The sequence below is a fragment of the Capra hircus genome, chromosome 15 (assembly GCF_001704415.2).
Source record: "Capra hircus breed San Clemente chromosome 15, ASM170441v1, whole genome shotgun sequence".
NCBI classification, from domain to species: domain Eukaryota; kingdom Metazoa; phylum Chordata; class Mammalia; order Artiodactyla; family Bovidae; genus Capra; species Capra hircus.
Window position 1 is genome coordinate 36,179,655 of NC_030822.1, and position 144,179 is coordinate 36,323,833.

The following is a 144,179-nucleotide window of genomic DNA, read 5'->3' on the forward strand; positions in this document are numbered from 1 at the left end:
TTGCTAAGATCCTCGCTGTTTATCACACCTAGTTCATTGTATACTATAGTTATATATAGTGTTGTATAGTTATCTTTAGTGGTATCTCCCTCCTGGAACAGGGTCTATAATCTGTTCTCTTAGGCAGTTAGGTAGAAGTTTAAAGTTTCTTTCTGAGTTTGGAACTTCCTTCCCTTCAGGTTGAAATAATCTACACATCCAAGTGGCCCATGTTGGGTCACCTGCACTGTATCCCATCAAAAGAGAGGAAGAAGAGAAGAAAAAAATCAGACAACCTAGGTGTTTTAGAAAAAAATAAAACAGTTTTCCTTTGTTTCAACACCAGATGTGTGTGGGGCTTTCCCCACAACAAGCAATTCTGCAGCACTATCGGGGTATCCTACAATTTACCTTGATTCTGACACTATGCATCTTTCTGAATGTACTGTCAGGTCCCACAGTTTAAAGGCTCAGTCCCAGGAGACTGCCACTGGCTTCACATGTCAATTTCAGGCAGTAGATCCCCAGATTACCCTCAACTTCTGTATGACTTGGCTATAAATCAGAAGTTCATGAAAGCCTCCTCTTCAGGTTTGATGTACTTGCTAGAGCAACTTCTAAAACCCAGGGAAGATGTATGTTTACTAGTTGAATAAAGAATGTGATAAAGGATACAGATAAACAGACAGGTGAAGAGACACATAGGTTGAGGTCTGGGTGGCTTCTGTCCCTGTGGAGTAGGGGTCCATCCCTCTCTTGGTATATATGAATGTGTTCACCAAACTGAAAGCTCTCCAAACCCCATGCTCTTGGGATTTTATGTAGGCTTTCTTACATAGGATTTATCTATTATTAAGTTAATTTTCAGCCCCTCTCTGGAGAATGGGAAGTAGAGGCCTGGAAATATAAAACTTCTAATCATGGTTTTGTCTTTCTGGTGGCCATTTCCCATCCAGGAGCCCACCCAGACTTGCCTCATTAGAACAAATGTATTTCTACCATTCTTACTACTTAGGAATTTATAAGCATTTCAAGAACCTTGTTTTATGAATTGGGACAAAGATCAACTATACGTATCTTATTATAAATAACTATATTACACAGGGAAAGACACAGAGGCATCGGATCCTGCCTTCAGTGGGCTTCTCCCTCTACCTCTCAGGGCAGTGCCCAGCTGCAACCAGTAGGGCTTTGCTAGTCCTAGGTAGAGGAAGAAAGGAAGAGTGTCCTCTTCTCTTGTGAACTCTGAGATTTTCTGCTCTTTGATCCTATTTCCAGTCTACTCCCTTTAGAAAACATGAATTTCTAAGCAAATATTTAGGTGGCATTATCCTTGCAGATGACAGGGATATAAAAATTGGGGCTAATTTGTCAAGTTTAGGAATGGCTATCAATACTAGCCTCCTCAAAGGGATGTATTTACATGGAAAGTGTGACCCAAACTCCATTGTTGTTACTTTCTAATCATGCAAACTTTGGTCACTCATTTAATCTTTCTCCATTTTTCAGTAACTTAGTCCATTCTGAAGGAGATCAACCCTGGAATTTCTTTGGAAGGAATGATGCTAAAGCTGAAGCTCCGGTACTTTGGCCACCTCATGCGAAGAGTTGACTCACTGGAAAAGACTGATGCTGGGAGGAATTGGGGGTAGGAGGAGAAGGGGACGACAGAGGATGAGATGGCTGGATGGCATCACGGACTCGATAGATGTGAGTCTGAGTGAACTCCGGGACTTGGTGATGGACAGGGAGGCCTGGCGTGCTGCGATTCATGGGGTCGCAAAGAGTCGGACACAACTAAGTGACTGAACTGAACTGAACTGAACTGAGTTGGATCCTATAGGGCTTTCCCAAAACCAAACTGCCCACCCTCCCATGTGCTCCATCTGCCTCTGTAGAAAAGCTTTGATCTACCAGGTCACCCCTGAGTCACAAAAGGCTGGCTCAAGGCTTGATTTAAAGACTGTGAATTTGTAGTAACAAAACATAGCAGCCAGGGCAGGAGAACTGGTAACAATTTAAACAATGGATCAGCGATATAACAAAGTGACAGGATCTTCAGTTCCTTCCTTAAGTACATAGATAATGGTGTCTGATACAACTTCTTGAGTTGTTTTCCAAATAGTATAAAACCTCCACCAGATGTAAAAAGTTAACCACATGAACTACGAGAACATGGTCCCCAAACTGATTGTAGTCTGAGGATTGAGCGTATTAACCACTATGACACCAACGTGTTATATCACCATCAACCAATCAGAGAATTATGCACAAGCTGATCACACACCTGTGATTCTCTCACTTTGGCTTAAAAAAAAAAGGCTTTCTGAAATCTACTGGGAAATCTGGACCTTTTGAGCCCATATGACTCCTTGTATGGCCCTGTAATAAGTGCAGCATATTCTGTAGCTCAGCTGGTGAGGAATCTGCCTGCAATGTAGGGAGACCCTGGTTTGATTCATGGGTCAGGAAGATCCCCTGGAGAAATGATACCCACTCCAGTATTCTGGCCTAGAGATTTCTATGGACTGTATAGTTCATGAGTATATTCGCAAAGAGTAGGATAGGACTGAGTGACTTTCACTTTCACTTTCCTTCACCAAAACTTTTTGTCAGTAGATTGGCTTTACATGCACTAGTGGACTCAAGTTTATAAACATTCAGTAACATTTCTTCTTGCTGCTTTTCATTGTGTTGATGAAATGAGAATTCCAGGGCTTAGCCTGAGGTAGGGGCTCAGAATATTAATTCTTTCCATCTCTTCTTCCCATTCAAGTTCTGCCTAAAGGATCTCCAGTGTAAACTCCATCTCAGTCTCAGACAGATACTGAAACTGATTATGCAAAACTGAAGGTGTCTCAGACAGTAAAGAATCCACTTGCAGGGCAAGTGTCCTGGGTTTGATCCCTGGGTCAGGAAGATCCCTGGAGAAGGGAAAGGCTACCTACTCCGGTATTCCTACCTGGAGAATTCCATGGACAAAGGAGCCTGGCAGGCTACAGTCCATGGGGTTGCAAAGAGTTGGACATGACTGAACAACTAACTTTCACTTTCACACTGTGTGAAACAGAAGATGGAATTCAAGGAATTTTCCATCACCTAGTCAAGGGGAGAAGTTACTATGCCTTTCTAGATATTTGGGTAGATTTTATAATTGATGATATTGAATACTTTAGAATCTAGGGTAAATATTCATCAATGTGAATCCAGAAGAGCATATGTAGAAAATTTATAGTGGTCGGGGACATAGGGTGGCCCCCTTTTCAGAAGAATCTGAGGGATTTTAAGAATAACCAGGAAGAATGCAAAGAGAAATTAAGTCAGAAGCTTAATTCAGAGGGGCCACCATGAAAGTGGTAAGAATGAACTTAGGGAAGAACCCCCAGTAATATGGGAGCAGTCGTGGATTTTGCTGGCTCTGAAAGGGATTCAGTTGCATTCTGGTACTACTCGTGAATATTGAAAACTTTAGAAGAGATTACTAATTACTAAAGGTATCCCTCGGGTTTGGGGTCAGATATGTGGGGGAAGCAGATCCAGGATTTTTGCTAATTTGGTCAAATACAGACTTGGAGTTGATATAATTTGGGATACCACTTTAGGGGAATATTTTTGAACCCTCAAACTAATTATCCCAGACATGTTGGGATATCTGGGACATTTATTCAATTCAAGCAAATCTTGTTGGTTCTACTATTAAAATATATCCTGGATTAGGCCACAGACCATGTGTAGCACTAAGCGCTATCCTAATACAAGCTGCTATCATCTCTTTCCTGAATTGTTGCAATAGTCTTCTAACTTATTCCCCTGAATTGTCATTGTCATTGTACTCTACCTCATTTTTTCTGTCTATTCACACAGTATGAACATTTTTATAGGAGAATTACCCTTTTAAATCAAAAGTAAGATATCATTCCTCCGCTTAGAAATCTCCAAGAGCTTCCCATCTCTCTCTTAGCAAAAGTACCAAGTCCTACAATGTCCCACAAACCCTTAATATCAGTTTCCTCTCTGACGAGCACAAAAAATGCTGGGGTTTTTTTGTGCTACAACTATACTGGCTTTTTTGTTAGACCTCACCTTCTTCTATCTTTGGAGTCTTTGCTCTTGGTCTGTCTGAAAAAAAAATAAAAAAAAATTTTTTTCTTTCCATCCCTTTCTTCAGAATTCTGGTCATATGTCACTGTACCTGGGAAAGTATTTTCTGATGACCCTATATTAAATAGCAGGCTTGTATGCCCAGAACTCATTATCTTCTTTATTCTTCTATATTTTTTCTTCTTAGCATTTGCCATCATCTGACATACCATTTATGACCTAAATCACATCCCTTATGATTATACACTGAAAGTGACAAATAGATTCAAGGGATTGTCTCTGATAGAGTACCTGAGAACTATGGACAGAGGTTTGTGACATTGTACAGAAGGCAGTTATCAAGGCCATCCCCAAGGAAAAAAAATGCAAAAAGGCAAAATGGCTGCCCTAGGAGGCCATACAAATACCTGAGAAAAGAAGAGAAGCCAAAGGTAGAGGAGAAAAGGAAAGATATACCCATTTGAATGCAGAGTTCCAAAGAATAGCAGGGAGAGATCAGAAAGCCTTCCTAAGTGATCAGGGCAAAGAAATAGATGAAAACAATAGAATGGGAAAGACTAGAGATCTCTTCAAGAAAATTAGAGATACCAAGGGAAAACGTCATGCAAAGATAGGCACAATAAAGGACAGAAATGGAATGGACCTAACAGAAGCTGAAGATATTGAGAATAGGTGACAAGAATACACAGAAGAACTATACAAAAAAGATCTTCATTACCCAGATAACCGTGATGTTGTGATCACTCACCTAGAGCTAGACATCTTGGAGTGTGAAGTCAAGTAGGCCTTAGGTAGCATCACTACGAACACAACTAGTGGATGTGATCAAATTCCAATTGGGCTATTTCAAATCCTAAAAGATGGTGCTATTGAAGTGCTGCACCCAATGTGCCAGCAAATTTGGAAAACTCAGCAGTGCCCATAGGACTGGAAAAGGTCAGTTTTCATTCCAATTCCAAAGAAAGGCAATGCCAAAGAATGTTCAAGCTACCGCACAATTGCACTCATCTGACACACTAGCAAAGTAACACGCAAAATTCTTCAAGCTAGGCTACAACAGTATATGAACCAAGACCTTCCAGGTGTTCAAACTGGATTTAGAAAAGGCAGAGGAACCAGAGATCAAACTGCCAACATTGGTTGAATCAAAGAAAAAGAAAGAGAATTCCAGAAAAACATCTACTTCTGCTTTATTGATTACGCCAAAGCCTTTGACTGTGATCAGTTCAGTTCAGTCACTCAGTCGTGTCCGACTTTTTGCGACCCCATGAATCGCAGCATGCCAGGCCTACCTGTCCATCACCAAATCCCGGAATTCACTCAGACTCACGTCCTTCGAGTCCGTGATGCCATCCAGCCATCTCATCCTCTGTCATCCCCTTCTCTTCCTGCCCCCCCAATCCCTCCCAGCATCAGAGTCTTTTCCAATGAGTCAACTCTTCGCATGAGGTGGCCAAAGTACTGGAGTTTCAGCTTTAGCATCATTCCTTCCAAAGAAATCCCAGGGCTGATCTCCTTCAGAATGGACTGGTTGGATCTCCTTGCAGTCCAAGGGACTCTCAAGAGTCTTCTCCAACACCACAGTTGAAACGCATCAATTCTTCGGCACTAGGCCTTCTTCACAGACCAAACTCTCACATCCATACATGACTACTGGAAAAACCATAGCCTTGACTAGATGGACCTTAGTCGGCAAAGTAATGTCTCTGCTTTTGAATATGCTATCTAGGTTGGTCCTAACTTTTCTTCCAAGGAGTAAGTGTCTTTTAATTTCATGGCGGCAGTCACCATCTGCAGTGATTTTGGAGCCCCCAAAAATAAAGTCTGATGCTGTTTCCACTGTTTCCCCATCTATTTCCCATGAAGTGATGGGACCGGATGCCATGACCTTCGTTTTCTGAATGTTGAGCTTTAAGCCAACTTGTTCACTCTCCTCTTTCACTTTCATCAAGAGGCTTTTTAGTTCCTCTTCACTTTCTGCCATAAGGGTGTTGTCATCTGCATATCTGAGGTGATTGATATTTCTCCCGGCAATCTTGATTCCAGCTTGTGTTTCTTCCAACCCAGCGTTTCTCATGTACTCTGCATATAAGTTAAATAAGCAGGCTGAGAATATACAGCCTTGACGTACTCCTTTTGCTATTTGGAACCAGTCTGTTGTTCCATGTCCAGTTCTAACTGTTGCTTCCTGACCTGCATACAGATTTCTCAAGAAGCAGGTCAGGTGGTCTGGTATTTAACTGTGTAGATGGCAACAAACTGTGGAAAATTCTTTAAGAGATATGAATACCAGACCACCTTACCTGCCTCCTAAGAAATCTGTACGCAGGTCAAAAGCAAAAGTTATAACCAGATGTGAAACAACGAACTGGTTCCAAATTGGGAAAGGAGTATGTCAAGGCTGTATGTTGTAATCCTGATTATTTAACATATGTGCAGAGTACATCATGTGAAAAGACGGGCTGGAAGAAGCACAAGCTGGAGTCAAGATTGTCGGGAAAATATCAATAGCCTCAGATATGCAGATCCCACCACCCTTATGGTAGAAAACAAAGAGGAACTAAAGAGCCTCTTGATGAAAATGAAAGAGGTAAGTGAAAAAGCTGGTTTAAAACTCAACAGTCTAAACACTAAGATCACAGCATCTGGTCCCATCACTTCATGGATATAGATGAGGAAAAATGAAAACGGTGACAAACTTTATTTTCTTGGGCTCCAAAATCACTGCAGATGGTGACTGCAGCCATGAAATTAAAAGATGCTTGCTCCTTAGAAGAAAACCTATGACAAACCCAGACAGCACATTAAAAAGCAGTGACATTACTTTGCCAACAAAGGTCCATCTAGTCAAAGCTATGGTTTGTCCAGTAGTCATATATGGATGTGAGAGCTGGACTCAAGCTCAGCTCAAGAAAGCTGAGCACCAAAAATGGATGCTTTTGAACTGTGGTGTTGGAGAAGACTCTTGAGAGTCCCTTGAACTGCAGGGAGATCAAACCAGTCCATCCTAAAGGAAATCAGTCCTGAATATTTATTGGAAGTAGTGATGCTGAAGCTGAAGCTCCAGTATTTGGCCACCTGATGCAAAGAACTGACTCATTTGAAAAGACCTTGACGCTGGGAAAGACTGAAGACAGGAAGAGAAGGGGACCACAGAGGCTGAGATGGTTGGATGGCATCACCAACTCGATGGACATGAGTTTGAGCAAGTTCTGGGAGTTGGTGATAGATGGATTGGGAAGCCTGGCATGCTGCCGTCCATGGGGTCACAAAGAGTTGAACATGACTGGGCAGCTGAACTGAACTGAACATCCTATTTATATCTGTGTTTATTTATTGTCTCTTTCCACTAGAAAGTTTATAAAAATAAGGACTTTATCTCTTTCTTTGTTCTAACACTCGAGTCACTAATTTTTATAATAGTAGCCAGAACATAGAATGTAGCTCAATGATTGTTGAACATATGTAATAGTAATAATTTCTTTATTTTACCAAATTGGATTATATTATAGAAAGTTATTTGTACCTTTCATTGTCTATTTAATGTGTGTTCATATTTTTCTATGTAGATGTACAAGGAGTTGTCTAATTTCTCTTAATTTCTCATTAAATCCTATTGAAGAGATAGAGTGTTTTTCTACTTACCATCTTCAAAATAATGGACTATCAAACGATTTTCACATTTTGATTTTATTTACAGTTCTATGCACAGTGCTTTTCCATAATTCAATTCAGTTCACTTGCTCAGTCGTGTCCAATTCTGTGACCCCATCAATCACAGCACGCCAGGCCTCCCTGTCCATCACCAACTCCCGGAGTTCACTCAAACCCATGTCCATCGAGTTGGTGATGCCATTCAGCCATCTCATCCTCTGTTGTCTCCTTCTCCTCCTGCCCCTAATCCTTCCCAGCATTAGGGTCTTTCCCAATGAGTCAACACTTTGCATGAGGTGGTCAAAGTATTGGAGTTTCAGCTTCAACATCAGTCCTTCCAATGAAAGCCCAGGACTGATCTCCTTTAGGATGGACAGGTTGGATCTCCTTGCAGTCCAAGGGACTCTCAAGAGTCTTCTCCAACACCACAGTTCAAAAGCATCAATTCTTCAACATTCAGCTTTCTTCACAGTCCAACTCTCCCATCCATACATGACCACTGGAAAAACCACAGCCTTGACTAGATGGACCTTTGTTGGCAAAGTAACTCTCTGCTTTTAAATATGCTATCTAGTTTGGTCATAACTTTCCTTCCAAGGAGTAAGTGTCTTTTAATTTCATGGCTGCAATCACCATTTGCAATGATTTTGGAGCCCCCAGAAATAAAGTCTGACCCATTTCAACTGTTTCTCCAAATATTTCCCATGAAGTGATGGGACCAGATGCCATGATCTTAGTTTTCTGAATGTTGAACTTCAAACGAACTTTTTCACTCTCCTCCTTCAGGTTCGTCAAGAGGCTTTTTAGTTCCTCTTCACTTTCTGCCATAAGGGTGGTGTCATCTGCATATCTGAAGTTATTGATTTCTCCCAGCAACCTTGATTCGAACTTTGTTTCATCCAGCCCAGCGTTTCACATGATGTACTCTGCATATAAGTTAAATAAGCAGAGTGACCATATATGGCCTTGACATACTCCTTTTCCTATTTGGAACCAGTCTGTTGTTCCATGTCCAGTTCTAACTGTTGCTTCTTGACCTGCATACGGGTTTCTCAAGAGACGAGTCAGATGGTCTGGTATTTCCATCTCTTCAAGAATTTTCCATAGTTTATTGTGATCCACACCGTCAAAGGCTTTGGCATAGTCAATAAAGCAGAAATAGATGTTTTTCTGGATCTCTCTTGTTTTTTCGATGTTCCAGCAGATGTTGGCAATTTGATCTCTGGTTCCTCTGCCTTTTCTAAAACCAGCTTGAACATCTGGAAGTTCATGGTTCACGATTTACTGAAGCCTGGCTTGGAGAATTTTGAGCATTACTTCGTGTGATAATGAGTGCAACTGTGTGGTAGTTTGAGCATTCTTTGGCATTGCCTTTCTTTGGGATTGGAATGAAAACTGACCTTTTCCAGTCCTGTGGCCACTGCTGAGTTTTCCAAACTTGCTGGCATATTGAGTGCAGCCCTTTCACAGCATCATCTTTCAGGATTTGAAATAGCTCAACTGGAATTCCATCACCTCCACTAGCTTTGTTCATAGTGATGATTTCTAAGGCCCACTTGACTTCGCATTCCAGGATGTCTGGCTCTAGGTGAGTGATCACACCATCGTGATTATCTGGGTCATGAAGATCTCTTTGGTAAAGTTCTTCTGTGTATTCTTGCCACCTCTTCTTAATATCTCTGCTTCTGTTAGGTCCATACCATTTCTGTCCTTTATTGAGCCCATCTTTGCATAAAATATTCCCTTCATATCTCTAATTTTCTTGAGGAGATCTCTAGTCCTTCCCATTGTGTTGTTTTCCTCTATTTCTTTGCACTGATCCCTGAGGAAGGTTTTTTTTTTCTTTTTTTAATCTCTCCTTGCTATTCTTTTGAACTCTGCATTCACATGGGAATATCTTTCCTTTTCTTCTTTGCTTTTCACTTCTCTTCTTTTCACAGCTATATGTAAGGCCTCCTCAAACAGCCATTTTGCTTTTTTGCATTCTCAATCCCTGTCTTTTGTACAATGTCATGAACCTCCATCCATAGTTCATCAGGTACTCTGTCTATCAGATCTAGTGCCTTAAAACTATTTCTCACTTCCACTGTATAATCATAAGGGATTTGACTTAGGTCATACCTGAATGGTCTAGTGTTTTTCCCTACTTTATTCAATTTAAGTCTGAATTTGGCAATAAGGAGTTCGTGATCTGAGCCACAGTCAGCTCCCTGTCTTGTTTTTGCTGACTGTATAGAGCTTCTCTATCTTTGGCTGCAAAGAATATAATCAATCTGATTTCGATGTTGACCATCTGGTGATGTCCATGTGTAGACCACTTCCAATATGCCTGATTCATGGACCTGACATGCCAGGTTCCTATGCAATATTTCTCTTTACAGCATTGGACCTTGCTTCTATCACCAGTCACATCCACAACTGGGTATTGTTTTTGCTTTGGTTCCATCCCTTTATTCTTTCTGGAGTTATTTCTCCACTGATCTCCAGTAGCATAGTGGGCACCTATCGACTTGGAGAGTTCATCTTTCAGTGTCCTATCTTTTTGCCTTTTCATAATGTTCATGGAGTTCTCAAGGCAAGAATATTGAAGTGGTTTGCCAGTCCCTTCTCCAGTGGACCACATTCTGTCAGACCTCTCTACCATGACCTGTCCATCTTGGGTGGCCTCTCTCAGCATGGCTTTGTTTCACTGAGTTAGACAAGGCTATGGTCCGTGTGATCAGATTGGCTAGTTTTCTGTGATTACGGTTTCAGTGTGTCTGCCCTCTGATGCCCTCTCACAACATCTACCGTCTTACTTGGGTTTCTCTTACCTTGGACGTGGGGTATCTCTTCACGGCTGCTCCAGCAAAGCGTACCTGCTGCTCCTTACCTTGGATGAAGGGTATCTCCACATGGCCGCCCCTCTTAGAATAAATTCCTAGAAGTAAAATTGTTAGGGCATGTCATTTATTAAGGCTTTTGATACACCTCATGAAATTACCTTCATGAAACTAGTGTGCTAGTTTATATTTCTACCAGCAGAGATATTTATTTCAGTTGTTTGGATATGCATTTTAAATTCTACTTATTTTCCTTTTGATATGTCTATTTTGTCATGTTTACTTATATATTTTAAATAAACTATACATTAAAGATGTAAAATTTCTGTCTTTATTATATATTGCAGTAATTTTTTTTTCTTTTTGTTGTATCTTAAAATGTAATCGTTTTTGTTATGCTTTATTTTTGCTTTGTTGATCAGTTGCTCAGTCGTGTCCAACTCTTTGTGACCCCATGGACTGCAGCACATCAGGCCTCCCTGTCCTTCCCATCTACCAGAGCCTGCTGAAACTCATGTCGTTTTTGCTATATAAAATTTTTTAAATTTAAGGAAAAGTGTTAGTCACTTAGTAGTGTCTGACTCTTTGGGAACATGGGCTGTACCTGCCAGGCTCCTCTGTCCATTGAATTTTCTGGGCAAGAATACTGGAGTGGGTAGCCTTCGCTTTCCAGGGGATCTTCCTGACCCAGGGAATGAACCCAGGTCTCCTGTATTGCAGGCAGACTCTTTACCATCTGAGCCACTAGGAAAACATGTAAAAGTTTAAAATTGATATGATATCAGATCTGTTAATATTTTCCTTAATATTGTCTGCTTTTGTTTTATTAAAAGGTCTTTCTCATTGAAATAGTGTTCAGTTCAGTTCAGTTCAGTTCAGTTGCTCAGTCGTGTCCGACTCTTTGCGACCCCATGAATTGCAGTAGGCCAGGCCTCCAGGTCTCGGAGTTCACTCAAACTCACGTCCATTGAGTCGGTGATGCCGTCCAGCCATCTCATCCACTGTCGTCCCCTTCTCCCCCTGCCCCCAATCATACCAGCATCAGAGTCTTTTCCAATGAGTCAACTCTTCTCATGAGGTGGCCAAAGTACTGGAGTTTCTGCTTTAGCATCATTCCTTCCAAAGGACACCCAGGGCTGATCTCCTTTAGAATGGACTGGCTGGATCTCCTTGCAGTCCAAGGGACTCTCAAGAGTCTTCAACACCACAGTTCAAAAGCATCAATTCTTTGGCACTCAGCCTTCTTCACAGTCCAACTCTCACATCCATACATGACCACAGGAGAAACCATAGCCTTGACTAGATGGACCTTTGTAGGCAATGTAACGTCTCTGCTTTTGAATATGCTATCTATGTTGGTCATAACTTTTCTTCCAAGGAGTAAGTGTCTTTTAATTTCATGGCGGCAGTCACCATCTGCAGTGATTTTGGAGACCAAAAAAATAAAGTCTGACACTGTTTCCACTGTTTCCCCATCTATTTCCCATGAAGTGATGGGACCAGATGCCATGATCTTCATTTTCTGAATGTTGAGCTTTAAGCCAACTTGTTCACTCTCCTCTTTCACTTTCATCAAGAGGCTTTTTAGTTCCTCTTCACTTTCTGCCATAAGGGTGGTGTCATCTGCTTATCTGAGGTTATTGATATTTCTCCCAGCAATCTTGATTCCAGCTTGTGCTTCTTCCAGTCCAGCGTTTCTCATGATGTACTCTGCATAGAAGTTAAATAAGCAGGGGACAATATACAGCCTTGACATACTCCTTTTCCTATTTGGAACCAGTCTGTTGTTCCATGTCCTGTTCTAACTGTTGCTTCCTGACCTACATATAGGTTTCTCAAGAGGCAGGTCAGGTGGTCTGGTATTCCCATCTCTTTCAGAATTTTCCACAGTTTATTGTGATCCACACAGTCAAAGGCTTTGGCATAGTCAGTAAAGCAGAAATAGATGTTTTTCTGGAACTCTCTTCCTTTTTCCTTGATCCAGTGAATGTTGGCAATTTGATCTCTGGTTCCTCTGCCTTTTCTACAACCAGCTTGAACATCTGGAATTTCATGGTTCATGTATTGCTGAAGCCAGGCTTGCAGAATTTTGAGCATTACTTTACTAGCATGTGAGATGAGTGCAATTGTGTGGTAGTTAGAGCATTCTTTGGCATTACCTTCTTTGGGATTGGAGTGAAAACTGACCTTTTCTAGTCCTGTGGCCACTGCTGAGTTTTCCAAATTTGCTGCCACAGTGAGGGTAGCACTTTCACAGCATCATCTTTCAGGATTTGAAATAGCTCAACTGGAATTCCATCACCTCCACTAGCTTTGTTCATAGTGATGCTTTCTAAGGGCCACTACACTTCACATTCCAGGATGCCTGGCCTAGCTGAGTGATCACAACATCGTGATTATCTGGGTCATGAAGATCTTTTTTGTACAGTTCTTCTGTGTATTCTTGCCATCTCTTCTTAATATCTGCTGCTTCTGTTAGGGCCATACCATTTCTGTCCTTTATTGAGCCCATCTTTGCATGAAATGTTCCCTTGGTATCTCTAATTTTCTTGAAGAGATCTGTAGCCCTTCTCATTCTGTTGTTTTCCTCTATTTTTTTGCATTGATTGCTGAGGAAGGCTTTCTTATCTCTGCTTGCTATTCTTTGGAACTCTGCATTCAGATGCTTATATCTTTCCTTTTTTCTTCTTTTCTTTTCACAGCTATTTGTTAGGCCTCCCCAGACAGCCATTTTGCTTTTTTGCATTCTTTTCCATGGGGATGGTCTTGATCCCTGTCTCCTGTACAATGTCACAAACCTCCATCCATATTTAATCAGGTACTCTATCTATCAGATCTAGTCCCTTAAATCTATTTCTCATTTCCTCCGTATAATCAGAAGGGATTTGATTTAGGTCATACCTGAATGGTCTAGTGTTTTTCCCTACTTTCTTCAATTTAAGTCTGAATTTGGCTATAAGGAGCTCATGATCTGAGCCACAGTCAGCTCCCAGTCTTGTTTTTGCTGACTGAAATAGTGTAAGTTACTCAGAATAGTTGTCACTTCTATGGGAATTTTGTACACTTATATTTTTATTTTATCAATGGCACCCCACTCCAGTACTCTTGCCTGGAAAATCCCGTGGACGGAGGAGCCTGGTAGGCTGCAGTCCATGGGGTCACTAAAGGTCGGACATGACTGAGCAATTTCACTTTCACTTTTCACTTTCATGCATTGGAGAAGGAAATGGCAACCCACTCCAGTGTTCTTGCCTGGAGAATCCCAGGGATGGGGGAGTCTGGTGGGCTGCCGTCTATGGGGTCACACAGAGTCGGACGTGACTGAACTGACTTAGCAGCAGCAGCATGTGTAATTATGTAACAAATATTTTTTCTAAATGATATACCATATCATTCTAGTCACATTTGTCATCCATTCTGTGTTTGATCCCTCGGTCTGGTAGAATCCACCTGCTGTACGGGAGACCAGGGTTCGATCCCTGGGTTGGGAAGATCCCCTGGAGAAGGAAATAGCAACCACTCCAGTATTCTTGCCTGGGAAATCCCACTGGACAGAGGAATCTGGCAGGCTAGTCAATGGGGTTACAAAAAGTCAGACACAACTGAGCAACTAACACTTTCATTTTACACTAGCCTTAAGAGTGTTAAAAACAAAATTCAACTGAGTAAATTTTAAAGATCTCTTTAGCTTTACTGAATGAATCATGTACCAGTCAGAGTCCAATCTAGTAGACAGAAGGGTCTCTGAAGAGCTATACAGTGAAGTAGTTTCATAGACAGAGGAGAAAAGGAAAGAGAAAGCTGAACCAGGTTAAAAAAAAAAGCAGATCGGTTATTAAAAGGTTAATTTCCTTATAGGGAGTGGGTAGAATTTATCAGGCAGATTGCCTAACCCATGCTGATCAGGCAACTCCTGATTGACTGGTATTAGACTAACTTTTGGGAAAGTCAAAACTATAATTGTCTCAGTTTGCTGTGTAGGATTAGCATAAATGACTCAATTTGAGGCCTATTGTCTTGTTTTTAACAGAGCTTGTGAAGTGTTCTTGCTTCTTGACATTCATGACAGAGCACTTTTCTAGTTTCCCTCCTTTGCAAACCTGGACACACTTCTCTGTTGCCTTTGCAGGCTCATCAAGGCTTATAAGACATGCATACTGTAATTCATTTTGGCATTGTTGTACAACCTTCCTCATCTACTTCATTGTCTCACTCTAAATGACCCCTTGGCTTCACTGGTCCATTTACATGTAAATTATTGTTTTGTTTACCCAGCACTGTGTCAGAGTTCTATGTAAAAGCAAACTGTTACTTTGAATAATTTGGCATATGGGATTTATTATAGGGGTTTGATTTCATGAAGCAGTATGACTATTCCCTCTGTGATTAGTGGCATGCCTAGGTCATGGAGACAGGCACTTGGGGAGGAAAGATAAATATGACATGGGGGAGGATAATGATAAACAGGAATCCATGAGGATGAGCTATAGACTGTTTTGGTCTCTTACAGCCTCCAATCATCCCATTACATAACTTTGATAATTCAGGGAATCCACAAAAGAAGCTGGTGCCCTTGGTCACACTATTAAACTTCTACCTGCCTCATGAGTCAGTGAAGATGAAGCAAGGGATCTGAATGGGAACTAATGGAGTTGTCAACTGAACCACTGCCCCACATCTACAAGGTGAGTCAGTGATATCTGTGAGTTGAGATAGTGTCCCTAATCAACTTCCTACATGGAAGAAGAATACAAAGAATATACCTACTACTTCAGCTCTGCCTTCTAAATCTCACACAAAATATCTCTGTGGTTTACACTAACCTTGAACTATTAATGAAGATGGTGACTGCAGCCATGAAATTAAAAGGTGCTTGCTCATTGGAAGAAAAGCTATAACCAACCTAGACAGTTTACTAAAAAGCAGAGACATTACTATGCCAACAAAGGTCCGTTTAGTCAAAGGTATGATTTTTCCAGTAGTCATGTATGGTTGTGAGAGTTGGACTATAAAGAAAGCTGATTGCCTAAAAATAAATGCTTTTGAACTGTGGTTTTGGAGAAGACTCTTGAGAGTCCCTTCGACTGCAAGGAGATCCAACCAGTCCATTCTAAAGGAAATCAGTCCTGAATATTCATTTGGAAGGACAGATGATGAAGCTGAAACTCCAATACTTTGGCCACCTGATGCAAAGAACTGACTCATTTGAAAAGACCTGGATGCTGGGAAGGATTGGGGGCGTGAAGAGAAGGGGACGACAGAGGATGAGATGGTTGTATGGCATCACCAACTCAATGAACATGAATTTGAGTAAGCTCCAGGAGTTGGTGATGGACAAGGAGGCCTGGTGTGCAGCAGTCCATGGGGTCTCAGAGAGTCAGACATGACTGAGTGACTGAGCTGAACTGAACGGAACTGAACTATTAATAACACAAGGAAGGAAGTTCTAGAGAATGTAGTTTCAATTTAACTAAGTAGACACAGGACAGCTCCACTACACTCTTGATTTTCAGCCCCTTGAAACTATGGTGACCACATACTTTGCTTTTAAAATGGGGCAGTTTAGAGAGTGAAAGATGATGGGGAAAATGCTAAAATCCTCACAGCAATCCAGGCTATCTATTTAGAACATATACTCTAAATCTGCAAATTTTCTGCTTTAGAGTAGGCCTCTTGTATTATTTCCTCCAAGTTCAGTTTCTGATGCTAGTCAAGTTTATTCTTAGCATCATGCTAAATTGTATTAAAGAGACACATTCCTGTGGCAACCAAAATTTCTTCCCTGCCCTTTACAGTCTTCTGCCATGGTGGTGTCTATAATGTGTATGTTCTTAGTCATTGAGGTGTGTCCAATTCTTTGTGGCTCTGTGGATGGTAGCTTGCCAGGCTCCTCTGTCCATGGGGATTCTCCAGGTAAGAATACTGGAGTGGGTTGCTATGCCTTCCTCCAGATCTCTATAATAATGAGCTCTAAATACATTGGTTTCCTGTTTTCCATTTACTTCTGCTTTTTTCTTCCACGGAATCTTCTCAGTTTAAGTGAGTTTTAAACTTTGGCTTCAGGACTTCCCTAGTGGTCCAAAGGTTAAGAATCTGCATGCTGGAGCAGGGAACATGGATTCTTCCCTGTTCTGGAAAGATGCCACATGTCTCAGGACAACTACTCTCACAAGCTACAACTGAGCTGCAGCTCTAAAGATCATGTACCTACAGGTTATGTTCTGCAACAAGAGAAATCACTGCAATGGGAAGCCCAGGCCCCAAAAGGAAGAGTAGCTCCCACTCGTTACAATTAGAGAAAGCTAGAGAAAGCCCTTACATATTAATTAAGAAACAGCACAGCCAAAAATTAAAAACAACGTAACAAAATGAAAAACTTTTGCTTCTTTTTCTTTAAATCAGTATATGGGCTTTATATATCTACTACTGGCCTTAGTGTATCTACTTAAATGGGGGCTATCTACTAACCTACCATAATTTCTGGAGTTTATCTTGTCATTGTTCAGTTGCTAAGTCATGTCTGACTGTGCAACCCCATGGGCTACAGCATGCCAGGCTTCCCTGTCCTTCATCATCTCCCAGAGCTTGCTCAAACTCATGTCCACTGAGTCAGTGATGCTATCTAATCATCTCATCCTCTATCACTCCCTTCTCCTCCTACCCTCAGTCTTTTCCAGCATCAGGGTCTTTTCCAATGAGTCGGCTCTTTGCATCAGGTTACCAAAGTATTGGAGCTTCAGTTTCAACATCAGTCCTTCCAATGAATATTCGGAATTGATTTCCTTTAGGATTGACTGGTTTGATGTCCTTGCAATCCAAGGGACTCTCAAGAGTCTTCTCCCACATCTCGATTTGAAGGCATTAGTTCTTTGGTGCTCAGCCTTCTTTATGGTCCAACTCTCACATCCATACGTGACTACTGGAAAAACCATAGCTTTGACTATATGGATATTTGTTGGCAAGTATGTCACTGCTTTTGAATATGCTATCTAGGTTTGCCATAGCTTTTCTTCCAAGGAGCAAGCGTCTTTTAATTTCATGGCTACGGTCACCATCTGCAGTGATTTTGGAGCCCAAGAAAATAAAATCTGTCATTGTTTCCATTTTTTCCCATCTATTTGCCATGAAGTGATAGGACTGAATGCCATGATCCTAGTTTTTTTGAATGTTGAATTTTAAGCCAGCTTTTTCACTCTCCTTTTTCACCTTCATCAAGAGGCTCTTTAGTTCCTCTTCACTTTCTTCCATTAGGGTGATATCATTGTATATCTGAGGTTGTTGATATTTCTCCCATTTATCTAAACTACATCAATTTATTTGGTTACTAAAAGCTTAACTTTTTAAAAATTCACATTTGAAAGTTTTTAATTGTTGATCTCAGGGGAACATCCAACTCTAAATGACTATTCATAACAGAGATGGGTGACTGGAAATTCCTGAGTTCAGTGGATCTTTCCTTCGTTAAACAAGATTATCCTCTCTCTTCAAGAAGTTCTCTTTGATGATATTTCATCATTCTCAGGAAAATAAGAGAAATTTAAACAGGAATTAAAAGTCACATAGGAAAGCAAAGATTCATGGCTGAATGCTAAAAAGTTTATCTCAAATGACTGCTTTATGTTTATACTGATTATTTAAGAAATATGTATACACAGAGACTTGGAGGAAAAAAACAAGAACAGGAAACCAGGTCAGGAACAGACTAATGTAAGTTGAGCCATGATATGAAGTAGAAAACAGTGGAATCTGTATCCTATGCATGGAATCAACACATACAGGAACATATCCAAAAAGCAACCTATTCAGTATGATTCAGAAACATGTTTGAAATAAGAGGAAATGATGTCTTTGAATAGTGTTGAGAAATAGCCACTTTATTTTTTTTTTTTTTCTGTTATTTTAGTTTTTAATTATCCTGACGAATAGTTCTGGGCGATAACTTCCCACACTGTTTTTTTTTTTTTTTTTTTTTTTTTTAATTTTAAAATCTTTAATTCTTACATGCGTTCCCGGAGGGGGGTTCATGTTTGAGAAATAGCCACTTTAAATTGTTATAAATATCATTTCTGGCTACCTTGGGAAGTATACATTATTAAAATGACAAATATGATAAATATTTATTAGCAACAGTGTTCCTGCAGACTAGATCATGAAGTCTAGAAGTGGTCAGGTGATCTGGGAGTGATCAGGCTTACCAAATATGTCAAGAAAAACTTTTTGTCCTCCTACCTTCAATGCTTTTACCTGTGTAGGTGGAGAAGGAGTCCCAGAACTCTGGTTATCTTGGCAAGTTCCCTTTACTTCTCAGTATATCCGCAAACTCACAAATTTGCTGTCACTATCTTCCTTGAGCCTTAATGGTTAAGCCCAGCTTAATGGGTTGAATTGTGTCCCCTAAAAGATATGTTAATAAATTTTCACTCCCTGTTGCTCAGAATGTGACCTTATTTGGAAATAGGGTGATTCCAGATGTAATTAGGTGAGATGTGGTCATATTTGGGCAGGGTGGCCCTTAATTGAATATAACCGGAATCCTTGTAAGAAGAGGAGAAAGAGACCCACAATGGGAATACCACGTGATGATGGAGGCAGAGACTGAGTTGTTGTAACTGCAAGTTCAGGAATGCCAAAATTTGTCAGCAGATCACCAAAATAACTTGAAGAGGCAAATGAAGATTCTTCTGTACAGGTTTCAGATGAAGGATGGTTCTGCTAATGCCTTGATTTTGAACTTCTAGCCTCCAGGAACTAGAGGCAATGAATTTCTGTTATTTTAAGCCAACCAGTCTGTGGTACTTTGTTAATGAAACCCCAGGCAACTAATGTACGCAGTATATCCTTACACCCTTTATCTCTATTTATGCTTGTTACAGGAAACCCGTGACATACAGTGCAGCACATACCTCTGCATGTTAATTCTCACACAGTTTAAACAGCCTTCGTTTAACTATATCTTACGCCCTTCAAATCCTTTTCTTGTGTCCTGTAGAATATGGTCAGACAGCAAAATGAAACCAGGCTTTCCTGAAAAGTCAAAGCTTCCTGTACTAACATCTCAAACACATCTGCTACATTCCTTTCTAAGGAATTTTAAACTTGCTGTTAGCTTTCTCCAGAATGCTTGTTCCTCAGATAACTAAATTACTCCCTCTTTCCATTCCTTTAGGCCTTTAATTCAAAATAACTTTCTTAGAAAAGTCTTTTGTTTTTTAAAAATAGTTTTGTTTATTTATTTGTTTGTGGCTGTGCTGGGTCTTTGTTGCTGTGTGGGCTTTCTCTCTAGCTGCAGCGACCAGGGGCCACTCTCTAGCTGCAGTGCGTGGGCCTCTCCTTGACGTGGCTTCTCTTGTTGCAGAGCCCTGGCTCTAGGGCGCTTGGGCTTCAGTAATTGCAGCTCCTTTGCTCTAGAGCACTGACTCAGTAGTTGTGGTGCGTGGGCTTAGTTGCTCTAGGCATGTGGGATCTTCCCATGTGTCCTGCATTGGCATTCTTTATCTGTCACTAAGCCACCAGGAAAGCCATGGGAAGGCCTTTCTAATCGCTTTATGTGAAGTTGACATCCTATGTTTGCTATTCCCTTTTCTACTACCCTTCCCTGATACGTTTTTTAAACGTATAGCTGATTTACAATATCATATTAGTTTCAGGTGTACAATATAGTGATTCAATATCTTTATAGGTTATTTAAACTTATTATAAAATAATAACCATTTCCCCCCGTGCTGTATGGTATATCCATTTTGCTTATTTATTTTATACATAGTAGTTTGCATCTCTTAATCCCTTATCCTTTTCATCCCTGCTGTTTTTTTACCTTATACTTTTCACCATGAAATATGATTTCACTATGTAATATAACTTGTAATTTATTTATTCTTCTTGGAAGGAAAATTCAATAAGGTATAAAATTGATATAAGCACCTAATAATAATGTAAATGATTATTACATGTTGCTGAAACAAATAGACAGCAAGACACTTCTCTAGCAAGCATGGGTTTACTCATGATCAGCAGAGAACTACAACCTGGGGGCTGCCATCTTGGCAAGCCACATGCAAGTCCCCACCCACACAGCAAGGGAAGGAGAATGCTTGTATAGAAGGAAGAAGGACATTGCAAAGGTCATAGTGAAAAAAGGAATCCATGGCTTTTCATGTCTGAGTCCTGACAGGAACAGGAGGCATATTTCTTCTTCCTGTTGGACTCTGCTATTGTCCCAGAGTGTTTGTGAGCTTCCTCTCTGGTCTGTTGACTGTATTTAATTAAGGTTTCTATTTATTATTTTTTACATCCCCCCCCCACCCCCTTATTATCAGGATTTTTCTTGGAAAGCATTGCTGATCAAGAGTTAGATTTTCAGATTTCAGTGTTTTTATGGTCCATCAGTACCAGGAAGGACCTTTCTTCCTATAAGTGTAGTGTGAACATAGTATCTCACATTGGAGGGAAGGTGCAGATTGGAAACCTGTTGGAGTCACATTTGAGTAATGAGGGGTAGGACGGAGAGTGTTCAGGAACTTTTTATCTGAAGTCCGTATGTTATCAAGATCATGGACATTGGGGGTCATCTGAAGCTTTATATCATCATCAAAGTTTTATGTCACAAAACTTTATGTGACAAACTCCCGACAAACCTAATCTGGATATCTTGGGAAAACTGTCTCATCCAATGTCTCCTGCTTCAGTTCTGGGAAATTTTTACTATCAGGTCACCAGATGATGTGCAGTCTGGTCAAGATTTGATGCTTTCTTTAGGTATGTTGTGTGAATCCAAAGTTTGTCTATTCCTTGGAGTTTCATGGCACAAGTGTTGGTTAGCAGTGCCTGAAATAGGCCTTTCCACATAGGTTGAGGAGACCTCTGCTGGAGGTATTTTTCCAATAGTGAAATCTCTAGGTTGCAAGCTGTGATGTTTAAGGTCTTCATTTCTTGAAAGTGCACTGTGAAACGATTGATCTACCAAAATATGGTTACTTTTAATAGAAATAATTAGGTCTTTGCAGTATTAGAATATCTCTCCTTTTATCAGTTTTGAGTCAAAAGAAGCAGGACCCAAGTGCACTGGGCATCCAATCACTATCCGAAAAAGTGAGAGCTTGTAAGTTCCGAAAAAGATGGATCCAAGATATAGAAGAACTAATGGCAATGATATTCGCCAATGCGTTTGGAGAGCCTGTACAAGTTTTGCAAATTAAATCTTAAAAATCCTGTTAGTATGTTTGACTAAACCAGAGGAATGAAGGTGGTAAGCACAGTGGATGTATTGTAAAACCAGCATAGCTGTTAAAGTATCTGGCCAGTAAAAAGAATTTCTTCATCATTATTGAGATTGAGAGGAGTTTTATAGGTATGGATTATCTTCTCCAGAAGGACTTTGGCCACAGACAGGCCTCTTGCAAGGGGAGGCTTCAGTTCAGTGTGAAACCGCACAGATCAAATCATGATTAAAATATATTTATATTTATTAGATAGATGAAATTTTATGAAATATATTGGCCAGATTCCAATGACCAGTTTAAATTGTTAAGGAACAGTACAAACAGGCTTGTTTCTGTTGTGCTCTGGACAAGTGGAACAAGTGAGGTAAGCACTCTTTGCAACCTTGTTAATGCTTTCCCACCAATGTTGATTCATTAAGGCTATCTTTGTGTCAACGGACCAACAGCGTCTCCAACAGTGTGGAGGCATAGGAATTTAGAGTCTCCAGGAGGACTGGTGATACTGAGACCACCTTGGGTCTGCTTGTTCATGCACAGTAAAGTCAACATGCTGACCTCTAACTGTGGTGAAGAGAAGTGCAGCATTTATTGCAAGGCCAAGCAAGGGGTATGGGCTACTAATGCTGAAAAGACCAGAACTCCCTGGTAGATTTGATGGAAGTGTTTTTAAAGACACTTTCCCATGTGAGTGAGAGGGTTATAGGGTTCCTGATCAACTTATGGGCATTCTAATTAGTTGGTGGTGAGGTACATAATTAAGAGTCAATATTATCAACCTTAGTACCAACAGTTCTGGGGTCTATGTGCTTGTGGTCAGCATGCAGTTAACTTCTATCTGATGGGGTTTTCAATATCTGCAAGACAGCTCAAAGATACATTTGAGAATATTCAATATAGCCTTTGAGAGGAACTGAAGTCCTTGACTTGGTTGTATGACTGAACTATTATTATTTTTTCTTACTTAACTTTTTCCCTTTGTTTCTGTATTTTCTCACTTTTCTGATTAAATTTGTTCTTTTGAACTTGGCACAAAGACAGCAGAGTGAGCACTCCTGTCTCCCAGCTCTGAAGATCCAAGTCCTTTGATTGTTCTTCTTTGTACTGTATGTTTTCATACAGGCTGTGGAGGGCTAGAGAGTGTACTCTTAAAGGGAAGCCAGTGAATGGCCCTATGTCAGACATGAGTAACTTTTTTCTTTGCATCAGGATTCCTTCAGATAATCAGCTTTGAGAACCTAGCATAAGTCGTTGTTTCAGAAGGTATAGGTTTGCAGAGTGGAGATTTCCTCCCCTCTCAGGTCCTTGGTTGGCTTCAGCATGTTCTTTTTTATTTCTGATCATGACTCTATGGCTCTAATAGTGTGAAAAGTCACAAAGGTGCTTGATTGGAGATAGGCATTTTCTTACATTTTAATATACAGAAACATTTCTTATTGAATTATCGCTATGGTTTTGAATTATCACTTATAGACACTAAGACGTGTCCTGCTCTTTTGACCCCATGTACTGTAGCTAGCCAGGCTCTACCCGTGGGATTCTCCAGGCAAGAATACTGGAGTGGGTACCTATTTCCTTCTCAAGGGGATCTCCCGACCCTGGAATTGAACTGAGGTCTCCTGCACTGCAGGCAGACTCTTTACCGATTGAGTTACGAGGGAAGCCCTGACTTGGCCCACAGCCTTAATTAAAATGGCCCTTTTTCCCTGGTCATAAATCTTGTTCCAAAAATGGGTCCTTCTCACACTTGTACAGAAATCTAGGCTTTGAATACCTAAACTCCTGTGAATTTTTTCTTTACCTTTTTAAAAAAACATGCTTAGGCAAGTGCCAAAGTACCCAGGAAGAAGAGAAAAATGGTTAAATTACAAAAAGTTATTTAACTTCTATTTTTCATATTTGTTTAATGCTGTTTCCCGAATTGATGCAGAATCTATCCTGGCCAAGTTTCTTTTCTTTATTTATTCCTATAATAAAATAGCTCTAAATGGCATTAAAATTGAGAATTGGAAATCTTGAATTTCCCATGAGTGTTTTTGCATTCAAGCATTAATAACTATTCCTCCCAATTTCAGAGAGTGAAAAAAATAAACTTAGAAATGAAAAGAATTTGTAACTTCCAGTCAATAACTGTATATTTATAAAAATATTCATATAGTTATTCTATAGATTTTGTAGCAGTCTACAATGATTTTAATTTCCCTCTATGAAAATGACTTTCTTGAAGCTTTATATAATATTACATATTTAAAAATAAAAACATTCAGAATAATAATATAAAATATGCAGTCGGTCTATTAAATGCACTTTATTCGATTTTATCATGTACTCATATATATCATTTATCTGTTTTTAAAGAAGAAGGAATTGAGGCAAAGAAAAATAAGGTTCTAACCAAGAAATCTTTAACTCTTTTTTTTTTTTTTTTTTAGGAAATCTTTAACTCTTGCTATGATTGATTTAGTTTTAGATGTTTCATTTGAAAAAAAAATTGATACTAGGAAGATTTCATTCTGAGTGGATGGTATTTTAGGCTTGTTCTGGTAATGTGCCTTCTTTGTTTAGATACTGGAACTCTTATCTGGTCATTGAGTATTAATTTTTTTTCAAGTCATCAAGCACATCCTGCTTTGTGATTTTCTTCCAGGCATCAGGAATTTCACCTTTACTGATAAATCTTTGGTGATATTTTTCTTCTAGCTTTGATCTGAAGTGACAGACAAACCATTTCCAGTATGGCTGGGTGGATGTGTCTGGGGTGATGCTCCATATGGCATATTCCCCTCCTGCTTCTCGATAGGTCTTGTATGGGATTCTCCTGTCATCATTCAAAATAAACTTCAAATCACTTGCTACCAGACTAGTACAGTAATCAATGACAAAATGGTCTGTTTGATGCCACCTCCATCCACCAAGAGCCTGTGGACGATGGAAGGGTACACTGTGGTCTCCATCATGGGCAGGGATTGTATTTGTACAAATTGCTTTACAGAAGGGACACTGTTTCCAGCAGCCACAGAGATGTTCAGAGAGCATTTTCTGGATTTCAGGAATCATTTCTTCTGCAGGTTCAGACAAACAGTTCTGTTCTACCTTCTTGATTTCAGGATCCAAAGCTTTACTCATGGCCTCTTTGATAAACTCAGTATCTTTTATCTCCTGGTGTTCAATGCTTATCAAGTCTTTTCGTGGAAAGACCAAGGTACTCCCCAGGTGATCACAGAACAAATCTAACCACCCGGACACTGTGCTGCTTTTATCTTTAGCTATTGCTGTAGATGCATGTATAGCTGAGAGGATGGCATTCTTGATGTCATCTAAACTCATTTGTAGAAAAGTCTTTATTTTTTCACTTCCTGTGTCAGAAAAATATCTTTTAACATGGTTTTCAATGTAATTCTTAAAAAATGATTCTGGATTATGAAGGTACTGCCAGTAGTTATCAAAATTTTCCTCTTCTGCCAGAGAGATGAGAATGTGTTTCTCCAGGTTAGCTCTGTTTTCATTGAATGCCCGGCAGGTGGTTCGAATGTCCCCAGCAATTTTGAGGGCCATGTTTTTCCTTATGGTGCTGGAGACAGCAGGTGTGAGTTTCTTCCACAGAAAATCAACAAATGTTTTAATTGAAGTTGCTCCTTGACAAGAGATCTTAAAGCTCATGAAGAAATCATCTTTCTTGCTTTGCAGATAATTTACAGGATCATTTGCCTTTATGAATGCCTCGTGCATCTCCTTAAACTTCACTGATGCTCTTTGGAATAAACACAATGATAAGTCTATTTCATATTTTCTTGTAAATATGTATCTTTTCTGAGTGGTTGCAGACTTCACCTCCTCTTCTATTATTCTCAGGATTTCATGGAAGTAAGTTGGATTGTAATCAAGCTTTCGTTGAGATATTTTGTTAACAGTTTCATTAACTTTTGAAATAATGCAGTCAGTAGTCATATTTATGGAGTGTATATCTTGGGGCTCTATTGTCATTGTAAAGAGTATAAAAGGTTTCCTGTTCATTTTAACATGTTTGTCATAATTGATTTCAAACTTTTCTCCAGAATAGTTCTCCAGTAGGCTTCTGATGTCTTTTTCCTTTTTGAAATACTCTAAAAGCGTGTTTTCAGAATCTGCTTCAATTTCCGGCTCTGCTGCTGGGGGGAGACTTGAGGACACATCAGAGACCCATTTTTCCCAAAGTGGGCTGAATTTCTCATGGAGCTCTTCCTCGCTCAATTCGGTGTCATTCAGCAATAAAGCCAAATTCTGGCTTTTTCCCAATAATTCCTTTTCATAACCTGACTTTTTGTTATCCAGTTTTTCTTGACTTTTTTTAAAACTAATAAGTTCTTTGGCTTTTCTTTGGACATCTAAAATTAGTGCCTCTTTAAGGGTTATGAGTTTATTTTCAAAATTTCCTTTCCACTGAACCAGTACTTCACTTTCCGGGCCTTCATTAAAATATTTTTCAAGTTTTTGCTTGATTGGTTCATAAATCTCTGTAACTTGAGCCTCAAAGGTATATATTTTGAGTGTCTGGAGTTTTCCATTCTGAATCTGGTTGAGCAGCTGGTCCTGTAATCTCTGCACATGACTCCTCAGCTCCCATGTCCAGGAGTTATACATGGTTTCCAGTTTGCTCATGGCCATGACTTCTTGAGTGTTCCTGAAGCTGAAAATAAAGTTCTCATTCAGTAGGGCTCTCCACAAATCTTGAACTCGGAATTTTACATCTGATATCTTCATGATGCTTCCCCTAGATTCCTGTTGGGCAGTCACAAAAATTCTGCTTTTGAGTTCCTGAACATTGTGGCTGTAGCGAGGATTGGGTGGGGCCATTGGGGGATTGCCATCCCAGAGGTGAGCAAAGTAGTAGACGTGGGTATTGGCGTCAAATTTAATGACATCACTAAAGCAGGTGACATCGGAGCACTGCTCTTCCTCAGCTGCTATTGTTGCCATTTTATCCAATCTCTGCTCAAACTGCCTTCTTCCTTCCATATTTTGGTCTTTCGCTGTAACTTCCCCCACATTCTGATGGACAAAGAGGCAACTGGGAGAGATTTTTACTTGTTTCATTCTCAGAAAAGCTTGGACAACTATTTGTAGAATATCTTGTATTTCTGATGGATTTTCCCCAAAAATATTGATCAGAGTCAAGTTTCCAAGTCCGATGACAAAGGTTGCCAACTCATTGTCATGATTCTGGGACTTGTTGCTGAGTTCTGGGGCTCGAAGTCCCTCTGTGTCCACAACAAGCACAAAGTCAAAGCCAAGTTCATCTGTGAATGTGTCTTCCACTTTCAGAAGCTGCATGTAGGCCCCCCGGGTACACCTCCCAGCACTGACAGTGAACTGCAGCCCAAAAAGGGCATTCAGCAGGGTGGACTTCCCTGAACTCTGCAGGCCAAGGACAGAGAGAACAAAGAGCCGCTTGTTTCCAAGTTTCTCAGAGAGCTTGTCCAAAACAGCTGCCACCCACCTCAGGGGCACATATGAAACATCCCCATCCATCAGCTCAATGGGAACACCAGATATCATCAGATCTGCAGCAATGTGGGGAAGGGAGAGAAATAGGGTATCTTTCATGGGGGAAGCTTCATCTAGAGCTTCATAGATCTGACCCACTTCTCTGAGGATGTGCTCAATTCCCAAGGTACAGTCATTAATCTCTCTGGAAATAGCTTCTATCTCATGTTGGCAGTCTTTCAGAGAGCTACTCTTTGTGGCCTCTTGCTTTTCTTTTTGAACCAATGCCTTTTTCTTCTCATTTAGATTTTCCAAGTGTCCTGCAGTCAGGTTGCCCAAAGCTACATTCAGCCATTGGAGGAAGTAGAGTTTGGTGTGAGTTTCTGAATGATTTTGGAGAATTTCAAGGACAACATGCATTAAATCATTGAGAGGGAAGGCTTTTCTAAACTGTTCATGTCTTATCTCTTTTTTTTCTGTCTCAGTCTCACTTTTGTGTTGTTCAATACTGCGATTCCCCTTTTCTCTCAGGTGATAGAGTTCTTTGTCCTTTTTACACCAAAGCTGCCACAGTTTTCCCTGAAGAGGTAGTAAGTGTTCCTTGACCTGAGGTATTTCCATTTCTCCCAATAGGGTCATTAGAGCCTCTGCCTTTTCTTTGGCTTCCTTGCAATCTCTCTGGTCTTCATCAATAAGCATTCCTTGCTTGCGAGCAACTTGGGCACAGTTTTCCAAGCTGAGTGCAGTGTTAGAGAGCTCCAGCAAATGTCTGATTGCAGTTGTTAGCTCCTCTATTAATTCTGCCTCATTTCTGTTCCTGATTCCAATTCTCACTCTTGAGCTAGATTTATTGACTGTGATTTTTCCTTTATCATCAAGCAAAAGGATTAAAGGTTTTGATGACTGACACATATCATGTACTATTTTTCGGTTTCCTTCATTGTCATCAGAAGTTGACATGAGGACCATAATTATGGAAGAGACTTCCTGCAAAAAGGCGAGTTGCTTCTCATATTCCTTTGCATCTCCGTGAAGATTGGTAAAGGTCAAGCAGTTGTCAAATCTGTCCTGCTCTTCCCCCCCAGGACAGAACCAGGCGACTTCCACCACTCCTCCCATCAAGAGACAGTCTCTGCTGCTGCCTTTGCAATGTCGGTGAAAAAAGACATCATGTTTGCGTTCACTGAGAAGACAGTTCATGATCTGAGATTTGGAAGCAGAGAAGCCAGTTCCAACTCTAATAAAGGACACAATGGGGGCAGAGAAACAACACATCTGTTGATTCATGTAATTGTTCTCTTTTAGTGATTTCCCTACTTGCTGCCAGCTCCTTCGAATTTGTCTGAGAGACCAGAGAGAGAATTCAATTTCAGCATTGCAAGGATTAGGTATGAGAAGGGGGAGGGCAAACTGACAAATGGAAAGTTTGTCCAAAATATACTGTCTGGCAAAATCATCTGCACAGTGAAGAATTGCCATCTGAATATCCATAGGGTGAACATAGGGTCTGACATTAGTGGCTGCTGAAGGCTTAGTAGGACAAACACTTTCTTCAGGTAGATCTTCATATGGATCAAAAGCCTCCTTTTCTTGATTCAAGGTGCTTGAATAGACTTGGTTCTCTGTGTATTCTTCATGTTTGATGATCAGGTATCTCAGCCCATAATCCAGCATCAATAGCTTCTGTAGGAAGTAGAAGGGAAGTTCTCTTTCAGAGCAGGGCTGGGTGTTGTACACAGAAGTCTTGTGGATCAGATGGAAGTTAGCTCTGCTCATTTTTCTTGGGTAGTAATGTTCTAGGCCTAGACGCTGGAGTAAGTCTTGGAAGGCTCCATTTTCTGTGACTTCCTCCTTTTTCTTTTCAGTATCGTGTGGTTCATGGGGCTCTTTCTTTTCATGGAAGACACTTTGCAATTCTTTTATCACCTCCTCCTCTTGCAATGAAGAGACAGTAGCTTCATAATTCCCATCAATGAGCAGTCTCAAGTCTTTTTCTAGGTTTTCCCAATCATGATCTCCAGGTTTGGTGAGGACATATACAACTTCTTTAGTCAAAGATCGTCCCATGTGATGCTTGATCAATGCCAAGCGTTGTGTTTTCTCCTCTGGAGAAACAGCTTTGATGCCCGTTGTTGCTGTCAGACTTGTGAGCACAAGGAATGCCTGAGCCCTGTAGTTGCAAATATTTTTGAGCTCTTGGTATTTATTTTGTGCAGTCTGCATTTTATCCAATAGGAAGTGTAACTCATCATGCCCCAGGAGATACTGAAATACATTGTCAGCCACATGATATCCTGCACCAGCTGCAATAAATAGTAGCAAGATGTATGTGTCCGGTTTCCCTGTTTCTCGGAGGTATTTCAAGAAGCAGCCAAGAGACAAGCTGACCTCATAAGTCAGCTTTCTTTGAGCTTCCTCCACCAACTCTGTGGATTCAGTGTTGGTCTTTACTTCCATAAGTTTATTCTGTGTTTTTTGGAACATTTCAATTAATTCAGAAAATTTGGTGATATGGATATTGTCTTCCTTTGGTTCTGACTGGAATATCCACTGCATAATAGAATGAGCCTGAGGAAAGTTTGTTAGTGTATGGATGTGAGGAACCAAAAGATGGCTCAACTGAGATTTAATAAATTTAGTTTCATAAATGGAAGCTTTTTTGCAAAAGTTGACCATGTTTACCAGAAAATTCTGCAGACCCCTGTCTTTGAGGCATATATTAGTCCAAATGGTATAACTTTCAGTTTTTTGACTCAATCTTTGCATGAAATTTATCAGCTTTTTAAGCTGTCCTTCAGGATCAAAAACATCCCAGGATTTCACATCCTCTAGGAAAATCCTAGCCTCCTTCTCAATACTCAAGAATTTTTTTCCCTCCTGGATCTGGGCAGTGAGTTCAGTCAGAACAGTATAGTTGTCTTTCAGGCAGTTAGCTACTTTAAGAGGATCCTTAAAATCATCTCTGTGGCCATAGAGGACAATGTCCCAAACAGGTACCAGCTGAAGTCCACGGTCAATGACATACCAGGTTTGATTATTGGCAACTAGACCAGCTTTCCAGTCAAAAAAGCCATTTGCTTCTGGTGGGCCACCTGTCTGGGCCACAGATAACTGGACTTTGGTTTGGAGATTTTGGAAGTTTGTTCTCTGAGAGGCTTTTTTCAAATGAGAGTCTGATATATCCCCACCTGTAGCTATGTTCACGCCAAAGCCACTGTAACTGCCCCTCATGTAAATATCCAGGGCCTCTGCTGCTTGCTGTTTCACTTCAGCCAGCCGTTCCTTTTGGAAACCCTCTGAAATGGCTTTCCACCAGTAGATTCCCCCCAGGTGCAGAGGACCCTGATCAGCATGAGACCCAAACCTCTGGAAGAAGGCTTCAGTCCTTTGCCTCAGCAAGAGTAGTTTGTCTGGGTCTTCTGACTGACCCAAAAGGTCTTCAATGTATTTTAAATCCTGGAGAGCAGCATTGGAAAGTTGGAGCTGGTCAATGGGAAAGATGCAGGAGGCCAGTGGGATATAGATGAACTTGGTTGAGCAGAAATAAGAGTGTGTAGATTGTGACTGTTGTATTTTCTTGAATTCGGAATGCATGCTTGGATCCATACCAGCTTCCAGGCTAATTCCCCAACCTCCACCCTTTGCTAAGGCAGAGAAGCCCAGCTTCTCTACAGTCTGAGTGAACATGGATTCTTCTTGAGAAGATGCAAATTCCTTCATTTCTGTCCGTGTACCCTGATTAGGGCCACGGAGTACAAACTCCTTGGGGACACAGAGTAGCTCTTCTTTCTTCTCTATAAGACACTTTTGGTCACTGGTTTTGTAAATTCCCTGTAGGGCTAGTCCTGCAGATGCATGTCTCACCAGTTCTCTATCTGAAAGAATTTTCCTGTGAAAAAATGCCCCTTCCATGAGGTTTAGTTGTCTCCGCATATCTTTCGTGACTTCTCTTATGGGCTTTTCAGGAGATGGCCAGAACTCTTTGGGGATCTCCATTGTTTGCCTCAGCACTGCTTCCTTTTTCCTCATTGCCCCTTCCTGTTGTTGACTGTGTTCTGACAGCATTTCTCTTTGTTCCTGCAGTGCCTGTTCTGCCTCCATCTTCCTTTTCTTTAATGATTCCACCCAAGACTCCTGTAACTCTGAAAGAGTATTTGAATGTGACAGGTTAAGCAGTTTCTCCAGGGCCCTTTTCTCCCAGGAATGTTGTACCTGGCACTTCAGTTTCTGGATGTTTTTTTCTTCTAAGTGTTGTAAGGAATGGGCAGAAGTCACACCCAGGTGTTCCTGCAGCTTTGACAACTAGTACTCAACTGCCAGCGCTACTTCTCTGAGCATCTCTTGGAGATCTTGCCTATTTTTGCCTCTGAGCAGGGTTTCATTGGGCATAGACACTGCTGTGTCCATGGCTGTTGGAAGAAAAGACACTCAGTTAGCCTGTGGCATGTTAATATGCAGAATTCTGTGATTAATTGCATAAATCTGTTGCTTTTGTATACACCAATAATGAACTATCAGTTAAAAAAAAAAATTCAGGGAACAATCCCATTTATGATCAGACTAAAAAGAATGAAATACCATGGAATAAACTACAGCAAGAAGGTGAAAGGCCTATATTCTGAAAACTATAAACACTGATGAAGGAATTTGAAAATGATAAAAAGGAATGGAAAGATATCCTGTGTTCCTTGATTAGAAGGATTAATGTTGTTTAAAATGGCCATATTATCCAAAGCAATCTATAGATTTAATTCAATCTATCAAAATACCCAGGACACTTTCACAAAAGTAGGACAAAATTATCCTAAATAAATTTTTGGAATCACCAAGGACTCAATTGCCAAAGCTGACTGGAGAAAAAAAATAGCTGGATGTATCACGTTCCCTATTCAGACTATACTCTAAAGCTACATTAATCAAAAGAGCATGATATTGGCATAAAATCAAACATATAGATCAATGGAAAAGAGTAGAGACCCCAGAAATAAACCTACACACTTATGGTCAACAATCTACGACAAAAGAGGTGAGAAAACAATGGGAAAAAAGATAATTCTAATAAGTGGTGGTGGGAAAACTGGATAGCTACATTAAAGGAATATTAGGGAAAAATAGACAAAGAATAAATAGATGTTTCTCCAAAGAAGACATACAGATGACCAACAGGCACAGGAAAAGTCACTCAACATTGTTAATTGTCCCATTCAGTTCAGTTCAGTCGCTCAGTTTTTCCGACTCTTTGCAGCCCCATGAATCACAGCATGCCAGGCCTCCCTGTCCATCACCAGCTCCTGGAGTTCACTCAAACTCATGTCCATCGAGTCAGTGATATCATCCAACCATCTCATCCTCTGTCGCCCCCTTCTCCTCCTGCTCCCAGTCCCGCCCAGCATCAGGGTCTTTTCCAGTGAGTCAACTCTTCACATGAGGTGGCCAAAGTATTGGAGTTTCAGCTTTAGCATCAGTCCTTCCAATGAACACCCAGGACTAATCTCCTTTAGGATGGACTGTTGGGAGCCACGTTAGGCATTACTGACAAAATGGAGGCGTGGTCCCCAGCCCTTTCTCCTGGTTCCGCAGGCACGGATCCCAGGATGAAGGAGTTAGGCCTTGTAATTCTGACTTGTCTTTTTCTCTCCTCGGCTGAGTTGACTGGAAAGGAATATTAAGGTGCTTATTGTTCTTGAGAGGAGCATGAGAAGGCACAAAGCCTTCTGCAGCATTGCTCAGAAAATAATTCATAAAGTTCATCATTGACATTTGTTCAAGGACTTTTACAAAAGAGTGTTCCAGGATGAGGACATAGGCCGCAGCTTGAGGCCATGGGAGGGATTGATATCTGAAGCCTATTTGTGAGGAAAATCTTTATGGCAAAGGAGTTTACTGAATTTAGGGCTTAGAAATAATTTAAACAGTTAGAAGTTAAAGATTTAAGGAATGTTGTAAACTTACCATATTTTACTATAGCTTATAAGAGTTAGGAATTTCTAGAGACACTATACCTAGAAGCCTTTTTAACAGATAGCGAGCTCAGGATGTTAGGTGCAAACAGGATTTAAGAAGATAAGTAGTAAACTGAGGAATGTAGCATGAGTTACAATGTAATCACAAGTCAACTATAAGACACATTAGAAGAGGTAGATTATAGACGATAAGGCTGATTTCGAGAGAATCACTGAAGCAGGAACTCTGTTTGAAGAGCACCAATGATTTATGGAGATAAAAGATCTGGGAGAGGGGGATCTGAAAGTGTCAAACCTCTGACCTAATGCATTTGTAAAAGTATAAAAGAGAACCTTAAACTTGAAATAAACAGGCAGTCCATAGAAAATGAGAGGCTGTCTCATCACCGACACCGTTCAGCTCTTCAAATTGAATCCCTGGCTGCTGGAGTTGGACTCCGGCAATGGACTGGGTGGATCTCCCTGCAGTCCAAGGGACTCTCAAAAGTCTTCTCCAACACCACAGTTCAAAAGCAGTTAATTGTTAGGGAAATGCAAATCAAAACCTTAATGAGGTATCAGCTCAAGCCAATCATAATGGCCATCATCATATATTCTACAAATAATAAATGCTAGAGAAGGTATAGAAAAAAGGGAACCCTTGTGTATGGTTTCTGAGAATTTAAGTTGGCTTAACCGCTATGGAGAGGATTGTAGAGTTTCCTCAAAAATGAAAAATAGGATCACAATATTACCCACAATTCCACTCCTGGGTATGCATGCAAAGGAAGTGAAGACAGGATATTGAAGAGATATATGCACCCCCATGTTTACTGGATTGTTATTCACAATAGCCAAGATATGGAAACAGCCTAAGTGTCAGCCCATGGCTTAATGGATAAAGGATATGTGATACAGCATGCACACATGTGCACAGACACAGACACACAGCGGAATATTATACAGTCATGAGAAAGAGGGAAGTCCTGCCATTTGTGTGTGACAACACGGATGGACCTTGAGTGCATTATGCTAAATGAGATAAGTCAGACCAAGCAAGAGAAATTATGTATAATATCACTTACATGTGGAATCTAAAAAAGCCACACTTGTAAAACCAGAGTAGTATGGTGGTTACCAGGGGTTGGAAGGTGTAGGAATTAGAGAGATACTGTTTAAAGGTACAAATGTGCCATCAGTAGATGAATAAGTCCTAGACATCTAGGCTTCCCTTGTGGCTCAGACGGTAAAGAATCCGCCTGCAATGCAGGAGACCTGGATTTGATCCCTAGGTTGGGAAGATCCCTGGAAGAGGGCATGGCAACCCACTCCAGTATTTTTTCCTGGAGAATCCTTATGGGCACAGGAGCCTGGCGGGCTACAGTCCATGGGGTTGCAAAGAGTTGAATACGACTGAGCGACTAAGCATAGCATGTGCTTAGCATATGCACACATAATGATTATAAAGAATATACTGTATTATAAACTTCAAAGTTGCCAAGGGACTTAATCTTAATTGTTCTCGCCACAATAAAGAAATGCTACTGTGATGTGATAGAGGTGTTCGCTAACTCTATCTTGGTCATATGGCAATTTAAAAATGTATTATATCAGCACATTGTATACCTTAGACTTATGCAAGGTTATATGTTAATTTATCTCAACAAATAAAATGCACTTCTTAGCTGATTTATACTTGTCACCCTCTTTTCACTCTTCCTCTGACACTAGTTAATATCATTATATTATATATATCTATTTTATATTATAAACTATATATGTATCATCAAATTCTCTTTATCTACTGATGCCATCTTAATGCGTGCATGTAGAACCAAATACTCTTATATTCAGTGTTTTCTCAATGTTAGGTTTTTAACCCCACTATCTTTGAGACATTTTATATGAGATGAGATTTCACACATTTCAACTTCACACATAATTCAGGTTTCCTCTCTTCTTGTATTTCCTGTCCTACTGAATGTCACTATTATAATCCTACGCATCCTTCTTCCTCCTAATGTGAATGTAGTTTCCTGTCTTTTAAATTATCCTTTTCAATCTCTCATAAATCTCAGTTCTTTTTAATCCCCTACCAGCTCTCCCTCAGATTTCCCCTTCATTTTGTCTTTATTGAATCATATTATTGTCATCTCATCTTACAGTCATTTTGATTTTGTGCTTTCTATCTTCTCCAGTGTCACTAAAATTTGAATCTAAATTTAATGGCAGACTCAGTAATTCAAAAAACAGCTTTTCTGGGCTTCTCTGGTGGACAGTGGTTAGGAATCTGCCTAGCAATACAGGGAACACTGGTTCGATCCCTGATCCAGAAAGATCAAACATGCCATGGAGAAACTAAGACCGTGCACCACGACATCTGTGCCTGTGCTCAGAGCCCACAAGCCACAACTACTGAGCCCATGTGCTGCAGCTACTAAAACCCATGTGCCCTCAGGGCTGTGCTCCACACTAATAGAAGCCACCACAGTGAGAAGCCCTGGGTGTATATGCAAAGGAACTGAAGACAGGATATGGATGAGATGTATGCTGTGTGCATATGCATACGGCAACTAGAGTAGCCCCCACTTACCGCAACTAGAGAAAGCCTGTGCACAGCAGTAAGGACCCAGGGCAGCCAAAACATAAATTAACTAAAAAAGAGAACAACTTTTCCAACTGAGTTATCTAAAATATGTAGATAAAATTTTAAGACAAATTCTTTGAAGTCTCAAGGAATTTAATAGATTGGCATTGGTATACCTATTAGAATGGCTAAAATTCAGATCACTAGCAACACAGTTGCTGGCAAGGGTGTGGTATGAAAGCAACTCTGATTCATTGCTTCTGGGAATGCAAATGGAATAGCTACTTTGAAAGATAGTTTGTTTCATTCTTACAAATAGTTTGTTTCATTCTTACAAAGCTAAATGTTCTTTTTCCATAAGACTAGCAATCATGCTCCTTGGTATTTATACCTAAATTATACTCACAAAAACTAATACAAAGATGTCTATAGCAACCTTATTTATAATTTCAAAAACCTGGAGACAACCAAGATATCCTTCAGTAGGTGAGTGGATAAATAAACTGTAATACTTCTAGACAATGGAATATTATTCAGTTCTATATAAAAAAAAAGCAAAGAATTAAATGAAACAAAATGAGAAGACATGGAGGAAATGTAAATGTATATTACTAAAAGAGGAGAGTGAAAAAGTTGGCTTAAAGCTCAACATTCAGAAAACGAAGATCATGGCATCTGGTCCCATCACTTCATGGGACATAGATGGGGAAACAGTGGAAACAGTGTCAGACTTTATTTTGGGGGGCTCCAAAATCACTGCAGATGGTGACTGCAGCCATGAAATTAAAAGACGCTTACTCCTTGGAAGAAAAGTTATGACCAACCTAGATAGTATATTCAAAAGCAGAGACATTACTTTGCCGACTAAGGTCCGTCTAGTCAAGGCTATGGTTTTTCCTGTGGTCATGTATGGATGTGAGAGTTGGACTGTGAAGAAGGCTGAGCGCCGAAGAATTGATCCTTTTGAACTGTGGTGTTGGAGAAGACTCTTGAGAGTCCCCTGGACTGCAAGGAGATCCAACCAGTCCATACTGAAGGAGATCAACCCTGGGATTTCTTTGGAAGGAATGATGCTAAAGCTGAAACTCCAGTACTTTGGCCATTCCATGTGAAGAGTTGACTCATTGGAAAAGACTCTGATGCTGGGAGGGATTGGGGGCAGGAGAAGAAGGGGACGACAGAGGATGAAATGGCTTGATGGCATCACTGACTTGATGGACGTGAGTCTGAGTGAACTCCAGGAGTTGGTGATGGACAGGGAGGCCTGGCGTGTTGCGATTCATGGGGTTGCAAAGAGTGAGACACGACTGAGCGACTGAACTGAACTGAACTGAACTGAACTGAAGCGTATAAAGCCAGATCAAAAGGCTATATACTGTGATTCCAATTGTAATATATTCTGGAATAAACAAAATTATAGTGAAAGCACGAAGATGAGTGGTTACAAGGAAAGGATGAGAAAGAGGAGCGCAGAGGATTTTTAGGGCAATGAACCTATTCTGTATATTTAAAAGTTTTTTATACTTCATTAGACATTTTTCAAAACCCATACAATATGCAAGACGTATACAAACTGTGTGCTCATGGTGATATTGACATTTCAGTGTGGGTTCATCACTGTAACAAATCTGCCACTTTGTTGGGGGATATTGATAATGCAGGAGATCACGTGTTTGTGGGGCCGAGAGGTATACGGGAAAGCTCTGTAACTTCTTCTCATTTTTGTGTAAACCTGAAACTGCTCTAAAACATTAATTCAATAAAAGTAAAGCAAAGTTTACAGATTTGGTGAAATTGAATCTACAACTACTTTATGAAAGATTTAGTATTACTGTATATTTTGTACCTGATCAAACAAACCAAGAAAAAATCAGTAAATACAAAGAGCACTCAAACAATATGATTAACAACTCAACCTAATGTCCTCATTTAGAACTGGTCACATGTTTGCATTGTGTCTCTAATGACTTGTGGGAAACCTCTAGGCTCAGCCCAAACAAACTGTTCATCTGGGCAGAGGACAGCCGTGTAATTGGGTATTGTTTGTGGACAGTGGAAATGAGAAAAGGAAGTTGAATACCTGGGGTGAGGGCATGAAGATATGTATTTGGAGAGCCGATCTAGAGATCTGCCTAAGACAGAGATGTGGTCTTCAGCAGTCAGGACTCCCCATGAAGGTGGATCAAAAAACGATGTCCCAATTTGCACTTCTCACCAGATTTCCAGACTTTCTCCTCCTTTTGTTTTCCTGTCGCATTTATCCCACTCTAATTTTTCCAGTGTCTCAGGTTCCCAATAGTTCTGTCTGACTTCTGTGTCTCTTTAGCTCACCTCAATCAGACATCATATTCTCAAATTTTTCCATCCTGTTCAAACCCATGAACAGGTTTATTATACAAACCCATACAGGTTTGTGATAGGGTAACAGGCAGGAAGGCCAGGGGTCTCCAAATGGAGGAACTAGCCTGCAAGTGTCAGACATTTTATCTCTCTTAAGCGGCAGGAGGAAACAAACTAGTGATATTTTTTCCTTCTCTATACAAATTTAAAAGGAGGTTTCTCTTAAAATTCTGTATTGCCATAATGACACCTGGTTTCACTTGAAGTTAACCATTGCCTTTTTCTTATGGAAATGTTTATCTTAAGCTATGCTAATGTACTATGCATTTACCCCAAACTCTGTCTTCAAGTCGGTTCCACCTTATGGGTTCAAAATCTACTTGATAAACCAGTATCTTATACTCCCATATTGTTTCTCTAATCTATGTAAATGACACTATTTGTATGGTGCTCTGCCCTTCTTCAAGATTCAAGTTAATCCTTTTATGGCCCAAGATAAACCATTTGGTGCCAAGATTATCCCAAAATTCATCTTATGGGTGAGGGGCCTGGTGCCATTCTAAGTTTTGAGACATTCCTTTCTTTCATTAACAGACTGCTGGTGACCATATAACATCCAGCTGAAGACTAGCAGGGGGGTACTCTTTCTGCCCCCTTCTGATGCCTATGTCAGAAGCTTTCTCTATCTGCTTTATACTTTAATAAAACTTTGATACACAAAAGCTCTGAGCAATCAAGCCTCGTCTCTGGCCCCGGATTGAATACTTCGCCACCAGGGGCCAAGAATCCCGGAGTCGTAATTCAACAACAACCTTTCATTTGTATGATATCATACATATCATAAACTATGTATCAGGTGTTCTGATTGAAAATGGGGTTATTATAGGTATGAATAAGTCATGATCAGAGAAAGTTCTGCATCAGTCTAGGAGGAAAGAAAAACATGAGTAGTCTAGGAGGAAGGAGAAACGGAGTTTTAATGGGAGCTCCTCTAATCCTCACTAGACTAATTTTAGTTCTTGATTCTCTAGAGAATGCATAAGGTTCATCCACCTTCTTTGAGCCTGCTCTCTCAGTTCAGTTCAGTTCAGTCACTCAGTCATCTCCAACTCTTTGCGACCCCATGGACTGCAGCATACCAGGCTTCCCTGCCCGTCACCATCTCCTGGAGCTTGCTCAAACTCATGTTATTGAGTTGGTGATGCCATCCAAAAATTTCATCCTGTCGTCTCCTTCTCCTTCTGCCTTCAGTCTTTCCCAGCATCAGGGTCTTTTCCAATGAGTCAGGTCTTCACATTAGGTGACCAAAGTATTGGAGTTTCAGCTTCAGCATCAGTCGTTCCAATGAATATTCAAGACTGATTTCATTAGGATTGACTAGTTGGATCTCCTTGCAGTCCAAGGGACTTCTCAAGAGTCTTCTCCAACACCACAGTTCAAAAGCATAAATATTTTGGCTCTCAGCTTTCTTTATAGTCCAACTCTCATATCCATACATGACTACTGGAAAAACTATAGCTCTGACTAGATGAACATTTGTTGGCAAAGTAATGTCTCTGGTTTTTAATATGCTGTCTAGGTTGGTCATAACTTTTCTTTTAAAAAGCAAGTATCTTTTAATTTCATGGATGCAGTCACCATCTGCAGTGATTTTGTAGCCCCCCAAAATAGTCTCTCACTGTTTCCATTGTTTCTCAGTCTATTTGCCATGAAATGATGGGACTGGATGCCATGATCTTCATTTGTTGAATGTTGAGTTTTAATCAGCTGTTTCATTCTCCTATTTCACTTTCATCAAGGGGCTCTTCAGTTCCTCTTCACTTTCTGCCATAAGAGTGGTGTCATCTGCATGTCTGAGATAATTGATATTTCTTTCCCAGCAGTCTTGATTCCAGCTTGTGCTTCATCCAGCCTGGCATTATGCATGATGTATGCTGCATATAAGTTAAATAAGAGGGTGACAATATGCAGTCTTGATGTACTCCTTTCCCAACTTGGAACCAGTCTGTTGTTCCATGTCCAGTTCTACCTGTTGCTTCTTGACCCGCATACAGATTTCTCAGGAGGCAGGTAAGGTGGTCTGGTATTCCCATCTCTTGAAGAATTTTCCAAAGTTTGTTTCAATTCACACAAAGGCTTTAGTGTGGTCAGTGAATTGGTGATGGACAGGGAGTCCTGGCGTGCTGTGATTCATGGGGTCGCAAAGGCTTTAGTGTGGTCAGTGAAGCAGAAGTAGCTATTTTTTCTGGAATTCTCCTGCCTTTTCTATGATCCAATGGATTTGGCAATTTGATCTCTGGTTCCTCTGCCTTTTTTGAATCTAACTTGAACATCTGAAAGTTCATGGTTCATGTACTGTAGAAGTCTGGCTTGGAGAGTTTTGAGCATTACTTTACTAGTATGTGAGATGGCTGCAATTGTGTGGTAGTTTGAACACTCTTTGCCATTGCCCTTCTTTGGGATTGTTATGAAAACTGACCTTTCCCAGTTCTGTGGCCACTGCTGAGTTTTCCAAATTTGCTGGCATATTGAGTGCAGCACTTTCACAGCATCATCTTTCAGGATTTGAAATAGCTCAACTGGAATTCCATCACCTCCTCTAGCTTTGTTCCTAGTAATGCTTCCTAAGGCCCACTTAACTTTGTATTGAAAGATGTCTGGCTCTAGGTTAGTGATCACACCATCATGGTTATCTGGGTCATGTTGATCTTTTTTGTATAATTTTTCTGTGTATTCCTACCACCTCTTAATATCTTCTGCTTCTTTTAGGTACATGCCATTTCTGTCCTTTATTTTGCCCATTTTCTCATGAAATGTTCCCTTGGTATCTTCAATTTTCTTGAAGAGATCTCTAGTCTTTCCCATTGTATTGTTTTCCTCTATTTCTTTGTATTGATCCCTGAGGAAGGCCTTCTTATTTCTCCTTGCTATTAGGAACTCTGCATTCAAATGGGTATATATTTCCTTTTCTCCTTTGGCTTTAGCTTCTTTTCTTTCCTCAGCTATTTGGAAGGCTTCCTCAGAAAGCCATTTTGCCTTTTTGCATTTCTTCTTGGGGATGGTCGTGATCACTGTCTCCTGTACAGTGTCATGAACCTCCGTCCATAGTTCTTCAGACACTGTCTATCAATCAGTTCTAATCCCTTGACTCTATTTGTTATTTCCACTGTATAATCATTAAGGATTTGATTTAGGTCATACCTGAATGGTCTAGTGGTTTTCCCTACTTTCTTCAATTAAAGCCTGAATTTGGCAATAAGGAGTTCATGATCTGAGCCACAGTCAGCTCCTGGTCTTATTTTTGCTGACTGTATACAGCTTCTCCATCTTTGGTTGCAATGAATATAACCAACCTGATTTTGGTATTGACCATCTGGTGATGTTCATGTGTAGAGTCTTCTCTTGTATTGTTGGAAGAGGGTGTTTGTTATGACCAGGGCTTATTCTTGGAAAAACTCTGTTAGCCTTTGGCCTGCTTTATTTCGTACTCCAAGGCCATATTTGCCTGTTACTCCAGGTATCTCATGACTTCCTACTTTTGCATTCCAGTCCCCTAAGATGAAAAGAACATCTTTGGGGGGGTGTTAGTTCTAGAAGGTCTTGTAGGTCTTCATAGAACTGTTCAATTTCAGCTTCTTTAGTATTACTGGTTAGGGCATAGACTTGGATTACTGTGATATTGAATGGTTTGCCTTGGAAACGAACAGAAATCATTCTGTCATTTTTGAGATTTCTCCTATGTATTGCATTTCAGACTCTTCTTGACTATGAGGGCTACTCCATTTCTTCTATGGGATCCTTCCCCACAGTTGTGGATAGAATGGTCATCTGAATTAAATTTGCGCATTCCAGTCCATTTTAGTTCTCTGATTCTTAAAATGTTGATGTTCACTCTTGCCATCTCCTGCTTGACCACTTCTAGTTTATCTTGATTCATGGACCCAACATGCCAGGTTCCTATGCAATATTGCTCTTTACAGCATCAGAGTTTACTTGCATCACCAGTCACATCCACGACTGGGAGTTGTTTTCACTTTGGCTCCATCTCTTCATTCTTTCTGTAGTTATTTCCTCATTCTTCTCCAGTAGCCTATTGGGCACCTACCGGCCTGGGGAGTTCATCTTTCAGTGTCATATCTTTTGCCTTTTCATACTGTTCACGGGATTCCCAAAGCAAGAATACTGAAGTAGTTTGCCATTCCCTTCTCCAGAGGAGGCATAAGGTTTGTCCAACTTCTTTGAGCTTTGCTCTCTCGCTTATCCTTTAATTCATACTTTGCATCTGTCTTGTTCCTCTGATTGTTTCATATTAGCCCCCAGACATGCTCAGGCATTCCTATTCTAAATAAATACAGGTTGGAGTTTGTCTCCTCTTTAAGTTCTCAGTCTCTTTATTCCTTTCATTATAATATTTCCAAAAACTGAAATATTATCTTAGTAAGTGTGACTATGTGTGCTGTGCTGTGCTTAGTTTCTCAGTCATGTCTGACTCTTTGCAACCCCATGGACTGTAGTCCCTCAGGTACTCTGTCTATGTAATTCTCCAGGCAGTTCTCCAGTGGGTAGTCATTTCCTTCTCCATGGGATCTTCACAACCCAGGGATGGAATCTGGATTTCCTACACTGCAGGTGGATACTTTACTCTCTGAGTCATCAAATATGAATGCTTTTAGCTACTCCCGACTCTTTGTGACCCCATGGCCTGTAGTCAACCAGGCTCCTTTGTCCATGGGGATTCTCTAGGCAAGAATACTGGAGGAGGGTTGCCATGCCATCCTCCAGAGGATCTTCCCAACCCAGGGATTGAACCCTAGTCTTCCACACTGAAGGCAGATTCTCTACCATCTGAGCCACCAGGGAAGTCCTTAAATATGCATATATGATGGGTAAATGAACTAATGAACATTCAGTTTACTATTTCTTCATAAGCTTAGGTTGTGCCATATGACTTTTAAAAACATAATCCTGTCCTTCAGTCTCTGGTTGCTAAGTTAAATAACATATTTTAGTACTCTACCTTCATCTTAGAAAGCACAACTATGAACAAAGCTAGTGGAGGTGATGGAATTCCAGTTGAGCTATTTCAAATCCTGAAAGATGATGCTGTGAAAGTGCTGCACTCAATATGCCAGCAAGTTTGGAAAACTCAGCAGTGGCCACAGGACTTTAAAAGGTCAGTTTTCACCCCAATCCCAAAGAAAGGCAATGCCAAAGAATGTTCAAACTACCGCACAATTACAGTCATCTCACACGCTAGTAGAGTAATGCTCAAAATTCTCCAAGCCAGGCTTCAGCAATACGTGAACCGTGAACTCCCAGATGTTCAAGCTGGTTTTAGAAAAGACAGAGGAGAGATCAAATTGCCAACATTCACTGGATAATCAAAAAAGCAAGAGAGTTAGAGAAAAATATCTATTTCTGCTTTATTGACTATGCCAAAGCCTTTGACTGTGTGGATCACAATAAACTGTGGAAAATTCTGAGAGAGATGGGAATACCAGACCACCTGACCTGCCTCTTGAGAAACCTATATATAGGTCAGGAAGCAACAGTTAGAACTGGACATGGAACAACAGACTGGTTCCAAATAGCAAAAGGAGTACGTCAAGGCTGTATATTCTCACCCTGCTTATTTAACTTATATGCAGAATACATCATGAGAAACGCTGGACTGGAAGAAGCACAAGCTGGAATCAAGAATGCCAGGAGAAATATCAAGAACCTCAGATATGCAGATGACACCACCCTTATGGCAGAAAGTGAAGAGGAACTAAAAAGCCTCTTGATGAAAGTGAAAGAGGAGAGTGAAAAAGTTGGGTTAAAGCTCAACATTCAGAAAATGAAGATCATGGCATCCGGTCCCATCACTTCATGGGAAATAGATGGGGAAACAGTGGAAACAGTGTCACACTTTATTTTTTTGGGCTCCAAATTCACTGCAGATGGTGGCTGCAGCCATGAAATGAAAAGACGCTTACTCCTTGGAAGAAATGTTATGACCAACCTAGATAGCATATTGAAAAGCAGAGACATTACTTTGCCAACAAAAGTTCGTCTAGTCAAGGCTGTGGTTTTTCCAGTGGTCATGTATGATGTGAGAGTTGGACTGTGAAGAAAGCTGAGAGCCGAGGAATTGATGCGTTTGAACTGTGGTGTTGGAGAAGACTCTTGAGAGTCCCTTGGACTGCAAGGAGATCCAACCAGTCCATTCTGAAGGAGATCAGCCCTGGGATTTCTTTGGAGGGAATGATGCTAAAGCTGAAACTCCAGTACTTTGGCCACCTCATATGAAGAGTTGACTCATTGGAAAAGACTCTGATGCTGGGAGGGTTTGGGGGCAGGAGGAGAAGGGGATGACAGAGGATGAGATGGCTGGATGGCATCACTGACATGATGGATGTGAGTCTGAGTGAACTCCGGGAGTTGGTGATGGACAGGGAGTCCTGGCGTGCTGTGGTTCATGGGGTCGCAAAGAGTCACGACTGAGCGACTGAACTGAACTGAACTGAACCTTCATCTTACTGATTGTTAAAATCTATAAAACCTTTTTCTTGTTTCTTGTGTTTATGTAATCTAGTTCAATCCAGTAAATATTATAGACCAGAGTAAGCAAAAATAAACCAAGGTTGTGCTGTGCTGTGCTGTGCTGTGCTGTGCTGTGCTGTGCTGTGCTGTGCAGTTGTGTCCAACTCTTTGTGATCCCTTGGACTGTGTAGACTATAGCCTTTCAGGCTCTTTCCATGGGGATTCTCCAGGCAAAGAATACTGGAGTGGGTTGCCATGCCCTCCTTCAGGGGATCCTCCCGACAGAGTGATTGAACCCAGGTCTCCCACATTGCAGGCAGATTCTTTACCATCTGAGCCACCAGAGAAATGCAAACCAAAGATGCCCCATATTTATTTCAGTGTTTGCCAATACTGGTCTTTTGCCAGTAATGTTCTAGGTTCTATAGATAGCTTGCTGAAGAAGACAGAGATGTCCTTGCTCACCCAGGGTGTGGAGACAGATAATTCATACACAAACTGATATAACATAATAAATAATAACAATATGATATTAAGTATAATACTCTTACAATGTTATAATAAATATAATATAAGGAGAGGACTACTGATTATAAGGGGGGTTATCTTGTGTGTGTATGTGTGTGAGTGCCCCTGGGTGGAACATCACACATATAGGCCTTATTCATCACCCAGATGTCAAGGTGAGCCCCTCCTTTGCTTTTACCCACTGCTATGGAAATGCTTTCAGTTTTATTTCTCTTTCTCTTCTTTTCCAGAAAAAATAGTTTTTCTTTTTTGTTTAATTTAGCAGTTCCTTGGCAAGGATAGAAAACTATTCCACATAAGGAACTATTGCCGTGTACTATAGATTCTGTCTCAATTCATTCTTGCAACAGAAGTTTAATTTCTAAATAAACGTTTCAGTACTGTTTTTGTATCCTATGACCCTAGTTATAACTATAATGTTTAAAATAATAACACAGCCTATGAAATTTTGGTTCATACATTTTCCGCTACAAAGGCTTAATTTAGAATATTGTCTGACATTTATCTTATGATACTGCAATATTTTATCACGTTTCCTGCTGAAAGGAGCCTAAAATCTTCAGCAGTTCTGATAACTGAGAGCTAGAGCAGGTAAGGGTCTATGTTATGAGTGACTCTCATTGAGATTAGAAGTGGGATATGTGTAGGGGACAAGAATAAGTGATAAAATGATTAGAAAATCATACAAGAGCATTTTCAGGGAGGAATAAAATCTCAGTCATAAGCCTTCAATTCTTGACTGATTTGGGAAACTTTTCTTATAGATTCCCTCTTAGTTCCTTCTCAGAAACCTCTGTAAATATCTGTTATGCCTTCAGTGACCCTATTTCATGGTATCCTGGAACCAGCCTATAGTGTCTCATGAGAAAATTGTTAAATGTTCAGGATTTTGTAAGAGTTATTAAGCACAACCATTATGAAAAGTTAATTACATGGGAGCACATCTGCCAATATGAAGGGATAAGTAACTCCAGGGGTCCATCCTTCTACTGAAAAAATAAATGAGAAAAAAATCAGAATCTACTTTGTTGAAAATCTGGAAAACAATTAAAGGTTTATGTGTGCTGATCAACAAATGCAACTTACAAATGGGAGGGGAGTGTTGTGGCACTTTTACTTGCCTTTGGGCCACCTTCCTCCCCTGCTTGAGAGAGTCATGAAGATATAGGCCACATTCCTATTGTGAGACCTTTGTCCCTGCTTTCAAAGGGAAAGGAGCAGACCCTGATCTCAAAGATTCTGTTTGTCTACTTGGAGCCCTCTGGGGATTATCTGAAAGATTGAAGAAAGGCAGTTTGGTTTTTATTTTGTGCAGCATAGAGCTTCATTAGAATGCAGCCAAGTGGAGGGCATTCCTTGCAAACAAGAAAGGTAAATAGACAACCCCTCCTATCTGGGGGAAGATGTTAAGGTTGCAGTAAACAATAGACATGTTGAAAACTTGGTAAGAAAGACTGAGAAGAGACATTTTGTGGGGAAGTGGAACAGTAAAAATTCCCTATGTGTAGGATTTATATCTCTAAATGATCTTTAGTTTCAAGAGAAGCAGAAACTAAAGGCTAAGGCAGAATTGTAAAGGGCCTGGTTAAGCATTGAAGGATTTAGAAAAGGCACAGGAAGCAGAGATCAAATTGCCAAGATCCGCTGGATCATGATAAAGCAAGAGAATTCCAGAAAAATAGCTACTTCTGTTTCACTAACTACACTAAAGCCTTTGTGTGAATTACAACCAACTGTGGAAAACTCTTAAAGAGATGGGAATACCAGAAAATCTTACCTGTCTCCTGAGAAACTTGTATGCAGATCAGGAAGCAATAGTTAGAACTGGTCATGGAACAATGGACTGGTTCCAAATTGGGAAAGGAGTATGTCAAGGCTGTGTATTGTCATCTTGCTTATTTAACTTATATGCAGAGTACATCATGCGACATGCCAGGCTGGGTGAAGCACAAGCTGGAGTCAAGGTGGGCACAATAAAGGACAGAAATGACATGGACCTAACAGAAGCAGAAGATATTAAGAAGAGGTGGCAAGAATACACAGAAGAACTATACCAAGATCTTCATGACCCAGATAATCACGATGGTGTGATCACTCACCTAGAGCCAGACATCCTGGAATGTGAAGTCAAGTGGGCCTTAGGAAGCATCACTACAAACAAAGCTAGTGGAGGTGATGGCATTCCAGTTGAGCTATTTCAAATCCTGAAAGATGATGCTGTGAAAGTGCTGCACTCAATATGCCAGCAAATCTGGAAAACTCAGCATTGGCCACAGGACTGGAAAAGGTCAGTTTTCATTCCAATCCCATAGATAGGTAATGTCAAAGAATGGGTGTGAGAGTTGGACCATAAAGAAGGATCAACTCCAAAGAATTTATGCTTTTGAACTGTGGTGTTGGAGAAGACTCTTGAGAATCCCTCAGACTGCCAGGAGATCAAACCAGCAAATCCTAAGGGAAATCAGTCTTGAATGTTCATTAGAAGGGCTGATGCTGAAGCTGAAGCTCCAATACTTGGGCCACCTGATGTGAAGAGCTGACTCATTAGAAAAGATCTGATTCTGGGAAGGATTGAAGGTAGGAGGAGAAGAGGATGACAGAGGAAGAGATGGTTGGATGACATCACCAACTCAATGGACATGAGTTTGAGCAAGCTCTGAGAGATGATGATGGACAGGAAATGCTGGTGTCCTGAAGGCCATGAAGGCCATGAGGTCCTTAAGAGTTGGACACGACTGAGTGACTGGACAACAAAGTATTCAAGGCATGCTGAACACTGTGCCAGTATGCAAAGAGAGTTTTTTTTTTTTTCTTGCTGTTGTTTGTTTGGGTATGTTTTTGTTTTGTCTCCAGGCAAAAAAACTCAAACAATGTATAAACTTACCATAAGACAAAGGACACATTTCTGAGAGCACATACCACTAATATTTTTACATAAAAAGGTAGAAAAATGCTAGACGTATAACCAAAACCCACAGGAACCAACCAAAACAAGCCCTGAGCATGAGAAAGGTTATGATTTTAAGAGTTATCTTCTAAAATTCAAAATGTCGAGTTTTCCACAAAAAAAATTTTAAAACTTGCAAAGAAACAAGAAAATATGACCCACTCACAGAAAAATTAATAGAAACTATCAATGAGGAATCAAGCCATAGAAGTTGTTCAGCAAGGCCTTTAATTCAACTGGCTTAAATATGCTTAAAATACTAAGGAAATCATGGACAAAAATTGTATAACTCCAGGGGAATGATATTCCTCAAAGAGTGTACATCTCTAAAGAGATGCAGGATATAAAAAGGGACCAAACTAATTCTAGGTTAAAAATTGCAATATCAGAAATGAATTCAGTAAGAATTTCAACATCAGATTTGAGCAGTCAGAGTTGAAAATCAGAGAACTTGAAAACAAGTCATTTAAAATTATCCAGTCTGAGGAACATAAAGACAAGGGAATGAACAAAAATGAAGAGAGTCTATGAGATCTGTGTGACACCATCAATAATAGAACATAAAAAGAATGGAAGTTTCATTAAGGAGAGAACCGAGAGAAAGGGATGTAAAAGAATTTTGAAAAACTATGACCAACAAGTCACACTTTGATTAAATACATGAACATACACATTCAAGAAGCTCAATGAACTTTAGAAAGGAAAAACACAAGAGATCCACACTAGGACATGTTATAATAAAACTTTTAAAGGCAGAGACAAAGGAAGAACCTTGAAAGCAGCAAAAGAGAACTGAATGTCCTATTTAAGGGAGACTCATTAAGAAAAAGACTGGACATCTTAGCAGAAACCATGGAGGCCAGACGGCAGTGAGATGATATATTTAAAGCACCTAAAGAAAGAGAAAGCCCATAACTCTATACCTGGCAAAACTAGCATTCAAAAATAAAGAAGTTAAGACATTCCCAGATTAACAAATGCTGAGGGAATTCATCACTAGTAGATGTGTCCTATTTGTTCAGTCTCTGAGTTGCATCCAACTCTGTGACCCTGTGGACTGTGGCACAGTGAAGACTTTGTCCTTCACTATTTCCTGGAATTTGCTCAAATTCATGTTCATTGAGTTGGTGATGCTAGATGTGTCCTATAGGAAATGCTAATGAGTCCTTCAGGTTGAAATGAAAGGATACTAGACAGTAAGCTTGAAGCCACGTGAAGAAATAACACAGGTAAAGGAATATATAAGCCAGTATAGTGTATTTTTCATTTGTGGCTCCTTTTTCTTTCCCAGTTTGATCAAAAAGACAAATCATAAAATGATAATGATAAGCCTATGTTAAATGGGCACACAAAGTAGAAAGATGTAATTTGTGACACAGTAACATAAAGGGGGGAGGGATGGAGCAATGCAGGATCAGAATTTTTACATACCTATGAAAGTTAACATGATATTAATTGAAAATAGATTGTTACATGTTTGTGAGGTTAATTGTTAGCTCCAGCACAACCAATGCTAAAATAACTGTTAAATATACAGAAAAATAAATTATAAAGGAATCAAAATCATACACTACAAAAATACCAAACACAAAAGAAGGCAGTTAATGGTGACATTGAGGAACAAACAAGATATGAAACATATGAAAGAAAAAGCAAAATTGCAGAAATAAATGTTTCATTATCCGTAATTATAAATTGATTAAACTCTTCTACTAGAAAGTAAATATTTTCAAAATAGATTAAAAAGCAAAATGCTACTATATACTGTCTAGAAAAGACTCATTTTATATCCAAGACAAATAGGTCAAAGTAAAAGAATGGAAAAGGACATTCCAGGCAAACAGTTACTAAAAGAGAACTGAAATATCAGTGCTAAGATCAGATAAAATAGACTCAGTCAAAAATTGGGGGTGGTCCTAAGATAGCAGAGGAATAGGACAGGGAGACCACTTTCTCCCCCACAAATTCATCGAAAGAACATTTGAACGCTGAGTAAATTCCACAAAACAACTTCTGAATGCTGGCAGAGGACATCAGGCACCCAAAAGCAGCCCATTGTCTTCAAAAGGAGGTAGGAAAAAATATAAAAGATAAAAAGAGAGACAAAAGAGGTAGGGATGGAGCTCCGTCCCAGGAAGGGAGTCTTAAAAAAAGAGAGAAGTTTCTAAACACCAAGAAACACTTTCACTGGCAAGTCTGTTGTGAGCCTTGGAACCTCAGAGGGCAACATAACTGGGAGGAAAAATAAATAAATAACTAAAACCCACAGATTATGTGCCCAACAGTAAATCCCATCAGAGAAGCAGTGCAGACACTTGCATCTGCCACTAGCAAGTAGGGGCTGTGAGGGAGGCAGGGGCTGCATTGCTTATAGTAAGGACCGGGCCTGAATGCCCTGAGGGCAATCTGAGGTAACTAACTTGAGATAGCAAACCAGACTGTGGGATAGCTACCATGTGAAAAGCCCTAACCTAAGACACCACCAGGACCACTCACACAACAAAGGACTGAGCAGAGCTAGCTGGCTGCAGATTGGCCCATCCCTTACTGGAGACAGGCAGGCGAGGGCAGCCCGAGCTGGAAGGGGGCAATCGCGGCCCCAGAGAGGCATTATCAAGCAAACTGCAAGCAGGCTTCATTGCTAATCAAGACTTCTTGGAATTCTGGATGGTCAAATTCCGCCTGAGAAGGAGCACTGGTTGTACACCCAGAAAACCGAGCAGCAGGGATGGGGGAGGCGATAAGTTTACAGTTCCCGGCAGAGCAACCTAGAACCTAAGCAGTGTAGACAGGGAAAGCACAGATGCCATGAGCAGGGGCAAACCCAGTGTGGCTGAGACACTGCAAACACACACCAGTGTTATTTCTTTGAAGCGTCCCTCCCACCTTACAGCACAACTGAACAAGTGAGCCTAAGAAAGTGTCCACCACTGCCCCCTTGTGTCAGGGCAGAAATTAGACACTGAAGAGACCAGCACATAGAGGAAACTAAAACAGCGGGAACCGCTTTGGAAGTGACAGAAGAAATCCAGCTCCACCCACCAGAACACCGACACAAGCTGCCCTAACCAGGAAACCTTGACAAGCCACCCGTCCAACCCCACCCACAGCGAGGAACCTCCACAATAAAGAGAACTCCACAAACTGCCAGAATACGGAAAGGCCACCCCAATCAAAGCAATATAAATAAGATGAAGAGGAGAGGAGTACCCAGCAGGTAAAGAAACAGGATAAATGCCCACCAAACCAAACAAAAGAGGAAGAGATAGGGAATCTACCTGATAAACAATTCCGAATAATGATAGTGAAAATGATCCAAAATCTTGAAAACAAAATGAAGTTATAGATAAATAGCCTGGAGACAAAGATTGAGAAGATGCAAGAAAGGTTTAACAAGGACCTAGAAGAAATAAAAAACAGTCAATATATAATGAATAATGCAATAAATGAGATCAAAAACACTCTGGAGGGAACCAACAGTAGAATAATGGAGGCAGAAGATAGGATAAGTGAGGTAGAAAATAGAATGGTAGAAATAAGTGAAACAGAAAGGAAAAAGAAAAACGAATTAAACGAAATGGGGACAATCTCAGAGACCTCTGGGACAGTGTTAAACGCCCCAACATTAGAATCATAGGAGTCCCAGAAGAAGAAGACCAAAAGAAAGACCATGAGAAAATACTTGAGGAGATAATAGTTGAAAACTTCCCTAAAATGGGGAAGGAAATAATCACTCAAGTCCAAGAAACCCAGAGAGTCCCAAACAGGATAAACCCAAGGCAAAACACCCCAAGACACATACTAATCAAATTAACAAAGATCAAACACAAAGAACAAATATTAAAAGCCACAAGGGAAAAACAACAAATAATACACAAGGGGATTCCCATAAGGATAACAGCTGATCTTTCAATAGAAACCCTTCAGGCCAGGAGGGAATGGCAGGACATACTTAAAGTGATGAAAGAAAGTAACCTACAGCCCAGATTACTGTACCCAGCAAGGATCTCATTCAAATATGAAGGAGAAATCAAAAGCTTTACAGACAAGCAAAAGCTGAGAGAATTCAGCACCACCAAACCAGCTCTCCAACAAATGCTAAAGGATCTTCTCTAGACTGGAAACACAGAAAGGGTGTATAAACTCGAACACAAAACACTAAAGTAAATGGCAATGGGATCATACTTATCAATAATTACCTTAAAGGTAAATGGGTTGAATGTCCCAACCAAAAGACACAGGCAGGGTGAATGGATAGTGTGGGGCCCTAAATGGGAAACCTTAAAAAGAAGGGCTAGCTTTGTGGTTTAGAGCTAAGATGGCGCCTGGCGGAAGAGATGAGGGCGTGGCCTAAGTTGTTTGTCAAAACTTTTGATTGGCTCTCTTGATTTCCGTGCACGTGGACAGTGCGTGATCACCATAGACTCCTGTTATAATGATGGCACATGACGATTTGACCTTTAACGTGATTGGTGCAACTATGGAAAGTCCCTCGCACACACCCGCCCCCCCCCCCCCCGCCCCGGCCCCCGCTTGCCTTTATAAGTCGAGAGCTTGGGGCAATAGAGCAGAACTGCTTAGACGGAACCCCAGTCGCATCTGATTGTCTCTCACTCGCCGAGGGGCTTGGTTGGTGGACAGCAGGCTCACCTCTCCTCGGGACCCCTTGGCTTTGCTGAGGGAAGTTCCACTGCCTCTCTCTTTCTGCGGAGTGCCCCCGCAGATACAAAAGCAAGACCCCTATATATGTTGTCTACAAGAGACCCACCTCAAAACAAGGGACACGTACAGACTGAAAGTGAAGAGCTGGAAAAGGATATTCCATGCAAATAGAGACCAAAAAAGCAGGAGTAGCAATACTCGAATCAGATAAAATAGACTTTAAAACTAAGGCTGTGAAAAGAGACAAAGAAGGACACTACATAATGATCAAAGGGTCAATCCAAGAAGAAGACATAACAATTATAAATATATATGCACCCAACATAGGAGCACCGCAGCATGTAAGACAAATGCTAACAAGTATGAAAGGGGAAAGTAACAATAACGCAATAATAGTGGGAGACTTTAATACCCCACTCACACCTATGGATAGATCAACTAAACAGAAAATTAACAAGGAAACACAAACTTTAAATGATACAATAGACCAGTTAGACCTAATTGATATTTATAGGACATTTCACCCCAAAACAATGAATTTCACCTTTTTCTCAAGTGCACACGGAAACTTCTCCAGGTTAGATCACATCCTGAGCCATAAATCTAGCCTTGGTAAATTCAAAAAAAATTGAAATCATTCCAAGCATCTTTTCTGACCACAATGCAGTAAGATTAGATCTCAATTACAGGAGAAAAACTATTAAAAATCTCAACATATGGAGGCTGAACAACACACTTCTGAATAACCAACAAATCACAGAAGAAATCAAAATATGCATAGAAGTGAATGAAAATGAAAAAACAACAACCCAAAACCTGTGGGACACTGGAAAAGCAGTGCTAAGGGGAAAGTTCATAGCAATACAGGCATACCTCAAGAAACAAGAAAAAAGTCAAATAACCTAACCCTACACCTAAAGGAACTAGAAAAGGAAGAATTGGAGAACACCAGGGTTAGTAGAAGAAAAGAAATCTTAAAAATTAAGCAGAAATAAATGCAAAAGAAACAAAAGAGACCATAGCAAAATCCACAAAGCCAAAAGCTGGTTTTTTGAAAGGATAAATAAAATTGACAAACCATTAACCAGACTCATCAAGAAACAAAGGGAGAAAAATCAAATCAATAAAATTAGAAATGAAAATGGAGAGATCACAACAGAAAACACAGAAATACAAAGGATCATAAGAGACTACTATCAGTAATTATATGCCAATAAAATGGACAACGTGGAAGAAATGGACAAATTCTTAGAAAAGTACAACTTTCCAAAACTGAACCAGGAAGATATAGAAAATCTTAACAGACCCATCACAAGCACGGAAATTGAAACTATAATCAGAAATCTTCCAGCAAACAAAAGCCCAGGTCCAGACGATTTCACAGCTGAATTCTACCAAAAATTTAGACAAGCACTAAAACCTATCCTACTCAAACTCTTCGAGAAAATTGCAGAGGAAGGTAAACTTCCAAACTCATTCTATGCGGCCACCATCACCCTAATACCAAAACCTGACAAAGATGCCACACAAAAAGAAAACTACAGGCCAATATCACTGATGAACATAGATGTAAAAGTCCTTAACGATATTCTAGCAATCAGAATCCAAAAACACATTAAAAAGATCATACACCATGACCAAGTGGGCTTTATCCCAGGAATACAAGGATTCCTCAATAACAGCAAATCAATCAATGTAATACATCACATCAACAAATTGAAAATAAAAGCCATATGATTATCTCAATAGATGCAGAGAAAGTCTTTGACAAAATTCAACATCCATTTATGATAAAAGCCCTCCAGAAAACAGGAATAAAAGGAACATACCTCAACATAATAAAAGCTATATATGACAAACCCACAGCAAACATTATCCTCAATGGTGAAAAATTGAAAGCATTTCCCCTAAAGTCAGGAACAAGACAAGGTGCCCACTCTTACCACTACTATTCAACATAGTTCTGGAAGTTTTGGCCGCAGCAATCAGAGCAGAAAAAGAAATAAAAGGAATCCAAATTGTAAAAGAAGAAGTAAAACTCTTACTATTTGCAGATGACATGATCCTCTACATAGAAAACCCTAAACACACCACCAGAAAATTACTAGAGCTAATCAATGAATATAGTAAAGTGGCAGGATGTAAAATCAACACACAGAAATCCCATGCATTCCTATACACTAATAATGGGAAAATAGACAGAGAAATTAAGGAAACAATTCCATTCACCATTGCACCGAAAAGAATAAAATATTTAGGAATATATCTACCTAAAGAAACAAAAGACCTGTATATAGAAAACTATAAAACACTGGTGAAAGAAATCAAAGACGACACTAATAGATGGAGAAAGAGAGCATGTTCATGGATTGGAAGAATCAATATAGTGAAAAAGAGTATACTACCAAAAGCAATCTATAGATTCAATGCAATCCCCATCAAGCTACCAATGGTATTTTTCACAGAGCTAGAACAAATAATTTCACAATTTGTATGGAAATACAAAAACCTCGAATAGCCAAAGCAATCTTGAGAAAGAAGAATGGAACTGGAGGAATCAACCTGCCTGACTTCAGGCTCTACTACAAAGCCACAGTCATCAAGACAGTATGGTACTGGCACAAAGACAGAAATATAGATCAATGGAACAAAATAGAAAGCCCAGAGATAAATCCACACACCTATGGACACCTTATCTTTGACAAAGGAAGCAAGAATATACAATGGATTAAAGACAGTCTCTTTAACAAGTGGTGCTGGGAAAACTGGTCAACCACTTGTAAAAGAATGAAACTAGAACACTTTCTAACACCATACACAAAAGTAAACTCAAAATGGATTAAAGATCTAAACATTAAAACCAGAAACTATAAAACTCCTAGAGGAGAACATAGGCAAAACACTCTCCGACATAAATCACAGCAGGATCCTCTATGATCCACTTCCCAGAATATTGGAAATAAAAGAAAAAATAAACAAATGGGACCTAATTAAAATTAAAAGTGTCTGCACAACAAAGGAAAGTATAAGCAAGGTGAAAAGACAGCCTTTGGAATGGGAGAAAATAATAGCAAATGAAGCAACTGACAAAGAATTAATCTCAAAAATATACAAGCAATGCAAGCAGCTCAATTCCAGAAAAATAAACGACCCAATCAAAAAATGGGCCAAAGAACTAAACAGATATTTCTCCAAATTAGACATACAAATGGCTAACAAAAACATGAAAAGATGCTTAACATCACTCATTATTAGAGAAATGCAAATCAAAACCACAATGAAATACCATTTCATGCCAGTCAGAATGGCTGCTATGCAAAAGTCTGTAGGCAATAAATGCTGGAGAGAGTGTGGAGAAAAGGGAACCCTCTTACACTATTGGTGGGAATGTAAACTAGTACAGTCACTATGGACAACAGTGTGGAGATTCCTGTAAAACCTGGAAATAGAACTGCCATACGACCCAGCAATCCCACTGCTGGGCATACACACCGAGGAAACCAGAGTTGAAAGAGACACGTGTACCCCAATGTTCATCACAGCACTGTTTACAATAGCCAGGACATGGAATCAACCTAGATGTCCATCAGCAGACGAATGAATAAGAAAGCTCTGGTACATATACACAATAGGATATTAGTCAGCCATTAACAAAATATATTTGAATCAGTTCTAATGAAGTGGATGAAACTGGAACTGATTATACAGAGTGAAATAAGCCAGAAACAAAAACACCAATACAGTATCAGTTCAGTTCAATTCAGTCCCTCAGTTGTGTCTGACTCTTTGCGACCGCATGAATTGCAGCACGCCAGGCCTCCTCGTCCATCACCAACTCCTGGAGCTCACTCAAATTCATGTCCATCGAGTCAGTGATGCCATCCAGCCATCTCATCCTCTGTCGTCCCCTTCTCCTCCTGTCCCCAATCCCTCCCAGCATCAGAGTCTTTTCCAATGAGTCAACTCTTCGCATGAGGTGGTCAAAGTATTGGATTTTCAGCTTTAGCATCAGTCCTTCCAAAGAACACCCAGGACTGATCTTCTTTTAGTAACACATATATATGGAATTTAGAAAGATGGTAATGATAACCTTGTATGCAAGATAGAAAAAGAAACACAGATGTAAAGAACAGTCTTTTGGACTCTGTGGGAGAGGGCAAAGATGGGATGATTTGGGAGAATGGCATTGAAACATGTATAATATCATATGTGAAACGAAGCGCCAGTCCAGGTTCAATGCATGATACAGGATGCTCAGGGCTGGGGTGCTGGGATGACCCAGAGGGATGGTATAAGGAGGGAGGTGGGAGAGGTTTCAGGATGGGGCATAAGTGTACACTCATGGCGGATTCATATTGATGTATGGCAAAACAAATACAATATTGTAAAGTAATTAGCTTCCAATTAAAATTAATAAATTTATATAAATTGTTACAAGAGGCAAGGAGGAACACTAAATATTGATTAAAATGTGAACCCATCAGGAAGATATAAACCTAGGAACCTAAAAAGAGAACTCTGAAACATAGGAAGCAAAAATTGAGAAGTGAAAGCAGAAATATACAGTTCTAAAATAATAGTTGGAGATTTCAATGCTGTACTTTCCATATGGAGAAACAATTATAAGATCAGTGGCAACTAGGGGAGTTGAACAATACTCTAAACCAGCTATATCTGACAGACATAAACAGACAACCTCTCCAACATCAGCTTAGTAGTGTTTCTGCTGAACAGATTTTCTCAAGAACTTAGTGGATCTTCTGTTAATGTCAGTGGGATTCACTCCTCTAGGCAAAAGCCACATTTATAGATCTTTTCCAGACAAACCCTTCTAAGCTTTGCCCTCCTGCTGAAATAGTAGGAAACAGTACCTTTAAGCTTCCTAGAGGACTTCTAATTTGGTTGATATCTGTGAGGCAAACCCTTATCCTCTTTTTTGGGGAGGTGTGGTTAAAATGATTTTTATTTATTTATTATTTTTAATTGGAAGATAATTGCTTTACAGTATTGCTTGGTTTCTGCCATACATGAACATGAATCAGCCAAGTATACATATGTCTCCTCCCTCTTGAACCTCCCTCCAATTTACCCTCCCACCCCTCTAGGTTGTCACAGAGCAGTGGGTTGAGCTCCCTGCATCATATAGCAAACTCTCTGAATTCATCTCAGCTTCTCCTTCCCCTACTGTGTCCACAAATCTGCTCTCTGTGTTTCCATTCAGTTCAGTACAGTTGCTCAGACGTCTCCAACTCTGCAACCCCATGGACTGAAGCATGCCAGGCCTCCCTGTCCATCACCAACTCCTGAAGTCCACTCAAACTCATGTCCATCAAGTTGGTGATGCCATCCAACCATCTCATCCTCTGTTGTCCCCTTCTCCTCCTGCCTTCAATCTTTCCCAGCATCAGGGTCTTTTCCAATGAGTTGACTCTTCGCATCAGGTGGCCAAAGTATTGGAGTTTCAGCTTCAGCATCAGCCCTTCTAATGAATATTCAGGACTGATCTCCTTTACGATGGACTGGTTGGATCTCCTTGCAGTCCAAGAGATCCTCAAGGGTCTTCTCTAACAACACAGCTCAAAACATCAGTCCTTCACCACTCAGCTTTCTTGATAATCCAACTCTCACATCCATATGTGACTACTGGGAAAACCATAGCCTTGACTAGGTGGACATTTGTTGGCAAAGTAATGTCTCTTCTTTTTAATATGCTGCCTAGTTTGGTCATAACTTTCTTCCAAGGAATAAGCCTCTTTTTATTTCATGGCTGCAATCACCATCTGCAGTGATTTTTGGAGGGCCCCCCCCCCCAAATAAAAGTCTGTCACTGTTTCCCCATATATTTGCCATGAAGTGATAAGACCAGATGGCATAATGTTAGGTTTCTGAATGTTGAGTTTTAAGCCAACTTTTTCACTCTCCTCAACTTTTTCAATTTCATCAAAAGGCTCTTTAGTTCTTCCTCACTTTCTGCTATAAGGGTGGTGTCATATGCATAACTGAGGTTATGATATTTCTCCCGGCAATCTTGATTCCAGCTTGTGCTTCATCCAGCCTGGAATTTTGCATGATGGACTCTGCATATAAGTTAAATAAGCAGGGTGACAGTATACAGCCCTGACGTACTCCTTTGCCAATTTTGAACCAGTCCATTGTCAATGTCCATTTCTAACTGTTGCTTCTTGACCTGCATACAGGTTTCTCAGGAGGCAGGTCAGACGGTCTGGTATTCCCATCTCTTTCACAGTTTTCACAGTTATTGTCATCCACACAGTCAAAGGCATTAGCATAGTCAATGAAGCAGAAGTAGATATTTTTCTGGAACTCTCTTGCTGTTATTGATGATCCAACGGTTGTTGGCGATTTGATCTTTGGTCCCTTGCCTTTTCTAAAACCAGCTTGAACATCTGGAAGTTCATGGTTCATGTACTGTTGAAGCCTAGCCTGGTGAATTTTGAGCATTACTTTCCTAGCATGTGAGATGAGTGCAATTGTGTAGTAGTTTGAGGATTTGGCACTACCTTTCTTTGGGATTGGAATGAAAACTGACCTTTTCCAGTCCTGTGGCCACTGCTGAGTTTTCCAAATTTGCTGGCATACTGAGTGAAGCACTTTCACAGCATCAACTTTTAGGATTGTTTCCACTGCTGCCCTGTAAATAGATTCGTCAATACTATCTTTCTAGATTCCATATATATGTGTTAATATACCATATTTGTTTTTACCTTTCTGACTTACTTAACTCTGTATAATAGTCTCTAAGTTCACCCACCTCATTAGAACTAGCTCAAATGCATTTCTTTTAATGGCTGAGTAATATTCTGTAACATATATATACCACAGCTTCTCTATCCATTCATCTGTCAATAGACATCTAGTTTGCTTCCATGTCCTAGCCATTATAAATAGTGGTGCAGTGAATATTGGGGTATGGGTGTCTCTTCTAAATACAGTTTTCTCAGGGTATATATAGCCCACTAGTAGGATTGTTGGCTCATATGGTAGTTTTATTTCTAGTTTTATAAGGAATCTTTCTCCTTAAAATAATAGGAAGGCCTATTTTAGTGCCTGATTTCTTTACCTTTTAATCTTTCTGAAGTTTTAGGGAAAAGTTGTACAATCATACTAAACAGAGATTGAGACTGTGAATCTCTTAATTCTTACAGATGGTGAGAAATTTCAAAATCGTAAGGTCTCGATTTCTTTTTAACAGTTCTTTCCTCAATTGATCATTCTCCTCTCACATACTATCATAAATAGAAAAAATAATTCAAGAGTCACTTTTAACCCTTTACTTGGAAGTCTCCCTAAGTTTAAAACCAACTTTTAGGTATTTTCTTGAACATAATTTCAGGATATAATTTTGCTAAGTTTTTTATCACTTTGTAACAAGAATCTTCCTCCTTCTGTTTCTAATAGCATGTTTCTCAATTTCTTCTGAACTCTTACTGTGGCATACTTAAAGATTAGATTTTTACCAACAGTCTGTTGAAAACATATAGGCTTTCTCTCAAAGTTCTTCTAGTCTCTGCTCAGTTCAGTTCAGTTCAGTTCAGTTGCTCAGTCGTGTCTGACTCTTTGCAACCCCATGAATCGCAGCACGCCAGGCCTCCCTGTCCATCACCATCTCCCGGAGTTCACTCAGACTCACGTCCATCGAGTCTGTGATGCCATCCAGCCATCTCATCCTCTGTCATCCCCTTCTCCTCCTGTCCCCAATCCCTCCCAGCATCAGAGTCTTTTCCAATGAGTCAGCCCTTCGCATGAGGTGGCCAAAGTACTGGAGTTTCAGCTTTAGCATCATTCCTTCCAAAGAAATCCCAGGGTTGATTACCTTCAGAATGGACTGGTTGGATCTCCTTGCAGTCCAAGGGACTCTCAAGAGTCTTCTCCAACACCACAGTTCAAAAGGATCAATTCTTCGGCGCTCAGCCTTCTTCACAGTCCAACTCTCACATCCATACATGACCACTGGAAAAAATCATAGCCTTGAATAGACGGACCTTAGTCGGCAAAGTAATGTCTCTGCTTTTGAATATGCTATCTAGGTTGGTCATAACTTTTCTTCCAAGGAGTAAGTGTCTTTTAATTTCATGGCTGCAGTCACCATCTGCAGTGATTTTGGAGCCCCCCAAAATAAAGTCTGACACTGTTTCCACTGTTTCCCCATCTATTTCCCATGAAGTGATGGGACCGGATGCCATGATCTTCATTTTCTGAATGTTGAGCTTTAAGCCAACTTTTTCGCTCTCCTCTTTCACTTTCATCAAGAGGCTTTTTAGTTCCTCTTCACTTTCTGCCATAAGGGTGTTGTCATCTGCATATCTGAGGTTATTGATATTTCTCCCGGCAATCTTGATTCCAGCTTGTGTTTCTTCCAGTCCAGCGTTTCTCATGATGTATTCTGCATATAAGTTAAATAAGTGGGGTGACAATATACAGCCTGGACGCACACCTTTTCCTATTTGGAACCAGTCTGTTGTTCCATGTCCAGTTCTAACTGTTGCTTCCTGACCTGCATACAGATTTCTCAAGAGGCAGGTCAGGTGGTCTGGTATTCCCATCTCTTTCAGAATTTTCCACAGTTTATTGTGATCCACACAGTCAAAGGCTTTGGCAGAGTCAATAAAGCAGAAATAGATATTTTTCTGGAACTCTTGCTTTTTCCATGATCCAGCGGATGTTGGCAATTTGATCTCTGGTTCCTTTCCCTTTTCTAAAACCAGCTTGAACGTCAGGGAGTTCACGGTTTACATATTGCTGAAGCCTGGCTTGGAGAATTTTAAGCATTACTTTACTAGCATGTGAAATGAGTGCAGTTGTGCAGTAGCTTGAGCATTCTTTGGCATTGCCTTTCTTTGGGATTGGAATGAAAACTGACCTTTTCCGGTCCTGTGGCCACTGCTGAGCTTTCCACATTTGCTGGCATATTGAGTGCAGCACTTTCACAGAATCATCTTTCAGGATTTGAAACAGCTCAGCTGGAATTCCTTCACCTCCACTAGCTTTGTTCGTAGTGATGCTTTCTAAGGCCCACTTGACTTCACATTCCAGGATGTCTGGCTCTAGATTAGTGAACACATCATCATGATTATCTGGGTCGTGAAGATCTTTTCTGTACAGTTCTTCCATGTATTCTTGCCACCTCTTCTTAATATCTTCTGCTTCTGTTAGGTCCATACCATTTCTGTCCTTTATCGAGCCCATCTTTGCATGAAATGTTCCCTTGGTATCTCTAATTTTCTTGAAGAGATCTCTAGTCTTTCCCATTCTGTTGTTTTCCTCTATTTCTTTACATTGATCGCTAAAAACATCTTTCTTATCTCTTCTTGCTATTCTTTGGAAGTCTGCATTCAGATGCTTATATCTTTCCTTTTCTCCTTTGCTTTTCGCCTCTCTTCTTTTCACAGCTATTTGTTAGGCCTCCCCAGACAGCCATTTTGCTTTTTTTGCATTTCTTTTCCATGGGGATGGTCTTGATCCCTGTCTCCTGTAGAATGTCATGAACCTCATTCCATAGTGCATTAGGCACTCTATCTATCAGATCTAGGCCCTTAAATCTATTTCTCACTTCCACTGTATAATCATAAGGGATTTGATTTGGGTCATACCTGAATGGTCTAGCGGTTTTCCCTACTTTTATCCATTGAAGTCTGAATTTGGTAATAAGGAGTTCATGATCTGAACCACAGTCAGCTCCTGGTCTTGTTTTTGTTGACTGTATACAGCTTCTCCATCTTTGGCTGCATAGAATATAATCAATCTGATTTCGGTGTTGACCATCTGGTGATGTCCATGTGTAGAGTCTTCTCTTGTGTTGTTGGAAGAGGGTGTTTGCTATGACCAGTGCATTTTCTTGGCAAAACTCCATTAGTCTTTGCCCTGCTTCATTCTGCATTCCCAGGCCAAGTTTGCCATTACTCCAGGTGTTTCTTGACTTCCTACTTTTGCATTCCAGTCCCCTATAATGAAAAGGACATCTTTTTTGGGTGTTAGTTCTAAAAGGTCTTGTAGGTCTTCATAAAACCGTTCAACTTCAGCTTCTTCAGCATTACTGGTTGGGGCATAGACTTGGATAACTGTGATATTGAATGGTTTGCCTTGGAGACGAACAGAGATCATTCTGTCTTTTTTGAGATTGCATCCAAGTATTGCATTTCGGACTCTTTTGTTGACCATGATGGCTACTCCATTTCTTCTGAGGGATTCCCAATATCAAAGCTATTTCCAAGTTTTTAGGTACCATTTCTAGGCATTAAAATCTGTATTATTTTTATATTGTTTTATAATGGATTACTACAAACTTAGTATCTCGAAACACAGATATATCCCAGTTAGGATTCTGTCAGGAGTCTGGCATGAGTTAGCTGGGTGCTGTATTCGAGGTTAATAAGGCAGCACTCCAGGTGTTGACTGAGCTGTATTTTCATCTAGAGTTTCAACTAGAAAAGCTGCTCTTAGCTTACAAATATTGACAGAATTAATTTTCTTGTGATTTTAGGACTGTTCACAGTTCCTGGCCACATTATCTTTTCCATAGGCCTTTCTTCTACATGATAGCTTACTTCTGTAAGTCAACAGGAAGGAAAATTATCTCTAGAGAAGGGCTGAGTCTCTCTTTAAGGCCTTTTGCCTGATTAAGGTGAGCCTATCCAGGATAATCTTCCTTTTGGTTAAGGCAGAATCAATTGGTATGGGTCCTTAATTTTATCTGAAAATTTCTTCATCTCTGCTACATTCTATTGTTTAGCAGCAAAGGAAAGTCATTAGGTAGGCCTTGAATCATGGAGCTACCCTCATCTGCGTGCCAAATGGTAAAGTATGTGAAGTCTTCAGTCCAGTATTTGACATTTACTAAGAGCTCAATAAATGTTAACACCTCCTATCTTTTGATTTTTCTAAAGTCTCTGTTGGAATCACAGTCTCAGTGCCCAGAGGGATGTGGGACTCAATGAGGTAAATCCCACTGAAGGGGAGGAGGATATAAAGGAGTTTGCCACCACTTAGCCAAAGGAGAATCAGATTCTCTGACTTATAAGATCATGCTTCACAGTTTAGGAAAATCTGGAGAAAGGAACTGTTAGTGGAGACTTGAAGATCTAAACCAGAGAACTTGGAAGGAATTCATTTATATCAGGTTCCAGGAAATTTTTCAGTGCATCAAGGTAAAGTATAGAAAGGAATTAAGAGAGAAGCATAGCCCAGGGAGTGTATGCCATCAAAACAAGTAAAATGGCTGTTATATGGAGATACATATAACCTTCAAGATACCCTTTTAGTTGACCAAAGGGACTTGGAGTTTAGGTGGTTTAGGATTATAACTGAGCTATTCTGTACATGGAATTCATTTGGTGCCTATACCTATTTCAGGTAGTATAGGCAAATTTTAAGAGATGATATTCAGTTAAGATTGGCCTATGAACTACAGTAACCTGAAAAGTGGCAAGTGTATCAGGGAAAACATCATGAAAAGAGACAAAGGCTGCTTAAATGGAATGAGTAAATGTCAAGGACTAGAGCATCCTATGCGACCAAGAATAGAAATGTAGGAAAAAGAGAAGCTCCTCAAGGTAGAAGCAGGTTCCAATCTCCAGGAGATCATGAAGACAGAAAGTAGAATGTCAGACACACCACTCCAGGGAGAATAAATATAGGGTTTAATGATAATATGTCAAGTCCAATAAAGATTGGGAAGCTTACATACACTGGAGAATGAAAGGAAAGATCAAGACTTAAGGGTCTAAATTAAGGCCAAGGTTTTTTGTTCATTTGCTCTTTACTTTAACTAGAAACTACATACCACAACTGAAGTCAGGAACACTGATCCTGTAGGTTTTCTTTCACAAGGGACTTCCCATCTCCTGAAGCTTCAGCCATGAGATAATAGGAAATATTAGTAAATAGCCATTTGGAAATTTCCAATTTCCAGTTAGGAAAAAATAGGAAATAGCTATATGAATATTGGAACATGGAAAGTAATTTTCAAAATTTTGGTATAGACTGAAAGTTAATGGAGATGCTGTTTGTCTTTTCTGCTAATGTTTTAGCAATTCTGTTATTTTCTTGTTGTCTCGAAATGAGGAGATGCTTTCCTTTAGGAGATGTGGGAAACTGTAACCCAAAGAAGGCCTCTTCAGCATTTAAAATCCCATAGTCATTGACCTCCATATAGGTTAGGAAGGAACAAAAAAGGTAGAACAGTAGCTGTAGCTGCTTTTTCCTTCTAAGACTCTAAGACTAAGCCTACCGACCTAGAATTCTCAGAGTTGTCAGTTCGAGAGCACAAAGACACATAGGGAGGAGGGTAGACTTCTCGATGACTGTCTCCACTGGATGGTCTGGTTCAGATTTGGACAGATATTGTTGTGACACTGGAAAGCTGGGGAGTCTGTCTGTCCTGTTACACTGTCAGGCTCCTGTCATTCTTCATTCGGCATGAGTAACTGAGCTGAGTGTTGGGTATGAGTTGAATGTGTCAGAAGACATTTTTCAAGATTACCTTCCCTGAAGGGAACTGGCACACTTTGGATATATTCCCACATTAGGAGATGATCTGCCTGTGATTTGAAAGCATTGGTTTATACCCCAATGTACACAACCTTTGATCATCAAGCAGCATGGTAAAAGTAAGATTTTATACTGACTACACAAAGTGTAATGTGGAAATCAATCCATATGTTCAATTCTTGCTAAAGACTGAATCCTTGGTATCTATTGTAACCTAACAAAATGATCTCTGCTGAAGATGAATGCAGAGGCCTTTACTAGGTGTATGTAGGTCCAGAACACACTAGTATTTTCCTCAAGAGTAAATCAGTTTTACAGTTAAGTTGTATACCAGGATCCCTTCTTTCCACCTCCAACTAGAGTGTCTGGGAAGAAATCGTCTGAAGTCACATAAAAATCACGTTTGTCAGTTCCAGCAAGGATCTAGTAATAGTAATAGTCATAGAACTATAACATTTTTGAAGATCCCACTTTGTCTTTCACTGACTTATTCTCTAAGAAAAATACAATAAAATAGTGAGTATATTTGAGCACTTGTGTACAAGGCACTTGTTCTAATAGTTTCCAATGTCAAAGAGTTATTCTTTGTAGCTTTGTGTGAGTCAGAGCTGATACTGGTGTTGTGTCAATGAAAGAGAAGTAGAGGTATGTATAGTAGGAAGAAGGATGAGGAGAAGAAAAGAGTCTTTTACTTCTTGTCTGCTTTGCTTTTGCCTACAGTGAATCACTTTTGTGCTAGAGGTAGATTATTTACCCATTCTTTGTAGTGCTGGAAAGATTTTATCAATGGTTTCTCTGCCTTGCTTATCATATGAAAATGAAGTGAAATGTTAGTCTCTCAGTTTTGTCCCACTCTTAGTGACGCTATGGGCTGTAGCCTGCCAGGCTCCTCTGTCCTTGGAATTCTCCAGGCAAGAATACTGGAGTGGGTTGCTGTTCCCTTCTCCAGGAAGTCTTCCAAACCCAGAGATCAAACCCAGGTCTCCTGCATTTCAGGCAGTTTCTTTACCATCTGAGTCACCAGGGAAGTGTATAGTTTTGGTCTATTTGCATGCCAAATTATAGAGATAGATTTAAAGAAGGCAGGACTCTTCAGCAAAAGGCAGAAATTGCAGTAAATTAATGCAGGTATTAAGGATTAAAGAAATCCCACGGCTGATCTCCTTCAGAATGGACTGGTTGGATCTCCTTGCAGTCCAAGGGACTCTCAAGAGTCTTCTCCAACACCACAGTTCAAAAGCATCAATTCTTCGGCACTCAGCTTTGTTCACAGTCCAACTCTCACATCCATACATGACCACAGGAAAAACCATAGCCTTGACTAGACAGACTTTAGTCGGCAAAGTAATGTCTCTGCTTTTGAATGTACTATCTAGGTTGGTCATAACTTTTCTTCCAAGGAGTAAGCGTCTTTTAATTTCATGGCTGCAGTCACCATCTGCAGTGATTTCGGAGCCCCCCAAAATAAAGTCTGACACTGTTTCCACTGTTTCCCCATCTATTTCCCATGAAGTAATGGGACCGGATGCCATGATCTTCGTTTTCTGAATGTTGAGCTTTAAACCAACTTTTTCATTCTCCTCTTTCACTTTCATCAAGAGGCTTTTTAGTTCCTCTTCACTTTCTGCCATAAGGGTGGTGTCATCTGCATATCTGAGGTTCTTGATATTTCTCCTGGCAATCTTGATTCCAGCTTGAGTTTCTTCCAGTCCAGCGTTTCTCATGATGTACTCTGCATAGAAGTTAAATAAGCAGGGTGACAATATACAGCCTTGGCGTACTCCTTTTCCTATTTGGAACCAGTCTGTTGTTCCATGTCCAGTTCTAACTGCTGCTTCCTGACCTGCATACAGATTTCTCAAGAGGCAGGTTAGGTGGTCTGGTATTCCCATATCTTTCAGAATTTTCCACAGTTCATTGTGATCCACACAGTCAAAGGCTTTGGCATAGTCAATAAAGCAGAAATAGATGTTTTTCTGGAACTCTCTTGCTTTTTCCATGATCCAGCGGATGTTGGCAATTTGATCTCTGGTTCCTCTGCCTTTTCTAAAACCAGCTTGAACATTAGGGAGTTCACGGTTCACGTATTGCTGAAGCCTGGCTTGGAGAATTTTGAGCATAACTTTACTAGTGTGTGAGATGAGTGTGATTGTGCGGTAGTTTGAGCATTCTTTGGCATTGCCTTTCTTTGGGATTGGAATGAAAACTGACCTTTTCCAATCCTATGGCCACTGCTGAGTCTTCCAAACTTGCTGGCATATTGAGTGCAGCACTTTCACAGCCTCATCTTTTAGGATTTGAAACAGCTCAACTGGAATTCCATCACCTCCACTAGCTTTGTTCGTAGTGATGCTTTCTAAGGCCCACTTGACTTCACTTTCCAAGATGTCTGGCTCTAGATGAGTGATCACACCATCGTGATTATCTAGGTCGTGAAGATCTTTTTTGTACAGTTCTTCTGTGTATTCTTGCCGCCTCTTCTTAATATCTTCTGCTTCTGTTAGGTCCATACCATTTCTGTCCTTTATCGAGCCCATCTTTTCATGAAGTGTTCCCTTGGTATCTCTAACTTTCTTGAAGAGATCTGTAGTCTTTCCCATTCTGTTGTTTTCCTCTATTTCTTTGCACTGATCACTGAAGAAGACTTTCTTATCTCTTCTTGCTATTCTTTGGAACTCTGCATTCAGATGCTTATATCTTTCCTTTTCTCCTTTGCTTTTCACCTCTCTTTTCACAGCTATTTGTAAGGCCTCCCCAGACAGCCATTTTGCTTTTTTGCATTTCTTTTCCATGAAGATGGTCTTGATCCCTGTCTGCTGTACAATGTTACAAACCTTACTCCATAGTTCATCAGACACTCTATCTATCAGATCTAGGCCCTTAAATCTATTTCTCACTTCCACTGTATAATCATAAGAGATTTGATTTAGGTCATACCTGAATGGACTTATGACCAAGCAATCCCACTGGTGGGCATATACACTGAGGAAACCAAAATTGAAAGAGACACGTGTACCCCAATGTTCATCACAGCACTGTTTATAATAGCCAGGGCACGGAAGCAACCTAGATGTCCATCAGCAGATGGATGAATAGAAAGCTGTGGTACATATACACAATGGAGTATTACTCAGCCATTAAAAAGAATACATTTGAATCAGTTCTAATGAGGTGGATGAAACTGGAGCCGATTATACAGAGTGAAGTAAGCCAGAAAGAAAAACACCAATACAGTATACTAACGCATATATGTGGAATTTAGAAAGATGGTAATGATAACCCTGTATGCGAGACAGCGAAGGAGACACAGATGTATTGAACAGTCTTTTGGACTCTGTGGGAGAGGGAGAGGGTGGGATGATTTGGGAGAATGGCATTGAAACATGTATAATATCATATATGAAACAAATCGCCAGTCCAAGTTAGATGCATGATACTGGATGCTTGGGGTTGGTGCACTGAGACGACCCAGAGGGATGGTATGGGGATGGAGGAGGGAGGGGGGTTCAGGATGGGGAACATGTGTATACCTGTGGTGGATTCATGTTGATGTGTGGCAAAACAAATACAATATTGTAAAGTAATTAACCTCCAATTAAAATAAATAAATTTATATTTAAAAAAAAGAAAATCTGGAAAATAATTAAAAGTTTATGTGTGCTGACCAAGAAAAGGCAACTTAAAAATGGGAAGGGAGTGTTATGGCACTTTTACTTGCCTTTGGGCCACTTTCCTCTCCTGCTTGAGAGAGTCGTGAAGATATAGGCCAGGTCCCCATTGTGAGACCTTTCTCCTTGCTTTCAAAGGGAAAGGAGCAGACCCTGATCCCAAAGATTGTGTTTCTCTACTTGGAGCTCTCTGGGGATTATCTGAAAGACTGAAGAAAGGCAGTTTGGTTTTTGTTTTGTGCAGCACAGAGCTCCATCAGAATGGAGCCAAGTGGAGGACATTCCTTTCAAACAAAAGGTAACTAGAAAACCCCTCCTATCTGAGGGAAGATGTTAAGGTTGAGGTAAACAATAGACATGTTGAAAACTTGGTAAGAAAGACTGAGAAGAGACATTTTGTGGGGAAGTGGAACAGTAAAATGTTCGCTGTGTGTAGTGTTTATGCCTCTAAATAATCTTTAGGTTCAAGAGAAGCAGAAACTAAAGGCTAAGGCTGAATTGTAAAGGGCCTTGTAAGGAATTGAAGGATTTAGAAAAGGCACAGGAAGCAGAGATCAAATTGCCAGGATCTGTTGGATCATAGAAAAAGCAAGAGAATTCCAGAAAAATAGCTGCTTCTGCTTCACTGACTTCACCAAAGCCTTTGTGTGAATTGCAACAAACTGTGCAAAACTCTTAAAGAGATGGGAATACCAGACAATCTTACCTGTCTCCTGAGAAACGTGTATGCAGGTCAAGAAGCAACAGCAAGAACTGGTTATGGAAGAATGGACTGGTTCTAAATTGGGAAGGAGTATGTCAAGGCTGCATATTGTCACCTTGCTTATTTAACTTATATGCAGAGTACATCATGCCACATGCCAAGCTGGATGAAGCACAAGCTGGAGTCAGGATGGGCACAATAAAGGACAGAAATGGTATGGACCTAACAGAAGAAGAAGATATTAAGAACAAGTGGTAAGAATACACAGAAGAGCTATACAAAAAAGATCTTCATGACCCAGATAATCACGATGGTGTGATCACTCACCTAGAACCAGACATCCTGGAATGCAAAGTCAAGTGGGCCTTAGGGAGCATCACTAGGGACAAAGCTAGTGGAGGTGATGGAACAAACCTATTTCAAGTGCTAAAAGATGATGCTGTGAAAGTGCTGCACTCAATGTGCCAGCAAACTTGGAGAACTCAGCAGTGGCCATAGGACTAGAAAAGGTCAGTTTTCATTCCAATGCCAAAGAAAGGTAATGTCAAAGAATGGGTGTGGAGAGTCGGACCATAAAGAAGGATGAACACCAGAGATTTGATGCTTTTGAACTGTGGTGTTGGAGAAGACTCTTGAGAGTCCCTTAGACTGTAAGGATATCCAACCAATCCATCCTAAAGGAGATCCGTCCTGGGTGTTCATTGGTAGGACTGATGCTGAAGCTGAAACTCCAGTACTTTGGCCATGTGATGTGAAGAGCTGACTCATTGGAAAAGACGCTGATGCTGGGAAAGATTGAGGGGAGGAGGAGAAAGGGGACGACAGAAGATGAGATGGTTGGATGGCATCACCAACTCAATGGACATGAGTTTGAGCAAGCTCTGGGAGATGGTGATGGACAGGAAAGTTTGGCGTTCTGCAGTCCATGGGGTCGCAAAGAGTTGGATGTGACTGAGTGACTGAACAACAAAGCACTGAAGGCATGCTAAACACTGAGCCAGTATGCAAAGAGGTGTTTTTTTTTCTTGCTGTTGTTGCTTTGGGTATGTTTTTGTTTTGTCGCCAGGCAAAAAAAACTCAAAACAGTGCATAAACTTACCATAAGATAATAGACATATTTCTGAGAGCACCCATACCACTAATATTTTTAGAGAAAAAGGTAGAAAAGTGCTAGACATATAACCAAAACCCACAGGAACCAACGAAAACAAGCCCTGAGCACAAGGAAGTTTATGATTTCAAGAGTTATTTTATTATAAAATTGAAAATGTTCAGTTTCCCACAAAAAAATTAAAAAAATTTGAAAAGAAACAATAAAATATGACCCATTCACAGAAAAATTAGTAGAAACTATCTATCAGGAATCAAGTCATAGAAGTTAGTCAGCAAGGCCTTTAATTCACCTGGCTTAAATATGCTCAAAATACTAACGGAAATCATGGACAAAAATTCTATAACTCCAGGGGAATGATATTACTGAAACAGTGTACCCCTCTAAAGAGATGCAAATTATAAAAAGGGACCAAACTAATTCTAGGTTAAAAATTACAATACCGGAAATGAATTCACTAAGAATTTCAACATCAGATTTGAGCAGTCAGAGTGGAAAATCAGAGAACTTGAAAACACGTCATTTAAAATTATCCAGTCTGAAGAACATAAAGACAAGGGAATGAACAAAAATGAAGAGAGCCTATGAGATCTGTGAGACACTGTCAATAATAGAACATCAAACAATGGAAGTTTCATAAGGAGAGAATAGAGAGAAAGGAATGTAAAAGAATTTTGAAGAAACTGTGACCAACAAGTCAAATTTGATTAAATACGTGAATCTACATATTCAAGAAGCTCAATGAACTTTAGGAAGGAAAAACACTCAGATCCACACTGAGACATGTTCTAATAAAACTTTTAAAAGTCAGAGACAAAGGAAGAACCTTGAAAGCAGCAAAAGAGAACTGAATGTCCTATTTCAGGGAGACTCATTAAAAAATGGCTGGACATCTTAGCAGAAACCATGGAGGCCAGAAGGCAGTGAGATGACTTATTTAAAGTACCTAACGAAAGAGAAAGCCCATAACTCTATACCTGGCAAAACTGTCATTCAAAAATAAAGGAGACGTTAAGACATTCCCAGATTAACAAATGCTGAGGGAATTCATCGCTAGTAGATGTGTCCTCTTTGTTCAGTTGCTGAGTTGTGTCCGACTGGTTGTGACCCTATGGACTGTGGCCTGTCAGGCTTCCATGTCCTTTACTATTTCCCTGGAGTTTGCTCAAATTCATGTTCATTGAGTTGGTGATGCTAGATGTGTCCTATAGGAAGTGCTAAAAAGAGTCCTTTAGGTGGAAATGAAAGGACAGTAGACAGTAAGCTTGAAGCCACGTGAAGAAATAACACAGGTAAAGGAATATATAAGCCAGTATTAGTGTATTTTTCATTTGTGACTCCTTTTTCTTTCCCAGTTTGATCTAAAAGACAAATCATAAAATGATAACGATAAGCCTATGTTAAATGGGCACACAAAGTAGAAAGATATAATTTGTGACACAATAACATAACAAGGGGAGGGATGGAGCAATGAAGGATCAGAATATTTACATACCCATGAAAGTTAATATGATATTAATTCAAAATAGATTGTTACATGTTTGTGAGGCTACTTGTAAGCTCTAGCACAACCAATGCTAAAATAACTTTTAAATATACAGAAAAATAAATTAGAAAGGAATCAAAATCATACACTACAAAAATACAAACACGAAAGAAGGCAGTTAATGGTGGCATTGAGGAACAAACAAGATATGAAACATATGAAAGGTAAAGCAAAATTGCAGAAATAAATGTTCATTATCAGTAATTATAAGGGATTAAACTCTTCTATTAGAAGGTAAATATTCTCAAAATAGATTAAAAAGCAAAATGCTATTATATGCTGTCTAGAAAAGACTAATTTCATATCCAAGACAAATAGGTCAAAAGTAAAAGAAAGGAAAAGGACATTCCAGGCAAATAGTTACTAAAAGAGAACTGAGATATCCATGCTAAAATCAGATAAGATAGACTCAGTCAAAAATTGTTACAAGAGGCAAGGAGGAACACTAAATATTGATTAAAATGTGAACCCATCAGGAAGATATAAACCTAGGAACCTAAAAACAGAACTCTAACACATAGGAGGCAAAAATTGAGAAGTGAAAGCAGAAATATACAGTTTTAAAATAATAGTTGGAGATTTCAATGCTGTACTTTCCATATGGAGAAACAGTTAGAAGACCAGTAGCATATAGGGGAATTGAGCAATACTCTAAACCAGCTATATCTGACAGACATAAACAGACACTCTCTCCAACCTGTTTCTGCTGAACAGATTTTCTCAAGAACTTTGTGGATCTTCTGTAAATGTCAGTGGGATTCACTCCTCTAGGCAAAAGCCACATTTATTTCTTTGCTAGAGAAACCCTACTAAGCCTTGCACTCCTGCTGAAATAGTAGGAAACAGTACCCTTAAGCTCCCTAGAGGACTTTTAGTTTGGTTGATATCTGTGAGGCAAACCCTTATCCTCTTTTTTGGGAGGGTGTGGTTAAAATGATTTTTGTTTAATTATTAGTATTTTTATTAATTGGAGGATAATTGCTTTACAGTATTGTGTTGGTTTCTGCCATACATGAACATGAATCAGCCAAGTATACATAGGTCTCCTCCCTCTTGAACCTTCCTCCAACCTACCATCCCACCCCTCTAGGTTGTCAGATGCAGGGTTGAGCTCCCTGCATCATATAGCAAATTCCCACTGGCTATCTATTTTACATATGGTAATATCTATTTGCCTGTTACTTTCTGAATTCATCTCAACCTCTCCTTCCCCTACTGTGTCCACAAATCTGTTCTCTGTGTCATTGTTTCCATTCAGTTCAGGAAAGTCGCTCAGATGTGTCCAACTCTGCAACCCCATGGACTGCAGCATGCCAGGCCTCCCTGTCCACCACCAACTCCTGGAGTCCACTCAAACTCATGTCCATCAAGTCGATGATGCCATCCAACCATCTCATCCTCTGTCGTCCCCTTCTCCTCCTGCCTTCAATCTTTCCCAGCATCTGGGTCTTTTCCAATGAGTCAGCTCTTTGCATCAGGTGGCCAAAGTATTGGAGTTTCAGCTTCAGCATCAGTCCTAATGAATATTCAGGACTGATCTCCTTTAGGATGGATTGGTTGGATGTCCTTGCAGTCCAAGGGACTCTTAAGAGTCTTCTCTAACACCACAGCTCAAAACATCAATTCTTCAGTGCTCAGCTTTCCTGATAATCCAATTCTCACATCCATACATGACTACTGGAAAAACCATAGCTCTGAATAGATGGACCTTGTTGGCAGAGTAATGTCTCTGCTTTTTAATATGCTGTCTAGTTTGGTCATAACTTTTCTTCCAAGGAATAAGCGCCTTTTTATTTCATGGCTGCAGTCACCATCTGCAGTGATTTTGGAGCCCCCCAACATAAAAGTCTGTCACTGTTTCCACTGTTTCCCCATTTATTTGCCATGAAGTGACAGGTCCAGATGCCATGATGTTAGCTTTCTGAATGTTGAGTTTTAAGCCAACTTTTTCACTCTCTTCAATTTTTTCACCTTCATCATGATGCTCTTTAGTTCTTCTTCGCTTTCTGCCATAAGGGTGGTATCATATGTATATGTGAGATTCTGATATTTCTCCCAGCAATCTTGATTCCAGCTTGTGCTTTATCCAGCCTGGCATTTCGCATGATGTACTCTGCATATAAGTTAAATAAGCAGGGTGACAATATATAGCCTTAATGTACTCTTGCCAATTTTGAGCCAGTCCATTGTTAATGTCCGGTTCGAACTGTTGCTTCTTGACCTGCATACAGGTTTCTCAGGAGTAAGGTCAGGTGGTCTGGTATTCCCATCTCTTTGAAATTTTCCACAGTTTCTTGTCATCCACACAGTCAGAGGCTTTGGCATAGTCAATAAAGCAGAAGTAGATGTTTTTCTGGAACTCTTTTGCTGTTATTGATCCAACGGATGTTGGCGATTTGATCTCTGGTTCCTCTGCCTTTACTAAAACAAGCTTGAACACCTGGAAGATCACGGTTCATGTAGTGTTGAAGCCTTGGAGAATTTTGAGCATTACTTTGCCAGCATGTGAGATGAGTGCAATTGTATGGTAGTTTGAGGATTCTTTGGCACTACCTTTCTTTGGGATTAGAATGAGAACTGACCTTTTCTAGTCCTGTGGCTACTGCTGCATTTCCAAATTTGCTGGCATATTGAGTGAAGCACTTTCACAGCATCATCTTTTAGGATTGTTTCCGCTGCTGCCCTGTAAATAGGTTCATCAATACTATCTTTCTAGATTCCATATATATATGTGTTAATATACCATATTTGTTTTTATCTTTCTGACTTACTTCACTCTGTATAATAGGCTCTACGTTCATCCACCTCATTAGAACTGTCTCAAAAGCATTCCTTTTTATGGCTGAGTAATATTCTGTTGTATATATACACCACAGCTTCTCTATCCATTCATCTCTCAATAGACATCTAGATTGCTTCCATGTCCTAGCCATTATAAATAGTGGTGCAGTGAACATTGGGGTATGGGTGTCTCTTTCAATTATGGTTTTCTCAGGGTATACATAGCCCACAAGTAGATTCTTGGGTCATATGGTAGTTTTATTTCTTGTTTCATAAGGAATCTTTATCCTTAAAATGATAGGAAGGCCTATTTTTGTGCCTGATTCCTTCACCTTTTAATCTTTCTGAAGCTTTAGGGAAAAGTTGTACAATCATACTAAACAGAGATTAAGACTGAGAATCTCTTAATTCTTACAGATGGTAAGAAATTTCAAAATCGTAAGGTCTTGATTTCTTTTTGTTTAACAGGTCTTACCTCAATTTAAAGAATTCAAGATTCACTTTTAACCCTTTACTTGGAAGTCTCCCTAAGTATAAAACCAGCTTTTAAGTATTTTCTTGAACATAAGTCCAGGATATAATTTTGCTAAGTTTTCTTTTTATCACTTTATAACAAGAATCTTCTTCCTTCTGTCTCCAATAACATGTTCCTCAATTTCTTCTGACTCTCACTGTGGCATACTTAAAGATTAGATTTCTACCAACAGTGTGTTGAAAACATATAGGCTTTCTCTCAAAGTTCTTCTAGTCTCTGCTCACTAGACTGATTTCAAAGCTATTTTCCAAGTTTTTAGGTACCACTTCTCGGCATTAAAATCTGTATTATTTTTACATTGTTTAATAATGGATTACCACAAACTTAGTATCTCAAAACAGATATATCCCAGTTTCTGCCAGGAGTCTGGCATGACTTAGCTGGGTGCTGTTCTTGCGGTTTTATAAGGCAGCACTCCAGGTGTTGACTGAGCTGTATTTTCATCTAGTTTCAACTAGAAAAGCTGCTCTTACCTTATACATATTGACAGAATTAATTTTCTTGTGATTTTAGGACTGTTCACGGTTCCTGGCCACATTATCTTTTTCATAGGCCTTCCTTCAACATGATAGCTTACTTCTGTAAGTCAGCAGGAGGGAATATTGTCTCTAAAGAAGGGCTGAGTCTCTCTTTAAGGCCTTCTGCCTGATTAAATTGAGCCTATCCAGGATAATCTTCCTTTTGGTTAAAGCAGAATCAATTGATTTGGGTCCTTAATTTTATCTGAAAATTTCTTCATCTATGCTACATTCTATTGTTAGCAGCAAAGGGAGGTCATTAGGTAGGCCTTGAATCATGGAGCTACCCTCATCTGCATGCCAAGAGGTAAAGGATGTGAAGTCCTCAGCCCAGTGTTTGACATTTACTAAGAGCTCAATAAATGTTAACACTTCCTATCTTTTTATTTTTCTAAAGTCTCTCTTGGAACCACAGTTCATTGCCCAGGGGGATAAGAGATTCAATGAGGTAAATCCCACTGAAGGGGACGAGGCTCTAAAGGCGTTTGCCACCACCTAGCCAAAGGAGAATCAAATTTTCTGACTTATAAGAGCATGCTTCACAGTTTAGGAAAATCTGGAGAGGAGAACTGTTAGTGGCGACTTGAAGACCTAAACCAGAGAACTTGGAAGGAATACATATGCAGATTCGGTTCCAGGGAATTTTTCAGTACATCAAGGTAGAGTATAGAAAGGAATTAAGAGAGAAGCATAGCCCAGGGAGTGTATTCCATCCAAACAAGTAAGATGGCTGTTATATGGAGATATATATAACCTTCAAGATATCCTTTTAGTTGACCAAAGGGGCTTAGTGTTTAGGTGGTTTAGGATTATAACTGAGCTGTTCTGTACATGGAATTCATTTGGTGCCTATATATATTCCAGGCAGTAGAGGCAAATTTTAAGAGATGATATTCAGTTAAGATTGGCCTATGAACTAAAGTAACCTGAAAAGTGGCAAGTGTATCAGGGAAAACATCATGAAAAGAGACAAAGGCTGTTTGAATGGGATGAATAAATTCCAAGGACTAGATGATCCTATGGGACCGAGAATGGAAATGTAGGAAAAAGAGAAGCTCCCCAAGGTAGAAGCAGGTTCCAATCTCCAGGAGACCATGAAGACTGAAAGTAGAATGTCAGACCCACCACTCTAGGAAAATAAATATAGCATTTAATGATAATATGTCAAGTCCAATAAAGATTGGGAAGCTTACATACATTGGAGAATGTAAGGAAAGATCAAGACTTAAGGGTCTAAATTAAGACCAAGGTTTTTTGTTCATTTGATTTTAACTGTAATTAGAAACTACATACCACAACTGCAGTCAGGAACACTGATCCTGTAGGTTTTCTTTCAGAAGTGACTTCCCATCTCCTGAAGCTTCTGCCATGTGATAATAGGAAATATTAGGAAATAGCAGTTTGGAAATTTCCAATTTCCAATTAGGAAATAATAGGAAATAGCTATATGGAAATTGCTGCAACATGGAAAATAACTTTTAACATTTTGGTATAGACTGAAAGTTAATGGAGAGGCTGTTTGTCTTTTCTGCTAATGTTTTAGCAATTCTATTATTTTCTTGTTGTCTCAAAATGGGGAGATACTTTCGTTTTGGAGCTGTGGGAGATTGAAACCCAAAGAAGGCTTCTTCAGCATTTGAAATCCCATAGTCATTGACCTCCATATAGCTTAGGAAAGAACAAAACATATAGAACAGTAGCTGTAGCTGCTTTTTCCTTCTAAGACTTTAAGACTAAGACTACTGACCTAGAATTCTCAGAGCTGTCAGTTCGAGAGCACAGACAAAGACACATAGGGAAGAGGGTAGACTTCTCAATGATTATCTCCACTGGATGGTCTGGTTCAGATTTGGACAGATATTGTTGTGACACTGGAAAGCTCGGGAATCTGTCTGTCCTGTTACACTGTCAGGCTCCTGTCATTCTTCATTCTGCATGAGTAACTGTGCTGAGTATTGAGTAGGAGTTGAATGTGTCAGATGATATTTTTCAAGATTACCTTCCCTGAAGGGAACTGGCACACTATGGATATTTTCCCACATTAGGAGATGATCTGCCTGTGATTTGAGAGCATTGGTTTACACCCCAATGGAAACAACCTTTGATCACCAAGCAGCATGGTAAAAGTAAGATTTTATATTGACTACAAAAAGAGTAATGTGGAAATCAATCCATATATTTAATTCTTGCTAAAGACTGAATCCTTGGTATCTACTGTAACCTAACAAAGTGATCTCTGCTGAAGATGAATGCAGAGGCCTTTGCTAGGTGTATGTAGGTCCAGAACACACTAGTATTTTCTTCAGGAGTAAATCAGTTTTACAGTTAAGTTGTATACCATGATCCCTCCTTTCCACCTCCAACTAGAGTGTCTGGGAAGAAATCCTTTGAAGTCACATAAAAGTCAAGTGTGTCAGTTCCAGCAAGGATCTAGTAATAGCAATAGTCATAGGACTACATCATTGTTGAAGATCCTGTTTTGTCTTTCACTGACTTATTCTCTAGGAAAAATACATATAAACTAGTGTGTATATTTGAGCACTGTGTGTAAGGCACTTGTTCTGATAGTTTCCAATATCAGTGAGTCATTCCTTGTAGCTTTGTGTGCCTCAGAGCTGATACTGGCATTGTTCAATGAAAGAGAAGTAGAGGTATGTGTAGCAGGAAGAAGGATGAGGAGAAGAAAAGAGTCTTTTAGTTCTTGTCTGCTTTGCTTTTGCCTACAGTGAAGGACTTTTGGGCTAGAGGTAGATTATCTACCCATTCTTGGTGGTGCTGGAAAGATTTTACCAATGGTTTCTCTACCTTGCTTATCATAAAAAAATGAAGTGAAATGTTAGTCTCTTAGTTTTGTCTGACTCTTAGTGATGCTATGGGCTGTGGCCTGCTAGGCTCCTCTGTCCATGGAATTCTCCAGGCAAGAATAATGGAGTGGGTTGCTGTTCCCTTCTCCAGGGAGTCTTCCAAACCCAGAGATCAAACCCAGGTCTCCTGCATTTCAGACAGTTTCTTTACCATTTGAGTCACCAGGGAAGTGTATGCTACTGCTAAATCGCTTCAGTCATGTCCAACTCTGTGCAACCCCATAGATGGCTGCCCACCAGGCTACCCCGTCCCTGGGATTCTCCAGGCAAGAACACATTGCCTTCTCCAATGCAGGAAAGTGAAAAGTGAAAGTGAAGTCGCTCAGTCGTGCCTGACTTCGCAACCCCATGGACTGCAGCCTACCAGGCTCCTCCATCCATGGGATTTTCCAGGCAAGAGTACTGGAGTGGGTTGCCATTGCCTTTAGTTTTGGTCTATTTGCATGCCGAATTATAGAGATAGATTTAAAGAAGGCAGGAATCTATTCAAAAAAGGCAGAAATTGCAGCAAATTAATGCAGGTGTTAAGGATTGTAATGTCCTCACTCTTCTGAGTTGGAGAAGGCAATGGAAACCCACTCCAGTACTTTTGCCTGGAGAATCCATGGATGGAGGAGCCTGGTAGGCTGAAGTCCATGGGGTCGCTGAGAGTTGGATGTGACTGATCGACTTCACTTTCACTTTTCACTTTGATGCATTGGAGAAGGAGATGGCAACCCTCTCCAGTATTCTTGCCTGGAGAATCCCAGGAACGGGGGAGCCTGGTGGACTGCCATCTCTGGGGTTGCACAGAGTCGGACATGACTGAAGTGACCTAGCAGCAGCAGCAGCACTCTCCTCCTGACTGATTGAATTTGACTTGGTTTTAAACCAATTTAAAGTTTAAAACATGAGTTAATCTTTCAAAGTATTTGTCCTCAGACTTTATATTGCATAATGATTACCTGAGGACATCTTAAAAATGTGGATTCCCTGCCCCACTCACAGTGAATCTGACATGGAGGGTCTAGCTTATTGCTCAGGAACTATGGTTTTTATAAACACCTCAACTTTCATTTTACAAATGCTGCCAAGTGATAAATCACATTAAAAAAAAACCTCTCTTCTAGGAAAACATTTTTTAGTGGAGAAAAGGTGGGAGTGTAAAAAATAAAATTGCCATTTCTGTTGGCCTGAACATGATGATGTATCATTTGACTCTCTTTACTTATCAGTTGAAGTACTGTTTCTATCTCAGTATTTGAATGAATACACATGAAAATTAAACTACTGTGCTAGAATGTTCAACTGAGTTAAAATTTTTAAGAGTTTAACTTCAAAGGATAAAGAAATGGAAAGGCCTGTGCAGAGGTATACAGCTTTTTAAGGAGACAGGTTGGCTAGATCCAGAAATACTGCTGACATGTGACTGAGTCTAATATGGTCAGAAAAATTACCTGAAATTTCTGATAATTTCAGAAATTATGAAAGAAATAAAATAGACTATTTCCCAGAACTGTAGTAGGCCTGATTGTCCATATGAAAATTTAGGTCAATGTTGTATGAAGTTAACAGCAACAGAAACAGCTCTGTTTACTATATCATGGAAACACTCTCCTATTCGTAGAATAGATAGTAAGCAGTTTGAATATTAAGCAAATGAACAATCTTAGTTATTTACAGATATGTTATTAATAAAAGTAGACAGATGTCAGAGTTCCCAGTAGTAGCATGGTATTGCTGCATGATATTATAGCACCATTTTCAATATTCTTAAGGTACATGATTTGGATCCTAAGATCATCTGTCAACCAAATTAGTAAAGGAAAAAGTAAAGCTACTATTGTAAATGATTTTTATTGTGTAAGGTAAAAATTAAAAACAGTTATAATGAAAATTCTAGCTAGTTCATACAAGCAATGAATGCTTGAGAGGGATTGGAGAAAAGGGAAACCCCTTGCACTGTTGGTGGGAATGTAAATTGATATAGCCATTAAAGAGAACAGTATAAATATTCCTAAAAAACTAAAAATAGAACTAAAATGTGACCCAGCAGTCCCACTACTGGGCAGTTACCCAAAGAAAACCATATTTCAAATAGACACATGCACCCCTGTGTTCATTGCAGCACCATTTACAATAACCAGGATTTGGAAACAAACTGAATGTCCATCAACAGAGAAATGGATAAAGAAGAAGTGGTACATATATACAATGGAATATTACTCAGTCATAGAAAGGAACGAAATTGGGTCATTTGTAGAGATGTGGATGGACCTAAAGACTTTTATACAGAGTGAATTAAGTAAAAAAAAAAGAAAAACAAATATATTAATGCATATATGTGGAATTAGAAAGAACTGCCATAGATGATCTTATTTATAAAGCAGAAATAGTGACACAGATGTAGAGAACAAATACATACATAGTTATCAAAGGGGAAAGGAGGACGGGATGAATGGGAGGTTGGGACAGACATATACATACTATGTATAAACTAGATAACAAATGAGAGCCTACTGTACAGCACAGGAAACTGTACTCAGTGCTCTGTGGTAACCTGAATGGGAAGGAATCCAAAAAAGGAGGATATATGTATTTGTATAGCTGATTCACTTTGCTCTACAGTAGCAACTAACACAATATTATGAAGCAACTATACTTCAATAAAAACTTTAAAAATTCCAGTTAGCTCAATACAGCACGAGGTGGTATAGGTGAGGATACTGTGTGTGTGTGTGTGTGTGTGTGTGTGTGTTTGATGGTAACGAGAGTAAAAATGTACCAAGCTGGTAAAAATTTATTTTTGAATGTGACATATAAAAATGAAAGTTAGTAATGACATAAAAGGGTGATTCCTTTCTCTCTCTGTGTGCATGCTCAGTCATGTCCAACTTTTTGTGACCACATGGAATGTAGTCCTGCAGGCTTCTCTGTCTATCATCCTAACTAATGAAATCATAAAATGAAATAAAGAAATCTCAATTGGTATCACAAAAGTAGACAAGAAAAAAACTCAAAAGAAGAAATTATGGGTACATATAAATAACTGACAGGAATAAGTCAAGTTTTTCATCCTTATGTATATGCTAGTAGAACTGTGTGTAAACACACATCAAGACATATCCACCAGAATGTTCATAGCACCACTATTCATAAAAGTAAAAAATTGGAAACCATCCTGATGTCCTTTCACAGTCACATGGTTAATAAAAAGTGACATATTCATACAATAATAAAAACAGTATCATGGTGATACACAACAATATGGGTAAATCTCACAATTTTAAGGTTTGAAACAAGCCAAATACAAAAGAATATGTATAATATGATTCCATATACAGAAAGATAAAATACCTGGTCAAAATGAATTTGTAATATCACAAGTCTGAGTAATGACTAGTGTAAACTGTTAGGAAGTAGAGACATTAATGATAAGAAGTAGCTAAGAGTATGAGAGATTGTTCTGGAATATGGGCTGTATTCTAATACGCCATCTGGTCATGCTTATGTGGTCAGTTTGGGACACTTCATTAAACTATAGATACTGGTAGACTCTAATCTCATGGCATGATCTTCTCTATGGTTTGAGAAGTCATTGGTCAGTGGAGGAAGGATCAAAGAGACCAGGAGAAAAGACCAAAGCAGTCTTTATTCCACCCCAGGAGGACTGTCAAGTTAATCTGTGTTGTTCCTAATTAGGGTAAAGTCACAGGCACATGTTTTATGGTTATTGGACTCAAATCTTTCATAGTGACATAAACAGAAAGCAGAGAATCTCAGACCTTCTATGGAAACCCCCCTGAGAACCTGTTTGTTATTTCCTGAGCTAAAAAGCCTGAACATGGTTGGTCTGAGACAGATTTGAGAGTACAGTTGTACAGGACTAGAGGAAGACTTGTAGTTCTTTAGGATAAGAGTCAGGCCACTGGGAAATGGAGATTTTCAGAGACTAGCAGGTAAATTTAGGCTTATTATTAAATGACTTGTCCCCTGTAAAAAAGGAGAGCATAATTCTTTGTTTAATTTCCTGTTGTCTAAGAAAAACACAGATAAAGTTGTGTGGACATCTATGTGACAGGAAAATAACTTGTATTCAGATAACTTGTATTCAGAGATCTATGACATCCCTTAACTCAAAGTTTCCTTTCTATCACACCTCAGGTTCTAAAGAGGAAGACTGTGGAGAATAGGCCTCTCAGCCATATTTAGCAGAAATTCAGTAAAAGGGATATAGTTGATGACACAGATGTTATAAAAGTTCAGATATTTGTTCATTTTTCTAATCTGTATTGCTCTCTAGCTTGTTAAAGTTCATGAATACCATTAATTCCAACTTGCTGAGTTTGTCAGGAAGCTTTGAGCTATTCAAACTCAAGATGTTTTCTCTCAGAAATAGGAATTTAATTTAGAAAAATAATTTCAGGTTAAGTGTTAGCAAAGAAACAATCAGATAATTAGATGGACAGTAACCTGAGACTGCTTTTGATCATGTAGTTAGAGAATATGTGTTCAAAGACTCTGCTGCTAATTGTGAGCTACTTTAGGCTCTTTATGCAGTGTCTAGCCTTTTCTAGTTTCTAGCAAATATCATGACCCACCAGTAACACCACTGGGTATTTATCTAAAGGAAAAGAAAATACTAATTTGAAAAGATCCTCCCCTTCCCTGACCAGGTTCGTTCCAGCATTATTTACAATAACCAAAGTTGAAAGCAACATAAATGTCCATTGATGGATGGATGGATAAAGAAAGTATGGCACATTTCTAATGGAATATTACTCAGCAAAAAAAAAAAAAGAGAGAGAGAGAGAGAAATAAATCCTGCCATTTGTGACAACATGGTTTGATCTTGAAGGCTTTATGTTAAGTAAAATGTCAAATATAAATACCATATGATCTCACTTACACATGGAAGCTAAAACAAAACATAACATAACCAAAAACAAGCTAAATGATACAGAGAACAGATGGGTGGTTGCCAGAGGGTGGGGGAGAAGGACGGAAAATGGGTGAAGGAGGAACAAAGGCTGACATTTCCAGTTATAAAGGAGTGAGTCCTGGGAATGTTATGTGCAGCATGATGACTGTAGTGGATAGTACACTATTGTGACTTGAAAGTTGCTAAGAAGACCTTAAATTTTTTCATCATAAGGAAAATTAAAGTATAACTGTATAGTAATGGATTTTACTAGGCTTGCTATGGGTTATCATTTTGCAATATATACACATATGGAATCATGTTGCACAGCTTAACTAATATTATATGTGACTTATATCTCAATAAAAAAGAGAAAAGTAACATAATGTTAGCTTGCCTCTTAGACTCTACCTCCTACTGTAGATTTTACTATTTCTGTAGCTCCTCCACGGACTTGGATTTATGGTGTTGAATGGCTTATCCAGTTAGAAACTTATTTTGAATTCCTAACTCTGGCCTTTTGGGGGTATTATTCCGTTTTGATGGGCAATTGGTGATGTGGGCACCTTTTATTTCTTGCAAGCCATTTTTTCCTACTTCTTCACCTAAACTATGTCCCTGTTAGTTACCTACTAAATGCCAGGCATTAGTTTCTGCTATTTGACTGCTCTGTATAAGAAGCTCTCGAATCTGTATCTCTGTCCTTGTATGGTCCACCTTTCACAGTGCATCCTGAAACTCATACGTAAGTCATTTACTTCTTTACAAAACTCGAAAAGTCCTCATTGGTTTATGATATGATCAAATTATTTGGCCCTAGCATTCAATCCCCCTCACAATCTGGCAACAATCAACCCAGTCACCCCTTTTTTTCTTTGAAATGAAGTGAAATGAAGTTGCTCAGTTGCATCCGACTCTTTGTGACTCCAGAGGCTGTAGGCTTCCAGGCTCCTCTGTCCATGGGATTATCCAGGCAAGAGTACTGGAGAGGGTTGCCATTTCCTTCTCCAGAGGATCTTCCCGACCTAAGGATTGAACCTGGGTCTCCAGCATTGTAGGCTGACGCTATACCGTCTGAGCCTTGTGTTATGATATTACTTCTCTCTTATGATTTAGTTATCTGGCTGCAAAGCAGTTGGCATCTTAGCTCCCCCCCTGGGGATCAAACCTCAAAAAGCCAAGTCTTAACCACTGGACTGCCAGGGAAGTCCCAACCTAATTCTTTTTACAACCACTCTTTTTCCTTTTCTGAACTTCTAGTTCACTTTCTTCCCGTAAAAGCTGTACTCTGTCATCTTTCCTCAATCTCAGAGTTTTATTAACCCTGTTTGTTGAGGTGCAGTGCTGCCACTTTGACATGTGGATTTTTCTGAGCAGAAGGCAATTAAGACCCAGCAGACTCAGGAAAAGCTTTTTTACCTCTCCTTGAACTGCCTAAAAGAATTATATAGAGGGCCTGTGCCAGAAAGTCTTGGAGAAGGAAATGGCAACCTACTTGGAGAAGGAAAGTCTTGGAGAAGGAAATGGCAACCCATTCCAGTATTCTTGCCTGGAGAACTCCATGGACAGAGGAGACTGGTGGGCTACAGTCCGTGGTGCAGCAAAGAGTAGGAGTGACTGAGTAACTAACACTGTACTAGAAAGTGCTATTAGCAGAGACAGCTTTTTTTATCAGAAAGACATATTTGCATGGCATTGCAAACATTTGCTTAACGATCATTTGCTCTTTCCATCTGCTTAACTGTCCCCCTCCTCTTTGAAGCCCCAGATCCCTACTGCCTCCTCCTTAGCTTGAGATGGTATATATGCCTCAATTGCCAGACCATCTTTGAGTCTTGGTGGGGATTCTGTAAGTATGTAATTAAAGTTAACTTTGTCCTGTTAATCTGTTTTATATCAATTCAAATATTAGATCAGCAAAATATTATATTAGATGAGCATTTCCCAGGATCCTATACTGCTAACCCAGTTCTCCTTATTTGTGAAACCTTCCTTTATTCTTCCAGGTCCAGTTAGTTCCCTTCTTCCCTGTATTTACCATAGCACCTCTTACTTACATGAGTCATAATAAAGTAAACTTTTCATGAGTCCTTTGCTCTTGGAAAGCAGTGATGGTTAAAAGAAATCCATGCAACCTTTTGTGTTCTGAGAATTAACTTACTGCAAAGAGCCCCCTTTATGCATATGACTTTGATAGGACTCATTTATGTATTCCCCTATTACTTATAAGGAGGCCAGACACAGACCCAATTTTTAAAAATTAACTGCTTTTCTTTCTCTCTTTATTGTTATACAGCAGATCTTTCTTGGTTACTTGTTTTAAATATGAAATTAGACAAAGACCCTTAAAATTCCATTCTTTGCCTCATGAAACTTTCACTGAGCTGTTTGTCCCCCTGATCAACTGCAGTGTTTGAAACTAAACATTAATTAAACTTCTCTGCTTTTTAGCCCCCTTAAGGTTGACCCATCCTCGTTCTGATCCAGCATACAACCCCTCCTTAACGATCCCTCCTGAGAATAAAAATATTTCCTTTTATACACACCCTCTATTCTGTGTTCATTCTAGCCTGTTGACCCTTCCCTACAAAAGAAAATTGCTTTCTACCTTTCCTTTGAGATGCTTGCACTTCTGTTTGAATTGTTTTCTCAATTATAATAGTCTCTTTCCCTTGATTGCAATAATCCTTTCAAATGAAGTCTCTTTTTATGTCAGTGTAGATTTATTTTTATTTGACAATAGAAGTTAGCAAATTGTTTGTCTCTTTTGATAATGTACTCCCTTTCCGTCAGATTTGGAGCTGTTCATTGGAACAATGAGAATGTTAGATTCATACTTGTGTTCTCATCGTGCCTTAATCTGCCTTGATCTGACTGTCCTTATTCCCGTTTCCATCAATTTCTGTTTTTTTTTTTAAGTCTCTGAGTATGTTGTTGCATCTCTCTGTCTACCCAATTCTCTCCTTTTCCTTCACTTACCTGCCTCCTTGAGGCCAAGCTCCTGTCTTCAGTTTGCTCCAGAGAGATGAGCGAGAAAGCAGAGCAGGTTCCTTCTCTGAGTCTGGCAGTTTCCTTATTTATATCTCCAGCCTAGACCTCAGCTCCTTCTGTGGTAAAAAGGCAAGCAGGAAGTTAAAAACTGGTTTCACTTTGGGTTTTGTTTTTTTTTTTTACCTCTTTTAAAAATTCAGCTGATTTAAAGGAATCCTACTCATTTATTTATTTATTTATTCACTCATTCATTTATAAGTGTGATTTATATTTATTTATATAATTATGATTAGATAATTGTGATTTATAATTGTGTTTACACTGTGATTCCTGGGTGTTAAGGTTATTGCAAATGGAAGACTAATGTGGGGGGGAGTGGTGTGTGTGCATGTTTATTTATGGTGGCCTGGGGTGAGCACCAGATAAAGAACATGGGAGAAACAGGATAGGGAAAGAATTTCAGAAAAGAGACAAGGGCACCTTAGAATGTCTTCCTCAGGAAACTTGCTCTAACTGCTTTACTGTTCTAGCTGTGTGATTGTTTTGAAAATTAAAAAAGTTTCAAAATTGTATTAGCTGATGTGGATGCTTCAACACTAACATGAGCTAAATTCTTAAAAGCATATTGTGTGTTTATAGTGAGAAAGAGAATTTTACTGTTCTCTAATGACTGAGCGACTGAACTGAACTGAACTGAATTTTATATTAGAGCTTTTGTAGTAGTTTAGTTGCCAAGTCGTGTCTGACTTTTGCAACCCCATGGACTGTAGCCTGCCAGGCTCCTCTGTCCGAGGGATTCTCCAGGCAAGAATACTTGGGTATTCTTTAGAGTGGTATTCAACCCACTCTAAATGGAGTGGGTTGCCATTTCCTTCTCCAGGGGATGTTCCCAACCAAGGAATTGAACCCAGGTCTCTTGCATTGCAGATGGATTCTTTGACTGCGCTACAAGGGAAGCAGAGCTTTTGAGTATTGTTAAAAATCTGTTTTCTGTTACACATCTCATGTAAAGCATTTTATTTCTTTGATTATTATCTTACTCCATGATTTAATTCATTATAATTTTGCTTGTAAACAGTACAGCCTGCTCCATTGTTCCTCTGTTTGAAGCTGTATATGTCTGCACACGTCTTCTTGGTGGAGAACTTCATACTCATTTTCCCCAGGACCTCTAGATACTCTACCCACTTCATCTCTTATTCCCCCTTTCCACTCCCGGTGCCCCCGTCCATCTCCCCTACACGGGCCTGGACTGAGCTGTCTGTGCTGCTCTCAGAGCCCTGACTCCACCTGCGATGCCCGTCACAGTGTGTGCACTGTAGCTGCTGCTCGTCTGCCTCATTTCTCCCATCCCCCAGCCTCAAACACCCCACCTCCCTTTGTTCCTCCCGGTTGTGGGGGATCTGTCTTATTCATCTCTGTATCCCAAACATAGTGCATGAACCATATGAACAGAATATCATGATTGAATAAGAAAATCGTTGGTCTGTTTGAGCCTGTGTCTTCAGTAATTCGTGAGAATATTAACAGGCATTTCAGTGAGTGACATGAAACACAAAGAAGGTATAAGAAGGGCTGGAGTGGTACCCGTCCATCACACTTCCCTTTTCCTGCTTTTATTTATTTATTTTTAAAAATTTTTATTTTTATTTTATTTTACTTTACAATACTGTATTGGTTTTGCCATTCATTGACATGAATCCACCACAGGTGTACATGAGTTCCCAAACATGAACCCCCCTCCCACCTCGCACCCCATATCATCTCTCTGGATCATCCCCATGCACCAGCCCCAAGCATCCTGTATCCTGCATCGAACATAGACTGGCGATTCATTTCTTACATGATAGTATACATGTTTCAATGCCATTCTCCCAAATCATCCCCCCCTCTCCCTCAGAGTCCAAAAGTCCACTCTACCCATCTGTGTCTCTTTCGCTGTCTCACATACAGAGTCATCATTACCATCTTTCTAAATTCCATATATATATGTTAGTATACTGTATTGGTGTTTTTCTTTCTGGCTTACTTCACTCTGTATAATCGGCTCCAGTTTCATCCATCTCATTAGAACTGATTCAAATGTATTCTTTTTAATGGCTGAGTAACAATTTCCTGCTTTTAGAATAGGAATAAAGTGTTTTCTAGTAGGCCAGAGTTTAAATGTCAGCCATCAGTTTGAGTCCAGGATCCAGCAGTTCCTAGCTATATTTGCTTATGAGTGTGGAGAGGGGGACCTAAGTAATGATGAGCAGTCGAGGAGTGGAATGAATTTGTGTCAGTAGCACCATCCACTCGCAGAATATTAATGAGGATAAAATGAGGTAGGTTAATCTCACCCAGGGCTTGGCCTGAAGTAGATGTTCACATATGAATTCTTTTCCCCAGCACACACTTTGTTTGATGATCAAATCTGTCAAAACAAAAAATATCAAGGGAGGCGTCTTTAGCGGCGGAGTTCCCTCCACTGCTCAGCCTGCACCTCTGAGTGTTTCTGTGTACGTGCGTGTTTTTGCGTTCTTGTGCTGGGCTTTGTGTCAGTGCCCGTGGCTTCTCTGTTGCTATGCTTTGGGTCTAGAGATCAGAGAGTCTGATGCACCTCAGATTCTCTCACAGAGTGAGTAAACTTTCTGTGTATGGTAAGATTTCAGTAATTATATAAATTAATGAAGGCGTAAAAGCAACCCCTTAAAATAAAATCAGATTTGAAACCAAGTTTATTTCACCACACATTTACCTCCCATTCCTCCATGTCAACGCCCAATACAGGAAACAGACTTTTGCTTTCTTTTTCACTTTTCTCTCAGTTTCAGGAAATGTTTGTTTTTAACATGAACTTCCGTTGAATAACTAGTGAATGTTTTTGAAAGATGTTTTACCCAGGCTTTTTTGTTTCTTTTTCTATTGCCAGTTTTTAACTTAAGTTCTCTTTGAAAAATTATAGCCTTATTCTGAATAAACTGAGGAAAAAGGAAATCACCCAGTCCTCCACAGTGATACTAGAGAGAGCCGAGCATGCAGGGCTGGAACTAGGTAGGGTGAGGCAAGAGAAGAGTTTGGGGTACAAGGGAACTTGAGCGTGAGAGAGATTTAAATCTTGTAGTCTGGGTGCCTCACTTGCTTCACCCTAATTTCAGCCCTTCTTTTAGCTTCAGCTAAAAATCCTGGCATGAACCAATCCATCTCTAACCCATTGATTACAGAGAAAAGGGCAGCTGAGATCACTGGGTCTCTCTTGTCTGACATTTCCCCCTGATTCTTTCCTTCTAATTGGATCTTCTTTGACGAAGAGAACATGTTCATTAAAGGACTCTGTTGGTCTCTTCTGAAATCAGGTGGGTGATACTTGCCAACAAAAAAGGGGTGGTGGTATTTTTTTTCCCCTTTTATTTCTTTTGGCTAGTCAAATAATTAAAAGGCAATGGCACCCCACTCCAGTACTCTTGCCTGAAAAATCCCATGGACAGAGGAGCCTGCAGTCCATGGGGTCGCTAAGAGTCAGACACGGCTGAGCGAATTAACTTTCACTTTTCACTTGCATGCATTGGAGAAGGAAATGGCAACCCACTCCAGTGTTCTTGCCTGGAGAATCCCAGGGACGGCAGAGCCTGGTGGGCTGCCGTCTATGGGGTCACATAGAGTCGGACACGACTGAAATGACTCAGCAGCAGCAGCAGCAGCAGCAGCAAGACATTCACAGTAGAAAATCAAGTTTAATATATATGTCTGGAGAATTAACATAGGCATGAGAAACTTGAAAGAGAGTAAGGCAAGGTGAGGTACATTTATAAATCATACTGGACTAAGGAGAAAGAGGTAGGAGTCTGGGACTTCAAAGGGAAGTAAAGTAATTCACAGGAAAACATAGAGATTTAATGTTTGTTAAACAAATGTTTGCTGGTCAATCTGGAGAGACTAGGACACAGAGAGGACTTCTATCAAACTGGCCTCGCTAAGTTCCTCCCTGTTTAGCACACCTAGTTCATAGTATACTATAGTTATATATGGTGTGGTATAGTTATCTTTAGTGGTATCTCCCTCCTGGAATAGGCTCTATAATCTGTTCTCTTAGACAGTTAGGTAGAAGTTTAAAGTTTCTGAGTTTGGAACTTCCTTACCTTCAGGTTGAAATAATCTACACACCCAAGTGGCACATGTTGGGTCACCTGCACTGTTTTCCATCAAAAGAGAGGAAGAAGAAGAAAAAATCAGACAACCTAAGTGTTTTAGAAAAAAATAAAACAATATGCCTTTGGTTCAATGTCAGATGTGTGTGGGGCTTTCCCCTCAACAAGCAATTCTGCAGCACTATCGGGGTATCCTACAATTTACCTTGATTCTGACACTATGCATCTTTCTGAATGTACTGTCAGGTGCCAAGTTTAAGGGCTCAGTCCCAGGAGACTGCCACTGGCTTCACATGTCAATTTCAGGCAGTAGATCCCCAGATTACCCTCAACTTCTGTATGACTTGGCTATAAATCAGAAGTTCCCGAAAGCTGCCTCTTCAGGTTTGATGTACTTGCTAGAGCAACTTCTAAAACTCAGGGAAGATGAATGTTTACTAGTTGAGTAAAGAATGTGATAAAGGATACAGATGAACAGACAGGTGAAGAGACACATAGGTTGAGGTCTGGGTGGCTTCTGTCCCTGTGGAGTAGGGGTCCATCCCTCTCTTGGTATATATGGATGTGTTCACCAAACTGAAAGCTCTCCCAACCCCATGCTCTTGGGATTTTATGTAGGCTTTCTCACATAGGATTTATCTATTATTAAGTTAATTTCTAGCCCCTCTCTGGAGAATGGGAAGTAGAGGCCTGAAAATATGAAACTTCTAATCATGGTTCTGTCTTTCTGGTGACCATTTCCCATCCAGGGGCCCACCCAGACTTGCCTCATTAGAACCAAAGTGCTTCTACCATTCTTACTACTTAGGAATTTATAAGCATTTCAAGAACCCTGTTTTATGAATTGGGACAAAGAACAACTATACATTTCTTATTATAAATAACTATATTACACAGGGAAAGACACAGAGGCATTGGATCCTGCCTTCAGTGGGCTTCTCCCTCTCCCTGTCTGGTCGGTGCCCAGCTGCAACCAGCAGGGCTTTGCTAGCCCTAGGTAGAGGTAGAAAGGAAGAGCGTCCTCTTCTCCTGTGAACCCTGAGATTTTCCTGCTTCTGCTGTCTGATCCTACTTCCAGTCTACTCCCGTTAGAAAACATGAATTTCTAAGTGAATATTTAGGTGGCATTATCCTTGCAGATGACAGGGATATAAAAATTGGGGCTGATTTGTCAAGTTTAGGAATGGCTATCAGTACTAATCTCCTTAAATGTGTGTATTTACATGGAAAGCGGACCCAAACTCTATTGTTGTTACCTTCTAATTATGCAAACTTTGGTCACTCATTTAATCTTTCTCCATTTTTCAGTAACTAAGTTGGACCCTGTAGGGCTTTCGCAAAACCAAACTGCCCACCCTCCCATGTGCTCCATCTGCCTCTTTGTAGAAAAGCTTTAATCTCCCAGGTCTCCCCTGAGTCACAAAAGGCTGGCTCCAGGCTTGCTTTAAAGACTGTGAATTTGTAGTAACTAAAAATAGCAGCTGGGGCAGGAGAACGGGTAACAGTTTAAACAATGGATCAGCTATATGGCAAAGTCACAGGATCTTTAGTTCCTTCCTGAAGTACATCGATAATGGTGTCTGATACAACTTCCCGAGTTGTTTTGCAAATACTATAAACCCTCCACCAGATGTAAGAAGTTAACCTCATGAACTATGAGAACATGGTCCCCAAACTGATTGGAGTCTGAGGATTGATGGCATTAACCACTATGACACCAACTTGTTATATCACCATCAACCAATCAGAGAATTATATACAAGGTGATCGCACAGCTGTGATTCTTTCTCTCACTTTGCCTTAAAAAAAAAAAAAAATGCCTTTCTGAAATCTACTGGGAAATCTGGACCTTTTGAGCCCATATGACTCCTTGAATGGCCCTGTAATAAATGTAGCATGTTCTGTAGCTCAGCTGGTGAGGAATCTGCCTGCAATGTAGGGAGACCCCGGTTCGATTCCTGGGTCAGGAAGATCCCCTGGAGAACTGAACAGCTACCCACTCCAGTATTCTGGCCTAGAGATTCTATGGACTGTATAGTCCATGGGTATATTCGCAAAGAGTAGGATAGGACTGAATGAGTTTCACTTGCACTTTCCTTCACCAAAACTTTTTGTCAGTAGATTGGCTTTACATGCGCTAGTGGACTCAAGTTTATAAACGTTCAGTAACATTTCTTCTTGCTACTTTTCATTGGGTTGATGAAATGAGAATTCCAGGGCTTAGCCTGAGGTAGGGGCTCAAAATATTAATTCTTTCCATCTCTTCTTCCCATTCAAGTTCTGCTTAAAGGATCTCCAGTGTAAACTCCATCTCAGCCTCAGACGGAGATACTGAAACTGATTATGCAAAACTGAAGGTGTCTCAGACAGTAAAGAATCCACTTGCAGGGCAAAAGTCCTGGGTTCGATCCCTGGGTCAGGAATATCCCTGGAGAAGGGAATGGCTACCTACTCCAGTATTCTTGCCTGGAGAATTCCATGGACAAAGGAGCCTGGCAGGCTACAGTCCATGGGGTTGCAAAGAGTCGGACATGACTGAGCGACTAACTTTCACTTTCACACTATGTGAAATAGAAGATGGAATTCAAGGAATCTTCTACCACCAAGCCAAGGGAGAACTTACTATGCCTTTCTAGACATTCAGATAGGTTTTATAATTGATGATATTGAATACTTTAGAATCTAGGGTAAATATACATCAATGTGAATCAAGAAGAGCATATGTAGAAAATTTATAGTGGTTGAGGATATAGGGTGGCCCCTTTTTCAGAAGAATCTGAGTGATTTTCAGAATAACCAGGAAGGATGCAAAGGGAAATTAAGTCAGAAGCTTACTTTAGAGTGTCCGCCATGGAAGTGGTAAGAATGAACTTAGGGAAGAGCTCACAGTAATATGGGAACAGTCGTGGATTTTGCTGGCTCTGAAAGGGATTCAGTTGCATTCTGGTACTACTCAGGAATACTGAAAACTTTAGAAGAGATTACTAATTACTAAAGGTATCCCTCGGGTTTGGGGTCAGATATGTGGGGGAAGCAGATCCAGGATTTTGGCTAATTTGGTCAAATACAGACTTGGAGTTGATGTAATTTGGGATACCACTTTAGGGGAATATTTTTGAACCCTCAAACTAATTATCCCAGACATGTTGGGATATCTGGGATATTTATTCAATTCAAGCAAATTTTGTTGGTTCTACTATTAAAATATATCCTGGATTAGACCATAGGCCATGTGTAGCACTAAGCGCTATCCTAATACAGGCTGTTATCATCTCTTTCCTGAATTTTTGCGATAGTCTTCTAAGTTATTCCCCTGAATTGTCATTGTCATTGTACTTTACCTCGTCTTCTCTGTCTATTCACACAGTATCAACATTTTAATAGGAGAATGACCCTTTAAATCAAAAGTAAGATGTCATTCCTCTGCTTAGAAATCTCCAAGAGATTCCCACCTCTCTCTTAGCAAAAGTAGCAAGTCCTACAATGTCCCAAAAGCCCTTATATCAGTTTCCTCTCTGACAAGCACAAAAAAATGCTCATTTTTTTTGGTGCTACAACTATACTGGCTTCTTTGTTAGACCTCACCTGCTTCCATCTTTGGAGTCTTTGCTCTTGCTAAGTTTGAAAACAATGTTTTTTTCTTTCCATCACTTTCTTCAGAATTCTGGTCATATTTCACTGTACCTGGGAAAATATTTTCTGTTGACCCTATATTAAATAGCAGTCTTGTATGCCCAGAACTCATTATCTTCTTTATTTTTCTATATTTTTTCTTCTTAGCATTTGCCATCATCTGACATACCACTTATGACCTAAATCAAATCCCTTATGATTATACAGTGGAAGTGACAAATAGATTCAAGGGATTATCTCTGATAGACTGCCTGAGAACTATGGACAGAGGTTTGTGATATTGTACAGAAGGCAGTGATCAAGACCATCCCCAAGGGAAAAAAATGCAAAAAGGCAAAATGGTTGTCTGAGGAGGCCGTACAAATACCTGAGAAAAGAAGAGAAGCCAAAGGTAGAGGAGAAAAGGAAAGATATACCCATTTGAATGCAGAGTTCCAAAGAATAGCAAGGAGAGATCAGAAAGCCTTCCTAAGTGATCAGAGCAAATGGAATGGGAAAAACTAAAGATCTCTTCAAGAAAATTAGAGATACAAGGGAACATTTCATGCAAAGATAGGCACAGTAAAGGACAGAAACGGAATGGACCTAACAGAAGCTGAAAATATTGAGAAGAGCTGACAGGAATACACAGAAGAACTATACAAAAAAAAACTTCATTACCCAGATAACCATGATGTTGTGATCACTCACCTAGAGCCAGACAACTTGGAGTGCGAAGTCAAGTAGGCCTTAGGAAGCATCACTGCAAACACAACTAGTGGAGGTGATGAAGTTCCAATTGAGCTATTTCAAATCCTAAAAGATGGTGCTATTGAAGTGCTGCACTCAATGTGCCAGCAAATTTGGAAAACTCAGCAGTGGCCATAGGACTGGAAAAGATCAGTTCTTATTCCAATCCCAAAGAAAGTCAATGCCAAAGAATGTTCAAGCTACCGCACAATTGCACTCATCTGACACGCTAGCAAAGAAATGCTCAAAATTCTCCAAGCTAGGCTATAACAGTATATGAATCGAGACCTTCCAGATGTTCAAGCTGGATTTAGAAAAGGCAGAGGAACCAGAGATCAAATTACCAACATTGGTTGAATCGAAGAAAAAGCAAGAGAATCCCAGAAAAACATCTACTTCTGCCTTATTGATTATGTCAAAGCCTTTGACTCTGTAGATCGCAACAAGCTGTGGAAAATTCTTTTAGAGATAGGAATACCAGACCACCTTACCTGCCTCCTAAGAAATCTGTACACAGGTCAAAAGCAACAGCTAGAACCAGATGTGGAACAACAAACTGGTTACAAATCGGGAAAGGAATATGTCAAGGCTGTATATTGTAACCCTGATTATTTAACTTATGTGCAGAGTACGTCATGTGAAATGACGGGCTGGATGAAGCACAAGCTGCAATCAAGATTTTTGGGAAAATATGAATAGCCTCAGATATGCAGATGACACCACCCTTATGGCAGAAAACAAAGAGGAACTAAAGAGCCTCTTGATGAAGAAGAAAAAGGTGAGTGAAAAAGCTGGTTTAAAACTCAACATTCCAAAAATGAAGATCACAGCATCTGGTCCCATCACTTCATGGATATAGATGGGGAAAAATGGAAACAGTGACAGACTTTATTTTTGGGGGCTCCAAAATCACTGCAGATGGTGACTGCAGCCATGAAATTAAAAGACACTTGCTCATTAGAAGAAAACCTATGACCAACCCAGGCAGCACATTAAAAAGCAGTGACATTACTTTGCCAACAAAGGTCCATCTAGTCAAAGCTGTGGTTTGTCCAGTAGTCATGTATGGATGTGAGAGCTGGACTCAAGCTCAGCTCAAGAAAGCTGAGCGCCAAAGAACTGATGCTTTTGAACTGTGGTGTTGGAGAAGACTCTTGAGAGTCCCTTGAACTGCAGGGAGATCAAACCAGTCCATCCTAAAGGAAATCAGTCCTGAATATTCATTGGAAGTACTGATGCTGAAGCTGAAGCTCCAGTACTTGGACACCTGATGCAAAGAACTGACTCCTTGGAAAAGAGCCTGATGCTGGGAAAGACTGAAGACAGGAGGAGAAGGGGACAACAGAGGCTGAGATGGTTGGATGGCATCATCAACTCGATGGACATGAGTTTGAGCAAGTTCTGGGAGTTGGTGATGGATGGATTGGGAAGCCTGGCATGCTGCCGTCCATGGGGTCACAAAGAGTCGAACATGACTGGGCAGCTGAACTTAACTGAACATCCTATTTATATCCATGTTTATTTATTATCTCTTTCCACTAGAAAGTTTATAAAAATAAGGACTTTATCTCTGTTTTAACACTCGAATCACTAACTTTTATAATAGTGGCCAGAACACAGAATGTACCTGAATGATTGTTGAACATATGTAATAGTAATAGTTTCTTTATTTTACCAAATTGGACCATATTATAGAAAGTTATTTGTAACTTGCATTGTCTGTTTAACGTGTGTTCATATTTTTCTATGTAGATGTACAAGGAGTTGTCTCATTTCTCTTAATTTCTTATTAAATCTTATTGAAGAGATAGAGTGTTTTTCTGCTTAGCATCTTCAAAATAATGGACTTTTAAACGATTTTCACATTTTTATTTTATTTAAAATTCTGTGACCAGTGCTTTTCATAATTCAATTCAGTCCAGATGCTCAGTAGTGTCCAATTCTGTGACGCCATGAATCACAGCAAGCCAGGCCTCCCTGTCCATCACCAACTTCCGGAGTTCACCCAAACCCATGTCCATCGAGTCGGTGATGCCATTCAGCCATCTCATCCTCTGTCACCTCCTTCTCCTCCTGCCCCTAATCCTTCTGCATTAGGGTCTTTTCCAATGAGTCAGCTTTTTGCATGAGGTGGCCAAAGTATTGGAGTTTCAGCTTCAACATCAGTCCTTCCAATGAACGCCCAGGACTGATCTCCTTTAAGATGGACTGGTTGGATCTCCTTGCAATCCAAGGGACTCTCAAGAGTCTTCTCCAACACCACAGTTCAAAAGCATCAATTCTTCAGTGCTCAGCTTTCTTCACAGTCCAACTCTCACATCCATACATGACCACTGGGAAAACCATAGCCTTGACTACATGGAACTTTGTTGGGAAAGCAACATCTCTGTTTTTAAATATGCTATCTAGGTTGGTCATTACTTTCCTTCCAAGGAGTAAGTGCCTTTTAATTTCATGGCTGCAGTCACCATCTGCAGTGATTTTGGAGCCCCAAAAAACAAAGTCTGACACAGTTTCCACTGTTTCCCCATCTATTTCCCATGAAGTGATGGGACCAGATGCCATGATCTTCGTTTTCTGAATGTTGAACTTCAAGCCAACTTTTTCACTCTCCTCCTTCATGTTCATCAAGAGGCCTTTTAGTTCCTCTTCACTTTCTGCCATAAGGATGGTGTTGTCTGCATATCTGAGGTTATTGATATTTCTCCCGGCAATCTTGATTCGAACTTGTGCTTCATTCAGCCCAGCGTTTCACATGATGTATTCTGCATAGAAGTTAAATAAGCAGAGTGACAATATACAGCCTTGACGTACACCTTTTACTATTTGGAACCAGTCTGATGTTCCATGTCCAGTGCTAACTGTTTCTTCTTGACCTGCATACAGGTTTCTCAAGAGACAAGTCAGATGGTCTGATATTTCCATCTCTTGAAGAATTTTCCACAGTTTATTGTGATCCACACAGTCAAAGGCTTTGGCATAGTCAATAAAGCAGAAATAGATGTTTTTCTGGAACTCTCTTGCCTTTTTGATGATCTAGCGGATGTTGGCAATTTGATCTCTGGTTCCTCTGCCTTTTCTAAAACCAGCTTGAACATCTGGAAGTTCACAGTTCACTTATTGCTGTAGCCTGGCTTGGAGAATTTTGAGCATTACTTCCTGTGACGATGAGTACAATTGTGTGGTAGTTAGAACATTCTTTGGCATTTCCTTTCCTTGGGATTGGAATCAAAACTGACCTTTTCCAGTCTTGTGGCCACTGCTGAGGTTTCCAATTTGCTGGCATATTGAGGGCAGCACTTTCACAGCATCATCGTTCAGGATTTGAAATAGCTCAACTAGAATTCCATCACTTCAACTAGCTTTGTTCACAGTGATGCTTTCTAAGGCCCACTTGACTTCACATTCCAGGATGAATGATCACACCATCGTGATTATCTGGGTCATGAAGATCTTTTTTTGTATACTTCTTCTGTGTATTCTTGCCACCTCTTCTTAATATCTTCTGCTTCTGTTAGGTCCATACCATTTCTGTCCTTTATTGAGCCTATCTTTGCATGAAATGTTCCCTTCATATCTCTACTTTTCTTGAAGATATCTCTAGTCTTTCCCATTCTGTTGTTTTCCTCTATTTCTTTGCACTGATCGCTGAGGAAGCCTTTTTTTTTTTAATCTCTCCTTGCTATTCTTTTGAACTCTGCATTCAGATGGGAATATTTCTCCTTTTCTCCATTGCTTTTCTCTTCTCTTCTTTTCACAGCTATATGTAAGGCCTCCTCAGACAGCCATTTTGCTTTTTTGAATTCTTTTCCATGGGGATGGTCTTAATCCCTGTCTTCTGTACAATGTCATGTAACTCTATCCATAGTTAATCAGGCACTCTGTCTATCAGATCTAGTGCCTTAAAACTATTTCTCACTTCTACTGTATAATCATAAGGGATTTGACTTAGGTCATACCTGAATGGTCTAGTGGTTTTCCCTACTTCATACAATTTAAGTCTGAATTTGGCAATAAGGAGTTCATGATCTGAGCCACAGTTAGCTCCCTGTCTTGTTTTTGCTGACTGTATAGAGCTTCTCTATCTTTGGCTGCAAAGAATATAATCGATCTGATTTCGATGTTGACCATCTGGTGATGTCCATGTGTAGACCACTTCCAATATGCCTGATTCATGGACCTGACCTGCCAGGTTCCTATGCAATATTGCTCTTTACAGCATCAGACCTTGCATCTATCACCAGTCACATCCACAACTGGGTATTGGTTTTGCTTTGGTTCCATCCCTTCATTCTTTCTGGAGTGATTTCACCACTGATCTCCATTAGCGTATTGGGCACCTACTGACCTGGGGAGTTCATCTTTCAGTGTCTTACCTTTTTGCCTTTTCATAATGTTCATGGGGTTTTCAATGCAAGAATACTGAAGTGGTTTGCCATTCCCTTATCCAGTGGACCACATTCTGTCAGACCTCTCCACCCTGACCCGTCTGTCTTGGGTGGCCCCTCTAAGCTGGCTTAGTTTCATTGAGTTAGACAAGGCTATGGTCTGTGTGATCAGATTGGCTAGTTTTCTGTGAGTATGGTTTCAGTGTGTCTGCCCTCTGATGCCCTCTCACAACACCTACCATCTTACTTGGGTTTCTCTTACCTTGGACGTGAGGTATCTCTTCACAGCTGCTCCAGCCATGCACAGCTGCTGCTCCTTACCTTGGACAAAGGGTATCTCCACATGGCCGCCCCTCTTAGAATAAATTCCTAGAAGTAAAATTGTTCGCTCAGTCGTGTCCAACTCTTTGTGACTCCACGGACTGCAGCACATCAGGCCTCCCTGTCCTTCCCACCTACCAGAGCCTGCTGAAACTCATGTCCATTTTTGCTATATAAAATTTTTTAAATTTAAGTAAAAGTATTAGTCACTTAATTTTGTCCAACTCTTTGGGACCTCATGGACCGTAGCCTGCCAGGCTCCTCTGTCCATTGAATTTTCCAGGCAAGAATACTGGACTGGGTAGCCTTCGCTTCTCCAGGGGATTTTCCTGACCCAGGGAATGAACCCAGGTCTCCTGTATTGCAGGCAGACTCTTTAACATCTGAGCTACTAGGGAAACATGTAAAAGTTTTAAATTGATATGATATCAGATCTGTTAATATTTTCCTTAATATTGTCTGCTTTTGGTTTATTAAAAGTCTTTCTCACTGAAATAGTGTTCAGTTCAGTTCAGTTCAGTCGATCAGTCGTGTTCGACTCTTTGTGACCCAATGAGTCGCAGCACGCCAGGCCTCCAGGTCTATCACCATCTCCTGGAGTTCACTCAAACTCACGTCCATTGAGTCAGTGATGCCATCCAGCCATCTCATCCTCTGTCATCCCCTTCTCCCTCTGCCCCCAATCATCCCAGAATCAGATTCTTTTCCATATGAGTCAACTCTTTGCACGAGGTGGCCATAGTACTGGAGTTTCAGCTTTAGCATCATTCCTTCCAAAGAAATCCCAGGGCTAATCTCCTTCAGAATGGACTGGTTGGATCTCCTTGCAGTCCAAGGAACTCTCAAGAGTCTTCTCCAACACCACAGTTCAAAAGCATCAATTCTTCAGCACTCGGCCTTCTTCACAGTCCAACTCTCACATCCATACATGACCACTGGGAAAACCATAGCCTTGACTAGATGGACCTTTGTAGGCAATGTAATGTCTCTGCTTTTCAATATGCTCTCTAGGGTGGTCATAACTTTTCTTTCAAGGAGTAAGTGTATTTTAATTTCATGGCTGCAGTCTGCATCTGCAGTGATTTTGGAACCCCTAAAAATAAATCTGACACTGTTTCCACTGTTTCCCCATCTATTTCCCATGAAGTGATGGGACAGGATGCCATGATCTTCGTTTTCTGAATGTTGAGCTTTAAGCCAACTTTTTCACTCTCCTTTCCACTTTCATCAAGAGGCTTTTTAGTTCCTCTTCACTTTCTGCCATGAGGGTGGTGTCATCTGCATGTCTGAGGCTATTGAAATTTTCCTGACAATCTTGATTCCAGCTGGTGCTTCTTCCAGCCCAGCATTTCTCATGATGTACTCTGCATAGAAGTTAAATAAGCAGGGTGTCAATATACAGCTTTGATGTACTCCTTTTCCTATTTGGAACCAGTCTGTTGTTCCATGTCCAGTTCTAACTGTTGCTTCCTGACTTGCATATAGGTTTCTCAAGAGGCAGGTCAGATGGTCTGATATTTCCATCTCTTGAAGAATTTTCCACAGTTTATTGTGATCCACACAGTCAAAGGCTTTGGCATAGTCAATAAAGCAGAAATAGATGTTTCTTGGAACTCTCTTGCTTTTTCGATGATCCAGCGAATGTTGGCAATTTGACCTCTGGTTCCTCTGCCTTTTCTAAAACCAGCTTGAACATCAGAAAGTTCATGGTTCACGTATTGCTGAAGCCTGGCTTGGAGAATTTAGAGCATTACTTTACTAGCATGTGAGATGAATGCAATTATGTGTTAGTTAGAGCATGCTTTGGCATTGCCTTTCTTTGGGATTGGAATCAAAACTGACCTTTTCCAGTCCTGTGACCACTGCTGAGGTTTCCAATTTGCTGGCATATTGAGTGCAGCACTTTCACAGCATCATCTTTCAGGATTTGAAATAGCTCAACTGGAATTCCATCACTTCAACTAGCTTTCTTCATAGTGATGCTTTCTAAGGCCCACTTGACTTTACATTCCAGGATGTCTGGCTCTAGGTGAGTGATCACACCATCATGATTATCTGGGTCATGAAGATCTTTTTTTGTATACTTCTTCTGTGTATTCTTGCCACCTCTTCTTAATATCTTCTGCTTCAGTTAGGTCCATACCATTTCTGTCCTTTATTGAGCCCATCTTTGCATGAAATGTTCCCTTGGTATCTCTAATTTTCTTGAAGAGATCTGTAGTCTTTCCCATTCTGTTGTTTTCCTCTATTTCTTTGCATCGATCACTGAGGAAGGTTTTTTTTATCTCTTCTTGCTATTCTTTGGAACACTGCATTCAGATGCTTATATCTTTCCTTTTCTCCTTTGCTTTTCTCTTCTCTTCTTTTCACAGCTGATTGGAAGGCCTCCTCAGACAGCCATTTTGCTTTTTTCATTTCTTTTCCACGGGGATGGTCTTGATACCTGTCTCCTGTACAATGTCACAAACCTTCATCCATATTTAATCAGGCACTCTATCTATTAGATCTAGTCCCTTAAATCTATTTCTCACTTCTACTGTATAATCATAAGGGATTTGATTTAGGTCATACCTGAATGGTCTAGTGGTTTTTCCTACTTTCTTCAATTTAAGTCTGAATTTGGCAATAAGGAGCTCATGATCCGTGCCAATATCAGCTCCCTGTCTTGTATTTGCTGATTGAAATAGTGTAAGTTACTCAAAATATTTGTCACTTCTATGGGATTTTTGTACACTTGGATTTTTATTTTATTTAACTTATGTGTAATTGTGTAACAACTATTTTTCTAAATGATATACAACTCAGTAAATTTTAAAGACCTCTTGCTTTATTCAATAAATCATGTACCAGTCAGAGTCCAATCTAGTAGAGAGAAGGTCTCTTAAAGGCTATATAGTGAAGTAATTTCATAGACAGAGGGGAAAAGGAATGAGAAAACTGAACCAGGCAAAAAAGCAGATCAGTTATTCAAAGGTTAGTTTCCTTTTTTTTTTTTAATTTTAATTTTTACTTTATTTTACTTTACAATACTGTATTGGTTTTGCCATACATTGACGTGCATCCACCACGAGTGTACGTGTGATCCCAAACATGAACCCCCCTCCCACCTCCCTCCCCACAACATCCCTCTGGGTCATCCCCATGCACCAGCCCCAAGCATGCCGTATCCTGCATCGGACATAGACTGGTGATTCGATTCTTACATGATAGTATACATGTTTCAATGCCATTCTCCCAAATCATCCCACCCTCTCCCTCTTCCTCTGAGTCCAAAAGTCTGCTATACACATCTGTGTCTTTTTTGCTGTCTTGCATATAGGGTCATCATTGCCATCTTTCTGAATTCCATATATATGTGTTAGTATACTTTATTGATGTTTTTCTTTCTGGCTTACTTCACTCTGTATAATCAGCTCCAGTTTCATCCATCTCAACAGAACTGTTTCAAATGTATTCTTTTCAATGGCTGAGTAATACTCCATTGTGTATATGTACCACAGCTTTCTTATCCATTCATTAAAAAAAAAAAAAAAAGGTTAGTTTCCTTCTAGGGAATGGGTAGAATTTATCAGGCAGTTTGCCTAACCCGTGCTGATCAGGCAACTCCTGATTGACTGGTATTAGACTAACTTTTGGGAAAGTCAAAACTATAATTGTCTCAGTTAACTGTGTAGGATTAGTGTGAATGACTCAATTTGGGGCCTACTGTCTTGTTTTTAACAGAGCCTATGACAGTATTCTTGCTTCTTGATATTCACGACAGAGCACTTTTCTAGTTTCCCTCCTTTGCAAACCTGTTGGCTTTGCAGGCTCATCAAACCTTATACAGACATGCATACTGTAATTCATATTGGCATTGTTGTACAACCTTCCTCATCTACTTCATTGTCTCTCTCTAAATGACCCCTTGGCTTCACTGGTCAATTTATATGTAAATTATTGTTTTGTCTATCAAGCACTGTATCAGAATTCTATGTAAAAGAAAACTGTTACTATCAATAATTTGGAATATGGGATTTATTAGGGGGGTTAGATTTCATGAAGCAGTATGAGTATTGCCTCTGTGATTAGTGGTGGGCCTAAGTCATGGGGACAGGCACTTGGGGAGGAAACATAAATATGACATGGGGGAGGATAATGATAAACAGGAATCCATGAGGATGAGCTATAGACTGTTTTGGTCTCTTACAGCCTCCAATCATCCAATTACATGACTTTGATAATTCAGGAAATCTACAAAAGAAGCTGGTGCCCTTGGTCACAATATTAAACTTCTACCTGGCTCATGAGTCAGTGAAGATGAAGCAAGGGATCTGAATGGGAACTGATGGAGTTGTCAACTGAACCACTGCCCCACATCTACAAGGTGAGTCAGTGACAACATCTGTGAGTTGAGATAGTGTCTCTAATCAACCTCCTACATGGAAGAAGAATACAAAGAATATACATACTACTTCAGCTCTGCCTTCTAAATCTACACAAAATATCTGTGGTTTACACTAACCTTGAACTATTAATGAAGATGATGACTGCAGCCATGAAATTAAAAGGTGCTTGCTCATTGGAAGAAAAGTTATGACCAACCTAGACAGCTTAGGAAAAAGCAGAGACATTACTATGCCAACAAAGGTCCATCTAGTCAAAGCTATGATTTTTCCAGTAGTCGTGTATGGATGTGAGAGTTGGACTATAAAGAAAGCAATTGCCAAAGAATACATGCTTTTGCACTGTGGTATTGGAGAAGACTCTTGAGAATCCCTTGGACTGCAAGGAGATCCAGCCAGTCCATTCTAAAGGAAATCAGTCCTGAATATTCATTGGAAGGACAGATGATGAAGCTGAAACTCCAATACTTAGGCCACCTGATGCGAAGAACTGACTCATTTGAAAAGACCTGGATGCTGGGAAAGATTGAAGGCAGGAAGAGAAGGGGATGACAAAGGATGAGATGGTTGGATGGCATCACTACTCAATGGACATGAGTTTGAGTAAGATCCAGGGGTTGGTGATGGACAAGAAGGCCTGGCGTGCAGCAGTCCTTGGGGTCTCAGAGAGTCAGACACGACTGAGTGACTGAACTGAACTGAACGGAACTGAACTATTAATAACACAAGGAAGGAAGGAAGTTCTACAGAATGTAGTTTCAATTTAACTAAGTAGACACAGGACAGCTCCACTACACTCTTGATTTTCAGCCCCAGAAAACTATGGTGACCACATACTTTGCTTTAAAAATGGGGCACTTTAAAGAGTGAAAGATGATGGGGCAAATGCCAAAATCCTCATAGCAATCCAGGCCATCTATTTAGAACATATACTCTAAATCTTCAAATTTTCTGCTTTAGAGTAGACCTCTTGTAGTATTTCCTCCAAGTTCAGTTTCTGATGCTAGTCAAGTTTATTCTTAGCATCATGCTAAATTGTATTAAAGAGACATATTCCTGTGGCAACCAAAATTTCTTCCCTGGCCTTTACAGTCTTCTGCCATGGTGGTGTCTATAATGTGTCTGTTCTTAGTCATTGAGTTGTGTCCGATTCTTTGTGGCCCTGTGGATGGTAGCTTGCCAGGCTCCTCTGTCCATGGGGATTCTCCATGTAGGAATACTGGAGTGGCTTGCCATGCCCTCCTCCAGGTCTCTATAATAAGGAGCTCTAAATATATTGGTTTCCTGTTTTGCATTTACTTCTGCTTTTTTCTTCCATGGAATCTTCTCAGTTTAAGTGAGTTTTAAACTTTGAAGTTTCAGGACTTCCCTGGTGGCCCAGTGGTTAAGAATCTGCATGCTGCTGCAGGGGACATGGATTCTCCCTGCTCTGGAAAGATGCCACATGTCTGAGGACAACTATTCTCACAAGCTACAACTGAGCTGCAGCTACTAAAGATCATGTGCCTAGAGGTTATGCTCTGCAACAAGAGAAACCACTGCAATGAGAAGCCCAGGCCCCAAAAGGAAGAGTAGCTCCCACTCACCACAACTAGAGAAAGCTAGAGAAAGCCCTTACATAGTTATTAAGACACAGCACAGCCAAAAATTAAAAGCAACATAACAAAATGAAAAACTCTGGCTTGTTTCTCTTTAAATCAATATATGGGCTTCGTATATCTACTACTGGCCTTAGTGTATCTACTTAATTGGGGGCTATCTACTAATCTACCATAATTTCTGGAGTTGATCTTGTTGTTCAGTCACTAAGTCATGTCTGACTCTGCAATCCCATGGGCTACAGCATGCCAGGCTTCCCTGTCCTTCATCATCTCCCAGAGCTTGCTCAAACTCATGTCCACTGAGTCAGTGATGCTATCTAATCATTTCATCCTCTATCACTCCATTCTCCTCCTACCCTCAGTCTTTTCCAGCATCAGGGTCTTTTCCAATGAGTCAGCTCTTTGCATCAGGTTACCAAAATATTGGAGCTTCAGTTTAAACATCAGTCCTCCCAATGAGTATTCAGAATTGATTTCCTTTAGGATTGACTGGTTTGATGTCCTTGCCGTCCAAGGGACTCTCAAGAGTCTTCTCCCACACCATGATTTGAAGGCATTAGTTCCCTGGTGCTCAGCCTTCTTTATGGTCCAACTCTCACATCCATACATGACTACTAGAAAAACCATAGCTTTGACTATATGGATATTTGTTGGCAAGTATGTCACTGCTTTGGAATATGCTATCTAGGTTTGCCATAGCTTTTCTTCCAAGGAGCAACATCTTTTAATTTCATGGCTGCAGTCACCATCTGCAGTGATTTTGGAGCCCAAGAAAATAAAATCTGTCACTGTTTCCATTTTTTCCCCATCTATTTGCCATGAAGTGATGGGACTGAATGCCATGATCCTAGTTTTTTGAATGTTGAAATTTAAGCCAGCTTTTTCACTCTCCTTTTTCACCTTCATCAAGAGGCTCTTTAGTTCCTCTTCACTTTCTGCCATTAGGGTGATATCATTGTATATCTGAGGTTGTTGATATTTCTTCCATTTATCTAAACTACATCAATTTATTTGGTTACTAAAAGCTTAACTTTTTAAAAATTCACATTTGAAAGTTTTTAATTGTTAATCTCAGGGGAACATCCAACTCTAAATGACTATTCATAACAGAGATGGATGATTGGAAATTCCTGAGTACAGTGGATCTTTCCTTCATTAAACAAGATTATCCTCTCTCTTCAAGAAGTTCTCTTTGATGATATTTCATCATGCTCAGTAAAATAAGAGAAATTTAAATAGGAATTATAAGTCACATAGAATGCTAAAAAGTTTATCTCAAATGACTGCTTTATGTTTATACTGATTATTTAAGAAATATATATACACAGAGACTTGGAGGAAAAAAACAAGAACAGGAAACCAGGTCAGGAACAGACTAATGTAAGTTGAGTCATGGTCTGAAGTAGAAAACAATTGAATCTATATCCTGTGCATGGAATCAACACATTCAGGAACATATCCAAGAAGCAACCTATTCAACAGTATGATTCAGAGACATGTTTGAAATAAGAGGAAGTCATGTCTTTGAATGGTGTTGAGAAATAGCCACTTTAAATTGTTATAAATATCATTTCTAGCCACCTTGGGAAGTATAATTATTGAAATGATAAATATGATAAATAACAACAGTGTTCCTGCAAACTAGATCATGAAGTCTAGAAGTGGTCAGGTGATCTGGGAGTGATCAGGCTTACCAAATATGTCAAGAAAAACTTTCTGTCCTCCTGCCTTCAATGCTTTTACCTGTGTAGGTGGAGAAGGAGCCCCAGAACTCTGGTTATCTTGGCAAGATCCCTTTACTTCTCAGTATATCCCCAAACTCACAACTTTGCTGTCAGCATCTGCCTTGAGCCTTAATGGTTAAGCCCAGTTTAATGGGTTGAATTGTGTCTCCTAAAAGATATGTTAATAAATTTTCACTCCCTGTTGCTCAGAATGTGACCTTATTTGGAAAGAAGGTGATTCCAGATGTAATTAGGTGAGATGTGGTCATATTTCGGCAGGGTGGCCCTGAATTGAATATAACCGGTATCCTTGTAAGAAGAGAAAGAGATCCACAGGGGGAATACCCCGTGATGATGGAGGCAGAGATTCAGTTGCTGTAACTGCAAGTTCAGGATTGCCAAAATTTGTCAGCAGATCACAAAAAAAAAAAAAAAAATTGAAGTGGCAAATGAAGATTCTTCCACAGGTTTCAGATGAAGGATGGTTCTGCTAACACCTTGATTTTGAACTTCTAGCCTCCAGGAACTTGAGGCAATGAATTTGTTATTTTAAGCCAACCAGTCTGTGGTACTTTGTTAATGAAAACCTAGGCAACTAATGTACACAGTATATCCTGTTGAGGTCCTTTAATGGACCGGAACCTGGTGGTCCCGAGTCAACGATAAGAAAGTAAAGGAGAGAAAGAGGCTGATATTCCTTGGTTTACACAGAAAGCCAATAAAGCCCCTGACATGGGGCTTGCTCTGTTCACGGAGGCCTCAGGCGCCCTCTCGATGGGGTGAAGGCGCAGAGCACCTTCTTGAGAAGGCTGGGCAGGAAAGTGAACTCAGAGAGCCTCTGTGCTCCAAAAAAATAGCTTGAGAGAGAGAGAGAGAGGAAGAAAGAGAAAGACAGGGGGGACCAGAGCTCTGATGGAGCAAAGGTGTTTTAATCAACATGGTGTGGGCATATATACTGTCTTACAAGGTAGTTATTCTCAGCAAAGATAAAGATTAAAATTCCAGACTTACAAAACATAGGCGATCCATATTAAAGAGAGAGAGAGTTGTAAACAATCACTTTTACCGTATGGTTCACAAGAAGGAAGAGGGTACTTATCACTGTATAGAAAAATTAATGAAGGAAATGCCTGGATTCTTCAGCCCTCCAGAGAGGCTTGCCTCTCCTCTTAATTCCTGAATGGAATCAATAAGGAACAGAGAATTCCTGACAGATCCAAAACAGCACATAGGAAGCCTCCTGTTAAATGCTTCCTGACAATATCCTTACAGCCTTTATCTCTATTTATGCTTGTTACAAGAAACCCGTGACATACAGTGCAGCACATACCTCTGCATGTTAATTCTCACACAGCTTAAACAGCCTTCATTTAACTATATCTTATGCCCTTCAAATCGTTTTCTTGTGTCCTGTGGAATATGAGGTCAGACAGCAAAATGAAACCAGGCTTTCCTGAAAAGTCAAAGCTTCCTGTACTAACATCTCAAACACATCTGCTGCATTCCCTTCTAAGGAATTTTAAACTTGCTGTTAGCTTTGTCCAGAATGCTCGTTCCTCAGATAACTAAATTACTCCCTCTTTCAATTCCTTTGTCTTTAATTCAAAATAACTTTCTCAGAAAGGCATTTTATTGTTTTTTAAATAGCTTTGCTTATTTATTTGTTTTTGGCTGTGCTTGTTGCTGGGTCTTTGCTGCTCTGTGGGCTTTTTCTCTAGCTGCAGTGACCAGGGGCCGCTCTCTAGCTGCAGTGCACGGGCCTCTCATCGACATGGCTTCTCTTGTTGCAGAGCCCTGGCTCTAGGGCGCTTGGTCTTAAGTAACTGTGGCTCCTGGGCTCTGGCATTCTTTATCTATCACTAAGCCACCAGGGAAGCCATGGGAAGGCCTTTCTAATCACTTTATGTGAAGTTGACATCCTGTGTTTGCTATTCCCTTTTCTACTACCCTTCCCTGGTATGTTTTTTAAAAGTATAGCTGATTTACAATATCATATTAGTTTCAGGTGTGCAATATAGTGATTCAGTATCTTTATAGGTTATTTAAACTTATTATAAAATAATAGCCATTTCCCCCTCTGCTGTATGGCACATCCGTTTTGCTCATTTATTTTATACATAGTAATTTTATCTCTTAATCCCTTACCCTTTTCAACCCTGATGTGTTTTTTGCCTTATACTTTTCACCATAAAATATGATTTCACTATAAAATATAATTTATTTATTCTGCTCAGAAGGAAAATTCAATAAGGTATAAAATGTATACGAACACCTAATATTAACCTAAATGGATTATTAAATGGTGCTGAAACAAATAGACAGCAAGACATTTCTCCAGCAAGCATAGGTTTACTCATGATCAGCAGAGAACTACAACCTGGGGGCTGCCATCTTGACAAGCCACATGCAAGTCCCCACCCACACAGCAAGGGAGGGAGAATGCTTGTATAGAAGGAAGGACATTGCAAAAAAAGGCTTTTCATATCTGAGTCCTTGACAGGAACGGGAGGAGTATTTCTTCTTCCTGTTGGACTCTGCTATTTTCCCAGAGTGTGTGTGAGCTTCCTCTCTGGTCTGCTGACTCTATTTAATTAAGGTTTCTATTTATTATATTTTTTACATTTCCCCCTTATGATCAGGATTTTTCTCTGGAAGCATTGCTGATCAAGAGTTAGGTTTTCTGATTTCAGTGGCTTTTTTGTCCATCAGTGCCAGGAAGGACTTTCCTCCTACGAGTGTAGCATGAACATACTATCTCACATTGGAGGGAAGGTGCAGATTGGAAACCTGTTGGAGTCACATTTGAGTAATGAGAGGCAGGAGGGAGAATGCTCAGGCACTTTTTATCTGAAGTCCATATGTTATCAAGATCATGGACATTGGGGGTCATCTGAAGCTTTATATCATCTTCAAAGCTTTATGTCACAAAACTTTATGTGGCCAACTTCTAACAAACCTAATCTGGATATCTTGGGAAAACTGTCTCATCCAATGTGCCCTGCTTCAGTTCTGGGAAATTTTTACTTTCACTTCACCAGATGATGTGCAGTCTGGTCAGGATTTGGTGCTTTCTTTAGGGATGTTATGTGAATCCAGAGTCAGTCTATTCCTTGGAGTTTGGTGGCACAAGTGTTGGTTAGCAGTGCCTGAAACAGGCCTTTCCATATAGGTTGAGGAAATCTCTTCTGGAGGTATCTTTCCCAGTAGCTGAAATCTCTAGGTTGCAAGCTGTGATGCTTAAGGTCTTCATCTCTTGAAAGTGCACTGTGAAACGATTGAGCTACCAAAATATGGTTACTTTTAATAGAAATATTAGATCTTTGCAGTATTAGAATATCTCTCCTTTTATCAGTTTTGAGTCAAAAGAAGCAGGACCCAAGTGCACTGGGCATCCTATCACTATCTGAAAAGGTGAGAGCTTATAAGTTCTGAAAAAGGTGGATCCAAGATATAGAACTGATGGCAAAGATATGTGCCAATGCATTTGGAGAGCCTGCACAAGTTTTACAAATGAAATCTTAAGAATCCTATTAGTATGTTTGACTAAACCAGAGGCATGAGGGTGGTAAGCACAGTGGATGTATTGTAAAACCAGCATAGCTGTTGAAGTATCTGGCCAGTAAAATGAATTTCTTGATCATTATTGGATTGAGAGGAGTTTTATAGGTATGGATTATCTTCTCCAGAGGGCTTTGACCACAGAACAGGCCTCTTGCAAGGGGAGGCTTCAGTTCAGTGTGAAACCATACAGATCATGGTGAAAATATATTTATATTTATTAGATAGATGAAATTTTATGAAGTATATTGGCCAGATTCCAATGACCAGTTTAAATTGTTAAGGAACAGTACAAACAGGCTTGTATCTGTTGTGCTTTGGACAAGTGGAACAAGTGAGGTAAGCACTCTTTGCAACCTTGTTAATGCTTTCCCACCAATATTGATTCATTAAGGCTATCTTTATGTCAGCGGACCAACAGTGTCTCCAACAGTGTTGAGGCATAGGAATTTACAGTCTCCAGGAGGACTGGTGATACTGAGACCAATTGGGTCTGCTTGTTCATGCACAGTAAAGTCAATATGCTGACCTCTAACTGTGGTGAAGAGAAGTGCAGCATTTATTGCAAGGCCAAGCAAGGAGTATGGGCTACTAATGCTGAAAAGACCAGAACTCCCTGGTGGATTTGATGGAGTGTTTTTAAAGACACTTTCTCATGTGAGTGAGAGGGTTGTAGGGTGCCTGATCAACTTTTGGGCATTCTGATTAGTTGGTGGTGAGGTTTATAATTTAGAGTCAATATTATCAACCTTAGTGCCAACAGTTCTGGGGTCTGTGTGCTTGTGGTCTGCATGCAGTTAACTTTTTCTATCTGATGGGGCTTTCAATATCTGTGAGACAGCTCAAGGATATGGCTCAGAATATTAGATATACCTTTTGAGAGGAACTGAAGTCCTTGAATTTGTTGTGTGACTAAACTATTATTATTTTGTCTTACTTAACTGTTTCCCTTTGTTTCTGTATTTTCTCACTTCTCTGATTAAATGTGCTCTTTTGAACTTGGGAGAGGCTTAGGAGGCTAAAATTTTTCTAGAAACAAGAGGCAGAGGTCATGGCAGGCTCTTGCTCAGTTACACTAAGTTGTTATTTAGTCCTAAGTGGAACTTCCTCTTGTTATCTAGTCAACAGTTGTTGAATTTCCAATCTTCTTTTTCCTTTTCTGAGGCCAATTGCTGGGCTTCTTTATCTCTAAATGATAATTTAGACAAATATCCCTTTGGACTATGACATAGATTTCGCTGTCATTTTTCCCTTTAAAGGCAGCATTCTTTGTGGAAATATTAACAAGATGATTTCTCTTAGCTTCCATAGAGTCAAGTTTAGAATGCCTCAATATTAATAAAAGGCAAAACAGCCAGTAAAGGTATTACATCCAAGAATTCCACACCATTGTAACCGCTTTAAATCTCATTCTGCTAGGAGTAAGAATGCCACTTTGCTTCCACAACATTCAAAAGATATGATATAAAAGATATACATATAAATGTTGGCAGATTTGTCCTTGGCTAAAGGATAAGCCCTTGTAAAAGTATATACTTTAGCCTTTTGGGCTGAAAGAGCACAGATAATAATGCTACCTCAACAATATCAAAAAGTATGCAACAGCATATCCAGCATAATTAATAGCCATCAGTGAACCATAAGTTGTCATGGTTACCCAGAGGAATTTCCTATAGGTCATCACAAGGAGTTAGGAGATGATCCACTAGCCTTAAGCCATTGTGAAAGGTGTTTTTTTGTTTTTTTGTTTTTTTTTTTTTTGGTGATATAGGGAAGAAGAACAGCAGGATTAAGGTTATTAAAAAATAAAAGAGTTATGTGAGGCGCAATTAACAAAAGACTTTGCAAGATGTGAGACTGCTGGCAGAAATGTTGAGTTCAGTGAGAATTCAGGAGAGTTTCTACTGCATGAGGTAGAGTAATTAAAGAGATTCCCACAATAATTTTCTTGGTGGCCTCAACCAAAAGAGTAGAAATAATAATGGCTCTAAGGCAAAAGGGTTATTCCCATACCACAGGGTCCAATTGTTGACTATATTCTATGGGTCAGTGATAATCCCCATGTTTTGGGTGAGTATCTCAAGGGCATTCCACCCTTTTCATATACAAAAAGAGAAAAAAGAATCTGATAATTAGAATGCTCATTCTAATGACAGGTGGGTTCATCAAACTCTCCTGCAAGGTCTTAAAATATGTGTCATCTGATTTTTCTGATAAAATTGGGTCAGAATTGTTACTGTTGAGTAAAACATACAAAGGTTTGGCCAGAAGAAAGAAATTTGAAATCCTGTTTTGTCAATAGCCAACTAGCCTGAGAAAACCTCACAGATAGTCTTTAGCTTGGGGTCTGGGGAAACTTTAGGATACGATGAAGTTTATCTAGGTATGGCCCTTGTTCTGATATCAGAGGCCCTAGATGTAGAACCCGGGTTTGGGAGAACTATAATTTTTCATTGTTGACCTTATGTCCCTTCAAAGCTAAAAGCAGTAGCAGGTAAAACCTGTCTCTTTGTGAGGAAGCATCAGAAGGAGGGCAGAGAAGTAGCAAATCATCCACTTATTGCAACAAAATGGAACCTCTAAGGAACTTTACATCATCTAGATCAGTCTTCAGAATTTGTGAGAAATAAGAAGGATTCATATACATACTCCAAGTATGTAACCTTGAGGAAGTACTGCCAAGGTGAATTCTTTTTTTTCCAAGTGAAGGCCAAAAGGTATTGGCCAGCTTCATCAACTGTATTATTAACTAATGCACTATATAAATCAGTTACAGTGAAGAATGTGCTTCTCGTGGGGATGGATGTTAGTGATGTATGAAGAGCAGAATGAGACAGGAAGGAGACAGAGGCACAACCTTTAAAAGAATGATATAGCCCTTGAAGACACGACATATACTGCTTAGAACCAGCTAGGGTGAATGACTTCCACTAGACCTTGAACCTCGTTATACATTCATTGTAGTTTGTCAGCATGCTGAATGACACACCCGCCAGAGCTATGACCATTCTGAGGCCAACTGGGAAAGGTCAAAGAGTGGGCAGTGGTCCAACTCCTGAAAATCCTGGGCTTTTCCCCAAAATAGTTGGAATAATCATCCCACTCACTAGCCTGTTATATTACCTAACCCAGGTTTTGGGGCCTCTCATCTTCTGGGATGGCCCCACTCTGCCTTTGGAGTGTTTTTCCCATGGCCTCTTGCCTTCTTGAGTTGGCCCAAAATCTGTTTATGCAGTATGTTTAATTCCTTCCAGTGTAAAGCCAGGAACAAATACTTGGCAGCTGTGCCAGGAACTTGTCTTAAGTCCTGGGACGTGACCATCCTCTTGTGCCCCATTTTCTTTTCTGCAACAAGAGGAACTAAGAGGAAAAGGGTGTGGTGTATTTCTTGAAGGGCCTAAACAGAAGAAAATAGGCTTAGAGACAGGAAGGAACCTCTTAAAAGTTAATTAGAGATCCCATTATTTGAACTGTTAGTATTCCAAGGCAGGGAGTGCTTTACAGTAGTGGAACTGACCATGGAGACAGTGCTCCAGTGTCATTTAGAACTGGAAAAGATTCATCCTGTTTGGAGAAATGTTTCTCCAAGCCAATTAAGAGAGGGTATTTGGAGGAGTCCTTGATTTCCTATCATTGAGAATTGGGTGGATGTTGGAAAAAATCTATTTCTGCTTTACTGACTATGCCAAAGCCTTTGACAGTGTGGATCACAATAAACTAGAAAATTCTGAAAGAGGTGGGAATACCAGACCACCTGACCTGCCTCTTGAGAAATCTGTATGCAGATCAGGAAGCAACAGTTAGAACTGGACATGGAACAACAGACTGGTTGCAAATAGGAAAAGGAGTATATCAAGGCCTATATTGTCACCTTGCTTATTTAACTTCTATGCAGAGTACATCATGAGAAACGCTGGGCTGGAAGAAGCACATGCTGTAATCAAGATTGCCAGGAGAAATATCAGTCACCTCAGATATGCAGATGACACCACCCTTATGGTGCAGAAAGTGAAGAACTAAAGATCCTCTTGATGAAAGTGAAAGAGGAGAGTGAAAAAGTTGGCCTAAAGCTCAACTTTCAGAAAACGAAGATCATGGCATTGGTCCCATCACTTCATGGGAAATAGATGGGGAAACAGTGGAAACAATGAGAGACTTTATTTTTGGGGGGTCCATAATCACGGCAGATGGTGATTGCAGCCAAGAAATTAAAAGACACTTACTCCTTGAAAGGAAAGTTATGACCAACCTGGATAGCATATTGAAAAGCAGAGACATTACTTTGCCAACAAAGGTCCATCTAGTTAAGGCTGTGGTTTTTCCAGTAGTCATGTATGGATGTGAGAGTTGGACTATAAAGAAAGCTGAGTGCCGAAGAATTGATGCTTTTGAACTGTGGTGTTGAAGAAGACTCTTGAGAGTCCCTTGGACTGCAAGGAGATCCAACCAGTCCATTCTAAAGGAGATCAGTCCTGGGTGTTCATTGGAAGGACTGATGTTGAAGCTGAAACTGCAATACTTTGGCCACCTGATGTGAAGAAGTGACTCATTTGAAAAGACCTTGATGCTGGGAAAGATTGAGGGCAGGAGGAGAAGGGGTTGACAGAGGATGAGATGGTTTGATGGCATCACCGACTCAATTGACATGAGTTTGGGTAGGCTCTGGGAGTTGGTGATGGACAGGGAGACCTGGCATGCCTCAAGGGGTCGCAAAGAGTTGAACACAACTGAGTGACTGAACTGAACTGAACTGGAAATACTAGTTAGAGGGCTAAAGGTGCCTAAAGTGCTTAAATTTGTAACTCTTTTCCAGTGTCTTGGCTCTTTGCAATAGTAGAAACCAGAAAGGTTCTGGTTTCCTTTAGGAGGATTCATTTGCTAGAGTTGATGATTAAGAATTTTGGTGATCTTCTTTTTAGGTGATTCAGCTACAGTGCAGGAGGGCTTCTTTGACAGATTAACTAAATCTGGACTATACATAGTTTTCAATTCCATTCCATTCTGTTTGTCTGTTTTCATTAGAAGTGAAAGATCTTGGTTTAGCCCATTAAAAGCACAGAGTTATTAATAAAAGTTACCCAGGTGGATTTAACATCTGAAGGATCAGAATTTTCTTTAAAAGTAGTCTGAAGTTGATTAGATTAGTCTTGAACAGGATCGTTAGATTTTGTTTGCAAGCCTGAGTTTTGTTCCAATTTATAGGTTTTGGAAAAGCCCTAGGAAATTGCTTGATGAAGTTACCTAGTGATTACCCATACCTGACCATATAATCAGTTGGTGGATTGGTTTCTAGATTATAATTCCAGAGATATTTCAGGATTTTCCCAGTTAGTGGTTTTCATCCAATACTGGATCTGGTCTTACTGACAAGCATATGAGCCTGCTGGTATAAGTTGATATATTTGAATGACTATTTTAAACTCATTTGGTCAATGCAAATAAGTGAGAATCTTTGGTTACTTGGAGAAAATCTTTGACTATTTGGACTTCCCTGGTGGCTCAGACTGTAAGGTGTCTGCCTAAATTGTGGGAGACCTGGGTTCAATCCCTGGGTCAGGAAGATCCTCTGGAGAAGGAGATGGCCGCCCACTCCAGTACTCTTGCCTGGAAAATCGCATGGACAGAGGAGCCTGGTAGGCTACAGTCCATGGGGTCTCAAAGAGTCAGACATGACTGAGCAACTAAACTAAACTGTGGCATGTAGTTCAGCTTTAGTCCAGGATTACAAGAAGTTAAAGGTTTAGCCTCTGGATACCCAGAATGTTTAATTTTAAAGGGTCAGACAACTTCAGAGGAAAAGGAAGTGGAAGAATTTCAGAGAAAAAAGGAAGTTGCTAGGAGAATTAGAAAGGGGGAGGGCAGGGTATAGAGGATACGTAGGCAGAATAGAAGGCATAGAGGAAGATGGCACAGGAGGCAGAGTCTGACCAGGAGGAGCCAAAGTGGAGATACAAACGGTGCTGGAGGCAGAGCCTGAGACAGAGAAGCCAAAGAGAAAGAGCCTGAGGATTCAAGAACTATTTTATGTTCCTTTAATCACTTGTTTGCCTCAGTTAATCTTAAAACCTGATAACATTTGGAAACCTTAACGTTTGGGAAAATCAAAATAGGCATTCCTTTCAGCTCTGGAAATTTTAAAGCTATTGTACTCTAGTTAAACTTAAAAAAAAAAATTGGGATTTCAAAAGTTCCCTGTGATGGCATAGATATTCTAAAGTGTCTTCGGTCCGGTTGGTCCATTTAGCTAGAAATACACCTGGTGACTCAGATGGTAGAGCGTCTGTCTATAATGCGGAAGACCTGGGTTTGAGCCCTGGGTTGGGAAGATCCCCTGGAGAAGGAAATGGCAGTCCACTCCAGTGCTATTGCCTGGAAAATCCCATGGACAGAGGAGCCTGGTAGGCTACAGTCTATGGGTTCGCTGGACATGTCTGAGCGACTTCACTCTCTCACACTCACACATGAAGTAGGACTTATAACATAAAATCAGTCAGAACCCTATGGGGGGATCACATAGAAAAGATTTAGATGGGTGGATACTATTCCTCAGAGGGTTTTCTTTAGGAAAAAAAAAAAAGCAATTTTCAAACAATTCAAAGGGCTTATAGTTCAAATAACTTAATTCAAACAGCTTGCAATTCATCCTGCAAGATCATTCCAGCCAGTTTTAAGGAAGCAGCTTGGTCCTGATGGGGTGGAGCCAAAGACTTTTCAGCCAGTTTCCAGAGAACAGCCCCTAATCCAGGCCAATGTCTGACAAACAGGCACAGCTTTAGTGAAGCAGCCACTGTTCCTGAAGAAATGGGCCCGTGGCTTTTCGGTCAGCTTCAGGTGAAACTGTCTAATCTCAAATCAGAACACAGTACCAAATGAGTACTTCTATAGTGAATAAGCCTTAACCAGAAAGGTTAAACCTTAACATAAATCCCAAATGCAAAGAGAGCTTCAAGTGCAAAGAGGGCATGAGCTTATGTGCAGGAGTAATACCTTCAAACTCCAGGGTTAGTGAGAAAAGCAGTGAGCATATGGGCTCAAGTGTGGTTATGGCACCTGTTTACTCAGTATCCCCACAGCCTTCAGGGAGTCTTCTCTAGTTCTTATATGGGTCATCAAAATGTGGATCTAAAATAAATTGACTGCCAGATGTTTCTCCAGCAAAGATGGGCTTATTCACAGTAAGCTGAGAATTGCAATTTGAGATCTGCAACCATGGCAAGCCATCTGCATGTCCCCACACAGCAACGGAAGGAGAATGCTTTTACAGAGGGAAGAAAGACGCTGGGAGTGCTACAGCAAACAGAGTCCATGGCTTTTCATTGTACAAGTCCTTGACAGGAACGAGAATTGTTTACCTTGTTGAACTCCGTTATCATCTTAAGACATAAGAATGTCCCCTTCTAGTCTATTTAATTGAGGTTTCTATTTATTATTTTGTTAGATAAGTAATGATTTCTGGTATTAGAAAGAATTTTCTAGAAAATAGTGCTTACAAAATTATTTCATACCTTTTGTTTTCCAGATATGGTTAGATCAGATAAGTGAAAATGGATATGTATAGACAAATAACTTGTTTTAATTAAAGAATTGACTCTTCTGTTATGTTTAGCAGGAGGTGGTAGAAATGTGGTATTCATGATGGCGTGGCTAGAAGGTAGCTGGGAGATGAAACCAATTATTACTGACTGATGGACAGATGTTGATTTGGATGCAGATATTTGATTACTTGCCATATTATTTTGTCCTTGATATCACCCTCCATACTGTTTCTGCTGCTGCTAAGTCACTTCAGTCGTGTCTGACTCTGTGAGGCCCTATGGACAGCAGACCACCAGGTTCCTCTGTCCACAGGATTCTCTAAGCAAGAATACTGGAATGGGTTGCCATTTCCTTCCCCACCATACTGTTTCTACTTATATGTAAATATAGTAAAAATGGATGTTAACATATTTGGTAGATGTCGTAAGTCTAGGATAGATAGCGAAATCTTGGATCACAAAGTAAAACCTAAAGTAGAAATTTCTTTACTGTAATGATGAGCCATGGTCAAAATTATAAATTTAGTCATAGGTTATTACAATCTCAATTATACATCATAAAATCAGTTTTTATGGTATGGTAGCATCTATTTGTCAATGTCTAGAGATGTATAAGAACTATAAAATGGACATTGGTCCTTAGTAGTAAATATGGGGAGAGAGAGGGGCCTTAGAATGCATTTTATAGGTAAAAGAAGAACATAGAAAGGATGATAAAAAATGACTGAGAAATTAATCAACAAAGAGTAAGTCCCATTGTAGGAAAGTGTTTCAGATTAGGTGCTGGTGATCAGGATTTGTTGTGAGAGAGCCAGATTTAGAGCAGCTCTCAATATTACTTGTGGAGCTTGAGGGCATTGGTGATTTTTATTCTTAGTTCTTTTAAAAATCTGACATCATTTACTCTACCAAGTGCCAATGCTGAAAAATGGAGACACTACATCCCACTGTGGTGAGGCTGAGGGAGTTTGTTTTAGAAGAGAATGAAATGCCTGGAGGCTACAGAAATAGTGAATTTCAGCAATTGGCAGTACTGATGGCAGAGCAATAAAGGTGGGTAAAGTGCCGTTACTTAGTCATTAGACACATGTTTGGGGAGGAGAAAGAAAGATTCCAAATGGGTTTTAAATGTATGTTTATCATAAATGTGGGAGTGAAAAGACTATGTATTTTTTTAAAAGAACTATTGAACTCTTATTATGTGTCAGATACAAAAATAAATTTATGAACAAAGCAGACTTTTTTCTGTTTTTATGAAGATTATTCTAATGGAAAAAACTGCAAAAAAAAAAACACATGCAGGCTAAACAATATGCTACTAAAGAAAACCTGACATACCTTTAGCCAGATTCATCAAGAAAAAAAGCAAGACCCCAAATCAATCAAATCACAAAAGAAAAGTAGACATTACCACCAACACCACAGAAATACAAAGGACGAGAAGAGACTACTATGAGCAGCTGTATGCCAATAAAAAGTACAACCTAGAAGCAATGGGCATATTCTTTGAAAGATACAATCTCCCAAGACTGAATCAGAAAGAAATTAAAAAAATATGAACATACCAATTATCAGTATTAAAGTTGAGTCAGTAATTTAAAACCTCCCAACACACAAAAGTCCAGGACCATATGACTTCACAGGTGAATTCTATCAAACATTTAGAGAATAGCTAACACCTATCTTTCTGAAACTACTCCAAAAAATTGCAGAGGAACGAACACTTTTGAACACATTCTATGAGGCTACCATCACTCTATACCAAAGCTAGGCAAAAGTATTACAAAAGAATAAAATGACAGGCCAATATCACTGCTGACCATAGGTGCAAAAATCCTCAGCAAAATACTAGCAAACCAATTCTAGCAATCCATTAAAAGGATCACACACCATGATCAAGTGGGATTTACCCTAGGGCTTTCAATATCTGCACATCAATCCGTGTGATATACCACATTAACAGATTGAAGAATACAAATCATATGATCATCTCAGTAGATGCAGAAAAAGCTTTTGATAAAATTCAAGATCCATTTATATAGAAATTCTCCAGAAAGTGTGCATAGAGGGCACATATTTCAACATAAAGGCCATCTATGACAAACACACAGCTAGCACCATATTCAATGGTGAAAAGTTGAAAGCATTTCCTCTAAGATCTGGAACAAGGCAAGGATGCCCACTCTCACCATTTTATTCAACATTTTTTTGTTAACAGCTAGTCATAACAGGGAAGAAAAAGAAAAGGAATCCAAATTGGAAAAAAAGAAGTAAAACTGTCCCTGTTTGCAAATTACATGATACTCTACATAGAAAATCCTAAAGATGCTAGCAGAAAGCTACTGGAAGTCATCAATGATTTCTGTAAATTTGCAGGATACAAAATTAATACACAGACATCTCCTGCATTTGTATACACTAACAACAAATATCAGAAAGAGAAATTAAGGAAATAATCCCATTTACCATTACACCAAATTAATAAAATACCTAGGAATAAACCTACCAGGACTTCCCTGGTGGCTTAGATGGTAAAGAATCTGCCCACAATGTGCGAGACCCAGGTTTGTTCCCTGGGTCAGGAATAGCCCCTGGAGTAGGAAATGGCAGCCCCTCCAGTATGCTTTTCTAGAGAATTTTGTGGACAGAGGAGCCTGGCAGGCTACAGTCCATGGGGTCACAAAGAGTCAGAAACAAGTGAGCAAGTAACATACACACAAACCTACCTAAGAAGGGAAAAGACCTGTACTCCAAAAACTATAAGATTATGATGAAAGAAATCAAAGTTAACAGGAACAGATGGAAGGATATACCGTGTTCTTAGATTGGAAGAATAAATATTGTCTAAATGTCTTTACTACCCCAGACAATCTACAGATTCAATGCAATACCTATCAAATTACCAATGGCATTTTTTAAAATAGAACTAGAACAAAATTTTTTTTTTAATTTTGTATGGAGACACAAAAGACTCTGAATAGCCAAAATAATCTTGAGAAAGAAAACTGGAGCTAGAGGAATTAGACTCCTTGATTTCAGACTATGCTATAACACTATAGTAATCAAAGCAGTATGATATTGGCACCAAAACAGACACAGACCAATGATACAGAATAGAAAGCTCAGAAATAAACCCATACACTTATGGTCAGTTAGTCTATGACAAAAGAGGGAAGACAATGGAGAAAAGACAGTCTTTTCAATAAGTGGTGCTGGGAAAACTGGACAACTACATGTAAAAGAATGAAATTAGAACATTCTCTAACACCATACACAAAAATAAACTCACAGCGAGTTAAAGAACTGAATGTAAGAAAGTATACTGAAAATTCCTGGAGTCAAACATAGGCAGAACACTCTCTAACATAAATTGCAGCACTATTTTTTTCCTCCATAGCCTAATGTTTTGGAAATAAAAAGAAACAAGTGGGACCTAATTAAACTTAAAAGGTTTTGCACAGAAAAGGAAACTACAAACATAACAAAAAGACAGCCTACAGAATGGAATAAAACATTTGCGAACAATGCAACTGGTAAGGGATTAATTTCCAAATTACAGAAACAACTCAGACAACTTAATACCTAAAGAACAAATAATCCAATCAAAACATGGGTAGAAGACCTAAATAGACCTTTCTCCAAAAATGATATGTAAGTGGCCAATAGACACAGGCAAAAATGTTCAAATTACTAATTATTACAGAAATACGATTAGTAAATGCAGGACAGGATGTGGGGGAAAAGGAACTCTCCTACACTGTTGGTGTGAATGTAAATTGGTGCAGCCACTATGCAAAACAGTATGAAGGTTCCTTAAAAAAAATAAAAATAAAGTAACCATATGATCCAGCAGTTCTACTCATGGACATATATCTGGAGAAAATGCTAATTTAAGAAGATATATGTATCTTATTGTTCATAGCAGCACTATTTATAATAGCCAAATCTTGGAAGCCACCTAAATGTCCATCAGCAGATGAGTGGATAAAGATGTGTATGTATACACAATGGAATACTACTTAACCATAAAATAGAATGAAATAATGCCATTTACAGCAACTCAGATGGACCTAGAAATCATAATAACTGAAGTTAGTAAAAAAGAGAAAGATGAACACCATATATCACTTATATGTGGAATCTAAAATATGACACAAAAGAACCTACCTACAACACAGGAACAGGCTCACAGATATAGAGAAGGGACTAGAGAAGGGACTTTTGGTTGACAAAGTGAGGGGAATGGTTGGGAGTTTGGGATTAGCAGATGCAAGCTATTACTATATAGAATAGATAAACAAAGAGACCTTACTGCATAGCACAGGGAACCATATTCAATATCTTGTAATGAGCCATATATACAATGGAATATTACTCAGCCATTAAAAAGAATGAAATAATGTCATTTCTAGCATCATAGATGCACCTGAGATTATCATGCTAAGTGTAGTAAGTCAGACAGAAAAAGACAAATAGCATATGATACCACTTATATGTGAAATCTAAAAAAAAATGATATTAATAAACTTATTTACAAAACAGAAACAGCCTCACAGATTCAAAGAACAGGGGAAAATAGTGGAGGGAAAGGATAGATTGGGAGTTTCATACTGACATGTACACACTGCTATTTTCAAAATAGTCAGCCAACAAGGACCTACTGTATAGCCCAGGGAAATCTGCTGAATATTCTGTAATAACCTTAATGGAAAAATAATTTAAAAAGAATAGGTACATGTTTATATATAACTGAATCACTTTGCTGTGTACCTGCAATGAACACAAAATTGCTAATCAGCTATGCTCCAATATAAAATAAAAATTTTTTAATGCAAAAAGGAAAATAATATAAAAAGAATATATATATATATGTATGAATCACTTTGCTACACACTTGAAACCAACACAACATTGTAGATCAACTATACTTCAATAAAAAGATAGATTTTAAAAAGCAGTTGGTAATATATTGGGTGGAATGCATGAGTCAAAATAGAGGAATCATTTACATGTTTTTGGGGGCTAATCTAGGCATAAAATAATGGTCTTTGGACTAGGGAATGAGAAATGGAAATGGGAATAATGGATATATTAAAGGATATTTAGGAGGGAAAATAATCAGACTTGATAATGTTTGGATATTGGGGATGGGATGAAAAACAGGAAGGAGTCAGGACTCCACCAGACTAGGTGATATTCACTGAGCTACCTACTGACCTCCACACCCATAGCTACTAAACAGCTACACTTGGATGTCTGTCAGCTACCCGAAATCCAACCCATCCAAAACAAGACTCCAGCCCAAGCCTGTTCCTCCTTCTGTTCCTGACACCCTGCATTATCATTATCTCTGTTTCTACAGGCTTACCTCTTTTAGCCTCCCACTTTCTCCTCTAAACACCAGCCATACTTAAATATTTTTATGTTTGCCATGCTCTCTTTTACCTTTGAAAGTTTCACCTGTTCATTCTGTCTGATTCTCTGTTTTAATTCTTCTTCTAACTTTTCCCTATTTATTTGCAAGTTTAGATGACATCTTCTCCAAAAAGACTTTCCTGAGTCTCTAAAATGTCAATTAGCTGGTCCTAATTTGTGTGCTATTAGGCCTCTGAACTTCTCCCCAGCAGGGCTCTGATTACCTTAAATAATAATTACTTCTTTGTTAATCTGTCTCTGTCAGTCATTCCATGACTTCAACTTATCTCTGGAAACCTTAACTGAGTGATGACATGAGGTAACCTTTCAAGCTATGTTATTTCCAGTGCTCTTACCTGGGACTGGAACAGGTGGTAGAGGTTTGATGAAATGGTCTCCTTTGGAGACAACAGGGCAGAACCGCCAGAGATATTAAAGCCTGGCATGGGTTCAACCCATTATTTCGCACACTTATTTCTTCACCTTTTTCACCATGCCCAGTGGTGTTCTAAGAAGCAGGACCAAATAAAATAGTTGTGCAGTGATTTTGCATATTTCTATTTGAATATTTGAAATATTTCTGTATTTCTAAAAGATGTATGCACAGGAAGGTAATTGCTTTATCATAAGAAGTCATTACATTCATTAATATGAGTAGACCTAAGTTATTTTTTCCACATTGTTGATTTTTTTCCATCCTAATATATTTAATAATCATGTTCCTCTTCTGATTTCTAATACAACCTCTTTATATACAGATTTGTATACATGCAAGATTTTTTTTCTCCTAAACTATTGTTCTGTGGCTTTGCTATATTTGTCTTCTCTCTGTCTTTGTTAGATTATTCTAAGTAGTATGGATTTTTAAAAAACTTGGTTATGTGGTTGGGTATCTTTTTTCTTTTTCCTGCAGTTTTGATTATATTAGATTCTTTAGTTAGAAATGCATAATTATTTTAATGTAATCTTTTAAAATTTATATTTTAATTGGAGGATAATTGCAATATTGAGTTGATTTCTGCCATACGTCAACATGAATCAGTCATAGGTATTGCCCTCTCTCTTGAACCTCCCTCTCACCCATATGTCCCATATGTCCCCTCCCTGTTGAATCTCCCTCCCACCTCCTGTACTCTTTTAAAAGTTCCATGGAAACTTTGTCAGGTTTTTGGCTATATTTTCATTGAGTTTAGAAATTCATTTTGGGGGAAATGACCATTTTCTGTTACTGCAACTTCTCTTCCACAAATGTGGTTGGCTCCTATTATTTTGATGTTTATATGTGTCAGTAAAGTTTCATCATTTTCTTTAGGATTGACTCTAAGGACTTTTTGGGTTTTTTGATAACACTAATAGCATGATTTTTTCACAGCTTGTATGTATTTTTATTTTATTTTTGTAGCATAACATATGAAATATATATATATTTTTTCATTTCATATTGGAGTAAAAAAGCTAGATGAAGAATAGGTAAGCTCCTCAGGTATTTATCCCGGCTCATAAAGTAGCAGAAATTCTTTACCCCGAAGGACATCAGTCAGTATTTTGGAAGTTTTTGTAAGCCAACTTAAAATTAGTAAAGCATTCTTCTCTTTTACTTTCTAAATATAGAACAGGGTTGTTGGCTGTCTTGAATGCAATGCACATCTTTTTAAAATGGTTTGCTGCCTCTTTCAGTAGCTCTAGAGCAAGTTCTAGTTTAAATCTGTTTGTCAGCATAAATCTGACTCCTTGAGATGCAGTCTCAGCTTCAGTATGGATCACTTGCAGAATTTCATGGAAGTAACTAGAACTGTAACCTTCATTCTGTTGTTCTCTGTTGTGTATGATGTCTTGAACCAGTTTCACAATTTGAGCTGTTGTCTTCTTTATGATATCTTTTTCAAACTCTTCCTCAGAGGGCCCATATACTGGGAACTCTTGAGAGGTGATAACATGTTTAGAATAATTGATAGAAAATTTTTTTTTGTATCACGATACTGAATTTTGTTCACAATATTGCGGTGCTGTTTAAAATGCTCCAGGAGAACATTCTCTAACTCAATATCAATATCAGGCCCCTCAGCAGATGCAAGTGTGGGAGGCAACAGAATGGAGATGTTCTCTGACCAGATCTTGTTGAACATATCTCTCAGTTCCTTATCATGTAATTCTTTCCTACAGGGGGACTTAGCCATCCCTCTGATTTTTTCTAATAACTTATGTTCCAGTTTTACTTTTTGCTCCTTGAAAAGGTCTTGTATTTTCTTTCCATTGATTAGATTTTCACATTTTCTCATGATTTCTACTATAAGATCATCTTTAAGATTCTTCAAATTATCTTTAAATATTCCTTTCCTCTGAGACAAGATACTTCTATCTCTATCTTCTAGAAAATATCTTTCAAGTTCTTGCTTAATGGCTTCATATTTTTCCACAAATTGATTCTCAATTGAGCTTCTCTTGATCTCTTTAACTTCTCCTTTCTGAATCTGGTTAGTCAGCTGATTCTGCAAGTCCAGCACATAACTTCTCAGCTCCCAGGTCCAGCTCCTGTACACAGTCTCCAGTTTATTCATAGCCATGACCTCCCGAGTGTTCTTGAACCTGAAAATGAAGTTCTCATTCACTAAGGCCTTCCATAAATCCCGTACCCTGATTTTAAGTTCTGATATCTTCAAAATTCTTCCTCTGGATTCTTCTTTGGCATGCTTAAGAATCCTGCTTTTCAGCTCCTGAACATTGTGGCTATAGCAGGGATTAGGAGGGGCCATTGGGGGAGACCCTTCCCAGAGGTGAGCAAAGTAACAGATGTGGTTCTTGACATCAAACTTAATGACATCACTGAAGTGACACACCTCTGAGCACTGTTCATGTTTGGCTGCTGCGAATGTCATTTCATCCAATATCTCTCGCAGCCACCTTTGCCTTTCCATACTTTGATCTGTATCTGTAATTTCTTCTGTGTTCTGATGAACAAATAGGCATCTTGGTGAGATATTCTATTGTTTCATCCTGAGAAAGGCATGGAGAGCTATTTGCAGAATATCTTGTATTTCTGAAAGATCCTTTCCCAAAATATTGATTAGAGTTAAGTTTCCAAGTCCAATAACGAAGGTTGCCAACTCATTTTCCTCATTCTGTGCTTTGTTCACGAGCTCTGAGACTTTCAGTCCTTCTGTGTCCACAACAAGCATAAAATCAAAGCCCAGCTGTTCTCTGAGCATCTCGTCCACTTTCAGAAGCTGCATGTAGGCACCCCGAGTATGTCTTCCAGCACTAAGGCTCAACTGCAACCCAAACATTGCATTCAGCAGAGTAGACTTTCCTGAGTTCTGCAAGCCAAGGACAGAGAGAACAAACACACGTTTGTCTCCAAGTTTTTCAGAGACCTTGTCAAAAACAGCTGCCACCCACCTCAGGGGCACATATGAAGCATCCCCATCCATCAGTTCAATGGGAGCCCCAGATATCATCAGGTCAGCAGCCATTTGGGGAAGAGAAAGAAACAGTGTATTTGTTTGGGAGGAAGCTTCTTCCAAAGCTTCATAGATCTGACCCAGCTCTCTCAAGAGGTGCTCAATTCCCAGGGCGGAATCACTGATTTCTTTGGAAACAGCTTCTAGCTCAGCCTCCCAGCGTCTGAGGGAGTCTCTCTTTGACTGCTTCTGCTTTTCTGTTCTTACTTGAGCCAACAAAGAACTGTGCCTCTGGTGGAGCTTCTCTAACTCTGTTGTGGTTAGTTGGTCCATTGACATACTCAGCACCTGCGGAAAGTAGAGCTCTGTGTGGGTCTCCAGGTGGGACTGAAGGCTTTCAAGCAGGGACTTCATCAGGTCGTTAAGGTTAATGACTTTGTGATACTGTTCACAGCGTATCTGCAGCTTTTCCTTCTCAATTTCTTTCTTGTATTGTTCAATGCTCGTTTCCTTTTTCTTGCAGCTGATGGAGTTCTTTATCCTTCTTACACCAGTCATGCCATAGACCTCCTTGAAGAGGTAGTAACTTCCCCTTTATCTCAGATAATTTTACTTTTCTCAAGATGTCCATAAGGATATCTGCTTTTTTCGCTGCTTCTTGGCAATCTCTTTGGTCCTCATCAATAATAAACTCATACTTCCTTGCCATGTTGGCCCAGTTACTCAGACTACAAGGAGATCCAGATTTCTTCAGCAGCTCTGCTAATGTAGCTGTAATTTTATCAGCTAATTCTATCTTATTTAGATTCTTAATTCCAATTCTCACTTTGTGAGCATAATTCTTATCCATAATACTTTCTGCATTTTCAAACAAACAGATGAGAGGTTTGGGTGACTTCCAAAATTCAAGTAGAAGGGAGCTATTCATTATGTCAAAATCAGAAGTTGCCAGGAGGATAACAGTGACCGAGGAGACCTCCTGCAGGAACTTTACCTGCCTCTCGTGTATTTCAGCATTTCCATGGAGATTGGTGAAGGCAATACAATTTTCAAATCTGTCCTCAGCTCTCCCACTTGGACAGAACCAGCAGATTTCCACCATACCATCTACCAATAGACATCTATTATTGTGTTCCCTAGAATTATGGAGGAAAAAATGGTCATGTTTGCTTTTACTCAGGAGTGAATTCAAAATCTGTGATTTGGAAGTAGAGGCATAATTTCCAATTCTTATGAAAGATACAGTGTGTATAGGTTGCCAACTGATCAGCTGGTTGTTATAACTCCTAATTTTTTTCTCCCATCCTATTTTTTCCACCTCTCTCCAGCTTCTCCTGATTTGCCTCAGAGACCAAAGAGGGAATTCAATTTGGAAATTGCAAGGATTTGGCACCAAAAGTGGGAGAGCAAATTGACAAATGGAAAGTTTGGTTAAAATATACTGTCTTGTAAAGTCATCTGCACAGTGAAAAATTGCCATCTGTATGTCCATTGGGTGGATGCAAGTTGGTACTGTAGTTGATTGTGTTTCCTTTACAATAAAAAAGTCCTCAAATGATTTTTCTAGTTCTGTGGTTCTCAGTGTCTGAGACACAGTAGGTATTCTGTGTATATTACCTCTGTAAACTTGATATCACAAATTACAATCTAATACCAAAAGTTTCTCTAGAAAACAAAATGGCAGCTCCTCCTCAGTTCTTGATTGAGTGCCATGGAGGAAGGTCTTATTTATCAAAAGAGAATTTCCTTTGGTCATCTTTTTGGGATAATAGCTTTCTAGATTAAGCCGCTTGATCAAGTCAGGAAAGTGTTGATTTTGCATTGTTTCTTCCTTATTGACTAGTTGAGTGTCTCTGTGAGAAGAAGCAGTTTCATTGGGTGTTTTCTTTGACTTAGTTGGAAAGATATTCTTAAATCTCTAGAAAGAAAAAAAGACAATGATAATGGATGTTATTTTTCTATATCAAAGGGGTTTCATTGTTTATCATTTTTGAATACATGCATATATTCTTTCCAAAAATAAATTGCGTCATTTTATGTGTGAGGCAATAGGATGACCAAGGAATTAAGTATAAAACAGGGTCATGCCTTAGAGGGCTTAAAACTTACCAATAAAGTTTGAGAGAGATGAATAAGTAAGTAGTTAACTATATGGCCCCACAATACAAGTCTGAGGCCATAAATGGTATAAAGTTCAAAGTGTACTGGCAACACATTTGAAGAAGTGATTAGATTTTCTTGAGATGCAAAATGAGGAAAAGCTTTCCCAAACTGATGTAACATATAATCATGAAAAGAATGTAGGTGGAAAATAAAATTTAAAAATAAATAGAAGGGAACCTACCACAATGTAGGTATTGTGTTGACTGTTTTGCAAGCTATTAATATATTACTGAATGAATGGGATTTTAATCACACAAAGGAGTAAGTGTGTAGGGGCATTCTAGAAAAAGAGAACGAAAAAGCCAAACCAAATATCGTAAAAGTTGGATATGCTTAGGAAATAGAAAGTAATCTAGTATATATGGACAGAAGCAGAAAATGAGTTTAGTGAGAGAAACGGAAAAGAAAATGAATTGGCTTTTATTTAGTGACCATCAATTTTCATAATGCCCCTATTATTATTATTCCTGTTTTGGAGATGAGTAACTCATAAAAATTAAGCAATGTGCTTGAGAATGAGCAACAGAGACAGGAGTCACAGCCAGATTTCTCTGGGATTTTTCTTTTCTCCAAAACACCTTGGAGACATTTGGTGCTAACATGGAACGACCATGCCATGCTATAGAATCTGGAAACCAGCAAACCTCTAAGATTCTGAGCATCCTTTGGTCTAGACACTCCACTCAATATCAGGGCAAAAATATCTTCCCCAGGGCAAATTACAAACCTTTGACATTGTCAGTTGCCATTTATCTTCATTCAGTCCTGCTTTATTCTCCTGCTTCCTCTTATTTGTCTTTTTTGCAACTTTTTCAGTGGAAGATCCAGCTTTGGAGGGAAAATAGTGTTCATTATTCTCACCATTAGTAAAGCATGGAGTCAGAATTGCAGTGTTGCTGAAGCTTAGCACCTTCCCCACTTACAATCACTAGCTTGGTGCCAGCAGCTTAACATCAATAAGTTCAACATTAGCATCTGTTTCCCAAGAATGACCCAAGAAAAGATATAGATATTTTATGTTATGGGAATGATTAGGAAATAAGAATAACCATCTCATAGACTGAGAAGTCTTGGGTATCAAAATGACACAGAAAAAATAGTGGTCAAACAAGGAGGATGAGTCAAAGTAACTAGGCTATTGCTGACAAACAGAGTGTTATTTATACAGAAATCTCAGCCATAGCACATGGAGGTATGCTGAGTGTCGGAGAGTCTTGCGATGGCTCTTAATAATTATATTCTCTTCCTCCCCATACTTTTAAGTTTACTGAGAAAGGAAATCGAAGTAACGTTGTTAAAGAGACTTCCCTAAGTATATCAATTTTTTTCTTTTTTGTTAGAAATGACGCTTTTAAGCAAATGTTTCTCCTATATTATTGCCAAAATATTGAGCATCCGGTTTCTTAGCACCTCATATTTCTAAGCTTCTCACTGATTACTCCTGAATCTGCCGGTGCTGCTGCTGCTGCTGCTGAGTCGCTTCAGTCATGCCCAACTCTGTGCAACCCCATAGACGGCAGCCCACCAGGCTCCCCTGTCCCTGGGGTTCTCCAGGCAAGAACACTGGAGTGGGTTGCCATTTCCTTCTCTAATGCATGAAAGTGAAAAGTGAAAGTGAAGTCCCTCAGTTGTGTCCGACTTTGCGACCCCATGGACTGCAGCCCACCAGGCTCCTCCGTCCATGGGACTCTCCAGGCAAAAGTACTGGAGTGGGGTGCCACTGCCTTTTCTGCCTGAATCTCCTAGCTCACCTCTAATGATGGTCCATGTGATAATCAGTCCTTGGAAAAAAATGAGATCCAGGCTGATTCAAATTAAGGTTTAGTTGAGAATAAGGTTAGTATCTAGCTAATGACCTACTTATAGCTAAGTAGGAAATCAGCCTGTAGCCAAGACTGTGAAATTTCACCTTCACCATTGTGGAAATAAAGGACACTGGTATTCATATCTAAAAGGCCTTTAAAGTTTCTAGCGCAAGAAATGGGGAAAGAAATTTCTACTTCATGATAAATTTTTTAACACTAACCTTAAAATCATCTAGGACAGGGATGGGGTGCTGAACAGACCACCGACGAAAGAATGATAATCAGGTTGGCATCAGACTCACTATCAGTAACAAAGACAAGTAAGTCATCATTTCCAAATAATGACGTAAAAGGATTTTTAACCTAGAACCCTAACTCTATCCCAGTTACTCTTCAATTTTGAGAATAATGTTATTTTCAAAAAACTAAACAACCAAGAAAGTTTGCTGTCCACATACCCTTTATTAGGTGGGCTCCAGAGGAAATTATCTAAGAAATAAATGGAAGAATAGAGGACTTCCTTCACTTGGTAGGATACTGGAGATATTGGAAGAATATAAGGATGTGATCAAGATGCATGTGCAAAACAATATGACTATGAGAAGTTTTCATGAAGCAAAAAATAAAAAACTGAACTCCATTGATTCTGTTATGAATAAAATTTACATATGTATAACAGTATAAATTGTTGACATTCAACTTTTGGAAACAAGCTATAAATTTTAAAATGCAAGATTTTTATTATGATTCAAGCTAGAAATAAAAATTTTTCAGCTTTGACCATGTAAAAGTATTTTAGGGAATTTCAAGGTAATGCCTCTTATAATGAAACAAAATAAAAAGTTTAAAAAATAAAATTCAAATGTAGCCTGCATATAAACTAAAAAATATTGCTATTGGGAAGAGAGTAGGTGGGGAAGCAAGCAGTGGCATAACCGAGCAAAAAGCTTACCTCCTAATGGTAGGATAACAATGAATAATATTGATAGTAATGTTGATAATGATAAAATGATTGAGCTAGTAGACCTAATATTGATAAATTTATGGAAGAGTGGTAAAAGCATGATATTCAGAGACATGTCAGTTACCACGAAAAGAAACATTGAATTCCAAGGGGTTATTTTGTGAGAGAAGGGTCAAGGTAATGTTCTGTATGCTTTAATTTTTACTGTATTCATGAATTATTTTATTAAATCAAAAATTATTTAATATATATTTAAATATTTTTGAAGTGTTAACACTCTCTCTTACAAATTAAAATTTATAAAGTGCTTCATGCTGTTGAAAGTGCAGTAAGAGGGGCATGTTTATACACTCTATATGATCAAGTCAATATAGTATTTCTAGAAAATTATTTGGAAATAATTGTATGAATATAAATGCATATTTATATTCATACTCTTTGACTCATGTATTTTAATTTTAGGAATTTAAGGGACTGAAATAAAATGAGCACCAAAATCTATCACTAAGATGATTTTCACAACATTATTCATAATGTTTATATTTTGGAAACAATATCTTAAGTGGCATTTTGGCAAAATTATTTACAGAGCACCAACAGGGTGGGATAATAAAAGTTTAAAATAGTACTTAAGAGTTGATGTTGATTGCTTTGGGAAAAGCTTGGTATATGTTTTAAGCCCCTCAAAATTTCTAATGTTATAGAACTGTATATAGAGTATAATCTAGGTGAAAAAAATTAATCCCAGTGAAGATACCATATGACACATTGTTTGTTGTGTAGTCTCTTGGTAGGGATATTACTGATGTTTTTTTTTTTTCTTTCTTTCAAATTCTTCTCAGTATTTATTGAGCAAAAATGATCATTACAGTTAAAAAAGGAAACAACAATATGATCAATAAGAACTGAGGAGAAAACACACAGTGAATTTAGGTGAAAAGGCTAGTACTTCCAGTTGAGGTAGAAACAGGAATGGTTACAGAGGTAGCATTTCAGTTGGAGCTTGAATAATGGGTAGAAATTAAGACTATGATGATCATAGCCCCTGGCATGTGCTCACTAAAAGACTGAGACCTAATCATTGGACTATAGAATACATCTTCTTCCTCCCTACCTTCCACCATTAGTAAATTTCCTGAATAATAATGATATTCCTATAATAATAGGGGAATATACTTGAGAAGACTGCGTATCTCAGACTTAATTAAGAAGTTTCCATGGAAACTCAAATACAACAAGGATAAAAAACAAGGACATTAGAGGAAGTTTGAGTCTCTGATACCAGAGTAAATAGCACAGCCTAACTCCTAGCCAGATAAATATAGAACTTCAGTCTAAAGGCCTATCTACCTCAGTTTCTTTTGAGTTTCAACAAAAAATTACAAGGCATGCTAAAAAACAAACAAACCAAAACCCCCGCAGTTTGAATAGACAGAATAAGTGTCAGAATCAAACTCAGGTATGGCTTAGATGTTGGAAAGATGTGATGTTTATCTCAAAAATAATTTTTAAAAGCACTGTGACATACAACTCCTTTTATATTTTATGCTCTCAATGTGTGTGTTGAATTAATTAAAATGCAGAGATTTCAGGAAATGTCTTGAGCCATGTCTGCAGACGGGAGTAGGTTTGGTCTAGACTCACATTTTTCGGTTGCCTGGCAGAGCTTCTCTGCTAGGTTGCGCTGGTTTATGGCTTTCAGGACCTCCTGAGTCACAGTCTTGGAGTATTCTTCCCCATAATACTGGATTAGTAGGTCAGCAATCTCACTGGGTTTGCTTGCTGGATAGTTCCCCGAGGCATATGGTTGTATCCCTCAGCTAGAGCTATGTTTGTGAGTTGAAATTTGAATTTAACCAACTCTTCCTCTAAAAGATCCTCAAGGATGTGAAGAAGGCATGCCTTCAGTGTACTTTCCATTCTGTGCATCTGGGAAATGATGACCTGAAATGGAGAGATAATTATGGATGATCACAGGAATGATGGAAAAACACATATGAGGCAGATGGTTTAAGAGAAGTGAGTGAAAGAAGTGGAGATCAGAGACTGCCATGCTTAAAAACAAAAACAAAATGCTTGGGCCCCCAACTATGTGCCTATGATACATAGTCCTTACATAAGGGTTGTTTCTAGACCTGTGGGGCTACTTAACCTACATTCCAGGCTTCCCTGGTGGCTCAGCAGTAAAGAATCAGCCTTCAGTGCAGGAGACACAGGAGACCTGGATTTGATCCCTGGTATCGGGAAGATGCCCTTGAGTAGCTCATGGCAACCCACTTCGGTATTCCTGCCAGGAAAATCCCATGAACAGAGGAGCCTGGTGGGCTACAGCCCCTGGGGTCCCAAAGAATATAACTCTTTTGATTTTCCTCAGAAGGTGTCATGCTACTGTTGGAACTCAGGGCAGACCACCCCAAAATATTTTACAATGACGTATGGATTGTCTTGGATTAAAGTTACTTAAGAAACCACCAGTGTAAGTGAGACATTCTGACCCTCCTTTCCCCATTCCCTGAAAGCAGGAAATAAATCTCTCACGTGAAAGGTACATTCCCTGCATCTGAAGATATTGCCAGAGATGGGGAATTTGGGCTGAAAAGTTTGTGTAAACAAACCATGTTACTTTTTTAATTTACTGCCCCAAATCTGCTTAGGTACTTTGCTAACTGGACACCCAAAGCCTAATTTTCTTTTTCTTGTCAATTTCTCAGAAATTTAATCTTTCTTTTGTAAAAAGTGTAAAAGCTACCTGCTTTGGCCACTTCTTAGATCCCATTTCCATGAGACCTTCATACACACAAATTAAATTTGTTTCTTTTTCTCCTGTTACTCTGTCTTATGTCAATTTTATTATTATTCCATCCACAAGAACTTAAGAGGGATAGAGGAGGAAATCTCTCTCTGAGACACTACCTAGCTCTCAACTTTCACAATCCTTACTATACTTCTGTTTTGCCTTTTTACTATTGCTATCTATGTACTTCAATTATTTTCCTCTGTTAAATAGAGAACACTATAATTAGTCAGGTTATTAATTAAATTGTTATGTATTGAGCATCATTTACATTCTGAAAACTTTAGTGGATCCTTTGCACAATTTATTGCATTTATTTATTTTAAAAAATATTTATTATTTATTTATTTGAATGTGCTGGGTCTTAGTTGTGGCATGTGGAATCTCGTTCCCTGATCAGGGATTGAACCTTGCCCCCTGCATTGGGAGCATGGAGTCTTAGCCACTGGACCACCAGCGAAGCCTGTATTGCATTTATTTTTAATAAAAAGTTAAATATTATCTCAATTTATAGATAAGAGAGCCAAGAATGAGACAGAGTAAGATTTCCAAGTTTACATGTTTTTTTTTTTTTAAGGGAAGAATGAAAAGTCAAACACAAGTTTTTCAAATCCCAAAACCACGATTCTTCCAGTATTTCCAATGGATAATGTGTTACTCCTCATTGTGTACACTTCAAGACACATCAGAATGATTTTTAAAATAATTATAATTGTCAAAAAAACCCTAACTTTTGCTTCTTTTGAACCACATTTCTGAAAAATGTCCCCTATTAATTTACTTATTTCTTTCTTACTTTCAGTGCCAAAAAGTACATCAAATAACTGTGTAGCACTCACCATACACCATACAATGATCCATGTGCTGGGTATTCAGTAATAAGCAAGACAGAATACCTTTCCACTAAGAAATTTCATTCCAGGGCAAGGTAGGATATTGGGATATATGTGAGAAAGACATCAAGAAAATAAAAATCTTAATGTGATTTTTCTGCTCTAAAGATGATTGAATATGGTGTGGTGAAACATTACTAGGAGCCAGGGGATAGGGGATGTTTAGGAAAGACTACTCTGAAGATGCAATGTTGTTGTTGTTCAGTCCCTAAATTGTGTCTGACTCTTTTGTGACCCCATGGACTGTAGCCTACCAGGCTCCTTTGTCCGTGGGATTTCCCAGGCAAGAATACTGGGTTGCCATTTCCTTCCCTAGGGGATCTTCCCAACCCAGGGATCAAATCTGCATCTGCTACATTTTTAGGCGGATTCTTTACTGCTGAGTCACCAGAGAAGCCAAGAGATGCAATAGTTAAGTTTAAAGCTGAAAGAAGATAAGAGGAATGTGAAGAACCTGGAGAACCTTCCAGGAATAGGAAATAGCAAATTCAAAAGCTTGAAACAGAAACCAGTTGGATGTTTTGAGGGACAAAATGAAGGCCACTGTTGTTGGTGCAAAATTTAAAAACAGGAAAGAGTAGTTGATGATAGAAAGTTGTGATTCATGTTCCACCTTTTAGGTCATGATAAAGATTCTGGGTTTCTTCTATGTGTTGTGGGAAGCAATTGGAGCATTTTATATATGAGAATGACATAATATGCTTGAGCTTTAGGAAGATCATTCTGTCTTCTGGATGAGGACCGATAATCGAGTTACCACAAGGAGGCAGTGGTAACAATTAAGAGACTTATAATGATCTAAAAAAGACGGTAGCTTGACTAAGTTTTTTAGCAAGTAAGATAATGAGCAATAGTCATATATAGAGTTTATCTTATAGACATAGCCATCTGGAATTATTGATGAATTCATTATGGGTGTGAAGAAACGTCAAAACCCAAGGATAATGTAGTAGACAGGTTTCTAAGATGCTTAGAGTCCACCTCACCTTCTCTTGTGTTCATGCCCTATATAGACCTTTTCCCCTCAGTTTTGGCAAGTTCTATAAATATGATGGGATATGACTTCTGAAATTATGTTACCCTTATGTGGCTCAGACTGTAAAGAATCCGCCGGCAAAGTGGGAGACCTGGGTTTGATCCCTGGGTTGGGAAGATCCCCTGGAGGAGGACATGGCAATCCACTCCAGTATTCTTGCCTGGAGAATCCCCATGGACAGAGAAGGCTGCCAGGCTACAGTCCATGGAATCACAAAGAGATGGACATGATTGAGCAACTATGCACAGCACAGCTCATGTGAAAAAAGGGGGGAGGGTTATTCTGAATGGCTTTGACTTAATCAGGTAAGTGCTTAAAAGCTGTAAGAAGCAGCAGTAGGTATGCTCTTGCTGATCTAGAAGAGAACATGTGTTGAACTGCCTGTTTGGGTAATATTCCTAGGGTCTGAGAGTGATTCTGGGCTGATAGCCAGCAAGAAAATTAGAACTTAAGTCATAATCTGAAGGAATCTCAATTTTTCTAATAACCTAAATGGAGTTCGAAGAAGACCCTGAGCTCCAGATGAGATAAGGAGCATGGAAAACACTTAAATTGCAGCCTTTTGCAATCTTGCCCAAAAGACTTATCTAACTCTTACATGGACCCCTAACCCATGGAAACTATAAAATAATAAATTGGTGTTGTTTTAAGCTACTAATTTTTTGTTAATTTGTTGTGCAGAGATTAAAAGCTAATATAGATGACTTCTAAGATTCTGACTTGAGTAAGTAGATTAATTTTGGTGTCATGCCCTGAGATGGTCAGGTTATTATATAAACAGGTTGGACATCTTATTTAATTTACAGTATCAATTAGGTAGGCAGGTGGAGGTGGTAAGTAGACTAAAGTGGGCATGCCTTTAAAAGAGTGGGTCCAATTTGGAGATATAGACCAGAGAGTTGCCCATATTTAGTATTTAAAGGCATGGGACTGGTAAGCTTGGTTAGGAAAAAAGTATAGAGAAGAAAGAAGGTGAGCAGCATTCTAGCACTTAGATGAGAGGTAAGAAGAGACTAAAAGGAAGCAGAGGAGGTGGGGAATGAGGCATATATGAATTCACTGAATCCTGGAGAAGGAAGTGTTTCTAAAAGAAAGATGTGGTCAACCATATTAAGTGCTTCTGAGGCATCAGGAGAATAAAGATAGTGAATTAATCATTGTGTCCTTTAAGAAGAAATTTGTTGATGACCTTGATAAAAACCATTTCCATTTGTCGGGACAAAAGCTTAATGAAAGTGCATAAAGAGAAAATTTGAGATGAGATGATCAGCTAAGTCTTTCAATATTTTTTGCTCTCAGTATAAGCAGAGTAAAGGGACTATTACAGGAATGGGTCATGTGGTTAAGAAAATTTATTTTAGGTGTTGGATTTAACAAAGCAGTTGATAGGAACGATCCTACAGGGAGGGAGAAATTTTTGATGAAGGAGATTGTATTAATTTCCCATTGCTGCTATTTAAAAATTACCATAAAATTAGTGGCTTAAAACAGCAAAAAAAATTTTTGTCTCATAGTTCTGGGTCCAGAATTATATATTGAGTCTGTCTTACAGGACTAAAATCAAGGTATGGCAGGACATATAATTTTTTCGGGAACCAGCTCCAGGGGAGAATCCATTCCTTATCTTTTCTGGCTTCCACTGGCACTCCTTGACTTGTGACCTCATTATTCCAGTTTCTGCTTCTGTGGTTACATTGCTTTCTCCCTTTCGGTAGTAAAAATTCCATCTGCCTTTTCTCTTAGGTGACTGCATTTAGGGCTTTCTTGGATAATTCAGAATATTATCCCAATATTCTTAATTTAACCACCTCTGCAAGTCCCTTTTGCCATATAAAGTTTACAGATTCCAGGAATTAGAACATAGATATTTTGGGAGGGGGGAGGACTGTTATTTAGCCTATTAGATATACAAGAAAAATGTGCACCTGAGAGAGAGAAAGAGAGGCTAATGATTAGGACAAGAAGTAGAACTGTGTTAGGAAGAACAGAGAAAAAGATATAGAATCAAAACATATTTAAGAGTTTTAAATAAATAGCAGAACTTTTTTTTTATTGTTTGTGGAAATGAAGGTCTTGCAGGTGATTCCTAGGTTTATACTTAATTGGGCATTTTACTGAAATGCCCAATGCCTTGTAGGAGACTACAAGGTATGGAGCAGATCTGAGGCTGAAGGAAGATGACTGGTTTAATTTTAACAGATTGAGTTTGAGATTAACATAATGGTTAACATGTGCTCTTTGTATTTTCCAAACATTCTTCTTTACACTCTTTTTTGTTATTTTGTTTTTATTTTAATTTATTTTTGCCATGACACACAGCATGTGGGATCTTAGTTTCTGACCAGGGATTGAACTCATGCCCCCTGCAGTGGAAACACAGAGTCTTAACCACTGGACCACAAGGAAAGTCCCTATATTGTTTAATTTAATACTGATAACAAACTTACCTCTTAAGGTAAGTATTATTATATCTTTATTTTATGGGTGATTATTCAAAGATGTAATTTGTTCAAGTTTCTATGAAAGCCTGGCTCTAGAATAAATGCCCTTAGCTACCCCATCAACGTCTAAGTTGCCTGCTATTAGGCTGGTTACACGGTCCTGCATACCAGAAACCTGTCTGGCTGAAGATTTAGATTAAGGAATCATCAGCATATAGATAACAGTCAAATTAATAAAAAATAGATGCAATCAAGCAGGGAAAATATGCTCAGAGGAAGGATTAGCAGGCCCTATTTATACAGAGCTGATATATAGCTGTTAGGCTGTGGGGTAAACTTATCAACTATTAAATATTTACACACAGTGCTTCCATATGGGTGACTACTAGATTCTTCTCTAGCCTATATACCCTACTACCACCTAGTTTCCCAGGATCTAAGGAACCCTGGGTAGGCCCTGCCAGGAGAAATATTCACTATTTCATTTAAAAGTAAGTATTTATTCAATATATTCTGTGGAGCTGTGGCAGATAATGGGGAGTATAGGAGAAATGGGATATCTTTCTTGTCCTCAAGAGATTTATGAAAAATGGCACATATAACCATGGCATGAATGTGATTAAGCTTGAATGCAATTATTTTATAGTGTGGTATAGGAGCCCAGAGAATACAGCAATTATTGTCATTTATTTATTCAATTCAATCATTTTACTTAGCTAAAAATCTATTTTTAAATAACACTAATAAGATAAAATCCCATTCCTCAAGTGCTCACTGTCTGGTGGAAGACATGGACACAGATCTGATTTACCTGTGTATTTTAAGACAAAAATAGATACAGTAGAGGACATAGTAGAACATAATGGGAGCAGAAGCCAGTATTGCTCAGTTCCAGTGACAGTGATAGCCAAAAAATGGACTCAGGCTTCAATGAATTTAAAAACAGAAGAGTTCTTACACAGTCTTTAGGAGATTCCAACTTTCATAGGAAATTACTTAGAGATTGTCTAACCTGTCCTTCCATTTTACCCATGGGAAATCTTGGTCTTAGAGGTAGGCTAGTTCCTGGCTAAGCCATGAGTCCCACCCAGTTCGAACCTATCCAGAGACCTTCCCTCTGCCTCACACTATATTCTCTGTTGAGTTCAGGCTGACCCAAGTTGTACATGTACTTTGGTCTTTGTGTGTCCTCTGTAGACTGTTCACATTTTCAGAGATAGCTCAGAACTGGAGTCCTCAATGAGGACTCTTTCCCAGGGTTCCTAAATTTGAGCAAAGAACTCTGATATGTGTTAAAGCAGGACCTTAACAGACTGTAAATCAAAGAAGACAAAGACAGAAAGAGTGACACGAGCAAGTCAGAGAGCAATCATAATAGAGCAATAGAGAATGATGAGGAAAGAGACCCACACATACAGATATACAAGAGAAAGACTGAGAGAGATAGACAGACAGAGACAGTCAAATCAAAAAGGAAAGAAAGACCAGTATTGATGGGAACCCCGCCCCTGGCATGCTGACCTGCAATAAGGAGGGATATCAATGAGGGAACTGTGAACAGACTGCCCTGGGGCACAAGAAAGAAAAACCCCAGCAGTTTAAAGGACATCTAAACTATATGTGAAAGAAATCCTTATACTAACCCTACGGCATGTGCAAACGCTGTAAAACTGCTGAAATTCTCTCTGAGAGTGCCTCTCTCTCAGAAGCACCAAAAATCACCATTTTTGCATTCCTCCTCCACCTTGATAGTGTGGATGGGAGAATGGTACAGGCATTCTAACCAACCTTCTAAGGCTTCCCAGGACACTCCAGGCTCCTGGCCCATACCAGCTGTCCCCCCAAAGAGGTCCTGAGAAAGTGTGCCCTGGGACCACTAAACCCACGCCCACCAGGACAACCATGGTGAAGGAGGAAACAGACAGAACAGGATCCATCTTTAAAGCAGGACTCTATCTTGGGCTGCACTGTGGACTTTGAGCCATATGCCCAGTATCTATGGAAATGACATACCAATGGAAAACCAGACCCCCGAATGAAGGAACCTCAGGACTTGTACCTAGACTTTCTGGTGCCTAAAAGAATATGCTAATTCTCTCTGTAACAGAACAAAGTTGTAAATCCCATTATGCTTATGGGGGTATGACCACAGGCCTATTGATAAATGTCCACTATTTAACTATCTAGGCTTATGACACATGAATCATGGGTTAACTTTGACTGTATCTTTCTTTTCCTTTGTTCAGACTAGTTTCAGAGAATTTGGGGAGGTGGGTTTGAGCATGTACACTTAGGGTATATAAGGTTTTCATAAAAACTGGTTGGGGTCCTTGGCTAAGAGGAGACTCTGCCTTGGGCCCGCTGGTATAAAAAACTGCACTCCTCTATCTGTATTGTCCTTCTGAGTGAGTTTGTTTCCCAACAATGGCACATCATGCCCCAGGCCCATGCTTACTGTGGCTCCAGCTGCCCTGCCAAGGTGTCCCTAGCCCTTAGATCCCACACAGGAGAGACAAGCCCCCTAAGTCTCTGGCCCTGAAAACTAATAGGGATTATATCCGAAAAGCCCTAGAACTGCAGGAGATGAAGAGCTCTCTCTTAAAGGACTTAGATTCACTTACCCTATAACTCGACACATACACAAAAACACCAGTTGGAAAAATGCTTAGAACAAAAGAGAAGGAGCCTCATTTACTAATCTTAAAGTGTCTGTCAGAGAAGCAGGAAATAGGTGAATCCTCTCTGGGAAGCACCACTGTGGTGAGCTTATCCATCCTATCTTGCTAATGCTAGGGACCACTTTGCTACTCCACTGGAAATCTGCTAGAGCTTGGGTGTGTCCCTCGTTGAGAGCCCTGCTTATCTCTGTAGCAACAGTTGCATGTCCCAGCCAGCCTGAGGGAGAGAGCTCCACCCACACCCACACTGAAGCTGCAACCCTGCCACAGCAGGTGGGGCACATGCTGGGCCCACTTACGGGAAGTCCCTTGATTTCCGGAAAGACTTTAATTAAGCAGAGATAAACAACCTGATGAGAGTTCAAAGTAATGGTTGTAAAAATGAAGAAGAATGGATGAACACAATCAGAACGTCAACAAAGAAAGAAAATATAAGAAAGTACTAAACAAAAGTTAAAACTGAACTGAAAAATATAGGGGTTCAGCAGCTGAATGGATAAAGAAGAAGCACAAATCTGTGAGCTATAGGACAAAGCAATGGAGCTCATCCAGACAGAGTAGCATAATGGAAAAGAATATTTTTAAGATCCCAGAAGTCATAAAATCAAACATACTAACATTTACATTTTAGGAGTCCCAGAAGCATAAAAGATAGAGAAAGGGAGATCAACTTATTGGAAAAACTAATGATTAAAAACTTCTTTAACCTGGGGAAGGAAGCATATCTAGGTCTGGGAATCGCAGAGTCCCAAACAAGATAAACTTGAAATGAACCACAAAAGACATATCATAATTAAAATGGCAAAAGTTAAAGAGAAAAATTTGAAGGGATCCAAAAAAACAACTAGTTACATACAAGGAAATATTGATAAGACTGATATCAGTGAAGACTGAAAAAATCAGCTGATTTTTTAGCAGAACCTGCAGGCCAGAAGGGAGTGGCATGATATGTTTAAAGTACTGAAAAGAAAAGAAAAATTACCACCGAGAATACTCTACTTGGCAAGATTATCATTCAGAATTGAGGGAGAGATAAACAAGTTTCCCAGACAAGTAAAAAGTGAAAAAGATTATTACTACTAAATTAGCCTTACATGAGATGTTAGCAAAACTTTAAGTGGGGGGGGGGCGGGGGGGGGGAGGAAGAATCACTAGAAATAAGGAAATACACAAAAGAAAAAAGTCTCACTGGTAGAGATTCAATGGTGGTGGATAAGCCACTTAATAAAACTACTATGAAGATTAAGAGACAAAAGTAGTAAAAGTACAACTACAATAAGTAGTAAAGGGATATACACACAAAAAAAGATGTAAAATATGATGTTAAAAACATGTAACATTAGGAAGAGTAAAAATGTAGTGCTCTTAGAATGCATTCAAAGTTAAGTGATTATCAGCTTAAAATAAACTGATATATATATATATATATATTTTTTTTTTTTCCATGGTGATTGCAGCCATGAAATTAAAAGATGCTTGCTCCTTGGAAGAAAAGCTAGGACAAGCCTAGACAACATATTGAAAAGCTGAGACATCACTTTGCAGACAAAGGTTCATATAGTCAAAGGGATGGTTTTTCCAGTAGTCATGTATGGATGTGAGAGATGGACCATATAAGAAGGCTGAGCACTTAAGAATTGATACTTTCTAACTGTGGTGCTGGAGAAGACTCTTCAGAGTCCCTTGGACTGCAAGGAGATC

At 39.5% G+C, this 144,179-nt stretch overlaps 2 protein-coding genes across 3 annotated transcripts; both read right to left on the reverse strand.

Moving 5' to 3' along the window:
* LOC102184922 (interferon-induced very large GTPase 1) lies at positions 24,065–87,000 on the reverse strand. The gene is made up of 3 exons (XM_018059481.1): positions 86,879–87,000; positions 77,429–77,498; positions 24,065–31,644 (listed from the first exon to the last, which is right to left on the reverse strand). Exon 3 carries the CDS (start codon positions 31,334–31,336, stop codon positions 24,368–24,370), a length of 6,969 nt encoding a protein of 2,322 aa, XP_017914970.1. The 5' UTR covers positions 31,337–31,644; positions 77,429–77,498; positions 86,879–87,000; the 3' UTR covers positions 24,065–24,367.
* On the reverse strand, positions 125,685–134,550 carry LOC106502890 (interferon-induced very large GTPase 1). 2 transcript variants are annotated; one of them, XM_018059482.1, is made up of 3 exons: positions 134,281–134,550; positions 130,595–130,695; positions 125,685–129,622 (listed from the first exon to the last, which is right to left on the reverse strand). In XM_018059482.1, the coding sequence occupies exon 3, from the start codon at positions 127,219–127,221 to the stop codon at positions 126,175–126,177; it is 1,047 nt and encodes a 348-aa protein (XP_017914971.1). In that variant the 5' UTR covers positions 127,222–129,622; positions 130,595–130,695; positions 134,281–134,550; the 3' UTR covers positions 125,685–126,174. Both variants share the same exon structure in this region, with proteins under 2 accessions (XP_017914971.1, XP_017914972.1).

Bases quoted from the DNA above. Each gene is read 5' to 3' on its own strand.
- LOC102184922 (XM_018059481.1), bottom strand. From the start codon at position 31,336: ATGGAGGCAGAACAGGCACTGCAGGAACAAAGAGAAATGCTGTCAGAA.
- LOC106502890 (XM_018059482.1), bottom strand. From the start codon at position 127,221: ATGGAAAGGCAAAGGTGGCTGCGAGAGATATTGGATGAAATGACATTC.